Consider the following 144,179-nt stretch of genomic DNA (forward strand, 5'->3'; position numbering starts at 1 on the left):
CAGTTTAAGATTCAGGTATAGTAAGTTAGAATTTAAGTTTCAGGTATAGTAAGTTACAGTAAGTTATTGTTTAAGTTTCAGTTTTGGTAAGTTGCAGTTTAAGTTTAAATTACAGTAACTTACAGTTTAAGTTTTAGTAAGTTACAGTTTAAGTCTAAATTATAGAAAGTTACAGTTTAAGTTTCAGGTATAGTAAGTTACAGTTTAAGTCTAAATTATCGCAAGTTACAGTTTAAGTTTCAGGCATAGTAAGTTACAGTTTAAGATTCAGGTATAGTAAGTTAGAATTTAAGTTTCAGGTATAGTAAGTTACAGTAAGTTATTGTTAAGTTTCAGTTTTGGTAAGTTGCAGTTTAAGTTTAAATTACAGTAATTTACAGTTTAAGATTTAGTAAGTTACAGTTTAAGTCTAAATTGTGGCAAGTTACAGTTTAAGTTTCAGGGACAGAAAGTTACAGTTTAAGTCTAAATTATAGCAAGTTACAGTTTAAGTTTCAGGTCCAGTAAGTTACAGTTTAAGTCTAAATTATCGCAAATTACAGTTTAAGTTTCAGGCATAGTAAGTTACAGTTTAAGTTTCAGGTATAGTAAGTTACAGTAAGTTATTGTTTAAGTTTCAGTTTTGGGAAGTTGCAGTTTAAGTTTAAATTACAGTAACTTACAGTTTAAGATTTAGTAAGTTACAGTTTAAGTCTAAATTATAGAAAGTTACAGTTTAAGTTTCAGGTATCGTAAGTTACAGTTTAAGCTACAGTAAGTTACAGTTTAAGTTTAAGTTATAGGAGGTTACAGTTAAGTCTAAGTTATAGTAAGTTACAGTTTAAGTCTAAATTATTGTAAGTTACAGTTTTAGTTTCAGGTATAGTAAGTTACAGTTTAAGTCAAAATTATAGCAAGTTACAGTTTAAGTTTCAGGTACAGTAACTTACAGTTTAAGTTTCAGGTATAGTAAGTTTCAGTTTAAGTTTCAGGTATAGTAAGTTACAGTCGAAGTTTAAGTTAAAGTAAGTTATCGTTTAAATTTCAGTTTTGGTAAGTTGCAGTTTAAGTTTAAGTTATAGTAACTTACAGTTTAAGTTCTTGAAAGTTACAGTTTAAGTTTAAGTTCTAGTAAGTTACAATTTAAGTTTGAGTTATATTTAGTTACAGTTAAGTCTAAGTTATAGTAAGTTACAGTTTAAGTTTAGGTTGTAGTAAGTTACAGTTTAAGTCTAAATTATAGTAAGTTACAGTTGAAGTTTCAGGTATAGTAAGTTACATTTTAAGTTACAGTAAGTTACAGTTTAAGTTTAAGTTATAGTATGTTACAGTTAAGTCTAAATCATAGTTAGTTACAGTTTAAGTTTAGGTTATAGTAAGTTACAGTTGAAGTTTAAGTTATTGTAAGTGACAGTTTAAGTCTAAGTTATAGTAAGTTCCAGTTTAAGTTTAAGTTAATGTACGTTACAGTTTATGTTTAAGTCACACTGCAGTTTGATGTTTGATTTTTCAATATTAGAATTACAATGACTCTTGAATAATTGAGCTGTCATAATACTCGTAATCTGTTTTAAAAGCCGTTATTCAGCATTAAATTATCTTTAAAGTTAATATCCTTTTTCCTTTATATATTTCCCCTCAAGTTTCATTTCCATCAATTATAATATGCAGTTTTCAATGCACGACTAAACGCTTTCGTACTCATCTTTGACTTCCTCTAATAGATGGCTGATACCACAGGCAACTGCACACCAAGACCACTTTCCACAAAGATGATTCCAGCAGGGGTAAGAAACGAGTGATATAATTGCTTTGTATAATGAATTAACTATTCTATTTTAACGTTCAATGTTTTTAAATCAAGCTGATGCTGCACTTTCAATAAAAGCAAACTTTTGTGAAGAACCACTTCTCATTAAAGGTCCATTATGAGCTAGCTAAGGTGCTTGCAGGTTAGCCTCGAGGTGTGCACACTCTTCTCAGACTTGTGTTGCCTGGGTTTGAATCTTGACCAGTCTATAAACTGTAATCCTTATGTTTCGTGGGCAGAATGATTCATCAATGTGCGTGCTGTCCTTAGGATGGATGTTAAAATGAGTCCCGTTTGCTGGAATTAGTTGGTGGATGCTAAAGATCCCATGGTGTCCTCGCAAAGAGTAGATGAGCTATCGCCGACACCATGAACAAATTACAATGCTGTTAATGCATTGGATATGACGAGCACAAGCACGTGGTAAAAATACCATGAAATAAAAAATGAAAAAGAAAGACTTTTATTTTATTATTGTGCTGGTTGAAAGAGCTCAAAATGGGAGGTTATATACTGTATTTCTTAACAGCAAAGAGAGACAACAAATTATAAATTTTCCAAAGATTTGGATGAATTTGAAGCAACTTCTACTTAATAATTTATTTTCTCTCTAAGGAGCATTTCCATCAGGAATGACCTCATATCAAATTCTGAGTTAAATATTTTTGTACACCGTTCCTTTCCTATTCAATCTCCAGGCGCTGCATGACATCATCACCGGGTGCCGAAGCAGTCCCGGCGATGACGCGTGCTGAAAGGCAGTACTCAGTTTTCACTCCGTCTGTTTTTTCTTGATACTTGCAAAATCGAAGATTTTTCAAGTATATTGGTTGGTCTTGTGCATTATTATGTCTGTCTGTCTGTTTGTTTGTTTGGCTGTCAATCGCCTACAGGTCTCAATTTTACACCAATTTTCACAAAACTTCACCAAGTGGTAGAGTTGGTCATAAGGAAGAAGTCTATTGATTTTGAGGTCAAAGATCATCTTAAGGTCGAATTTCTAAAATTGGCATTTTTCATTCGATTGACTTGAATGTTGAGCAACATTTGCATATTTAGGCACTAAAATGGAAAAACAACTATTTTTGAGGTCAAAAAGTCAAAGGTCAGCTCAAGGTCAAACTTCGAAAGTCATCAATTTTCATCCAATTCATCTGAAAATTGAAGAGTAATTGCACAGTACATCATGGAATTATAAGACAAACTACTTTTGAGGTCAAAACGTCAAAGGTCATCTCAAAGTCAAACTTCTAAAATCATCAACTTTCATCTGAAAAATCGTCACTTTTTATACTATTAACTTGGGGATTAAACAACAATTGCACAGTGCATCACTGAATTGGGAGAGCAACTATTTTGAGGTGAAAAGGTCAAAGGTCAACTCAAGGTCAAATATCTAAAATCATAAATTTTCATCTGAAAAATAATCAATTTTTACCGATTGACCCAAGCTTTGATTAAGATCGACAATTTTAATCTTAATGAAATGGACAATTGAATGTATCCATGGCAACTTTTTTTTTTTGGAGAGGGGTGTATTTTGCAAGTATCGTGCTCTGCATGACATCTTCTTGTTTGTTTTGTTTGTCTGGGTGATATCTCAGCCATTCTTTGAGTTATGAAGATGTGAAATGGGCACAATATTGAGAAAGTGCTTTGGCAAAAACAGTTTTTTTATTTTTTGATTAATCAATTAATTGAGTAATTACTTAATTATTATCGATTTATGAAGCACTTATTTATTTTCTTTCTCATCTGGGCAATATCTTGGGCACCTTTTGAGCTAGGAAGCTGATATTTGGACATTAAGTGATCAAGTGATGTAGCTATAAAGGATATTTTTGGTTTATTGATTCATCAATTAATCAATTAATTATTTAAAATTTTACTTAATTAATTTGCAAAAAGTTACAGCTTTGGATGAAGCACTGGTGGTTTAGGTATGCTATTAGGCAATTAATTAAGAAATTAATTATTTTACGATTATTAGTTATTTATTTTAATTACGCAATTAATCAATCAATTATTGTATGCCACTTCCTCCCAATTTCATCTCCATGTACTGCATTGCGGCATCACCCGGCACTGAAGGGACCCCAGCAATGTCGCGCACTGGAGGATATGTTATTTATTTATTTGGAACGGGGGCAGTGTACTTTGAATGTAGCTCTACTTGTCTTCTTTTCTGTTTTGACCCCTATGACCATGGAAAGTCCCCATCCCTAGGGACATGAACCAGGGGTCAAATCCCCAAAAACGTTATATTTCATGCATTCCCAATGTTAATTGCATATACAAAGTTTCATTATGAAAGGTTTTAAAATATGCCCCTAATTGCATTTTATGGTGTTTGACCTTTTGATCCCACCACAGGAGGTGGGGCCAAAAATGATACTGCTCTCACACCTTCTTGCCATGTCCTGATCTTCACTGCCAAAGTGAATTTCTGCACAATGGTTTAGGAAGCGACAGCATGACGGACAGATTTACAGACAGACGGATGGATAGACGGACAGACAGACAGACGGACGGAGCCGATTACCATATACCCTGGTACTTTTCAAAAATCGTGGTGAAAATAATATTGTCAAAGTCATTCCTTGTACAATTTTCCAGCTCTGACATTAGCACAGAATGGCAAATTAAAATAATAGCTATGAAAGAAATAGTAATCATACAGCAAAATAATATGAAAAGTAAAATATAATAAGTTTAATAAAATGAAGATTTACAAAAATATGCACTTATTCCTTCCCCATCGATGTATGACTCTTGAGTCGCATTTTCACATTAAGGTGATTTTGCACTAATAGCAAAATAAAGCAAAGTAACATCTGGAAGCAAGGTAACACTGACATGCAAGCATTAAGTCTAGATCTAATGAAGGATGAATGCTCAAAACGCCAGAATTACTTTGCTTTACACTACAGTGGTTCGCATACTTTTGTAAACCGTTGGTTGATTAAAAAACAAACAATCATTCGAACTGTCTTCTAACACAGATAAACAGGAGCCTTGCTTGACAAGGCATAGTATTCCTCCCTGAATTCAATTAGAGTGACACAGAAATTAGCTTGAGTCTGAATGAATGAATGTATGATTGAATAGAAAGAAAGGGGGAAAAAAGGGTTCTGTATTGGCTATGTTACAGGAATGTTGTTCTCCTTAACTCCCTTTCCACAAACCACTTTCCAGCAGTCAACCCGATGTACAAAGGCCCTCCATTATGAACCACACATTGCGGGCTGCTTCAGTCTCCTCTCATGTGGCTGCCACTGTCCACTCAATGAGTAAATTGCACTGACATTTCAGGGTTTAAAAGGCAAAATGGCAGATTGCTGTTTCTGAATCTTGCGCCTTCTCAGCTGGGAGTTCCAGGTTCACGCCGATGGCATTTGACTCGGAACTGACAGGCAACCATGGCCAAGCTGTCTGGTAAGATGTCACTTTGTTTCTCCCAGTGGTCTGCTCCTTTCCAAAGCTCCAGCTGTGCTGTATTCCCTTTGAGGTCATCCACCAATTGTTGAAAAGACCAATATTCATTGAATCCAAATGAAGTTTGCAATTGTAAGCGACAGTGCAATCGCTTCAAATTTGCTGTAACTGACTTCACTGGGCAACTGGTTTTACAACAACTGTTTAGTTTTGAAAGGATTTTTCTCTCTCTCTCTCTCTCTTCCCCAGTATTGGTTGTCCATACTCTGTCCTCTTAAATTTTGTGCATCAAGTAAGGAAGTAGTAAATAAATATCTGTCTTCAGTGATTGCTTTTAGTTCATGTATCCATGAGTTTTATGGAACTGGGATATTGAAATTTCTGCAGATGTGCCAGAGGATTACTCTGTATACTTTGTTGTGGCTTTAGATGTACGGCTGCTCTGACATGAGTTTTTTTACATCCCAATAGGAGGTGACTCGTGCTTTCTGTTTCTACCTTTCAGAACCTACACTTGTCCGGTTGACTCAGTCCTACCACATTTTTAAAGCCATTGGTTTAGTGTTCTTGGTCTTGGGCATTAATAATGATTTGTTATCTGTCCAAGTTGAGCTGACCTCTTCTTAGCCATTCCAATGATCCTTCTTTGTCTATCCCCAAACTGTCCCATTCTTTTTTTTATATATCTTCCTGCTCTTTTATCATTTTCACAGTTGTTGACGTATGTCTGTTGATATTTCACATTCTAACCAATAGGCCACTGAGTCTGGTATAGGCCATAATGACTCCAACCGAATTGTGGGATCAGGAATGGGGCATTGTTTGGCCCAAGTCTTCTCAGGCCTGATGTTCAACTGGAGCTGATTTGGGCAAGAATTTCTAATTTGTTCAGGGTGTCAGTGATAACTCACTTTCTCTTTGATCAGTCACCATGTGATCTTCAACATCCACAAACTAATACTAGCACATGAGACAGCCAGTTTGATGGCCATCCAAAAGAGGACATTTTTGGGATGAGTTGCCCTGCCTGAAAAACTGTTTGTAGTTACGTTGGGAATCGAACCTAGATTAGTCAACTTAATGGTAAGTGCACTATACCTCTGCACCACCCTCTCAAACACTTAGTCTAATTCAGTGCTTTGAATTATTACATTATTAAACCACATTGGAGGGTTTATGACAAACATCTTACAGTACAAGATGGATCTGTTAGATAACAAACATATGGGGATGTGTATTCGCATCAAAATGTACAAATAACCTCTCTCCAAGCACATAGCCCTTGAAATTCAAGGACATATCCAAATAATTTTGAGAATATTTTTTACAGGTTTGTTCAATGCAAAATGGTTGCTGCATGATCAAGTATTAATATGTTTCTTCGACATGTTTTTGTATATCATGAATATATGCAAAGAGGCAAACTAAACAACAACAAAACAATCAATTTATCATTCAAATCAACAGAAATTCTGCAATCTAATCAATGCAATGTTCGTAAGTATATATGGCTTCACCCTCAATTATGAGCAGGTCAACCAAGAACTGCACGCAGTGACAGCTGTCCTTTCAGTGCTGTCGGCTATCCTCATAACCCTGGGTTCAAGCCTGGGTCAAGGTGATCTCTCATTGACCCTCGGCCGTCTGTACACCAGATATCCAGCACGTGAGAATGCAACGTCTCACCCTTTCCCAGCAGATTAGCTTGCGCACTAGAGTTTCCTCCAGGTGCTTTTTAAACCTCGCTCCATGTGGACGTACAAATCAGGCTGGGTAGTGATTAAAAAACAACGGCCCATGTGCATTGTTTGTCATTGATAATATACTTTAATACAGTTTTAATTGTATTTATGTCTTGGCACCTTACGTTTGATTTGACAATAGTTTTATCCCCTGCTTCTTTAAAGGTGAACAAAGTCATGAATACTTTGGTTCAAAGCCACATCGCATCTGATTCAGATTTTACATTTTTGTCTCATTTAATTATATTGACACCACACATTGGGAGCACATGTCTGGACAGCAAAGTCATGAACCGATGCTTTTTATTGACCTTTTGTGTCATTGGGTCTGGAAAAGCTCCCCATCTGTTCTGTGACTTTAGCAGGGTTCAACCCATTCAAGTCCTACAACGCCCATGGGCTTCACTAACGCCCTACCAAAGCATTTCATGCCAGTAGTGCAAGGGTATATAAAACGGAAAATTGTCTGTCGATGCTGTGTCTGAGGCCTGCAATAGAATAATTGAAATATAGGTTATTTAAGACCATTTTAATGGAAATATTAACAAAAGTGTTCAGACAAACCACCCTCCCTCCTCCCCAACCCAACCCTCCACCTATAATTAAGAAATAGACTTTGGGACATTGTTGCCAAGAGCGAATGTGGCACTGCGAGAGCAAACCATTCCTAATCAGGGCAAAACATCCCCAAACAAAGCAAACCATCGACACACAGAGCCAACCATTCCCAAACAGAGTAAAACATCCCCAAACAGAACAAACAATCCCCAAACAGTGCAAACCATCTCCAAACAGAGCAAACCGTCCCCAAACAGTGAAAACCATCTCCAAACAGAGAAAACCATCTCCAAACAGAGAAAGCTATCCACAAACAGAGCAATACATCCCTAAACAGAGCAAACCATCCCCAAACATAGCAAACCAGACACAAACAGAGCAAAACATCCCCAACCAGAGCAAACCATCTCCAAACAGAGAAAATCATCCCCAAACAGTGCAAACCATCCCCAAACAGAGCAAATCATCCCCAAACATAGCAAACCAGCCACAAACAGAGCAAAACATCCCCAACCAGAGCAAACCATCTCCAAACAGAGAAAATCACCCCCAAACAGTGCAAACCATCCCCAAACAGAGCAAATCATCTCCAAACAGAACAAAGCAACCCCAAACAGAGCAAATCATCTCCAAACAGAACAAAGCAACCCCAAACAGAGAAAATCAACCCCAAACAGAGAAAACTATCCACAAACAGAGAAAACTATCCCTAACCAGAGCAAACATTCCCCAAACAGAGCAAACCATCCCCAAACAGAGAAAATCATCCCCAAACAGAGAAAATCATCCCCAAACAGAGAAAATCATCCCCAAACAGAGAAAATCATCCCCAAACAGAGAAATCATCCCCAAACAGAGAAATCATCCCCAAACAGAGAAAATCATCCCCAAACTGCAACAGCTGCATTAACGGTGGTAAACTTTCAAAATAATTTTTTTTCTGCAACCGTTACAATCATTATTTTATTTCAATTTAATTGTATACTTTAACACTATAGAATGTAAGTGATTAATTTGCGAGCCTCCCATGTGAAAGTGATTAATTTGCAAGCCTCCCATAGGTGATTGCCCATTTAAAACTGACATAGCTGCCTCCCATTCTTGAGTACCAGTTCACTGGTAATTCCCTGCTTGTCGTTAAAGGCGGCAAAAAGGGTTGGCGTCAGGAAGGGCATCCGGCCGTAAAACATTGCTTCAAAAAGGGGACCGAAAAACAACAACAACCACAGTTCCCGAAAAAGGCCAACCCCCGCTTGCGGGGAAAAATGGCCTCTAAAGGTGTTTTTTTTTTTTTTTTTATAGCTGCCTCCCATATGCCACAACCAGCATGTTCGGAAAGCTGCCACCATTTTTATCTCTTGCGGCGTGAGGACATGGTCTCTTTCGGAAGAATGTGGGGAGGGGCGTAGATTTGACCGTAGTTGGTTGATATGACATGAGATTCGGACGGATCGATCAGCATTCTCATTTTGTTCTGTACCCCGGTCGGACAGGGGTGAGTTCCTTTAGGAATGTTGAGATGCTTTATGATTATTCCCATCAGAATGTTGAGATGCTTTATCATTATTCCCAGCGTTGGCACTACTGAACCAATCTGGTTGGGTCTTAATGACGATGTAGTCTTATTGAATTGTAAACAGAACTCAAACTTACATGATTAATGTAACGAATCCGTGCATGTCCCAGAGGATTTATGTGATTTATGCGAGTAAAAAATTATTAGACATGATTATGTATCTCGTCACACGTGTTGGTTTGATACAATGAATTAATTAAACAATTCTCATTTCTGGTTGCTAAATTTATTGGTTAATGCTTGTGGAGATAAGTATGGTTGTACAAATGTGACATAATGCGCATCCTGCGAGATTATGTAAACATTGTCTGTGCCTCTGGTGTATCTCATGTGTTACATGGATCAAGCCTGTAAGTGGATCAAGCTTGTATTTAAATATTTGAAGATACATACTCGATATAATTATTGTAAACATTGAAGCAACATTGTTGGTGGTAATCGCCGCGATGGAGCTGGAAATTGCTGGAATCGTTGTTAAAGTATCAATACATCAATTGCTTGGGGTATTTAATTTGCTACTTGTGATGTGTCTCTGCTGAATAATATTTTTGTTCATTTTAGGGTTCTTTACTACTGCATATTCAAATACAGCAAGTATCAACCGTCATCCTGTGACTTGCCTCACAAGAACACAAATCACATTTTTGGAACTTTCAAAACCCTTTCGTTTAGCAGTACTTGGACAAAATATTACGCATTTTACGTCATCACAACCAATCAAATTTGTCGCTCGCAGACCACGCCCATGTCCTTGTTTGTCAAGACTGAGTGGGTTAAGGTGTTCCATGAACTCTCTGGTTAAAGAAGAACTTGAATTGATTATGAGTTTAAACATTTTCTGCCTTTACTAAACACATTATTGAGATATTTTGCAAATGCTGAACATTGTTTTAAAAAGATATAAATTGATATTTCAATTTTCAAGGGAAACTGAATACTTTTAAAGGAACATTCTGTTCATACTTATTAAAGACCAGAATTTTTATTAAAGAAGGTTCGTGTTCACTTGAACCGATTTTTTTATTGGTAATAATGGGTCATATGTGAAAAGACACACGTCCATCGATCAGATTCATCTCCGAGGTAGAAAGCAGAAATTTACCGCGCACATGTCTTAGCAGTTAAGCTGGACATAAGGAGGACATTCCTCCACTAGAAGTTTGTGCATTTGTGTTGAACCTTGCATGAGCCTAGTCATTTCTTTGAAGAAAGATAAGCATACCGTAAAATGGGGTGAATAGGGACAGCAAGGTGAATAAGGACACAAACTGAAAAAAAGTTCGGAAACTCTTTTCGCTGAAAATTGATAACCATACTGATTTGTTGATATTTGGGTTGAAAGTGTTCTCTTGTTTTTTTTAAAAGCAACTTATAGTCCCTATTAACCCCACATATGGGTTAAATAGGAATAAATCGGATTTTTATGGCTGTCCCTATTCACCCCGTTTTACAGGTGAATAGGGACAGTCACTAATACAAAAAAAAAAATAATCAAGAAACAATCCTGAGTTTCCAACTTATTGCTAAATTGATAGCTCAGATGGATGCACATAATATGCACCCATAATATAAACCACGGTGCCAATGAAAAAAATATGGGATAAAAAGTTTCTCCAAACTGTCCCTATTTCTTGATTATTATTTTTTAACCTATTTAACTATTTTTAACCGATTTAAATTCCTATTTAACCCATATATGGGGTTAATAGGGACTATAAGTTGCTTTAAAAAAAAACAAGAGAACACTTTCAACCCAAATATCAACAAATCAGTATGGTTATCAATTTTCAGCGAAAAAAGTTTCCGAACTTTTTATCAGTTTGTGTCCCTATTCACCTTGCTGTCCCATATTCACCCCATTTTACGGTATTTAATTTGGTATAACTAATTCAGAACCACATTTGTCACTGAACATTTTCACAAAGGGCAATGCAGTTTCATGACTTCCTCATGTTTATATTTCAGTTTTCCCATTTCCAATGGAATCTCAGGTTCCAAATGTGCAGTTCAACACGCTTACGATGCAAATCTGTTCATCTACTCATTCCCTTATATGATTGCCCAGTGTCGATTCTCGTGACTGCCAATAAATATGACTATCACTTTAATCCCCGAATTACAGGCAACCCCACAACTCCTGGACTCTGTACCCTTCTCTCCTGACAAGGAGGACAAGTTTCTGTCAAACCTCGACTCTGATTCTGCAACTGGACCAGACGGCATCAGCCAACGGGCCTTAAAATCCTGCTCTACCACTCTATCCCACCCTCTCTCTGTTCTCTTCACCCTCTCTTTTGCTCAAGGTCATCTGCGATCTGCTTGGAAATCAGCAAACATTACCGCTTTACACAAAAAAGGTGCAAGAACAGATCCTTGCAACCACAGACCAATCAGCCTGCTCCCAATTATCAGCAAAGTCATGGAATCCATCATTGCTTTGAATATAAAATCCTTCCTCTTCTCCAATGGCTTGATCTCTGATCATCAATTTGGTTTCAGACCAGGTCATTCTACTCTGGACATGCTGCTTCTACTGTCGCAACAATGGATGGGGGTCCTCAATGCCAAACAGGAAATCAGAGCTCTCTCCCTTGACAAATCACGTGCCTTCGATACGGTCTGGCACCCAGCTCTGCTCACCAAACTCTCCTCCTATGGTATCCATGGAAATCTCCACGGATGGCTTGCGGACTTGCTCTCTGGTCATAGTCAACGTGTGGCCCTGAATGGATTTCTCTCATCTCCCCTTCCTGTTCAGGCTGTAGTTCCCCAAGGCAGTGTTCTTGGCCCTGTGCTTTTTCTGGTCTTCATCAATGATCTCTCCGACTCTCTGGAAAATCCTCTCTATCTCTTTGCTGATGACTCCACTCTCTGCCGCTCCATTCCTCATCCCTCAGATCGGTAGTCTGCAGCCTCCTCACTCTCTGCAGACCTGGACAAAATCACAAACTGGTCAAACAAGTGGAACATGTCTTTCAATCCTGACAAATCTCACACTCTTACTATGTCTCTCCGAAAAGACTGACTGGACAACCCTCCCATGTACTTTCTCAACAATCCTCTCCAAGAAGTTATGTCACTCAAACTTTTGGGTCTTACTATCTGCCATGATCTTTCCTGGGAAAGCCACATTTCCAATCTGGCCTCTAAAGCCAGTCGCCGACGGGGCATCCTCCGTCGTGCGAAGTCCTTCCTTGGCACACCTGAGTTCCTTACCACATACAAGGCTTTCATCCGCAGCTCAATGGAATACTGCTCTCCCCTCTGGGCTGGTGCTCCTGCCTCACACCCAGCTCGACTTCACGCAGTTGAAACCAAAGCTTTCAGAATCATTGGAATCTCCGGCGATGAAGCTAACTCCGAGGGCCTTTCACTCACTCATCGCAGGCAGGTTGGTGGACTTTGTCTTCTACCGACTCCTCTCCTGCCTTGCTCCCCCAGCTCTGTCTGTGCTTTGTCCCCCAAATATTCCTACAGGTCGCACAAGATCTGCCTGCAACCCTCTTCTGGTTAAACTGCAAAAATCAAGACTCTCTATTCACCTTCACTCTTTCATTCCTCTTTTCTCCCACCTCTGGAACAAACTCCCTCAATCTCTTCAATCCCACTTCTTCCTCCAGGTCTTTAAAACAGCTTTTCACCACCATCTCTTATCTTCCCCCATCCAAAACCTTGATCTTTTCTACCCCCATTAATTCAACTCGCATTCACTTTTTTTTGAAATACCGACTTCTTTCCTGGAAGTCCTAGCAGTGTCCATGTGTTTTATACCTCTCTCACCCACCCCCTTCCCCACCCCTTCCCATGCCTCCTCCCCCCAAGCTCTCTCCCTCCCACAGATCTCCCGATGTCCCTGTTCTCTACTGTTGTACTTGTGTGCTTCCCTCTTTCCCCCCGTCTTGTCTCGCACACCCTTTATCATGTTTTAAATGTCAGTTTGTCTTTTGTGATTAATGTTAGCTCTTACACGAGCCTCGATCTTGTATACAAAAAAATAAAAATAAAAATATACCGATGTTAAAAAACCGACTTATCTCATTCCATGATCAGCCATTGGAACCTGCTCAGTCTCTTGAATTGCCAGGCCTCACCATGAGGTCACCATCAGCCATGTCCTATTCTGGGCCACCAATATAGCAATGCTGGCCTCCAAAGCCAGTCACAGACTAGGCATCCTGAGTTTTTCCAAGTAATTCCTTCAAAAATCACAACTAAGGATAACCTATACTTGTCCTTAGCAAGAGCACGTGTACTTTGGTACAATGGAGTGCTGCTCTACCTTATTAGCGAGGGCACCCGCAGTACATCAGTCTCTCCTGGATTATGTGGTATTTAATGCTCTCAACTTTATTGGAATATCCCACAATGCGACCGAAGCACTACGTCTGTCTGTCGCTATCACATCGCAGGCAAGTCGGTGGCCTCTGTTTTTGACTACTTTCTACTCGGATGACCTCTTATCTTGCTCTCTCAGCCCTCTGTCCCTCCCCAGCAACTTCAAGATGCACTCATTTTTATCGAAACCTCCTTTGGTTAAACTTCCAAAATCCAGCTCAACTCTTTCGTTCCACAACTACCGGGGATGCCTCTTCGTGGTGGTTGTACCCACAAACACATGTCGGGGGCCAAATCTTCCCCATTCTTCCCTGCTGCCCAGGATTTGCCAGTTTTTAAAAGTTTCTTACTCAGGGCTAGTTCCACATCATATGGGCCCTGCACATTTGCTTTTTGTTTTTGTATTCTGAGACTTTAATGTTTCTTCCAAACCTTTGAAGTTATACACGCATGCTATGACAAAGGAATAAGATGACATCGTGGGTGATTTCCGACTTGTGCCTTTATTCATCTGTGGAAGTAAAGTACCAATTGTTGGCTACCCTTGACTTCCCAGGTGGCTCCTGACCCCAGACAGAATCTGGCTAATTGTTGGTTCAGCACGTAACATGTCCATCCAGATTCAGCCCAGCAACCGTGGCTACGTGGGTTGTGCATGGTGTACTCTACACTGACATGCAAGAGATCGATGGTTCAAATTGGCTAAAGATATCGATGTTAAGGATTTGGATTCTAAGATTCTGAAAACCATGTTAGTCTAAGGAAAATTACCACATCACCATTGTATTGTCAATAACACCTCCCCCGGCATATTAATAACTATCAGGGAGGGAGTAATCTACCTGCTGCTCTCCTAAACATGAGATCCAAGTCTACACTACGGTTGATTTTTGTGCCCTCAGGGCAACTTACGATGGGCACCAAATGCCATTCTGCCCCAAATCCCATTAAGTGAATAGAAAAAGAAAAGACTTTATTGCAATATCTCTATTAGGTCGGCAAACAATGCAGTACAAAAAAAACATGAGCAATGCTCACCCAACGTGGAAACAGGTTCTCAGAACAAGAACTTTTAAAATGCCCCACATAGGCAGAAATTACCCGAAATTGTTCCCCAGAACAGAACTGTATAGTCCAGAATGTTACTCGATTCATTTTGCTGCGGTAAAGCAGTAAGTCGCTTGACACCAACTCCGGCAATCATGACAGTGCCTCTCAATATGTCCTGCTGGAAAATCTGTTTGATACAAAATGCAATGACATCACAGTCATTGTTTTGTGTTTTTAGGTGTGGTGCCATAATTGTTGACCATTTTCCATAGCTTTTCCAAATGAGATGTAAAAGAGGGGATTAGTTGGTCAGATTTTTTAGAATGAGCTGTAAAATCTTGCATTACTGACAAAGTCCCTCCCAATTGGTTTTAAACAACCTCAATTATTCCTCCCTTCTTGCGGAGTCAGTTGGAGAATATTTCTGTCCCAGGTCTTCATGAAAGAGCTGGCCTGGCCTAACTTTCAACTGGAGGTGATTTGGCCAGGAATTTGGAATTTTATTGTTGAGAGTGCACAATCCCTGCCTCACCTAAAACAAAACCCGAAGGTTCTTTTCTCAATTGATCCGAAACGGAAGGCGAGTGTACTCCAAACCTGGACTTTTTTCAAACGAAAAATACAAAACCCGATGCAGCACCACACAGAAAGCGACGCGGGACTTGCTATTCTTCTTTCTGCTCTGCTTTTCCATTTGTATATTCTCAGAGAGAGAACGATCTGGAAATGTCCTCCCTCTATAAACACTCATACATATCAGGCAATTATATATCCTGAATAAAGCAGAAATTTCTTGCATCCTGGAGATCTTTTTACACAGGTTAAATAATAACTTCAACTTTATATCACTTGTATCACTTTATATCGCACATGGACACTGCTAGGTCCCTTTTACCCAAATCACCTTTTATAATAACCATCTCACCACAACTATCGGCGACGCCTCTTCGTGGTGGTTGTACCCCCCAACACAAGTCTTTGCAAAAGGTGCTGTTGGGCCTTTAACGTCCACTAAAAATGAGTGCTCGCAGCCAGGTCCACAGCTTAACATCCTTGTGATGAACGGCACCACACATTGATGACTCCCTTTGCATGCAAAACACCACAGTGACAGTTACATAGCTTAGTATAGATTCAAATCGAAGCTAGACAGCTCAGATATGAGTGGCATTACTCACAAAGTATGTATATTATTTCATTCATATCCAGCAAATGGCTGTTGCTTTGTACCATTTCTGGGAGCCATACTGCTGATGCAATTTCCTCAAAGATCTACGTAAGAATTCTGAATTTGGCTAAGGTACCATCCCACAGTCGTGCACTCTTTGCAAAAGTTCTAGTAGAGTCTCCAATATCTATCAGTGAATACTACGTAGTAAATCAGAAAGTCTGTTTAGCAATACCATCCCTTTCGGACTGCGGACCCAGTCCGGTGTATAAGCCGCACGCATTGAAATGCCTTTGCCAATATATTCTTATGCTCCAAGAAAATGTTGCTGGAGCACATTATCTTACTATAATCCACCAAATGTCAGTCTGTTCCCATTTACCGCAAAACGGCTGAACCGATCGCAACGAAATTTTGGGTGGGTAATCCTGGGACCCCCTGGAGTAAAATACGAAATACGTTTTTCCAATTTTTTTTTCCAATTTTTCCAATTTCCAATTTCCAGTTTTTCCAAACACGATGGAATAATATTTACCGTTATGAACAGTGATGTGGCTTTTATTGAAATTCTACAAATACTGTTTAGATTTTGATGATTTGCATGTGATATGATTTAACGGATGTTTATATAAATCCTTTAAAATTAAAAAAAGCCTTGAATTTCTGATATTTTGCCTTTTCATTTGGGCCTCACAATTGAAGCCCCGCCCGTAGGGCGGGTACCGTTGCTAGTTCGTATAATAAGTCAACAATAAATTTTAAAAAGCAGTAACCCATAAATATTTTCCTGCTTAACATTATTCTTGACCTATACCTGCCCTGCTTGTGTGACAATCACGTTTCCAAGGGCAGGTTTTAGGTGAAATATTTTATTGAAACACATTATTGGCCAAAAAGGAACAAAAGTGTATAGCAAATCAGGTAATAAGCAGGTGGAGACATGAAAGGTGATTCACTTTACAAAGAGCACCATTTGATGTATAAAATTATATAATAAGCAATAACTTCAAATATCCTTCAAACCCCAGAAGAAACACACATATGAAAGCTGTAATGATCATATTATCTCACAGAGAAGTGTGTGCTCAGACAGCACCATGGCAATTTCCAAGCTGATGTACTGTAATTGATTTTTGCTCAGAGCAGGGAAAGCTTAGGGGAATTCAATAAGATCAAGGCTCAGATATATTTAAGACACAAAGTCAAATAAAATTTGATGCCGCCCTTGAACATACCGATTTAGGCAAGCGAGCCCCGATGACGTCATTGCCAAGTCTTGGATAACTTAATAATGTGCCAGGCAGGTACAATTGTATCAACCTCAAAGCATTGACTGAAAAATAGATGTTTGATTTTGTTATGCATAGTTTTATGGTGTATTTGTAAACTCGTATAGTACGTATTGCAGCAGATAACGTGATTATAAATACCTCCAGCCAATGGAAGGAAAAGATGACAAAAACATGTTGAGAAGTAAACAGAAAGCATATTTAGATGGAATGTGTAGGCCTATACAACACAATGACAATATAAGAGTAAGATGTGACTTTTGGTGATGACTATTTTCTGAGGAGCATTGGTTCTACTGAAGTTGCTGCTAAAATTCTATATTTGTATCTAGAAGCTCTTCATTCTGTAGTCTACCGGAGGTGGATGTTCAATGCTGCGGCAGCAGTCTCCTTGTAGGAATACACACAAGGAACTTGGATGCAGGAGGCCAATCAGCCATCAAACTTGTGCTATCTGGCCTATCAAGGATAACACTGTGTGGTTTTCCATTGCTTTCTCAGTGGTAGCCAGAGCAGAAATTTGGAATCTGTTCAGGGTTCCGGCAACAACTGACCAACTCTTCATCGGAAGACACCCTGCGATCTTTAACGGCTACCAACTAATGCAGGTGAGAAACTCACATTAAATGTCCACCTAAAGAAGGTACATTTTGTGATGCAACCAACGACTTGTCTGAAAAACATTAACCCTACTGTTTATAAAGTTAATATCAAACTGAAACTAGACTGTTCAAAGAAGGGTAAGTGGACTAGATACACACCTTAACCTTAATCTTAACACCACAAATGTAAGTTGCAGCAGATTGCCAAAATTGACTTCATTCAGGTCTGTTAACGCAGATTAAGACACCTGTTTACAACATGACAGAACACAGACAGTCTCAGCCTATTTCTTCCAATTTACAGGTTTCCTGCACGTTAAAAAACACAGGACATGCATTGATCTAGATACATTTGGTGTTGGGAAATGGGGAAAAAAATTCCATTGAAATATTGTAGGTTAGGAGCATTTTCTTTTACTTTTTTATATACAAGATCGAGGCTCGTGTAAGATCTAACAATGATCACAAAAAGACAAACTGACACATAAAACATAAAACATATGATAAAGGGAGCGGGAGAACAAGATGGAGAGAAGGGACATCGGGAGATCTGTGGGAGGCGGAGGGCTTGGGGGGAGGAGGCATGGGAAGGGGAGGGGGGGGGGGGGGAGAAGTATAAAACACAAGGGCACTTCAAGGACTTCCAGGAAAGAAGTTGGTATTTCAAAAAAGTGGCTCTGGGGTGAAATTAGCGGGGGTAGAAAAGATCAAGGTTTTGGATGGGGGAAGATAAGAGATGGTGGTGAACAGCTGTTTTAAAGACCTGGAGGGAGGAGTGGGATTGAAGAGAGTGAGGGAGTTTGTTCCAAAGGCGGGAGAAAAGAGGAATGAAAGAGTGAAAGTGAGTAGAGAGTCTTGATTTTGGCAGTCTAACCATAAGAAGATTGGTGGCAGATCTTGTGCGACCTGTAGGAATATTTCTGGGACAGAGCACAGAGAGAGCTGGGGGGGCAAGGCCGGAGAGGAGTCGGTAGAAGACAGAAAGACCACCAACCTGCCTGTATGTGAAGAGTATGTGAAGTCAGCACTTTTATTCCACTGTATTTTGCTATTTCTTTGAAATTAACTTTAGGAACCACACTTGAATATGTTTCCAGCTTTGATAACCCTCATCCTCCTTGGCACGCGCACCAAAAATGATCCTAGTCACGTGCCAATGTGTCATGTAACAGATTACTCACGACTCATTTGCTAAATGTCATCGATATAAAGTCGGTACTTCAATCCCTCTTCTTCTTGGATCTGAGTTAGAGCTGAACAAATATGCCGCAAGGAGGTTTTCGATGCACAATGTGGAGAAAGGTCATATGACATCATTTGAGTCACAGACTCTTCTGTCCTATTGTCGAATCCCGAGTCTCAATTTGAACTCGGCCTTCAGGTTCAGAGAAGGTCGTGTGGCGCCTTGAACACACAACTTAGAGAAATTCACAACTAAGTGAACCAAAGCCTCTTGCAGGAAAGTAAAATCACCTTACTCTCAATTTGTTCCAAAAGAGGCTTTTTTTCAATTTAGCTCCTTCTACAAACTCAGAGTAATTTGCTGTATTACCCAACTTATATGATTGTTTTCATTTTTGTGTTTTCACTGCTTGAGACTTTGATTAACATGGGGGTGTGGGGGGATGAAGGAGATAAAGAGAGGAAGACGGAGAAGGAAGGGAAGGAGAGGGTGAAAGAGGGAAGAGAGCGAGGAGAAGGGAGAGAGGGGGAGTACCAAAGGGACCAGAGGGGTAAAAATTCAAAAGACTTGCTGTAAAGGGTTGTTGGGTATAAATTCCTCCAACAGACACCAATTAACATGTTTCGGTGGACAACTCTGTCAACAAGCTACAGATTTTTTGTTATTGATTGTAAAAGTGATGATGTCACACATAATATAAAACTTTCATGTTTTTCCCAATAAAAGGCCAAAATCTAGTTTTAATTTCATTTTCTCAGTCAGCCGATAGCTCACAAATAATTGACTTCAGATATCTGCTGCCAAATAGCTTAGAGGACATCCATAACATGATTACACTATTACATTAAAGGGCAATTCAGTCTTTTGAAGACAACAGACAAATAATGTGATGGTGGTCTTGCCTTATATCCATTGATCTTTTGCAAAACCATGCCCCACATGGAATCTTATGTAAAGAGACTTGTTTTCAATGCTGAATGACACCACATTTACTAATATAATGAGTTTGTTGTTACTGACTGCTGAGAGATCATTGGCAGCCTGCCCAGGAAGCGAGCATCGGAGAGAGCGGCATCGCATGGATACAATGTCAGAAAAACAAAAGACAAGAAGAGATGACAGTTGACTAATTGTATTATACATCAAAAAGAGGATAACAAACGAATGTTCAATCAACAACTGAAGATAAACCTCTGTTGGCCTTGAATCCTCAACAAGACCAGTCATATTTGGGCAACTTCAAAATGATATTTCTGCCGAAATGTGGGTTATAGAAAAGTCACCCAAATGGCTCTCGGAGTGCAGAAACCTGTACCTTAATGAGAAGAGCTGGAAAGAAGTGACTAGGAAAGAATATTCCCACAGCAACAGTTGACCAGCCAAGGTGGCAGCACCTTTCTGATAAGTCAAGTATGCCTATACAATCCGCTACCGTACTCCAAACATTCGAGGCTATTAGAGGCAAAAACACCGCCAGGGAAGGTTTCAAATCCGCAAAAATGATTATTGAAAAGGCAAAAATGTTGAAGAGACGGGAAAAAAATGAAAAGGCAATTTTTTTTAGCTAAGGTCAGGACATGATAACTATCTAAGGAACTAGCATGTTCTGTCCGAAGGCAGGTTCAGTACTGCTGAAGCAGTTTCTTGGTAAGGGTTAAACTGGGTGGTTTGTCATTGCAATCCCAATAGTAGGTATTGCAAAAATTTGGAATTTGTTCAAGGTGTCGGTGGAAGCTTGCCTACTTTTCGCAAAGGACACAGTCGGATCTTCAATACCCCCCAACTAATGCCTGCAGATGGGACGCCAGTTCAACATCCATCCGAGGGACGGCACACACATTGCTGAATTACCCTACCTGTGAAACACCGGAATAACGGTTTATAGCTGGGTCAGAATTCAAATCCAGGCGAGACAGCTTGGATGAGATTGTGCATACCTGCTAGTCCCATGACATGGCAGCAAATTATATTTACTACCACATACCATGCATGATGCATGAATGCTTTCAGAGCAGCCAGAATTCCCATTGGTAAACAGCAGCATCAAGGCATCCATGAAGTCACATTCACTTGCCTTGTTTAACAGTTTGACGTCTCTCTCTTCCAAGAATCATGTGGTTTCCTGATAAAATCACTAAGAAACCAGCACAGAACTATTCTTTGGCATCTAGGTGCTAAAGCACAGAATTACCAATCAAATGCTTTGAAAACAAAACTTCGGCTTAATTTTGAATTCAGAGTTTTTGTTACTAGCCAGAGTGGTAGGCCTGATTTTATCTGTGCCACTGATGCACTTCTTGAGAAACTGAAGCAGTTACAAGAAGGCCAGCATGATGATGAAAAATAGTGTATTCTGTATCAGGCAGATAAAATACTTGAAGGAGATTTTAAGCGGTGCAAGTAGGAGAAACAACTTGAGCCGTCAACCGAGATATGTTTTGCTGCCATTAAAGAGATTGTACAAGACTCCTTAAAATTCACAGATGCATTGATGTGTGATCGGGCCAGGATCAAACTTCAAGATATGTATCTGGAAAGCTAGAAGTGGACACATATATAAGAGAAAAGGCTCTTCCTGCCCAAGTCCAACAAATTCAGGTTGCTGAACTTCATTTATTCAGACTTAAGTTGTGGATGAGCCAACATCTCCTTTAGGTTCTACTCTTCTGTACTGTGCTGGTGGATTTGAAGAAGTAATCAAAACCGTTCTAATTGAACAATGTTCCATATCTCATGTTGCTGATTTGGAGTCAATTCAATCCAAGGCTGACACCACAGTTATCTCGCATGGAGTTTGCAGGGTCCATAAGGAAGCTGTGAAACGAGTTGTGATCCATTCTAATGACATGGACATCATTCTCTTGGCTTTGTACTATGCAGGTACTCTTCTGAAAGTTTTATTAGAACTGTGAGTGAGAACAGGAGCTGATACCTACCTGGCATTCCATCATATTTTAGCATCATATTTTATCAGTGGGGGCCTTCTGAAATGCCAATCACTTCCCTTCATCAACAGCCTGAGTGGGTGGGACATAATAAAAGTTAGCCATAATTCATGGGGAAAAGGTAGGTTGGCCACCAGCAAGAAGATCGACATATCTGCATTGGAGCAATTTGCAGAGGATGAACAGTCTTTTCAGCCAGGAGAGGGAACTTTTTGCAGCAATGTACAAAAACAAGCACGATGAGGTCACAGAGTCTGATTTAAGTATACTCCGGGTTTAGAAGTTTCTCAACAACAAATCAACCTTGCTGAAGTTGCTACTATCGACAGAGTGCGTCGGTCAGCATCTACGCCGAGAAGCCCTAGCTACAATAATAAACAAGACGCTCATGTCTGTTTACCTCGAAGTCCACAATTTGTGAAATATGGATGGACTCTCTGGAATGGTTGGCTAGCTCCCATGTCATTTAAGGAAACAGTGTGGCCAGAGGAGACGAAGAAGGCAATATCGTGTTGTCACATTAAAGGATGTGACAGAAACTGTTCCTGTGTTAAGATAAATATCGCCTGTCCTGTTGCGTGCCACTGCCAAGGATTTGTAGAGCACTGTTCCTGTGCAAAGTACAGTGCAGCATTGACAGATGCAATGTCAGACAGCGATGACAGTTACAGAAATTGTACATTTATGTTGTGACTGAGCTTGTGACATTAAACCTCAGAAAAACGAAGTCACAGAGTTTGAGTTCAATTTTAGCAGCATAATGGAAAAGTGAAACGACTGATACATGGTGGCTGCAAAATGCACCTTCCTTTGATGTTGGAGTGTCAGATTTTTTTGGGTCAATTATCATTACACATATGTGTTCCAAAACATTTGGCAGTAACTATTCAACTTGTTTTAACATATTACAAAGGGACCAAGAAAGAGCAATCAGAGATTGCAGACCTTTCGGGGACGTGTGTGGCTTTGTCCTTTTGGTCCTCTGGGCATTTTGTGTCTTCTGGGTCTTTTGAGTCCTTGGGGTATTTTAGTTCTTCAGGGTCTTTTGGGTCCTTTGGGTCCTCAGTATACTAATATCCTCGTCGTTTGGGTCTTTGGAGTCCTCTGGGTCTTTTGGTCACAAGGGTCTTTTGGGTCCACTGGATCTTTTGGGTATATAAGGGTCTTTGGGGTCTTTTGGGTCTTCAGGGTCTTTTTGATCTTCGTGGTCTTTTGGGTCTCTGGGTCTTTTGGGTTTTCGGGTTATTTTGGGTCGTTAAAGGTATTTGGGGTCCTCAGTGTCTTTGGGGTATTTTTGGTCTTCAGGGTCTTTGAGGATCTTTTGGGTCTTTGTGTTATTTTGGGGTATTTGAGGGTATTGAAAGGTATTTTGGGTCCTTAGGCGTCCTTAGGGGTTACCGGGGTATTTTGGATCCTCTGGGTCTTAAAGGGGTTTAGGGTTCTAAAGGGTCTTAAAGGTTGTTAGAGTTTGAAATGGGTCTTAACATTTATAAAGGTTCTAAAGTGTATTAGGGGGTATCAAAGGCTCTTCGGGTTCGAAAGGCTCTAAAGTGTTTTAGGTGTCTTCAAAAGTCTTAGGATTCCTAAGGGTTTTAAGTGTCTTAGGATCTTTGTTATCTAAATGGGACTCAGGGTTGTAAAGGTTGGAAAGGGTCTTAGTGGTTGTAAAGGGTCTTGGGGGTTCTAAAGGGTTGAATGTAATTTATACACATACTCACGTTTTGTCAGACAAACAAACAAACAGACAGACAAACAAACGGACCCAAATGCAATACCCTCTTCTCTGGCGAGGGTAATTACTGGCTAGGAAATGAACACAAAGTGTACCTACTAATTTGTTATACTTGAAAAAGAAATACTTTTCAATGGTTTTGTGATGTAATCATTTTTAGAGTGAATATAGTCTTTCCAGAAGCAATTTGCATGGTTGACCACCTATGTTTTGTTACTTTGTATATATTGAAGGCATCCATAGTCAACAACCATTTTTATTCTGTATACAGTGTGAAGGCTCGTCGAAGAGCTAGACCACAGAAGGAATCAGGAGGCAACATAAAAAAGGGAACAGCAGAAGGAGAAGAAGGAAACACCAACAGCTGGGCGGACGGCGAAGATAGACGTAGATGGACAAACAAGGGATGGGGTAACGATGAGGTGTAGGGGAGAACGCAAGGAGCGGATAAGATGGATACAGACTACAGTGGGATCATGGGGTGGCTTAACAACGGTAGAAAATATCATGGATTTGGATGGGGAAGGACCTGAGATGACCAGCTGTCTTGAAGACCTGGAGGGAAGAATGAGATTGAAGAGAATGTGGAAGTTGGTTCCACAGATGAGGAAGAAATGAAATGAAGTGGACTCGGGAAGAATTTTACATCATGAGGTTTGATTTTTTTTTTCGTCAAAAATGGGGTATTGGGTCCCTGGGTAATACAGAAGGGGTTGTTGGGAAGAGGAAAGGGGGAGAGCGAGAGCACTGAGGATTCAATTACCCAACAATTTTGCTCAAAATCCTCTCCTACTGCTTCAGCATTGATAGGATTTTGTTCAATGCATGTAAATAACCAGCACTTTTCATAGGCCATGTGACTAATGTGCTTCCCCTACGACCAATGATGATACATGTAATGATAGGCCACTAAATGAAAGTAAAGAAACGCTATCAAAGGTAATAAATTTAAACCACCCTCTTAATCCGGCCAATGGTGTCTTTTCATAACCATTACAGAAGCCATTTTATTCACAGCGGGCTCCAGGCCATATATTGTGCTGGACATTTTAGATGTTGGAGAAATATTTGCCAATGAGGAAAATGGCATTGGGCCAACAATATTCATTTGGGTTGGCATGGAGGTCAAACTGTACATGCCTAATATGATTCCAAACACCAGGCATGTTGGTTTTGGTGATGTGTAAATGATAGATGTGAACTATATTACAGCTTAGCCTACAGGGCAATGGGTATGTTGTAAGGAAAGCAAAGCAAAGAGATTGGCTTATTAGACTGGTCCAACATAAATGAGACATTAATGTCAAAATAATTAGACGTCAAATCACCCCTAATTTCAGCTATTGGAACCCTTTCTTGTGTGCTTGCATCAATGTGCCTCCATACTCTTTATGGAGCATCGGTGCTGCCGAAGCAGTCTCTGGGTTAGGATTACGCTGGATGGTTTGCCATATCAACTTCCCAGCAGCAGTCAGGGCAGGAAGTTGTATTTGTTCAGTGCGTCAGAGAGAGTTCACCTATGGTCACAAAACAAGACCGAGTCTAACAATGGCTTAGCTGGGCTTGCTTGATACTAATTAGTTGAAGAGGATAGTATGACCTGGGTGGGGATACCAGTTAGCAAGTAATGTAAATATTATTATTTTTTAAATAAATTCCACATTCCTGTACCACCTTCAATCGAACGTCGGGCATTGACAGCAGGTTCGTGAAGGACTTGCACAAAAAACGTACCGAGTCTGAATTTTGCTTTTTCTAGTCAATGGCGAAACTGCAAATGGGGAATCCGTGAATGTCACAGATAGAAATCCTTACGTCATTTCCTCATTCTGCCTTAAATTCAATATGTCTATATTTTCATTCCAAACAGAATCATTCATCATTCCAATCACAAACTAATACTATAGTTTTAATATACGTATCAAAATATAATGTAAAATCACGATTGTATTGAGATATTATCAAACCAGCGAACCATTATCTGTTCACATCCCCATTCGGGAGCAATGTCTGTGTCAATCACATTTCAAAATCATAATTGTATTGAGGAATTTCTGAAACCTCCTACCTACCTTATGACACCCGTTTGGAACCTAAAACGTTCCACAGAAGGTTAATATATTTCCTTTTAGTAAAATATACAACTGTAATAGTTACTAAACGGTGTCCCCTTGTCATGTGACCAGATCCTCAGCTCTGATTGGTGGACGTTTGTAGGGACAGACATACATACAGACAGACAAACTGTTCCAGATGGCAATGCCCCACGGGAAAAATATTTCTAATAATTTATTAAATGAAAAATCACTCATAGAGCGACACTTGTAAAAACAGAACAAAGTAGAATGGCACTCAGTAGAGCATCTTTTTGACCTCAAAAACAATTAGTGGTTGAATTCGGTGACCTGACATGCAAATCGTCTTCAAAGTTTAAGTTAATCTGATGAAAATTGACAATTTTTGAAATTTGAGGATTTTAGAAATTTGGAAAAAAAGTGGTTGAACTTTGGCCTATGTTGACCTTTTCGCCTACGCTGATATCAAAAATAGTTAGTGGTTGAATTCAGTTAGCCGATGTGTAAATCCTTTTTCAAATTTCAAGTCAATCGGATTAAAATTGAGGATTTTAGAAATTAGAAATTGTTGTTGACCTATGGCCTATGTTGACCTTTTGGCTTATGCTGATCTCAAAAATAGTTGTTGATTCAATTCAGTTAGCTGAAATGAAAAGCCTCTTCAAATTTCAAGTCAATCGGATGAAAATAGAGGATTTTAGAAATTTGAAAAAAAGTAGTTGAACTTTGGCCTATGTTGACCTTTTCACCTCTGCTGATCTCAAAAATAGTTAGTGGTTGAATTCAGTTAGCCGACATGTAAATCCTATTCAAATTTCAAGTCGATCGGATTAAAATTGAGGATATTAGAAATTTGAAATTGTTGTTGACCTTTGGCCTATGTTGACCTTTTGACCTCTTGACCTCAAATACATATAGGATTTTGTCGAACCACGAACTCTACCATTTTGTGAAGTTTCGTGAAGATCGGTTTAAAATTGTGACCTGTAGGCAAGTATAAGTGAGCGGACAGAGTAACACACAAACCGGAGGGATCAACATACTTGCAAAATATGTTGTTGTTTTTTGCCAAGTAATAATATTAATATTTATTATTATTAATAATAATAATATAATAATAATAATAATAATAATATAATAATATAATATTAAAAGTATTAATAATAAATTAATAATATTTATTTATTAAATAATATAAATATTTATAAATCTTCAGCGTAAAAATATTTTTAACATCTATTCACGACCAGAGCTGGCAGGTATGTCCTCCAGCTTAACAATTCTCTGATGAACCAAACAAAAAGTGATGCCTCCCCCTGCATGTGAAACAAACACCAGGGCGACAGTTTATAGCTGAGTGAGATTCGAACCCAGGGGAGACAGCTTAGAGGCAAGTGCACATACCTCGAGGTTAACATTTACCAATGGGGAAAAAGTCAGCACTGGCATTATATTTTCCTTAGTTGCCAACTAAATATTTTTTTAAATACGCAACTCGTAGTATAGTTTCCATTACATCCCAGGATTGATCAATTAAATTGCTTTCAGTGACACTAATAAAACCTCTTTTCCCCAACGTCATCTCAAGACAATAATTGTTTAAAATAAGTAAGTGCATCAAATTGTATAATATTTTTTGCAATTTTCTTTCTAAATCAGACCATATCCAAATATGTTATCTGAATGCAAACAAATGGGTTAATGTAGGAGCAAAAATGATGCTGGAGATGACCGGGTCAATAAAATGGTCAGCGGTAGAATAGGATTTGGATCAAAATATTCAGCAATAAAGCAAATCCAAAGTGTGATGAGAAATGGAGTGGGCACACAAGGCAAACAACACAGCCATAGATCAAATGCTGGATGTCTGACTGCTGAGCGCACGCTCCGCAATGCGGGATGGAAGTGCAGTGCTCAATGGGGAATTGGAGGCCGAGGTTAAGAACATGAAGCTAGCCATAGGGCGAGATGTGGCACATAGGTGAAAAAGAGCATGCTTTTGTTTGCATTAGATTGCACCAAAAAGTTTGTGATTTAAAATTAAAATTAATAACAATGGATGCTTTATTTTTTTTGAATACAATAAGTGTGTGCAGTCTTTCAAAGCCTGCTTGTCTGGAGCTTCCATGGAGGGATGAAAGCGGGTTTCCGCTGCGATGGTAATGATCTAATGTCGACAAAGCTATGAAACAAAATCATTTCAAACACAGAAATTGTTGAAAGGCTTTGGAGGTCGAGGCAAACGTTTTCTGAAGCCTCGCGTCCATTGGATGAACGACACGTTGATGCCTCGCCAAATTTGCGCAACACATGTGTGGCAGTTCGAAAGCTGGTCTGTGATTCGAACCCAGGCTGGACATCTCAAAGGTGAGTGCACATACTGTATATCAGAGCTCGCACATGGGGATAGGTGCCAAAGAGGGAAATGGTGATGGTGGGAGAGGCGAGGAGCCAAAAATTTAAAAAGAAAACAAAGGTGGTTATGGGAAGAAAAAAAAATGGTGACGATGGGCAGCACTTTTGAAGAAGCATGAGGACACACACACACACACACACACACACACAAACACACACACACACATATGCACACACACGAAGATGGATACTTTGACACCTGGGAGAGCTCCATTCCACCTTCTGAAGCCCACATATGGAGTTGACAGCCAACGACACACACATGCTGATGGAAGTGGATACTTTGGGACCTGGTAGATCTCAATTCCATCTCCTAAGGCCCCACACACATGTGGGGATTAAAAAACAACTTACATGCATTCTGAGGCTAGGGGCCTATAACTTTCACAATGCAAACAGGTTGGTGGTCTCCCTGTATTGTATCGCCTCATTTATGGTCTTGCACCCTCAGCTCTGTCCATGCTCTGCACTCTCTTTCTGTCCTCTGCACTTTCTGCTCTAACCCCCACTCTTCCCCAGGCTTCTGCAGGGCACACGTGGTCCACCGGCGACCCCCTTCTGGTGAAACTCACAAAATCGAGAATCACTGCTCATCTCCACTCATTCATCACTCTTTTTCCCCACCTGTGGAACCATCTTCCACATTCTCTTCAATCTAATTATTCTTCCCTCTAGGTCAGACAGACAGCAGTTCACCTCTTATAATCCCCTATACAAAACTATGATCTTTTTACCCCTGTTTAACTTCTCCAAAACCACCTTTTTCCAACATTCTAGTCTCTCCTTCGTGAAAGTTTGCTTCTATATCAATCTTTTCCACCCCGTGTGTTTTCTCCTACCAATCATTTGTCCAAGTCTCCCTCTATTTTGTTCCCCAACCCTGCTGTTGGCATATACCCTCTCACCACCATGTTTCTACTGTTTATTGGTTCTCTTACATCCTTCTATGTTCCAGGCTCTGCACGAGCCTCGACCTTCTATGCAAAAAACAACATATGGAGTTTGCTGTTAGCACGCTTTTCAATATTTTCCACATTCGCTTCCACTTCATGTCATATTGAATGTACAGTCACATGAAAAAGTAAGTACACCCCATGTAAACTTTTGACTTTTTCAACATATTTCAAAATACAGCTATTTGATCTTCATTTCAACAATATTGATAGATAAAGGTGATATAATATAACAAATATCATGAAACATTTACATTTTGTCGTCCATTGTATAATTTAAATAAACATCAATGCAAATTTCGCATGTGGAAAAAGTAAGTACACCCCTACATTTATCACTACTTCAAATACCTAAAATTAGAATAAGGCGTACCAGCTCAGGTGCAAATCATTAGAACATCGTTAGAGAGGATCTTGGAGGAACCTGTCTTATTCAAACCTCAGACATTTAGTTTGGTTTGCTCTTTGTTGTTGAAGTGTGTGGCGTCACCATGCCTAGATCAAAAAAGCTCTCTGATGCCTTCAGAAAGAAGGTTATAGATGCCTACAAGTCTGGGAAGGGATTTTAAAAGATCTCTAAACAATTGGAAATCAATCATTCGACTGTCCGGAAGATCATCTACAAGTGGAGAAGATCCTAAAAAACTGCCAACTTGTAAAGCCCAGGCCGCCCCAGCAAGTTCAGCCTGAGAGCAGACCGCAAGATGCTGAAAGAAGTCTCCAAGAACCCCAGAATGTCATCACGGGACCTACAGGTAGCTCTTGCCACTGTTGATGTCAAAGTGCACGAGTCTACCATGAGAAAAAGGCTGCACAAATTTGATCTACATGGGAGGTGTGCCAGGAGGAAACCTTTGCTGTCCAGAAAGAGCATCAGGGCCAGACTAAAGTTTGCCAATGAACACCTAGGCAAAGACCAGCACTTCTGGAACAATGTGCTCTGGACAGATGAGTCATAGGTAGAGCTATTTGGCCACAGTACCAGAAGACATGTTTGGCGTAAACCAAAGAGAGCATTTGACCACAATAACCTGATGCCAACTGTAAAGCATGGTGGTGGAAATATTATGGTTTGGGGCAGCTTTGCTGCATCAGGGCCTGGGCAGCTCACCATCATAGAATCTACTATGAATTCTTCATTGTACCAGAGGGTGCTTGAGGATAATGTGAGGCCATCTGTCGGAGAGTTGAAGCTCAACCGATGGTGGACCTTGCAACATGACAGTGACCCTAAACATACCAGTAAATCCACCAAGGAATGGCTGAAAAGAAAGAAATGGAGGGTTCTGGAATGGACAAGTCAAAGCCCAGATCTAAATCCAATCGAGATGTTGTAGGGGGATTTGAAATGAGCTGTGCATGCAAGAAACCCCTCAAACATCGCACAACTGAAAGAATTCTGCATGGAGGAGTGGGCGCAAAAATTTCTCCCAGTCGATGTCAGAGACTTGTAGACAGTTTTAAGAAACGCCTACTTGAGGTTGTTTCTGCCAAAGTGGGCAATACCACCTATTAGAGCCAAGGGTGTACTTAGTTTTTCCACATGCGAAATTTGCATTTATGTTCATTTAAATTATACAACGGACTACAAAATGTCAATGTTTCATGATATTTGTTATATTATATCACCTTTATTTATCAATATTGTTGAAATGAAGATAAAATAGCTGTATGTTGAAATATGTTGAAAAAGTCAAAACTTTACATGGGGTGTACTTACTTTTTCACGTGACTGTAGACCTAAATTTTTTTGCCGTGCATGCATTATCAAGTTTATGGTTTGCAAGAGGAACAACTGGCCTAACTCTTGGGAACTTGTTTGGATGAGATCTTCATTTTTATGTCTTTGCAGGGTTTAATTTCATGTTGTTCTTTTTTGACTATTTCATTCCATAAGACTAGGTGTTGCTAATTGTATACAGCATTTGAAACCATGGATGACATTTCAACCTGTGTTAGGTAATCAACATATTTAAATGTATGTGGTTCATCGGACGCCAATGCATCATGAATCATGGCAATAAAAATTATGAGGTCCAAGGGTGTTCCTTGAGGGACTCCTGAATTGAGAAATGCCCAAGCAAAGGGACTCTCGTAATAGCGTATGCACCTCTCACCAGAAAGTAAGAAATCAGAGATCCAGAGAATGATACACAATGATAGCGTGACGTCGACCAAGATCATTCAGCTTTGTGATCCCAATTTCGTGATTGATTTGGTAAAAAGTTTTTGTAAAGTCTGTTGAAATCACTGAGGAGGACGAGTTGGTCTTTTACGCTTTCACCTGTACAGGCCACAGGGTGTAACATGTTGATGAGACAGTGCATAGAGGAAAGTGATTTGCGGTTCCCGAATTGGTGCGGATCAGGTTGTGGAGTGATATCATGTAGCATCCTTTCTGCAATAAATGCTTCAGCGATTTAGCAAAATGATGTCAGTGATATGGTCTTAACCGTTCCGAAGGGGAAGGGTTGGTTTTTGGTATTGGAGCAACCATTGCACATTTCCACTCATCTGGAACCCCTCCTCGTTGAAAAGAGGAGATAACTCTATGAGTTAGAGATGTTGCTAACTTAACAGAGAATTCACAGATAATGCATACAGATATCCCAAAGGGCCCACCAGAAGTTTTAGGCCGAATCATTGCCAATGTATTTTGGACTTTCCATGGGTTTACAGTGGGACAAGGTTTCGGAGCTGGAAGTTACAGTGGAAGTGCAGTCAAATTGAGTTTGTCTAGCTCAGAAGAAACAGAAATAAAATATCCATTGCAAGCATTGGACTTTCTGGTTTGAAGTAGTAATGGTACCCACGGTACAGTGTTGTGATCAGACAGCGCAATTCGCCTTAACATTGGGGAAGGTCGGAGAGGATGGAGACGCGAGAGGGAAGGAGTGAGGCCAAAATGAGGCAATGGTGAACAAGAGTCCACTAATGTCCTGTCTGTGGTGGATGGCTATTAGATCCTGTGAATCAGCATGCTGCCAAGATATTCCAATAACATGGAGAGCCTTGGTGTTGATCACTACAAGTGGCCTCAACGGATATAGATTTTGACATTTGAAGTTTCACATGGCGGCCATTTTATTTTTTTGAGATGATTTCGGTCTTAAAACGTCAAAAAGAATAGCAAACAAAATGTTCGGTATCAGCAAGCCCAAATCCTTATAAAAGGGTTATTGCCAACTTTTCCTAAAAAATACTTCCTAAACTTTGTAATAATAACCATTCTTTTCATGCAGTGAGACTCATAGGGCAGCAAAGGCAGTTTCATTGGCTAAGGAGTACAATACTGACGCAAGGTACCTGAATGGCTTATTACCCCCAGTAAACTAGTACACATTTTGCTGACATCGGAAGGATGACAAGCTGAGTAAACCCACCTGGTGTTATTTCAACAGCATGACAGGAGCTTCAAATCAACTAATTATGCAACTGGACCACAAGATTTTTTGGGTTTGCTGATCCAATTGGCAGCCAATTGGTTTGCAATACTTGTAGATGAAACTCGAGACGGCACTAATAAGGATCAACTGTTTCTATTAAATCAGTGGGTCGGGGAAAATTTTGTTGTCAATGAAAACCCAGTTGGAATAGTGTCAGTAAAAGCAGAAATTATTCAAAAACTCTAACTGCCACAGAAAGGATCCCATGGTGTCCTTTGCAAAGAGTTGATGAGCTACCCCCGGTACCCTGAACAAATATGATACTCCTCTAACCGACAGTGGGCACTGCATCAGTGGCACAGCTTTGCTCTGAGCAAATATTTTTGACAACTCCACATGACAGAAGAAGAAGGATGCCTCTTGGAAGTTCCAAGTTATGCAAAATCCAGTAGAGGCCATTCTTGACTTTACATAGCTCTTGAGATTCTCCCCTAAAAGTTAGGCACTATTCGGATATACGAAGCATGTCGGGTTCTCAAGACCTACCGTCTCCTAGTGCTTGGACAATATCTGCCCACGTCACTTTGTCATACTAGATTGAGCAATATCTGCTCTTCTACAAAATGACAAAGCCTTTTTATACCCTGGATGTAGCAAAAATGCAGTTATCTGATGAAAATGCAGGAAGTGTTGGAGGTGTTGTATGTCCCATTGGAGAAGTTCAGCTCATGTCATATTCAGTCTTTCAGAACAACTGCTAGTGACCCTGCAACCAAAGAACGCAAATATCCCAAATTTGCAGCAAATTTGCTTCCCAATATCCCAAAAGGGAGACGGGAGGACCAAACTAACCAACTAACTAATGTGTTTATGAAAAAGGTAACTCAGAATAGCCCTTCTCAGGTCTTGACAATCTCGAAAACTCAGTAGTGGTAGGAGATTTTGTCCCTCAGGTTCCATCTAGGCACTCGCCCTTGAACCTGATACTCTTCTTCCTCTCCCACCCATCCAATTGAAAACATCCTCTTACATCCCTGGTGTATGGTTCAATCCTGAACCTGACAAGCCCCAGCATGGCAAGGACAGTGACAGAATGTCATCATATCCTATTCTGTGAGGAATCAAATGCTGCATGAGATAGGTCAAATGTGGGTCGACTATCACTGAGCTATTTTGGCAGTTGAAGGAAAAACAAAATCGAAAAATTAATTTTGAGTGATGATTTAAGAGGATTATATATATATATATATTGTTACAGACGTGGCTTGGATGTTATTTACCGAGCGGTTTTATGGTATGACCACGTCTGCACAAGTTACCCGATTGTGCCCGAACGTTGACGAGTCGCGCGATGCTGGCTCAATAAGGAAAAGAAGACACCCGGCTGGATTACAATAACACAATACGACACCAAGGGGTTCAGTTCTCAAGACCTCCGGAGGAGGTTATATTAAGGCGGAAGGTTAGATTACAACTACAAGAGGTACATCATAGGAAGACAGGCACTTAGACACAACCTTATATTATTCCCGACAGACCACAGAGAAACAGGACAAAAACTGGCTCACACGGGGATTGATGGCTAGGAAAGCGGGTATTCGATGGCCAGCACAAGGTGCACCTTGTGCTCAGGGACAGGATGGCGCGGCCCAAAAGATGCAGGAGGTCTCTCAGCGCTCGAGGTGGCGTCTTGTCGTCTCAAGCTGGGGGCGCATCTCACGTCACGTCCGGCAAGCGGCTGCGTATATCCGGCGGGGAGTGACACGCCCTCGGCTCGTTAGCTCCGCCCAGATGGAATCGGTCCGCCCTTCTTATTGGGTGCGGGGGGGGTTTACCAGGCTCCGCCCTTGACGAGGAGCTGACAGCCAGCCCCTTCGTGGTAACCCCGTGGGGCGCATGGATAATGGCGGCTAACCGAGCCGGAGGGAGGACGCACACTCCCCGCGCGCGCCGTTGTTGTAGTTGTTGTTGTTGTTTGGGGAAGAAGATGGGAGGAGGTATGGGAAGGTCCTAAACTCACTACTGGTGCCATATAATCACATTCTGGTGCAACGAAGAGTCATAATTAATGGAAACGAGGCCTTAACTGACATAGATTAAGAATAACTAGGAAGATGTCCGAAAGTTGTCTACGTGTGGTGCGGTGGACCTGGGCACGACATTTAATGGGGGAATAAGGGGAAGGTCGGCTCTACTGATTGTTATTTACATGCAATGGGACTAGGGAATGGGGGACTGGGGAAAGTTGGGGAGTATTGGAGAAAATAGGGGAATATTTACAAGCGGATATGGAGGCCAAATTCCATATTCGCAACATTGCACCCTTCTCTACCCTCGGGGCGTCCCGACCCGATAAATTTTTACCTACTTTAGTGTGGCACGCAATGTAGTTCCCTCTACTATTAACTCTACCCTGAGTGCGACAGTTTTACAGATATTCACAAATGAGTAAATATGTCCCCCTGCGACGTTGCACCCTTCTCCTCACAGAAACACACCCACAGGATAACCGAATCCGGAAAGAATTCTCAAACTAAACATACAGCCGGTAGGGAGCATTATTTACAAGACTATGCTGCTATTTACACTACGATCCAGGACCTGTTTTTGGAGGAACACATGCAGATGTTATGCATAGAGAGAGCGCGCTTGCCAACATCGATACACCAACCCACGAGTGCTCTGTGGCCGACGGCCTTTAATGACGTGCAGAGCACCCTTTCCCAGCATCAAAAGCACCACCCCACCACCAATCGGTGCAGTCACCATTGTTCATTGGAATAAAAATAAATTCGACAACCCCTAACCCTGCAGGTGTCTCTTGCTCTTCTTGTGGTGCACTTGGTGGTGTTAACTATAAGTGGTTCACCTGTATGGCATAGGTGCCACGTTGACCCATAGGTCCATCCCCGGGTGGTGCTTGGCCGCAAACGAACTGCGGTCCATTGTGGGTGGCCACAAACATTGCGGTCCATATGGTGTATCGATCCCGGCAGCAAACAGCGAAAGTGCAGGCCCACAACTGCGCAGCCAGCACCTCTCTCTCCTCTCTCTCTCTACCCCAAAGCCAGATCCTCGGAGGTGGGAGACAAAAGAAGAAACAAGTGAGTAAGGTGGTAAGGGCGCAAAAGTGCACGCAATGTAAGGTGATGCACACTGGGGGCACATGGGAACCAGGTGAGACAGGTACGTTCCTATCGTACGCCCCCCCCCACCAGGTAACCTACATGGCCCCTCCCTTACCCCTTACTGCATCCACAAAACACAACACTACCCATAAACATCTACTTTACAAATCAACAAACATCCCTACTGTCTTCCCCGTTCCTCCCATAAACCAAATTCGTCTTCTCTCCCTCCTAACCAATCAAATTTGCCATTTTCAACTCTCATCAAAATTTGCCATTTTCAACTCAACATCAAAATTTGCCATTACCAATTCATCATCAGTCCCTCCTAGGGAGGGAGAGATGGAATCACCCCAATGTCTCATCCACGTCGTGATGCGTCTCACAAATCCTCACAGCAATCTCATTTCCTGCACAAAACAAAGAAAACACAGGTGTGGAGTCATCATCATCACCACAGGTAAGTGGCTGCGTATGGTGCGACAGGTTCTTCAATCCTAACTATTTCCTAAATGACTTTAACAACTTTACACTACCCGGGGTCTTTCTCCGGCCAAACCATTGGCCCTCTTACTCTATGGGTTCTAAAAACCAATTCCCATTGGCCAACCTGTGGTGCTTTTCAATTTGGGGTCTCACTCCCCCGATTCATCTCCCGGTGCCCTCGCACAATTTCTGGGCTGCGGCGTGTACCTCTCCCAGTGGGTCTACCCACCTGCACACCTCCACCACTGCAGTTGCCTCCGAGCTTACCTGCTCCTTACCCTAACCTAACTACCTGGGGAAGGCCCTCTGGCTCTCTCCCCACTCCGTGCCCTCTCTGGCACTGGGCTGCCCGATCCACACCCTCAGGCACCCACTCACAACTACCGGCTCCCAGAGCCCACCTGCGGCCTCACCTGGCCGACATCCTCACAGTGGTGGAGTGCCCAACCAACTACACACACTAACAGGCTACACGCCCAGCCATTTCCACAACACTAATGCACCCATTCACAACACCATTCTGCAACCGCACCACAAATGCCAATATCCAACCACAATTTACCTGCACCCTCTACCTAACACTTACACTACCCGCCCCGGGTACTCGTGAAAGGGGTCCACTCTTCCCCCATCCACACCTTCGCACCATGCACACCACTCCGTACCACTCACTCCAACTCTCTCCACACACCTGTACTTGCACACCTGTGCTCTCACACCTGGTGCCACCTGCACCCTTCTCTCCCCAAGCGCATTCGCGCTGATCCACAACACTCATTACTCACACACTGCTCCACACACCTGTCCAGTTGCACACCTGTGCAATCACACCTGTACAATTGCACACCTGTGCAATCACACCTGTTCCATCCTCACACACACACGGCATCATCTCAGCTAACTACTCCCTTCTGAAACTTGCGCTTCCCAGTCGTCCCTTTAAACTATTGCGCTCCCACGTCATTATAATCCACACTAATCTACCTGCGTCCCCACTACAGGTATCAGTCACTAACTAAACTTAACGTTACCTAATGTCATCTTCTCTAGATCCCTATCAATATAACCTAACCCACCCGGGCTAGTTTTCACTGCCATACACCCCATAAACTATTGCTCCTTTGCCCCACACCTGTGAGGGATGGTGGATTTGCCATCCCACCACATCGGGGGTCTCTCACTACCAATTTTGCACATCAAATTTCAACAAATTAAAAATTTGCCAATCACTGCCCATCATCTGCCAATCACTACTGCCAATCCCTTGCCAATCATCAAATTTTGTTTTTCTCTAATTTTGGGTCCAAAACACTAACCTCATCACCCAGTCTACTCACTACTGCCTCTCGGTGCGCCAATTCCTGTCCAAAGCCCGGCTTCGTAAAGCCAAGCAATGGATGCTGGTTGTTTTGTGCCTGCGGCTGGATGCGTCCGGCATTCGGGGCAGGGACGGGGGCTTACCCGGGCCGAGATCCCACGCACCCCCTCGGCGTGGAGCCATCCAATTGCCCGATCTCGACCTGCCGGCACGTCTCACCAAGAAGTGGTCGCCATGACGACCCTTTCTATCGGGCTGCCAGCTCCGCCTAGTGGAGCCTGGACGCGGCCGTTCAAAGCGAGGCCCGGCACGCACCGAGGGCCTGCTTCGGCTAAAAGTCGCTCTAACCTCTAACCCGTGTAACGTCGATGCTTCACCTGGACGCTTACACCCCGCAGCCCGTTCCTTGCTCACACATCCAGCTGTGCCCATGCTCCTCGTACCCTTCCTTACACACCCAGGTACACTCATTCCACTCACAGCCTTGGTCACACACCTGACCACCGAACACTTTGGCACACATTCGTCGCTCGCACACCTCACCAATACACCTCTTCGCGCCCCCTCCTCGGTCACCTCCTCTGTGACAATCACAGGTGTGCTCTCATTCGCACACCCAACCACGTGCCTCACCACCAACTCCAGCGTGCATTCCCACTCACGCTCTACCATTCCAGGTGTGCATCCTTCCATCCCAGGTGTACATCCTCGCTCACCTGTCACAACTAACTCACGCTCCATGTCACTCTCACTACTTTGACCTCCACTCGTGACAACGCACTCACCCTTACTCTTGACAGCACACTCTTTCCCCATGCACCTGTCCGTCACACACCTTTCTCGCGCACACTCTCCCGTTACACCCTCTGTAACACTCACCACAGGTGGACACTCTTCCTTACTTCTGACAGCGCACTCTTTCCTCATGCACCTGTCCGTCACACACCTTTCTCGCGCACACTCTCCCGTTACACCCTCTGTAACACTCACCACAGGTGGACACTCTTCCTTACTTCTGACAGCGCACTCTTTCCTCATGCACCTGTCCGTCACACACCTTTCTCGCGCACACTCTCCCGTTACACCCTCTGTAACACTCACCACAGGTGGACACTCTTCCTTACTTCTGACAGCGCACTCTTTCCTCATGCACCTGTCCGTCACACACCTTTCTCGCGCACACTCTTGCGCACACTCTCCCGTCACACCCTCTGTAACACTCACCACCCCGCGCTTCCACGTGCTCCCTCGCACACGCGCTACGACCGACTCACTCTCGCCAGCACACTCACTCCTTGGCACGCACTTTTTCCTCACACACCCCAGAGTCGGACTTTCTTGCACACCTCCTCTTTCGCACACCAGACCTGTCGCACACTTCACCAACGGCCTCTCACGAACACCCGGGTCTATCTCGACCCCCAAGCTTATTAAATCCCCTGGCGCTTCATACGCACGACCATATTGGTCACCACTTACACCGGGTCCTCTTCCTCTTCGCTTCTCCTCCATCACCTGCGAATCCCTCATCCGGTTAATGAGCACATCACGATCCAAACACAGACTTTGGACCAATTCTTTTACTTCCTCCTTTATCTCTTTCTTATCCTCTCTCCGTCGCTTTTTAATTTCGCTCACCCCTTCTTCCACTTCTTCTAATTTTTGCTTCATCTCCTTCATCTCTTCGTGCGCCCCTTTAAGTTCTTCCTCTAACTCCACTTTATTTTTTTCTATGTGCTCCCGCACCTCCCGCTCTTTAACCTCCATTACCTCTACCACCTTGTCCATTTTCCTCGTCAGGTCCTCATGTACCGTCTGGCACTCTTTTTTAATTACCCCTACGTCCTTTTTCATCTCCTTCTGTGTCGATTTTAAACCCTCTATTACCGCTGTGTTCTTCTTTACCTGGTCCCCCAACTCCTTTTGTCCCACTGTCAGCTGTTCCACCTCCTGCGTCAGGACCTCTATGCCCCCTTGTAACTTTACAGTCCCCTTTCTCACCTCCTTCTCCATGTGCTCCTCACAGTGCCTCACCTCCTCGCGCACTCCTCCGACCTCCTCACTCACTCCTCTTCTGATCTCCTCTCCCATCACTTGCATCTCCTGCCCAGATGCCACCCTCATCTGCTCCATTTCCTCCCTGTGAGCATCCAGTTTGGTTTCTACCCCCATTCTGACCCCCTCTATCTGCTGCCCCATTTGGTTAACTTCCCTTTCCGCTTGGTCCCTCATGTCCCTCAATTTGCCTTCCATGGTGTTTTCTAACCCCTCTAACCCTTTTTGCATCCCTTCCATTTGATTCTCTTGAGCGGCCATTCTGTTTTCTACCCCCGTTAACCCATGTTTCACTCCCTCTATCTGATTCTCTTGAGCGGCCATTCTGTTTTCTACCCCCATTAACCCATTTCTCACCTCTTTTATCCCGTTGTCTAACCCCTCAAAATTATTGTCTAACCTCCCAAATTTCTTGTCTAACTCCTCAAAATTATTGTCTAACCTCCCAAATTTCTTGTCTAACTCCTCAAAATTATTGTCTAACCTCCCAAATTTCTTGTCTAACTCCTCAAAATTATTGTCTAACCTCCCAAATTTCTTGTCTAACTCCTCAAAATTATTGTCTAACCCCTCACTGGTACCCCTCGCTTCGTCCCTCATTACCCCCATTTGGTTTCCCATCCCTTTGAAATTATCGTCTGTTTTTACCATAAAGGCCATCATCTGTTTCATAAACAGGTTCCAATTCATTGGCATCTCGGGTTCGGCTACCGCGACCACGGCCGCGGCTAAATTTGGTGCCGCTACACCCACGTGCGCGACCACGCTATTTTGCGACCCTGCCGCCCTCACTGCTTCGCTCTCCTCGCGTCCCTCAATTTGGTCCTGGACCGACCCTGCTTCACTCTCCCCTACCGGACCCCAGCCGTCTTGATCCGCCATAGCGCGACTTGCAAAATTCGAGTTTCGTAAAACAAAACAAATTTCGGCCGCTCCAAATTTTGACCAAATTTTTTTTTTCCTCTATTCGTTTTTTTTTTTTTCAAAATTTGGTCGGGCCTCGAATCCCACTCCTGACACCAATTGTTACAGACGTGGCTTGGATGTTATTTACCGAGCGGTTTTATGGTATGACCACGTCTGCACAAGTTACCCGATTGTGCCCGAACGTTGACGAGTCGCGCGATGCTGGCTCAATAAGGAAAAGAAGACACCCGGCTGGATTACAATAACACAATACGACACCAAGGGGTTCAGTTCTCAAGACCTCCGGAGGAGGTTATATTAAGGCGGAAGGTTAGATTACAACTACAAGAGGTACATCATAGGAAGACAGGCACTTAGACACAACCTTATATTATTCCCGACAGACCACAGAGAAACAGGACAAAAACTGGCTCACACGGGGATTGATGGCTAGGAAAGCGGGTATTCGATGGCCAGCACAAGGTGCACCTTGTGCTCAGGGACAGGATGGCGCGGCCCAAAAGATGCAGGAGGTCTCTCAGCGCTCGAGGTGGCGTCTTGTCGTCTCAAGCTGGGGGCGCATCTCACGTCACGTCCGGCAAGCGGCTGCGTATATCCGGCGGGGAGTGACACGCCCTCGGCTCGTTAGCTCCGCCCAGATGGAATCGGTCCGCCCTTCTTATTGGGTGCGGGGGGGGGTTTACCAGGCTCCGCCCTTGACGAGGAGCTGACAGCCAGCCCCTTCGTGGTAACCCCGTGGGGCGCATGGATAATGGCGGCTAACCGAGCCGGAGGGAGGACGCACACTCCCCGCGCGCGCCGTTGTTGTAGTTGTTGTTGTTGTTTGGGGAAGAAGATGGGAGGAGGTATGGGAAGGTCCTAAACTCACTACTGGTGCCATATAATCACATTCTGGTGCAACGAAGAGTCATAATTAATGGAAACGAGGCCTTAACTGACATAGATTAAGAATAACTAGGAAGATGTCCGAAAGTTGTCTACGTGTGGTGCGGTGGACCTGGGCACGACATTTAATGGGGGAATAAGGGGAAGGTCGGCTCTACTGATTGTTATTTACATGCAATGGGACTAGGGAATGGGGGACTGGGGAAAGTTGGGGAGTATTGGAGAAAATAGGGGAATATTTACAAGCGGATATGGAGGCCAAATTCCATATTCGCAACATTATATATATATATATATATATATATATATATATATATATATATATATATATATATATATATATATATATGTATATATATTATATATATGTATATATATATATATATCTATCTATAATTCCACTAATCTCTGTGTGTACGTGTGTGTGTATGTGTGTATGTGTGTATGCGACAACGATTTCTCGACAACTACCGGTCCGATATACTTGAAACTTGCCAGGTATATTGCTGGGGAACCGAGGATGTGCCTTTTCAAGGTTTGAAATTAATCGGACAAGTACTTACCGAGCTATGGCGATTTAGCCGTTCGCCGTTCGCTTTGGCGTTGCGAATGGACCAAACCATTCCATGTAAATAGAGGGGGGGGGTTCTGTGGTCGTTGCGAATGGACGAAACCATTTCATGTAAATAGAGGGGGGGGATTGTCACTGTACTCGCAAGCCGTTCGCCGTTCGCTTTGGCGTTGCGAATGGACCAAACCATTTCATGTAAATAGAGGGGGGGGATATAATTTTAGATAGATATATAGTACGGGCATATATATAGTACGGGCATGCCCTAGTATATATATATGTATATATATATACTAGCTTGGCTCGGCTCGCTACGCTCGCCTCACCAAGCGTCGTTAGTGAGGAACGGGCTTATTTTAGCTGAGGCTAATGACTGAACCTGAGTTGCTGTGTTGTCATGATTCACACCAATCATAATACAAACAATTATTTTACACAAATGTATTTGTTGTGTTTGTGATATTACATTTTTATAGGCAATTTAGGTTGAAGATTTAGGATGAATGTTTTTTTTTCAAGAAAGAACCCATCAGCACATACCTCGGGGAGTGGTAGGTGCAGACTGGAAATTTGGGACGATTACACCTCACCACCACGTAATTCAAAACACCTCACCACCACGTAATTCAAAACACCTCACCGCCAAGTAATTCAAAACACCTCACCACCACGTAATTCAAAACACCTCACCGCCAAGTAATTCAAAACACCTCACCACCACGTAATTCAAAACACCTCACCACCAAGTAATTCAAAACACCTCACCACCAAGTAATTCAAAACACCTCACCACCAAGTAATTCAAAACACCTCACCACCAAGTAATTCAAAACACCTCACCACCAAGTAATTCAAAACACCTCACCACCAAGTAATTCAAAACACCTCACCACCAAGTAATTCAAAACACCTCACCACCAAGTAATTCAAAAGACCTCACCACCAAGTAATTCAAAACACCTCACCACCAAGTAATTCAAAACACCTCACCACCAAGTAATTTAAAACACCTCACAGCCATAAAACACGTAATCTAATAAAAACACCTCACAGCCATAAAACACGTAATAAAAACACCTCACAGCCATAAAACACGTAATAAAAACACCCCACAGCCATAAAACACAGAATAAAAACACCTCACAGCCATAAAACACGTAATAAAAACACCTCACAGCCATAAAACACATAATAAAAACACCTCACCACCACGAAATTAAAAACACCTCACAGCCATAAAACACGTAATAAAAACACCTCACCACCACGAAATTAAAAACACCTCACAGCCATAAAACACGTAATAAAAACACCTCACAGCCATAAAACACGTAATGAAAACACCTCACAGCCATAAAACACGTAATAAAAACACCTCACAGCCATAAAACACGTAATGAAAACACCTCACAGCCATAAAACACGTAATAAAAACACCTCACAGCCATAAAACACGTAATGAAAACACCTCACAGCCATAAAACACGTAATAAAAACACCTCACAGCCATAAAACACGGAATAAAAACACCTCACAGCCATAAAACACGAAATAAAAACACCTCACGGCCATAAAACATGTAATAAAAACACCTCACCACCACGAAATTAAAAACACCTCACAGCCATAAAGCACGTAATAAAAACACCTTGCAGCCATAAAACACGAAATAAAAACACCTCACGGCCATAAAACACGAAATAAAAACACCTCACGGCCATAAAACACGTAATAAAAACACCTCACCACCACAAAATTAAAAACACCTCACAGCCATAAAACACGTAATAAAAACACCTCACAGCCATAAAACACGTAATAAAAACACCTCACGGCTATAAAACACGTAATAAAAACACCTTACAGCCATAAAACACGTAATAAAAACACCTCACCACCACAAAATTAAAAACACCTCACAGCCATAAAACACTTAATAAAAACACCTCACAGCCATATAACATGTAATAAAAACACCTCACCACCACGTCATTTAAAAACACCTCACAGCCACGAAATTGAAAACACCTCACCACCATGTCATTTAAAAACACCTCACCACCAAGTAATTCAAAGCACCTCACCACCACGAAATTAAAAACACCTCACCACCACGTCATTTAAAAACACCTCACCACGAAGTAATTCAAAACACCTCACAGCCACGAAATTAAAAACACCTCACAACCACGTCATTTAAAAACACCTCACCACCAAGTAATTCAAAACACCTCACAGCCACGAAATTAAAAACACCTCACCACCAAGTAATTAAAAACACCTCACCACCACGTAATTCAAAACACCTCATCACCAACTAATTCAAAACACCTCAACAACACATAATTAAAGACACCTTAACACCACGTAATTATAAATACCCCACCACCACGTAATTCAAAACACCGCACCACCATGTGATTTTAAAACACCTCACCACCACGTCATTTAAAAACACCTCACCACCACATAATTCAAAATACCTCACCACCACATGATTCAAAACCACCACAACGTTATTAAAAACACTTCACAACCACGGAAACAAAAGTTTGAGGGAGTCGTTAAGTGACAACACAGACACTGCCCAGATGTGTCGATATATAGATAAATGACTGTACCCGAGTTGCCGTTTGGTCATGGTTTAAACCAAGCATAATTCAAACAATTATTTTGCACAAATGTATTTGTAATATTTGTAATATACGTGATATCACATTTTATAAACAATTGAGGTTGAAAACTTAAGTTGAAAAAAAAAAAATTTCCCAAAAATTTTCAAAAAAATAAAAAAATAAAAATTGGAAATTTTTTCAAAGAAAATACCCTTAGGACATACCGACGGGAGAGATATGTGCATACCAGAAGTTTGGTACGATATCACAAAAATTTGAGAAAGTAGTTCAGTGACAACACAAGACAGCACAACACAAGACAACACAACACAGGACAGACGCTGCACAGATATATATATATATAGATACACTACATGACCAAAAGTATGCAGACACCCCTTCTGGATTCGGCTATTTCAGCCACACCTATTGCTGACAGGTATATATAATCAAGCACACAACCATGCAATCTCCATAGTCAAAATCCAAGTACCAGTTGACTGTTGCCATCCCATCGACCACAAACGAGCTGTTGTGCACACCCAAAAGGGCACGTGATTTACTATCGACAATCAAAGATAAAAGGGGAGAGGTGAAACATCTAAAACATCTACCGAAGACCCAAAACACCCCGAAGACCCAAAACACCGCGAAGACCCAAAACACCCCGAATACCCAAAACACCCCGAAGACCCAAAACACCCCGAAGACCCAAAACACCCCAAAGACCCAAAACACCCCGAAGACCCAAAACACCCCGAAGTCCCAAAACACCCCGAAGTCCCAAAACACCCCGAAGACCCAAAACACCCCGAAGACCCAAAACACCCCGAAGACCCAAAAGACCCCAAAGCCCAAAAATTCCCTGGAAGACCAAAAATACACAGAAGACCCAAAAGACCCCAAAGACCCAAAGACCCTTAAAGACCAAGAAGAACCAAAATAACCTTAAGACCCAAAAGCCCCTGAAGACCCTGAAGACCCAAAAGACACCAAAGACCCTTAAGACCCAAAAGCCTCTGAAGACACCAAAGACCCAAAAGACCCCGAAGACCCAAAACACCTCAAAGACCCAAGATACCCTTAAAGGCCCAGAGGACCCAAAAGACCCTGAAGACTCAAATGGCCCTGAAGACCCAAAATACCCTGAAGACCAAAAAATACCCCAAAGACACTGAGGACCCAAAACACCCCAAAGACCCAAAACACCCCGAAGACCCAAAACACCCCGAAGACCCAAAACACCCTGAAGACCCAAAACACCGCGAAGACCCAAAATACCCTGAAGACCCAAAACACCCCAAAGACCCAAAACACCCCTGAAGACCCCAAAGACCATGAAGACCAAAAAGACCCCGAAGACCAAAAAGACCCCGAAGACCAAAAAGACCCCGAAGACCAAAAAGACCCCAAATACACAAAAGACCCCGAAGACCAAAAATACCTGGAAGACCCAAAATACCCCGAGGACCCAAAAGACCCCGAAGACCAAAAATACCCAAAAGACCCCAAAAACCCAAAAAGACCCAAAGACCCTTAAAGACCAAGAAGAACCAAAAGAACCTTAAGACCCAAAAGCCCCTGAAGACCCAAAAGACACCAAAGACCCTTAAGACCCAAAAGCCTCTGAAGACACCAAAGACCCAAAAGACCCTGAAGGCCCAAAACACATCAAAGACCCAAAATACCCTTAAAGACCCAGAGGACCCAAAAGACCCTGAAGACTCAAATGGCCCTGAAGACCCAAAACACCATGAAACCCAAAAGACACCGAAATGGTCAAAGATGCCTACCCCTCTGAAACGATGTGTGGTGTGGGGTGCGGAGCACGCCGAGTCACGCTAGTATGTAAAAGAAAGTTTTGTTTGTTTGCTTGTTTGTCTGCACGCGCTAATCTCCTGAACGGTGAAAGATAGGAGGAAACCTCTGAAAAAAAAATGTCGGGACGGGCACCAGCAAGGTTATAGGCTAGGTGGCGAGGCCGGTCGAGGCCACCTCGGCCAGGCTGGGCCCATTTCGCAATTAAAAGTTGAGCTGAATTATAGTAGTCAATCTTCTATGGCCGTGGGTAAAAGCTGAATTATAGTCGTAAATTCATTCAAAAACAACCCGGGCAACGCCGGGTGAATTCGGCAAGTCTATATATATATTTATCGTGTATCGTATACATATATGGGTCAGAATTTTGAACGAGGTACAAATCCCAAAAAACACACATTGATTGCTTTAAACCTATATAACTTTGTCCCAAATGTTCTGAATTAGTACATTTAGGTGTCATCTTGTAGAACACAATCACGGCTTTCAGAAAATGTATAGTTTTATATACTGTTTATCAATTATCTACATGTTATAAGGCTCTGAACCTCAAAAAATGGTGAAAAAGGGCATTTTAAAAGTATTTCGTTACCCTTCAAAGCCATGCATTCATTATAAAAGCCTTTTTCAGATACTTTTCACAGCTGGAATAAAAGTAGATCTATATAACTACTCTACTGAATGTGTTTTTGTGTTACTCATGTCAGTTCCTGAGTCACAGCTCCTCCTCATATAGGATGAAGCAGATGAACCGTAACGTAAGAGATATTTATATAAGCCCTGTTTTACACATATCAGGGTGTTCCATAGTTCTTCTTTAGGGCGCAACAAACAGCACTTATACGTATGTATTAACTCTGTAAAAATCATTGACCTCCTTTGTTTCTCTGAGACACAACAAGCTTGAGTGTGAATTTAGAAACCATAACGGTCTCTTACGTTACGCACCGGTCATGCTCCCTGTAAGCCAGGTAAGTGCATATCGAAGTGAAATATACCATCAGACCATCACATTAGCTTGAATTCTATGCCATTTGAAAAGATCGGGACGCTCCTGGTGCGTTAAGTACGCAAAACTAGCCGAAACAGCATCTTCGGGAAGAAGAGCGTTCCTCCATAACGTAAGAGACCGAAAACTTGTGGCGTGAAATGCCGACATACGGGTACTTCCTGTTTCCCGGCGTTTACATCCGGGTATTCAGCGAGTTACTCGCCGCGCGAAACAAGAAGTTTGGCGAAAGTTAGTCGTCGGTCTGGCCGGAGAAATCCAAAAAAATATCAAACGTGAGATCGGCGTTGGACCCCATGGTCTCGTAAGTACTTGTCAAGGATGCCATAGATCCTCAAGACCTGGTTTATTTTGAGATTAATTCGTAGGAACATGTGAAAGTACTTGCCAAAATCGCCGTGAGTCGTTCTCGTTTCATGGCCGCCAATGGCGTGCGAGTTTGTACAGCGTCACGTACGAGACCCGTAAATCGTAACGTACGAGAGGTTTATCGGAACATTAAACAAAGACCCGCAGTCCCGCATAAGCTTTGTACATGTCTTAATTATTGTATTCAACAAGAATATATGTTGTATTTGGTTGTAATGAGCTGTGTTGGATGACTGCCAACTGGTTTTGATGGGTGTCACATCAAGATCTTGCTGTCAGTCCCTCTAAATTTGGTGTCAATTTTCAGTTCATCATTGACTGTAGTACTTAATACATGTCCATATTTACAAATATCATATGGAAACAAACGATCCATAGCCTGAGAGTGCTTTGAGTGTATTTATGAGCTGTTTCATGATGTATTTTTGGATTTAGGGGCCTAATATTGTATTTCTCCGATAACGGTCTCTTACCGTTATCGGAGTGTCTCTTACCGTACCGTATCGATAACGGCCACGATATAAAATCTCTTATGACAGTGTCAATTGTATTGCCATCCGAGTCTTTTCCCATCCGAGGATGCCATCCGATATTGCCATCCGATATTGCTATCTCGGTATTGCCATCCGAGTCTTTTCCCATCCGTATTGCCATCCGAGTCTATTGCCATCCGAGTCTTTTCCCATCCGAGGATGCCATCCGATATTGCCATCCGATATTGCCATCTCGGTATTGCCATCTGAGTCTTTTCCCATCCGAGGATGCCATCCGATATTGCCATCCGATATTGCCATCTCGGTATTGCCATCCGAGTCTTTTCCCATCCGTATTGCCATCCGAGTCTTTTCCCATCCGAGGATGCCATCCGATATTGCCATCCGATATTGCCATCTCGGTATTGCCATCCGAGTCTTTTCCCATCCGTATTGCCATCCGAGTCTATTGCCATCCGAGTCGAGTTTGAGATGTTTCAGTGGGTATTTAAATAGCTTGAATGCCAAGTAGGAGAAAAAAAGTACACATGACAAGTGGACTGCTATTTTGTATATAAAAAAGGTATGATTAGTACTTTATTGCAAGTTTCGTTTGCTGGAGGAACAATATCCTTCTGATTTTTGATGGTTGTATGGAAATAAATCCATTTTGTTAGTAGCTAGAATGATTTGTTGGCTTGTGGTATTACCATAACGTAAGAGAGATTTATTTCTCAATTGATATTGAGCTATTTTCAAGACACAACCATAGATGATGCGGATGCCCAAACTGCAAATTTTCCAGTTAATTAACACATGTATTGTAGAGTACCTGAGTGCTTTTTGGAGGTTCTATTAAGTATATTTGCAAAATGACAGAAACTTGTCAAGAGTGCAATTTTAAAAACACAGGTTTGGGTGAAAACAACTGAAAAATAGCCAATATTTGTCGGTACATAAACCAGCATACATTTTGAGTAGGAACTTGAAACTTAAAACACAAGTAGATATATGTCTTGCCTATGTTTGGTACTTTGCTTATATGTTTAAATGCAGAAATGAAGCATTTGTGACGGAATGTTTACAAAGAGACCTTATTTTGGTCTCTTACGTTATGCTAACAAGGAAGGGAAACTTTGACCATGAATAAAAACGGAACCTCTGGGCCGATCGGTGTTAGTTTGACTGCGTTTGATAGCCCAGGCTTAGGGCTTTAAGGATATCAAGGTGATTTTTAGCTATTCTCCCAAAAAAAAATTTGACCCCTGGGAGGCCCAAATGTACCTCGTTCAAAATTCCGACATATATATATATATATATATATATATATATATATATATATATATATATATATATATATATATATATATATATATATATATATGCCATTGTCTCTCTGTAGATTTCTGTCTGTCTACCTTTGTTCCCTATGCACGGCCACATCTTTTAAGTTGCAAACTCCAAACTCGGGGTACAGATACAACATTGTGTGTGTTTGTGTGTGTGTGTGTGTGTGTGTGTGTGTGTGTGGAGAGGGAGAGGGAGAGTGGAGGGGGGGGGGGGGTACATTTGTCCTTCATTTTCCTTCTTTACCTGGGCAACGCTGGGGCTAAAGTGCTCTTTGCCTGAGTACATTTGTCCTGTCATCCTTTCTTTCTTCCCCCACCCCCTCCACCAAAATGTGGAGGGCCTGTCATATCTCACCCCAAAACATGTAAATGTAGTATATCTCTCCCCCCCCCCCTCCCCTCCATTCCCATCCCTTTCCCCCCACCCACTTCCTTCCTCATCCCACTCTCTTCCTCCTTCCTCTCACCCCTTCCTTCCTCTTCTCAATCCCTTCCTCCTCCCACTCAAATCCTCCTCCTTTGCCCCCTTCCTTCTCCCTCCCCCCTTCCTTCCCCTTCCCTTTTCCCTCTCACTCCCTTCCCCCTCCCACTTTCTTCCTCTTCCCTCTCCCCTCTCCCCCCTTCCTTCCACTTCTCATTCCCTTCCTCCTCCCACACCCTTCCTCTTCCATCTCCCCCTTCCTCCACTCCCTTCCTTCTGCCTTCCCTTTCCCATCCCCTTCTCCCTCCCACTCCCTTCCTTCTGCCTTCCCTTTCCCATCCCCTTCTCCCTCCCACTCCCTTCTCCCTCCCACTCCCTTCCCCCTCCCTCGCCCCCTTCCTCCTCTCCCTTTATACTCCCTCCCCCCTTCCTTCCCCTTCCCACTTTCCTCCCCCTCTCACTCCTTTCCTCCTCCCTCCCCCACTTCCTTCCCCTTCCCTTCCCCTTCCTCTCCCTCTACTCCCCCTTCTAGCAGCAAGAGATGTGATGACTAAATGATCCGTCAGCGAAGTGACAGGTTGGCTCTTCGAGTTTCTACATAAAATTAAAGCGAGTATGTTAATTTTTTTTAAACAAATTCGTTTTATTTAAATACTGTATACTCTAAAAACCTCTTTTCTTGTTCAACATAATAGTTTCAGTTCGACATACTCGTTATATTTATTTGCAAGCATGGCCTCACTGATAATCTTCATAAATGCAGTGCCTGTACTAGGTGTTTTGTAATTAATACCTATGCAAGAACCACAAAAAGTAAATAGACTTTGCGAATTCAGAAGGATGCAAAAAATGTCAATAAAGTAACAGCCTCGACAGAAAAGTACCTTGCGATTTTCACAAGAGAAACAAACCATAAATATTAGAGTGTACAAATGGCTGCTGGACTGGAAAAGCAATCTACTTGCAGCTCTGAAGGAAACCGAGAAAGTTTCCATTGCCCTCTGGTCTCAAGTTACCTGACAATGTGTCGCACGGCAAGAGATGCTGAAACCAACAAATTGGTCCTCGGTGGGAAGCCACAGCAGCATCTCCGTGCTCCGCTTGCCTTTCACGAAGCCCCCCAAGGCAGCTTTGGCCCGTGGGTGTGAAGGCAGGTGGTAAGGGTGCGTTCCACTTGCCTTTCACCTGGCACAAACGACCCGCATCCATATTGATTGCTTTATCTCCTCTACCTCCCCACCAGCTTTCCCCAAACATCACCTTTCCTCTGAAATAATCCACCTGCCACAGGACAGCACAGTGGCCGGAGCAGCTCCCCTCCGAGCTATCACCGCACGTGGCCCTTTGATCGAAGTTCCCAGGCAGATGGAGGAGCAGGGTTGCCATGCCGGGAGGAAGCCTAGATCTAAGGAGCGGCGTGCCAAGGCCGATCATGTTATACTTGCACCCTAGGTGGTGAGGGAGCTCGTGTGAAGCTGAGGGAAAGTGGAGGTGCTAGGGGCTGCGGAGTCGGGTGGAATTGAGCCCAGACTGGATGTGATCAGCAGTCTCCGTAAGATGTTTCACAGATCTTCGCAAACCTCTCAGGACGTCTTAAAAATAATGTAAGTCTTTATATCGGCGCACACGCTTACAAGGTTATGAATTACAAGCGTGACGTCCAATGTCGTCTACAAAGACCCTTAATCTACTTGTCTTCAAATAATTAACACCCACTTGGATGCAGAATTCTGCAGAATATGAACATTTTTATTAGCCCGGGGAATACAAGGGAAATCCCTGATCCTGTTACTGCTAATATTTCCAGTCTGTCTCCATGACGTAGCTTTGGGAAGAGGGCAATGTAATATACGAGTCGAGCTTTATGCATTCTGACCTATTCTTCAAGCTAAACGTTTGATTTATTGCTGTACATATTGCATGTGGAATTCCACAGCCTAAACTGCTTTATGATCTGTGAATACAATGAAAAGCTTTCAGACTCATTTACTCGCACCAGAAACTGCCAGAGCAGATCTAAAGGAGTGGATGTAATGTTTGCAATTCTCTGGCTCTCCCACAATGATAATAATAATAACTAGAACGGCACTAGGTAGAGAGCATACCTCCACCAGGTGAACAGTTTACGTTTTGTATCCCAGAATAGACCAGAAAAATCATAATACAGAATCACATTTAATCAAAGTCATCCGTCCATAACTTTTTGAGATATCCTGTTATGTATCGTTTTTGGCCCCATCTCCCAATGGTGAAGAATCACTTTAAAAAGTAAATAATTCTCATATCCGAATCCATATTCAGATCTTCACCAAAATCGAATATATTTGTCCTTGTCACACACCCAACCCGTCCGACAAGTTTCGTCCAAATCCGTCCACAACTTTTTGAGATATCCTGCTATGTATCGTTTTTGGCCCTATCTCCCAATGGTGAAGAATCACTTAAAAAATTATAGTAGCCGGATCCGAATCCGGATCTTCAACAAAATTTAATCATTTCGTCCTTGTCACAAGCACTACCTCTCCGCAAAATTTCGTCGGAATCCATCCACAACTTTTTGAGATACCTTGTTCACAAACAGACAGACAGACAGGGGTGAAAAGATAACCTCCATCCACCTTTGGAGGCGGAGGTAACAATGATAAAAACTAGAACAGCACCACGTAGAGAGCATAATACCTCTGCTAGGCTGACCAGTTTACATTTTGTATCCCACTTAATTTTTTAACTTTTTATTTGATTTTTTTTTTTTTTTAATGAACCTGACTTTTTATTTGTATAAATTTTTTGAATATGAACTGTTTTGTTTGGTCGGATCTGAATTCGGTCCTAAACCAAAAGCTTCTCAGCTTGTTCTTGTCACTAACCCAACTCATCCACCATGTTTTGTCATAAGTCGTCCACAAATTTTTGAAATACCATGCTATATATTGTTTTTGGCCATATATCTCAATGGAGACAAATCACTTAAAAATAAAAATAAAACTCATTTCTGGATCCGTATTTGGATCTTCACCAAAAACGAATCGATATATCCTTGTCACACAACCAACATGTCCACCAAGATTTGTCATAAGTCGTCCACAAATTTTTGAAATATCATGCTATATATAATTTTTGGCTCTATCACTCGATGGCAACGAATCACTTTAAAAAAAAATTTCATCTCCTATCTGGATCCGCATTCGGATCCTCACCAAAATTGAATCGATCTGTCCTTGTCACACACCTAATATGTCCTCCAAGTTTCGTCCAAATCAATCATTAACTTTTTGAGATATTGTACTATATATCTGTTTTAGCTGTATCGCTCAATGGTGAAGAATCACCTAAAAAAATCTCAGATCCTGATATGGATCTTCACCACAATATAATCGTTTCGTCCTTGCCACATACCCAGCCTCTTCCCAAATATAGTTCGAATCTGTCCACAACTTTGAGATATCCTGTGCATAAACAAAGAAACAAGAAATATGTCATGCATAACATGATACTTGCGAAATCCCAAAAATAAGTTGTTGGCATATGATGACCTCAAAATTAATTGGTGGTTGAATTCATTGACCTGGTATGCAAATCTTCTTAAAATTTCAAGTCAATTGAATGAAAAATTAAGGATTTTAGACATTTGTCCTATGTTGACCTTTTGGCCTATGTTGATCTCAAAAATAGTTGGTAGTTGAATTCAGTGACCAGATATGCAAGTCCTCTTCAAATTTCAAGTTAATTGGATAAAAATTGAGGATTTTAGGAATTTGAAAAATGTTGTTGACCTTTGGCCTATGTTGACCTTATGATCGATGTTTATCTCAAAAATAGTTGGTGGTTGAATTCCACCAACCAACAGGGATTTAAATATTAGCCGAATTCCACCAAGGATTTACATATTAGCCGATATGTAAATCCTATTCAAATTTCAAGTCAATCGAATGAAATTTGAGGATTTTGGAAATCTAGCCTATGTTGACCTGTTGGCCTATGTTGATCTCAAAATAGTTGGTGGTTGAATTCAGTGACCAGATATGCAAGACCTCTTCAAATTTCAAATTAATTGCATATAAATTGAGGATTTTAGAAATTTGGCCGATGTTGCCCTTTTGGCCTATTTTGACCTAAAAATAGTGGGTGGTTGAATTAAGTGAATACAAACAAATCTTCTTAAAATTTCAAGCCAATCAGTTGAAAATTGAGGATTTTAGAAATTCGGCCTATGTTGACCTTTTGGCCTATGTTGACCTCAAAAATATTTGGGGGTTCAATTCAGTGTCCAGATATGCAAATCCTCTTAAAATTTCAAGTCAATCGGATGAAAATTGAGGATTTTAGAAATTCGACAAAGTTGGTGATCTTTGGCCTATGTTGACCTGCTGACCTTTTGACCCCAAAAACAATAGACTTCTTGCTTATAACCAACTCTACCATTTGGTGAAGTTTCGTGAAGATCTGTTGAAAATTGTGACCTGTAGGCGACTGACATACAGATAAACAGACAGACAAACAGACAGACAGACAAACAGGCAAACAGACAGAATAATGCACAAGACCAACCAATATACTTGAAAAATCTTCGATTTTCGTAAGTAACAAACTATTGCATTACCGCCTTAGAAGGTACGTTTTTATAATTCATAGTCTATAGGCTTATGTAACATTTTCCAGGTTTTTCATTTTTTTGGGTAGATTATTGGCACTCATGTCTAAACACATCTAGAAACTTCACTGATTGAGAAAAAAAGGGTGCCAGTTTTTCCATTAATATTTAGGGCCTCCATTTTGAATTTCAAAAACTGGGCCACCGCCACCGAAACTCAATTTCTTAAAATATATTTGCCAATTAACTATACTATTCATTCAAATGTCATACTGTGGCGGACATGAAAGCTCACTGGCGTGATGACATCATTCCGCGCGCCAGGTGGGCGGCGGCCACGCCAGAGGGGTAGGCGTGGCCGTGGGATATACACCGGGCGCGCAGCCCAGAACGCTCCAGTGTTACAGTGGAGCTCTTGAATAAAGACTCTTACAACTTACCGCGTTGTCCGCTTTCTCCTTGCTTACAAGCAGTGCGCATAACACCGCGCTTCATTGGTGACCTCCGACGTTCTGGTCAGTCGTCACTGACCACCCGAACCCGCCACAGCCATGGCAACCAACGCGGTAGCGATAAAGCTCCCCGAGTTCTGGGAAGCTCAGGCGGAGATCTGGTTCCTGCAGGCCGAAGCCCAGTTCAGGCTTTGAGGCATCACGGCGGACGAGACACGCTGCTGCCACGTGGTCGCCTCCCTCGGGGCCGGCACGGCCACCCGCGTCATGTCGGTCCTGAGGAACCCACTGGCCGACGACAGGTACGAGGCGATCAAGCATCTCCTCCTCGCCACGTTCGGCCTCATGGTGGACGCATGGGCCGATCGCCTCTTGGACCTCCCCGAGCTCAGTGACACGCGACCGTCGGTCCGAATGGACCATATGCTGTCGCTCATGGGCGACGAAACCCCGAACGCTCTATTCCGGGCGTTATTTCGACGCCAGCTGCCGGCACAAGTATGCCTCACGTTGGCCAGTTCTGCGACAACGGAACCCCGAGCGCTCGCGGCCGAGGCCGACAAGTTCTACGCGGCTTTGGACACGCAGGCGAGTTTCGGTGCGGCCGTAGCGGCTCCCGAGCCCGAAACTGCTGCGGGTGCCCACCCCTACTACGCGACGCACCGCATAGCCGCTGAACCTCCTGCGGGTGCCCAACCCTACTCCAAGGGGCGCCTCATGGCGGCCGCCACGCCTCGCCCACCACCACCGCGGAAACCGCGGCTTCCGGCTTCGCCGCAAACCTGGTGCCATTTCCACGCTAGGTTCGGCCACGAGGCTCGGCAATGTCGCCCACCTTGCTCATTCGGCAGGTCGGGAAACGCCCGGGCCGGCCCTCGGTAGTGGCACTGAGCGCCGGCCGATTAAACAGCCTCCTGTACATAACGGACACCTTATCCGGGCGCCATTACCTGTGCGACACGGGAGCGCAGGTGAGTGTCGTTCCCGCCGGTAAGTCCGACAAGCAGTCCGTGGGCCGGGGCCCCGCGCTGCTTGCTGCCAACCGTACGCCCATTCGCACATACGGAAAACGCTGCCTTTCTCTGCGGTTCGGAGGGCAGGTTTTCCGATGGTTGTTCGTGACTGCCGACATGCCTATGGCACTGCTCGGCGCGGACTTCCTTTGTGCCAATGGCCTGTTGGTTGACGTAAAGCACAGAAGGCTTGTCCAGGCTGAGACGTTCAGCTCGCTCGCGTGCGTGCTGCCCGCCTCGTTGAGCAGCTCATGGAGCGGCTCATCGAGCGGCTCGCCGAGCGGCTTGCTGAGCGGTTCGGTTCCGGCTAGGTTCATCTGTACGCTGCCGGCAGCGGACGAATTCACCCGCCTCCTCGCCCGTTTCCCGGCCCTCACGCGGCCCACCTTCTCGGCGGGAACCGTCAAGCATGGGGTGGAACATCACATCCCCACCGCCGGGCCACCGGTCTACGCCCGGGCACGCCGCCTCGAGCCGACGAAGCTCGCCGTAGCTAAAGCGGTGTTCGCTACGCTGGAGCGGCTCGGCATCGTGCGGTGCTCCGAGAGTGCTTGGGCGTCGCCGCTCCACATCGTGTCCAAGCCCGGCGGGGGATGGCGACCATGCGGGGACTACCGCCGTCTCAACGACGCCACCACCCCCGACCGCTACCCCGTCCCCCATATTCAGGACTTTTCCACCCGCTTGGCGAATATGTCCTTCTTTTCGAAAGTGGACCTCATACGCGGTTACCACCAGGTCCCCGTCAGGCCGGAGGACATCCCGAAGACGGCTGTCATCATGCCGTTCGGTCTTTTCGAATTTCTTCGGATGCCCTTCGGTTTGAAGAATGCGGCTCAGGCGTTCCAGCACCTCATGGACAGCGTCTTGCGTGACTTGGATTTCGTCTACGTCTATCTGGATGATATCCTCGTCGCAAGCGCGTCCCGCGAAGAGCACCTACACCATCTCCGCACGCTCTTCGAACGTCTGGGCCAGCATGGCCTGATCGTGAACCCTGCCAAGTGCCGGTTTGGTGTCACTGAAATCGACTTTTTGGGGCACCGCGTCACCAGGCACGGGGCCGTCCCCCTACCGGCCAAGGTGGAGGCGGTCAAGGGGTTTCCACGCCCCCGCACGATCAGGGGGCTCCAGGAGTTTCTGGGCATGGTAAACTTTTACCATCGGTTCCTGCCCTGCATCGCCCAGCTCCTGCGCCCCTGCACGAGGCCCTCCGAGGGAAGCCGGGCAAAGGTGACGTTATCTGGACCGAGCAGATGGACGCGGCGTTCGTGGGCGCGAAGCTAGCCTTGGCTAATGCCACCATCCTCACGCACCCGGCGCCCGATGCACCGATCGCCCTCACCACCGACGCCTCGGACTATGCGGTGGGCGCAGTGCATGAGCAATGGGTGCGTGGAGCTTAGCAACCGCTGGCGTTCTTCAGCCGGCAGCTTCACCCGCCCGAACACCGGTACAGTACCTTCGACCGCGAGTTGCTCGGGCTCCACCTGGCGGTCAGGCACTTCCGCCATCTGCTCGAGGGCCGTGCGTTCACGGCCTTCGTCGACCACAAGCCACTGGTGTTCGCGATGGGCGAGGTTGCCGAGCCGTGGTCGGCCCGGCAGCAGCGTCACCTCTCGGTCATGTCCGAATACACGACGGACATCCGGCACGTCGCAGGGAAGGACAACCCGGCAGCGGATTGCCTTTCCCGGTCCGTTGCCCACGCGGTCCACCTCGGCATCGACTATGCCCGGATGGCGGCGGAACAGGCCGCCGACCCCGACGTCCAGGCCTTGCAGACCGCCGTTATGGGCCTCCGCGTCACTGAGGTGCCGTTCGACGGCGCGGGCACGGCCCTCTGGTGCGACGTCTCCCTCGGGCGGCCTCGCCACATCGTGCTCGCGGGCTGGCAGCACCAGATTTTCGACGCCATCCACGGCCTGTCCCACCCGGGCACGAGGGCCTCCCAGAGGTTGATCGCCGACAAGTTTGTCTGGCACGGCCTCCGGAAGGCCGTCCGCGGCTGGGCCAGGACGTGCCTATCTGGATGATATCCTCGTCGCCACTGCGGCCCCCGTACGACGGGCCTTTCTGCGTGCTGGAGACCGGGGTGAAACATTTCACCTTGGACATCGGCGGCACTACTGTGTCTCCAAAGACCGCCTCAAGCCGGCCCACCTCGACGTGGACCACCCACCGCCGGTGGCTCGGCCCCCGCGTCAGGTCCGCCCCCCGGCGGGCGGACCCCCGGCGCCGCCCGGCCCCGCCGGCACGCCGCCCCCCGAGCCTGCACCCGGGTGCAGCCGGAGGCATCCCAGCTGGCATCCCTGCACCCCGGATGCCGCCAGTCGCCAGAGCGCGCTTCGGCCGGGTCATCCGTTTGCCCCGCAAACTGGCCCTCCAGGTGCGCGGGAATTCTGGGGGGTCGCGTGTGGTGGACATGAATGCTCACTGGCGTGATGACATCATTCCGCGCGCCAAGTGGGCGGCGGCCACGCCCGAGGGGTAGGCGTGGCCGCGGGATATACACCGGGCGCGCAGCCCGGAATGCTCCAGTGTTACAGTGGAGCTCTTGAATAAAGACTCTTACAACTTACCGCGTTGTCCGCTTCCTCCTTGCTTACAAGCAGCGCGCGTAACACCGCGCTTCAATACAATATTTATTCCATATCATCTAAACTCATATATAGGGGTCAACAATTCATTGGAAAGAAAAAGCGAGAGCATGAGAAATACTCTAAATTAGCAAAAATCAAACATGGCCACCAAATTTGAGACTTTTTTTTAACGTAAAATGCCATAACTTTTGAACCAATGGACATAGGAAGATGTTTTTGGTGTCTAACCATATGTTTTGCTATATGAGGATTCCCATAATAACAACATATTTATGATTCGAACACTCTGCACCAATCCTCCAAAACATTTAATAGAAATAATGTAGAACATGTAATTCAATATAAATTTATTTTGGGCGGTTATCGAACTTGAAGATGGATAATTTTTTTTAAAGGTACAACATGTATGAATGAGGAGTGTCAACGTTACGGGTTAAATGTTCCTCATTGTCATTGTTTCAATCATCTTCTAGATCTTCACCAATCATTGGTGGTGTGATGTTCCTACATATGTCGCCTTCCCCACCACATTTGCAAAGTTCGGTACAGACCACATTGTTTCCTCTGCATGAGCATCTTCTCGAACACTTTGATTTCTCTCAGTTACACCTGACGAGCTGAAACACTGAGACCGGAGCTGTTGTAACCTGAAAAAGAACCATCAGCAGCTTTTTGTCTAGGTTTCGCCACCCCAAGGTCAGAGGGTCAAGACAAGTTGGGTTCAATACCATATCCTGGCACCAGATATTAGCCTGCACATGGGAACGGCGTATATGTTCAATCCATGCTCGCTGAGTCGGTGGCAGATTGTCAACTGCTTCTTCATCTTTGAGTTGCTTGAACAAAAACCATCTGAGCATCTTTGCTTGCCCAATGTGGACTCCACGTGGACAGAAAAGAGAGCAAAGAAACTCTTCACACCCACATAGAACTTCTGCGGACGGTTCATCTCCTTCGCCAAGACCAGCTAGTGCTATCAGAATTGCGGGGCTTGCCGTCAGGAAAGTTGCAAAGCATCCCTTCTTTCCCTTTCCATGGATATGTTTGCTGTTTGCTCCAGCCACAACTGCATTCAATTTAGTCAGCTGATCCAAGGCAGTAACTAATGTGGGCCCTTCTGTAGCCGCAGCATTGATGATAGGCAGACCGAACGTCTTGTCAATTACTGGTAAGTCATTTTGATCATCTGGGGTGTGTACAGGCGAGTTATAAGCTGACCACAAATGCACTTGTTGCTTTTCCATGCTTTGATTGGCTACCAATCCCTCATGTTCTTTGGTTGTTTCTGCTGATTCATCAGGCTGTGATGTACTTTACTTGGACAAATCTGGAGCTTCAGAGTCAACACCAGGCAAGTTGATGTTTGTTGACGAGTTTCCTCTGTTACCGTAACGAGTTGTCATCCAAGCGAGGTCATTGACTTGTGAAGAATCGTATAGCTCGTCATATACGCCCATCTTGTAGCTGGCATACTGTGGACTTGCCAGTGGTTTCGGACTGCCTTCGATAGCGCAAGGGAGTAACTGGATAACTGTTTGTGGGACATTCCTTAGAGTTTCTGATGCAGGCTGTTGGCTACTGAGCTGAAGTTGGTTAACTATCGTTTCACCATCGCCTGATGCCTGATACACTCCAATGGCCATGCCATGGAAACTGTGTTTCCCATCTGGAATGTCAACTTTCTTGTCAATGTTATCCATTGATGCTCGTATGGTCTTGTTTTTCAGAAGACCTGCTGGAACATAAACACCATACTCTCCCATGTTGTCGCATACGGAAATGGCAATGCTGTTACATACTGTATCTTCTGTACTCTGTCATATGTAACTCCTACACCTGCATTGTTCAGCAGCGTAATTGCCTTTTGACTGCGGAAACTGTGATACATGTACAATGAGAGTCTTACTAAGTAAGGGCTGTCAAAGATGCACCGCAATTCAGATGTAGTTGATTTTGGTGTTCGAGACATTTGTCTCTTTGTCTTGCATGATTGCACTATGGAATGTGAAAGAATGTGACATGTGTTGTTAAGCTCTTTGGCACGTGTGTCTGTTGCAGCTTGAGCTCCTTGTACTAATGTACTATCCACCTCATCATATTGACTAGTTCTGCAGGTACACACTGTTCTTCGCAATCTGTCAATGAGCCGCTAAAGGTCCATGGGTTAGATTTACGGGATTGCAAGATAGATTGCCTGATCAGTTTTGAGGAACGAAAGATGGCCTTCATGTCTCGCCTGACATCACGTTCCTCCACAGCAGTATCTATTGCTGACCTAACAGTTTCCTTAGAATAAATGACTGCAGGTTTTCTTCCTTTTGCTTTCGTAATTTTAAAGTTCGATATTTGTTGTTCTATTTTGGTGAGGAGCACTGCACGTGTAATCTGTTGGTTTGGAATGCCATGGTCGCGCATCATACGGTTGTATTGTGTTGCTACTTCACTCAAGGTAAGGATGCTTCCTTGATCTAGAGAGTCCTGCAATTCGGCACTGAACTCAATCTCTGCAGAAATAAATTCCACTGTATTTTCTGCCTCAGCTGACGGTTCTCTGTTGCTGACTCTTTTTTTGGCTTGTTTGTACTTGCGTCAGTTAGTGGTATGGCAACTTTTGTGATATTTAACATCTCTTGAAATAAAGTCGCCACCAGGTATGAGGTTCGCTAGGTTTACTGTCCACTGTTCATTCCCGCTAACATCAACTATGTCTTGCATCAACTATGTCCCGAGAGCAGACTCCAACATTGTAACTTCGACAAGTAACAAGGCGTTCTGTCTTACCAACACAAATCTTCTCTATTTGACAGTAGAAACAGTGTTTGTTTTTGAACGGAGGATAACGAGATATTGTTAGTGTGCTGGTAGATGCAGAGCTTGCCTGGTTTTGGGTGTGAGATGTTTGGGACGCATAAGGACGACCGCCAACTTTTCTGTATGACAATACACTTGACTCTTGGGATGAAATCGCTTTGTCATATCTAGCTTTGTCTCTCTCAATGTGTTGTTTGTGTGTTGCTTTACCGTGACATGATTTTGCCACACTGCATGTTGGTTGTTCAGTTCCTCTCCAGATATGCCACTCAGTTGTTGATGCAAACGAACATACTCGAGGTTTTGGTATTGAGCTCTATTGTTTATACAGTTCACCAATGGTTGGTATGATTCCAATTCTGGTTGTCGCAGATGCTCTGGCTGATGAACACCTTTAATTTTCGTGAACTTGTCTCCTTGACATGACAAGCAGAGTCGAAAGTTGATGGAAGATTCAGTTGCACACTTCTTCCGTGGTAGTTCTTCAATGGACGCCATGGTTAACCTGGAATAAAAAGCATAAGTTAGAATAACAAGTTGCCATAAATCTCAATGCCATTCACCAAATGAAAAAACAAGTTTGCTTCATGAAAGACCAAATTAGTAAAACGAATAAAATGCCACACACATTTCAAATACAGTCACGTGAAAAAGTAAGTACACCCCATGTAAAGTTTTGACTTTTTCAACATATTTCAACATACAGCTATTTGATCTTCATTTCAACAATATTGATAGATAAAGGTGATATAATATAACAAATATAATGAAACATTTACATTTTGTAGTCCATTGTATAATTTAAATAAACATAAATGCAAATTTCGCATGTGGAAAAAGTAAGTACACCCCCACATTTATCACGACTTCAAATACCTAAAATTAGAATCAGGTGCACCAGCTCAGGTGCAAATGATTAGAAACATCGTTAGAGAGGATCTTGGAGGAACCTGTCTTATTTAAACCTCAGACACTTCGTTTGGTTTGCTCTTTGTTGTTGAAGTGTGTGGCGTCACCATGCCTAGATCAAATGTGCAATCTGAGGCCTTCAGAAAGAAGGTTATAGATGCCTACGAGTCTGGGAAGGGATTTAAAAAGATTTCCAAACAATTTGAAATCAATCATTCGACTGTCCGGAAGATCATCTACAAGTGGAGAAGATTCCAAACAACTGCCAACTTGTTCAGGCCAGGCCGCCCCAGCAAGTTCAGCCCGAGAGCAGACCACAAGATGCTGAAAGAAGTCTCTAAGAATCCCAGAATGTCATCACGGGACCTGCAGGTAGCTCTTGCCACTGTTGATGTCAAAGTGCACGAGTCTACCATTAGAAAGAGGCTGCACAAATTTGATCTACATGGGAGGTGTGCCAGGAGAAAACCTTTGGTGTCCAGAAAGAACATCAGGGCAAGAATAAAGTTTGCCAATGAACACCGAGGCAAAGACCAGCACTTCTGGAACAATGTGCTCTGGACAGATGAGTCAAGTGTAGAGCTATTTGGCCACAGTACCAGAAGACATGTTTGGCGAAAACCAAAGACAGCATTTGACCACAAGAACCTGATACCAACTGTAAAGCATGGTGGTGGAAATATTATGGTTTGGGGCAGCTTTGCTGCATCAGGGGCTGGGCAGCTCACCATCATATAATCCACTATGAAATCTTCATTGTACCAGAGGGTGCTTGAGGATAATGTGAGGCCATCTGTCGGAAAATTGAAGCTCAACCGAAGGTGGACCTTGCAACATGACAATGACCCTAAACATACCAGTAAATCCACCAAAGAATGGCTGAAAAGAAAGAAATGGAGGGTTCTGGAATGGCCAAGTCAAAGCCCAGATCTAAATCCCATCGAGAGGTTGTGGTGGGATTTGAAACGAGCTGTGCATGCAAGAAACCCCTCAAACATCGCACAGCTGAAAGAATTCGGCATGGAGGAGTGGGAAAAAATTTCTCCCAGTCGATGTCAGAGACTGGTAGACAGTTATAAGAAACGCCTACTTGCGGTTGTTTCTGCCAAAGGGGGCAATACCACCTATTGGAGCCAAGGGTGTACTTACTTTTTCCACATGCGAAATTTGCATTTATGTTTATTTAAATTATACAATGGACTACAAAATGTAAATGTTTCATGATATTTGTTATATTATATCACCTTTATCTGTCAATATTGTTGAAATGAAGATCAAATAGCTGTATGTTGAAATATGTTGAAAAAGTCAAAACTTTACACGGGGTGTACTTACTTTTTCACCTGACTGTACATGTTTAAAATAATGTTGAATACCAAAAAATCATACAGATCGGCTAAAAAAGGGCGGCCATTTTGAAATTCAAAATGGAGGCCCTAAATGTTAATGGAAAAATTGGCACCCATTTTTTCCTTAATCATTGATGTGCCAATAATATACCCCAAATTTTGCTTTTTTTACATGAGCCCACAGACTATCAGAGGAAATAAAATAGTGAAGTCTTAAATAAAAAAAATTAATGAGGTTTTAACACGAGTTCTCAAGGCTGAATGGTGTCCAAATACAGGATTTTATCAACAAGCTGTATTTCACATGTGCATGGACATGTAATTCACATAATATGTGAAGTAAATAAACATACGTGGGCAGGTTTGTAGGAATTGAACCCAGGTGAGCACCCAGGGGTATTGCCCCTATTTTTTTCGACAAATGTTGGTGCTGATTTGACCTTCGGCAGCCAGTATAGAAAGATCTATACTTTGAATGATATACCAGAGAAAAGAAAAGGAGATTCAGCATGAACAAATCAATGTCAGATCTCAGCACAAACTAAATCAAGGTTAGTTAGTGCGGTATACAATTTCTCATGAAACTTTTATCAACATTATTCGTGAAATCATGCACATTTTTTAGGTTTCCAATGAGGTTCCCAGTGGAAACCTATTGTTCTTGTGAGGATTATTATTCTCACACATCTTGTGGAGACGATTCCGAGAAAACCGTAATACCTAGTTCTGTGAAACTTTAACTCATTTATAGATACCAATTATCATTATAAATCATTCATTATAATCATAAATTATCATTATAAATGTAACTCAGTGCATCATTAATTTTGTTTTGCAATTTTTAATTACATTGGCTGCCATTGCCTATGATGTCATAAACTTTGAACATCTTCTCCAGAACCGCTGAATGGATCAATGCGAAATTTTACAATATGATCACCTAGCCATGGGGATAAAAGTTTGCTAAAAAATACATCAGTCAGGTGTTTTGGCAGCCATATTTGATTAAAAAGTAAAACTTAAAAAACCCACTTCTGCGAAATCAGTTATCTGAATGATAAGAAACTTGAAACACATGTTAACATTCAGATGGAGGAAAATATTTGCAAACTATGATGTCATCAGTCATGTGGTTTGGCCACCATCTTGAATTTAAAGAAAAAATAAAAGAATCTTTTCCAGTGTACCACTTAACAGATCAATGCAAAATGTCACACATGTGATCAACAATCAACTCTTGATGAGGGAAAAATATTTGTAGTCTATGACATCATCAGTCACATGATATGGTAGTCATCTTGGATTTAAGGAAAACCTTTAAACATATTTTTCTCCAGAACTGCTGAATGGATCAAAACCGAAATTTCACAAGTATGATAAACTCCCCATGAGGAAATATGTTCCTGAACTATGACATCATAATTAACGTGGTATGGTGGCCATCTTGGATTTAAGGAAAAATATTTGAAAATCCAGATCTCCAGAACCACTAAACAGATCAATCTGAAACTTCATACGTATGAGTGATGACACATGAGCATTATTTTTGCAAACTATAACATCGTCAGTCACATGGTATGGCAGCCATCTTGGATTTAAGGAAAAATCTTGAAAATCTATATTTCCAGAACAGCTTAACCGATACAAACCAAAATTTACAGATATGATCGACTTCCCATGAGAAAAATTTATTGAAGTGATGACGTCATCAGTCATGTAGTATGGCGGCCATTTTGGCTGGAAGCCTATGATCACTGCTCGCAGTTCTAGTTAGTTTTGTTTTGTTCAGTGGTTCACTCTTTCCAAGTTGGTCAGGATATCATCATACTAAAATACGCCGTTTCGTGTCTGTCTGTCCATCTGTCTGATGAATTTTTGATGCCAATACATTCCGTCCTTGCTTATCCAATCTCAACCAAACTTGACAGGATGACGTAGGGTTACATAATGAAGGTTGTAGCGCATTCATTTGCCCCCCTCCCCAAGGGGGTTTTCTCCCCCGAGCGGGTTTTCCCTGCCATTGCAATCAATGGCGTTGCGTGTTGAGGTGTATATCAATGTTAAATTAGCTTTATCGTGGCGTTTGTCCAAAGAATAAGATTTATCGTGGCGTTTTTCCAATGTCGCTTTTAGTAACAAAATTAATGATAATCACATATCGTTAATGTTATTACAAAACAATATTAATACTAATAATGTCCCACTTACCCAAGGCGTTTTTCCTGCAGTGATAACGTGTATAAATAGCTTATAGTTATAATGGCGTTTCCGTGGGAGCAACGGCTTCTACGGGAAGTAAAAATAATATATACCACAAAAACGTATGCTTAGCTTTTTAAACAGTCGCTAATGCTCTTTATAACACGAAATGAAGACATTTGGAGGAATCCCGACATCCGTAAAGTAAGGTTTACTTAATGAACTGAGCGAAGATCTACTGTACTCTATATAACCCACAAACGTTGGGTATATAACATGGCCCTTTCTGTCGCTACCGTGGCATTTTTCGGAGCGAACTTTTGAAACTCGCTCCTGCTGTTTGATACGAAACTGAAAAGGAGAAGCTCGGGTTGTGCTCATTTACCAAGCAGCTAGCTAGTGCTTGCCAAGCGAGCTGTTCCTTAACGGTTTTGAATGGAATGCTTGCTCAAATGCTTAAAACCAACTTGGCGATCTCTCCACAAGAAACTTGGTAAATGAACACACACCCAAACACACCCAATGTTCCTGAGATCCGACCATAGATTGACTGTAATTTACATACCCCAAAGAGGAATGACCCTTTTCCGCTCACATCGTGACTAGTAGGTGTACTAGTAAACATAAATCTGTGGCGGACACAAAAGCCCACTGGCGTGGTGACATCATTCCACGCACCGAGTGGGCGGTGGCCACGCCCGAGGGGTAGGCGTGGCCTCATGATATACCCCGGGCGACCAGCCCGGAGGAGTTGGGGTGTTACAGTGTAGTCTTACAATAAAGACGTTTATATGTTACCGCTTGTCCGCTTCCTCCTTGCTCACAAGCAGCGCGCGTAACGCCGCGCTTTACTGGTGACCCTCGACGTTGGATCTGCCGGAGCGATCCTTCCACACGCGACGCCATCGCCATGGCCGCCTTCGTCAAACTTCCGGAATTTTGGGAGGCTCAGGCCGAAGTCTGGTTCGTCCAGGCCGAAGCCCAATTTCAGCTTCGGCACCTCACCGGCGATGACACGCGCTACTGCCACGTCGTCGCCTCCCTCGGGCCCGGCACGGCCGCTCGAGTTGTGTCCGTCCTTCGCCACCCACCGGACGGCCACAAGTACGAGGCACTCAAGCGGCTACTCCTAGCCACGTTCAGCCTCACGGACGACGCACGGGCCGACCGCCTCCTGGATCTCCCCGAGCTCGGTGAGACGCGCCCGTCGGTCCGAATGGACCATATGCTGTCACTGTTGGGCGACGAAGCCCCCGGTTCGCTATTCCGGGCGCTTTTCCGTCGCCAACTTCCAGCGCAGGTTCGCCTCGCGTTGGCCGGGACCGGGCTAACGGAACCCCGAGCATTGGCGGCCGAGGCGGACAAGTACTTCGCCGCTTCGGACACGCGGGCGAGCGTTGGCGTGGCCGTCACGGCCTTCGACGCTGATGTTCCACAGCATCATCTTCTACAGCACGCTGATGTTCCACAGCATCATCTTCTACAGCACGCTGATGTTCCACAGCATCATCTTCTACAGCACGCTGATGTTCCACAGCATCATCTTCTACAGCACGCTGATGTTCCACAGCATCATCTTCTACAGCACGCTGTGGTTCAGCAGCATGCTGATACGCACCTCGTGAACGCCGCCACGCCCCGCCCACCGCCGCGGCGAAAACCGCCACCGCGGGGAAACCCATCGACTCCACCGGCCTGGCGGAGCCAGCCGCACTCCTCCAGCTCCACCACCTGGTGCTGGTTCCACGCCAAGTTCGGCCACGAAGCTCGGCGGTGTCATCCGCCGTGCTCCTTCAACGGGTCGGGAAACGCCCGGGCCGGCGCTCAATTGTGGCGATGAGCGCCGGCCGTTCGAGCAGCCTGCTGTTCATAACGGACACCTTCTCCGGGCGCCGTTACCTGTGCGACACAGGAGCACAGGTGAGTGTCATTCCCGCCGGCACGTCAGACAAGCACGCCGCGGGTGGGGGCCCCGCGCTGCTTGCCGCGAACGGGACGCCCATCCGTACGTACGGAAAACGCTGCCTCTCTCTGCGGTTTGGAGGGCAGGTTTTCCGATGGACGTTCGTCACCGCCGACGTGCCCATGGCACTGCTTGGCGCGGACTTCCTGTGCGCTAATGGGCTCCTGGTCGACGTCAAGCGCAGACGGCTTGTCCAGGCCGAGACGTTCAGCTCGCTCGCATGTGCGTTGCCCAGCTCAACGAGCGGCTTGCCAAGCGGCTTGCCGAACGATTCGGTTCCGGCCACGTTGGTCTGTACGCTTCCGGCAGCGGACGCATTCACCCGCCTCCTCGCCGGCTTCCCGGCCCTCACGCGGCCCACCTTCTCGGCGGGGGCCGTCAAGCACGGGGTGGCCCATCACATCCCCACCGTCGGGCCACCGGTCTACGCCCGGGCACGCCGCCTCGAGCCGACGAAGCTGGCGGTGGCAAAAGCGGAGTTCGCTACCCTGGAGCGACTCGGCATCGTTCGGCGCTCAGAGAGCGCTTGGGCGTCGCCGCTGCACATCGTGCCGAAGCCCGGCGGGGGATGGCGACCGTGCGGGGACTATCGCCGTCTCAATGACGCCACGACTCCCGACCGCTACCCCGTCCCCCACATTCAGGACTTTTCCGCCCGTTTGGCGGGCAGGTCCTTCTTCTCGAAGGTGGACCTCATACGCGGCTACCATCAGGTCCCCGTCAGGCCGGAGGACGTCCCGAAGACGGCGGTCATCACGCCATTCGGACTCTTCGAGTTCCTGCGCATGCCCTTCGGTCTGAAGAATGCGGCTCAGGCGTTCCAGCGACTGATGGACAGCGTCCTGCGCGACTTGGATTTTGTCTACGTCTACCTGGACGATATCCTCGTCGCCAGCGCGTCCCACGAAGATCACCTACGCCACCTCCGCACGCTCTTCGAACGCCTGGGCCAGCATGGCCTGATTGTGAACCCCGCAAAGTGCCGGTTCGGCGCCGCCACAATCGATTTTCTGGGGCACCGTGTCACCAGGCACGGCGCCGTCCCCCTGCCGGCCAAGGTGGAGGCGGTGAAGGGGTTTCCGCGCCCCCGCACGATCAGAGGGCTGCAGGAGTTCCTGGGCATGGTGAACTTTTACCATCGGTTCCTGCCCCGTATCGCCCAGCTCCTGCGCCCCCTGCACGAAGCTCTCCGAGGTAAGCCGGGCAAAGGCGACGTTACCTGGACCGAGCAGATGGACACGGCGTTCACGGGCGCGAAGCTCGCCTTGGCTAACGCCACCATGCTCGCGCACCCGGCGCCCGATGCACCGATCGCCCTCACCACCGATGCCTCGGACTACGCGGTGGGCGCGGTGCACGAGCAATGGGTGCGTGGAGCTTGGCAACCGCTGGCGTTCTTTAGCCGGCAGCTTCGCCCGCCCGAACGCCGTTACAGTACCTTCGACCGCGAGTTGCTCGGACTTCACTTGGCGGTCAGGCACTTCCGCCATCTGCTCGAGGGCCGGGCGTTCACTGCCTTCGTCGACCACAAGCCGCTGATCTTCGCGATGGGCAAGGTCACCGAGCCGTGGTCGGCCCGGCAGCAGCGTCACCTCTCGGCCGTGTCCGAGTACACGACGGACATCCAGCACGTCGCGGGGAAGGACAACCCGGTGGCGGATTGCCTTTCCCGGGCCGTCGCCCACGCAGTCCACCTCGGCATCGACTATGCCCGGATGGCAGCGGACCAGGCCGCTGACCCCGACGTCCAGGCCTTGCGGACCGCCGTCACGGGCCTCCGCGTCACCGAGGTGCCGTTCGACGGCGCGGGCGCGGCTCTCTTGTGCGACGTCTCCCTCGGGCGTCCTCGCCCCATTGTGCCCGCGGGCTGGCAGCGCCAGGTGTTTGACGCCATCCACGGCCTGTCCCACCCGGGCGCGAGGGCCTCCCAAAGGCTGATCACCGACAAGTTCGTCTGGCATGGCCTCCGGAAGGCCGTCCGCGGCTGGGCCAGGACGTGCCTCGCGTGCCAGCGCGCCAAGGTGCACCGGCACACCCAGGCCCCGTTGGCCCCGTTCACGGTGCCGGAACGCCGGTTTGACCACGTCCACGTGGACCTGGTGGGACCTCTGCCCCCCTCGCGGGGTTTCACCTACGTCCTCACCATGGTGGACCGCACCACCCGGTGGCCGGAGGCCGTGCCCTTGGCGTCGACAATGGCGGCCGATGTCGCGCAGGCTTTCATCGCCACCTGGGTCGCCCGGTTCGGCGCCCCCTCAGACATCTCATCCGACCGCGGCCCCCAGTTCACCTCGGAGCTCTGGGGGGCGGTTGCGCAGGGGCTCGGGGTCCGGCTGCACCGAACCACGGCCTACCACCCCCAGGCTAACGGCCTGTGTGAGCGATTTCACCGCTCATTGAAGGCCGCGCTCCGGGCCACCCTCCGCGACGGCGGCTGGGTCGACAGGCTCCCCTGGGTCCTGCTGGGCCTCCGGACGGCGCCCAAGGAGGACCTGCGCGCATCCGCGGCGGAGTTGGTCTTCGGGCAACCGCTGCGGGTGCCGGGCGAGTTCCTCCCCGACTCCACGGCACCATGGTCCGCGGCACAGCAGCGCTCCGCTCTGCAAGAGACCGCCCAGAGGTTCGCCCCGGTGCCAACGGCATGCCACGGGCACCCACCGACGCACGTCGCCCCGGAGCTTCGCACGGCGGAGTACGTCTTCGTCCGCCACGATGCCCATCGGACACCACTGCGGCCCCCGTACGACGGGCCTTTCCGCGTGCTGGAGACCGGGGCGAAGCACTTCACCCTGGACATCGGCGGTACTCCTGACCGCGTTTCGGTAGACCGCCTCAAGCCGGCCCACCTCGATGTGGACCATCCACCGCCAGTGGCCCGACCCCCACGTCGGGGCCGCCTTTCCTGCGGGCGGACCCCCGGCACCGCCAAGCCCCGCCGCCACGGCGCCCCCCGGTCCTGCACCCATCCCAGGGGCAGCCAGGGGCATCCCACCTGGTATCCCTGCACCCCGGACGCCGCCGATCGCCAGGGGGCGCTTCGGCCGGGTCATTCGTCTGCCCCGCAAACTGGCCCTCCAGGTGCGCGGGAATTCTGGGGGGGCGCGTGTGGCGGACACAAAAGCCCACTGGCGTGGTGACATCATTCCACGCACCGAGTGGGCGGTGGCCACGCCCGAGGGGTAGGCGTGGCCTCATGATATACCCCGGGCGACCAGCCCGGAGGAGTTGGGGTGTTACAGTGTAGTCTTACAATAAAGACGTTTATATGTTACCGCTTGTCCGCTTCCTCCTTGCTCACAAGCAGCGCGCGTAACGCCGCGCTTTAAATCTAAGTTTCCACTGTGATCATTCCAGCCAGATTTTTCTTCCTATTCTTAGTCTACTGCTACTTATACCTGCCATTTTATTTGAGAATGGAAAATTATGTCAACGTTGGGGAACAAAGGAGTTTGGTTCACTCTATTTTCTTAGAACACCTGGCGTGTACACAACTTTTAATCTTCATTTCTTTTATGCAATTCCAATACAGACGATGCAAGTCCAGAGCATGGTGAATGCAGCATTGCTTTCACATTGTGGTGACCTTTTTTTATAGTAGCAGTGAGGCAGCAGACACTTATGAGGCAGGTGAGGTTAGCAGTCAGTATGAGAAATGAACAAGTGAAACACTAATGCCAATCAACAAGTGAAGTTACAACTTCCGTTGACATGGCCAGAATGCTAAGGGTAAAAGAGAGAGGCAGGCATCGATCGCTCAGTGCACGGTACCATAAGAATGTTCGTTCTGCCCCGATGGCGATACATGCGTGTGCTTGGCTTATGGTTGTGCCCTGCCAATAGTGTTGCTGTGGGTTTCTGTGCATGTGCTTGCAGTGCATTGTGGCTCATTAGCTCGAATTGAAAAGCTGTGTATTCTAAGCTCAACACTCAACTACGTTCGTTCCAAATTTGTCCCAATATTCTATCATCTGTGGAACCGATTCCCTGTGTGCGTTATCTACTGATGCTTCCTTCATTCCTTCAATAGTGCTGCCATTCGTCACCTCATGCTTTCTCCCATAAAAACTGCTGTTTTCTTCTACTTTGTCTGACCCCCCTCAACCCCACCCTCCCAAACTTTCCTTTTCTCCTACTCATCCGCAATCATGTGTAATGTCTTTGTCTCCCTGCTCCTCTTTCATCCTCTGTCAATTAATGCATCTGCTGTCCTCTTTCATTTAGCTCCTCCATGAGGCTGGATTTCTGCATACAAAAGTAAATTGAGAAAAAAAGTTTAATGACCTCGCTCACTTTGGAAACTTATTTTATTTTTGTTTACCTTTTTTGATGTTGATTAGCATTATCAAAACAGGCTATCATTAGCTTCTAATTGAAGAAAACTGTTTCGCACGCATTGTTTAGCTCTTACATGTAGTTAAAAAAAATCATTTTAATGGCTTATACTGTTGAGATATATTACCATTGGGCCCTCAAGTATGTAAGTTTCTTTGTATCAGTCTTGTAAAACTAGGGTTGCCCAAATGAACCAAAGGGCCACTTGTAAATTCGTTTCTATACGACATGTGCATGAACCATGCAGTTCACAGAAGAAAAGGAAATGTCTGAGCACAAATGAGCGTCGCAGCATAATATAACCACTTCATTATTTCGGTAACCTCGGATTACACCAGTACCCCTGCAGTGCAGGAAATTAAATGATGAACACATTGTAGCATCGCACTTTGGAAAAAAAAAAAACTGGGCTTAATGTCATCCCAATTGTATTTTGCCCTCGATCACCCGAAGTCATAAAACATTAACACTTCAAAAAAGTTTTAAGAAGACTGAAACTTTTGTGCAAAGGTTGAATTAAAAGGAATTGTCCAGCAAATGGAAGATAAATGTTTGAATGTAGTTATTTGCATCATGGAATTTCGTTATGTTTACCCTTGCCAGAGGGGAGGCTATTGCATTTGGGTCCATTTGTCTTTCTGTCTGTTTGTTTCGCCGCACAGAACGTGAATATGCTTTTCTCTGCAAACGTTTGTTTGCAAAAGTTTTAACCATAGGAGCGCATCCTCCTGTAGATTTTTTAAAATGATAATTATGACATCATAGGTCATGTGGTATTGACGCCATCTTGGAAAAACCGAAAAACGTTGCACCCCATGTCTCCAAAACTGCTCCATGGGAAAAAAAAATTCAACACGTCTCATTGTCAAGTACTCCCCATGGGGAATAAGATATGTTAATGGTGATGTCATCGGTGGTGCCTTCATTATGATGTCATAAATAGACGAGTAGAACGCTTGATCCGATCAGTTTGAAATTTATTGAGCGTGATCTACAAAAACTTGTATGGGATAATTAAATTGATGACGTCATCGGTCACATGGTTCGGTAGCCATATTGGATTGAACATAAATATACGTCATCAATAAACCACACAAACACAGCAGCTAACTAGAATGGCACTCTGTAGAGCTCATACCTCCGCCAGGCTGAACAGTTTGTTTTGTATCCCACTATATATCGCTTTTTGAACGATCTCTCAATGGTGAAGAATCACTTAAAAATTAAATAATTTTCGTATCCGAATCCATATTCAGATCTTCACCAAAATCGAATCAATTCTTCCTTGTCGCACGCACAACCGGTCCACCAAGTTTCGTCCAAATCCGTCCACAACTTTTTGAGACATCCTGTTATATATCGTTTTTGGCCCCATCTCCCAATGGTGAAGAATCACTTTTAAAATTCTAGTAGCCGGATCCAAATCCGGATCTTCATCAAAATCCAATTAATACGCACTTGTCGCATACACTACCTCTCCGCAAAATTTCGTCCGAATCCGTCCACAGCATCTTATCTTGTTCACAGACAAACAGACAAACAAACAGACAGGGGTGAAAACATGACCTCCATCCACCTGAGGTGGCGGGGGTAATAAATACCACACAAAATACACCACACAAAATACACCACACAAAATACACCACACAGACACGTCCTGAGGAGGGTCTGCAATCTCTGATTACTCTTTCTTGTTTATTATCATAAACGAGGCGATAGTTGGGAATGTGTTGTGTTTTTCTTTTCTTGCACACCGATGGAATAATTAATTTGCATTTGCCCAGTATCAATAAATATCATTATCATTGATCATTCATCTAAATCTTCTCCATCTAAACAATAAATGGAAAATATTGTTGCAGGCAACGCATTTATGATGCGCTTCTTCAAAATGATACTTATGATCATCCAAATAATTCAAACATTAAATTTGAAGATATATATTTATACGTACACTCAATATGAGGAATCTACATACACCGCTTGAGTTGGGACAAGGTGCACATGCCACAACATTGTCCTGCACATGGTGCACATGTGGTGCACACATGACAGGTGCACATGCCACAATAATCAAATTACAATGCAAGACATTAAAACAGCACAGTGAAAGGAAAAACATTTCATTGCTGTTTATGATGCGACTGGTCACCTATAATTGTTGTTTATGGTCTCAAATTTTATTGCATCACTTATTTGATTGTCCCACAAGTTTAACTAACATGTCTGTGTCCTCCAACTTGTCAAACTTATGCTGCAGTTCTATGAGGTTGTCAAGAAAGTACAAAGGCACGAGATCTTTTCATTGAGGGGGCTGGACAGGGGGCTTTCATAATATCACCCTCACTCCTGAGCAGTACTTCGGAGGTACAACAAGCATGGATTGGAAATCTTAGCTGATAGAATGTAACGAGGTTGTCGAGGTTACCAGCTGCACCCATTGCCACATTTGCTCACTGAATATTTACACTGAATTCCCATTTCTATCAATACGCACTCCAAAGGAAATTGCTCATTTCACGTGAGACATTTATGCACCCATGGTCATTGACTGGTACCTTTGCTCGTAGATTTATATATATATGAATCATTGCAATGGCGCATTTAATGGATAAATTAATGCTATTTGTAACAGACTAAAATAATGATGCTTTGTGTCAGAATATTCTTCTCTCCCCACAGTTTTCTTTTTGTTCCTGTTCTATCAAGCACCTCAGAAGTCCCCTGTCGTCATTAACAGCCTCTCAGTGCACCCAATCCACCGCCGAAGAGTGGGTGGAGTGGAGATGCAGAGAGAGGTAGGTGTTTCTTCACAATTCAATCAATGTTGCTCGAACACCAGCTGTGAAGCGCCTTAAAGCCCACAGGGTGCCCCAGAATCAACCTACGCGGAGCATCAAATTAAAGCGGAACGGAAGCGCACGGTCTGGCAGCACCTTAGTTGGATCCTGTCTGCAGGTGATGCGCCAATACCATTATGCGGTGGCTCGGTCACCTGGTACAAAACGTGCGCTTAATTGAGAAGTTGCGTTTGCGGGAAAAGGTTCTCTTCTAAAAGTAAAAGCACAAGTTTTTTTCCCCCTCCAAATATGCTCTGCTCATTGTTAACCTTTTCATTTAAAAGACAGAAATGCAATTTATTCATAATACCTGAGGTCATACTATTATGATAATGTTTTAGAAGGAATTATTGTTATAATAAGGGTACAGTTTGAGAATCTCTAAACGCGTCCGTCTTATTGCAATCCGTGACTCATAATGCTCTGAAGTGACGTCAGTATTTAACGGTAATCCAGAAAACAATAATTACTTTTAATTAATGGGTTAACCCAATGTAATATTTGCTCGGATATTTATATCAATAATCCACATTAGTTACGACTTTTGATGGATAAAACTCTGCCATCAATACCATGCGCAATTCAACTTTCTTGTATTATTATCTATTGAAATTTGAATGGAGTTAAGCTCACGGATTCACGAATTATTCTGCTGCATTTTTTTTACCAATTTGTACTGCTCGTTTCATCAGCAGAAACAGAGCTTCTACTTTTTAGTTTAACTTTAGCGGATCGTTACAGAATTTATGTAGGCGCTTTAAGCCAATGGTAGACCTTTGAAGCAATGGTGGGACCATGCTGAGACCTCCTCTGGACTCGCGTTTTGATCTCTCTGCTCGCTCTGTTAGCTTCCCTTGAACAGCTGCTTGATATTGGGCACAGCCTTTTTCCACTGGCCGTGCAGCATGTAGTAAAATTTAGTCATGCTTTAAAAACTGGTCAAGCTTGGCAGTAACTGCATGGGACAGTGGTCATTTTTGAACGAGGAAGAATTTGATTATTTTGTATTAAGTATTTCAATCTGTCCCACAACTTTGGGTCACAGCCAAGATATCCTATTTATTTTGTATTTATTTATTTTATATACAAGATTGAGGCTCGTGTAAGAGCAAACATTAATCACAAAAAAACATAAACAGACACATAAAACATATAATATAGGCAGCGGGAACAAGATTGGGAGAGAGAGGGAAGCACACAAGTACAACAGTAGAGAACAGGGACATCGGGAGATCTGTGGGAGGCAGAGGGCTTGGGGGAGGAGGCCCGGGAAGAGGAAGAGGTGGGAGAGGTATAACACACATGGACACTGACAGGACTTCCAGGAAAGAAGTCGGTATTTCAAAAAAAGTGGATTGGGGTGAAATGAACGGGGGTAGAAAAGATCAAGGTTTTGGATGGGGGCTGGACAGGGGGCTTTTGGATGGGGGCATAAGAGAAGGTGGTGAACAGCTGTTTCAAATACCTGGAGGGAGGAGTGGGATTGAAGAGAGTGAGGGAGTTTGTTCCAGAGGCGGGAGAAAAGACGAATGAAAGAGTGAAGGTGAGCAGAGAGTTTTGATTTTGGCAGTTTCACCAGAAGAGGGTTGCTGGCAGATCTTGTGTGACATGTAGGAATATTTGGGGGACAGAGCACAGATAGAGCTGGGAGAGCTAGGCCGGAGAGGAATCGGTAGCAGACAGAAAGACCACCAACCTGCCTGTGGTGAGAGAGAGAGAGAGAGAGAGAGAGAGAGAGAGAGAGAGAGAGAGAGAGAGAGAGAGAGAGAGAGAGAGAGAGAGAGAGACAGAAAGAGAAAGAGAAAGAGAAAGAGAAAGAGAAAGAGAAAGGCCCTCAGAGTTAGCTTCATCGCGAAAGATTCCAATTATTCTGAAAGCTTTGGTTTCAACAGCGTGAAGCGGAGCTAGGTGTGAGGCAGGAGCATCAGCCCAGGGGGGGGGGGGGGGGGGGGGGAGGAGAACAGTATTCCATTGAGCTGCGGATTAAAGCCTTGTATGTGGTGAGGAGCTCAGGTGTGCCAAGGAAGGACTTCACACGACAGAGAATGCCCAGTCAACGACTGGCTTTGGAGGCCAGCTTGGAAATGTGGTTTTCCCAGGGAAGAGCATGGCATTATATATTGAGACCAAAAAGCTTGAGTAACAGAACTTCTTGGAGTGGATTGTTGAGAAAGTAGATGGGAGGGTTGTCCAGTTGGTCTTTTTGGAGAGACATCGTAAGAGTGTGAGATTTGTCAGGATTGAAAGACATGTTCCACTTGTTTGACCAGTCTGCGATTTTGTCCAGGTCTGCAGAGAGTGAGGAGGCTGCAGACTGCCGATCGGAGGGATGAAGTATGGAGCAGCAGAGAGTGGAGTCATCAGCAAAGAGATAGAGAGGATTTTCCAGAGAGTCAGAGAGCTCATTGATGAAGACCAGAAAAAGCACAGGGCCCAGGACACTGCCTTGGGGAACTCCAGCCTGAACAGGAAGGGGAGATGAGAGAAATCCATTCAGGGCCACACATTGACTACGACTAAAGAGGAAGTCCGCAAGCCATGAGTGGAGATTTCCATGGATACCATAGGAGTAGAGTTTGGTGAGCAGAGCGGGGTGCCAGACCATATTGAAGGCACCTGATATGTCAAGGGAGACAGCTCTGATTTCCTGTTTGGCATTGAGGACCTTCATCCATTGTTGAGAAGCAGAAGCAGCATGTCCAGAGTAGAGTGACCTGGTCTGAAACCAAATTGATGATCAGAGATCAAGCCATTGGAGAAGAGGAAGGATTTGATATCCGAAGCAATGATGGATTCCATGCCTTTGCTGGTAATTGGGAGCAGGCTGATTGTCTGTAGTTGCAAGGATCCTTTTTTGCACCTTTTTTGTGTAAAGCGGTAATGTTGGCTGATTTCCAAGCTGATGGTAGATGACCTTGAGCAAAATAGAGGGTTAGGAGAACAGAGAGAGTGTGAGATAGCGTGGCAGAGCAGGATTTTAGGACCCGTGGGCTGATGCCATCTGGTCCAGTTGCAGAATCAGAGTCGAGGTTTGAAAGAAACTTCTCCACCCTGCGGTGCATATGAACTTTGGAAAATATTTTGCCTTGGTAAACCTTCAACATTTTTCAAAATATGGAAGGATAGAATGGGGAAGGAAATGTTTAGTCAGAAGAGCCCTAAAAAAGCTATATATATATATATATATATATATATATATATATATATATATATATATATATATATATATATATATATATATATATATATATATGTATATACATATATATATATATATATATATATATATATATATATATATATATATATATATATATATATATATATATATATATACAGTCACGTGAAAAAGTAAGTACACCCCGTGTAAAGTTTTGACTTTTTCAACATGTTTCAACATACAGCTATTTGATCTTCATTTCAACAATATTGATAGATAAAGGTGATATTGTGGCGGACACGATGGCTCGCTGGTGCGGTGACATCATTCCGAGCACCCAGAGGGTGTCGGCCACGCCCTTGGGGTAGGCGTGGCCTCGGGATATACATGGGGCGCGCAGCCCCGAGCACTTCAGTGCTACAGTTGAGCTTTGTAATAAAGACTCTTTTTGGTTACATGCGTTGTTGCTTCTCTTCTTGGCAAACAGGTCGTGCGCATAGCACCGCACTTCACTGGTGACCTCGACGCTGGTTCAGCCGCCGCTGACCAACAGAATGCGCCAATGTCAAACAACGCGGTCACGGTGAAGCTCCCTGGGTTTTGGGAATCTCAGGCCGAGGTATGGTTCATGCAGGCCGAGGCACAGTTCCAACTTCGAGGCGTAACGGTGGATGAGACGCGTTATTACCACGTCATCGCCACCCTCGGGCCCGGCACAGCCGCCCGAGTCATGTCCGTCCTGCGGAACCCACCGGCCGACCACAGGTACGAGGCGCTCAAGCGTCTCCTCATCGCCACGTTCGGCTTCACGGAGTGCGAGCGGGCAGACCGCCTCCTGGACCTTCCCGAACTCGGCGACACACGACCATCGGTCCGGATGGACTACATGCTTTTGCTACTGGGTGACAAAGCCCCGGATTTTTTATTCCGGGCGCTCTTTCTATGCCAGCTGATGGCACAGGTACGCCTCGCGTTGGCCGGTTCCAAAATAAAGGAACCCCGCACTCTGGCCGTCGAGGCCGACAAGTTTTTCGCGGCTTGTGACATGCGGGCGAGCTTCGGTGCGGCCGTCGCGGATCGCGAGGCTGATGCGCATGCACACCTCATGGATCCCGAGGCTGATGCCGATGCACACCTCGTGGCCGCCGCCACACCCCGCCCAACACCACCACGAAAACCGCGGCCTCCGCCTCCGCCGCAAACCTGGTGCCGTTACCACACCAGGTTTGGCAACAAGGCTAGGAATTGTTGCCCGCCGTGCTCGTTTGGCAAGTCGGGAAACTCCCGGGCCGGCGCTCGGTAGCGGCTTTGAGCGTCGGCCTTTCCGGCAGCCTCCTTTTTGTCACGGACACCTTGTCCGGGCGTCGCTTCCTCTGCGACACAGGCGCACAGGTGAGCGTTATCCCCGCCTCCATGTCCGACAAGCGAACCGCAGGCCGGGGCCCCGCGTTGCTTGCAGCCAATGGTACACCCATACGCACATTCGGGAAGCGCTGTCTCTCCCTGCGGTTTGGAGGGCAACGCTTTCAATGGACGTTCGTAACCGCCAGCGTGCCCATGGCATTGCTCGGTGTGGATTTCCTATGTGCAAATGGGTTGCTGGTGGACGTGAAGAACAGACGCCTCGTCCAGGCCGAAATGTTCAGCTCGCTTGCTTGCACACTGAGCAGTTCGTTGGGCAGCTTCCTGAGCGGCTCACCGAGCGGCTCGCCAAGCGGCTTGCTGAGCGGTTCGGTCCCGGTGAGGTTGGTCTGTACGCTTCCGGCAGCGGACGAGTTCACCCGTCTCCTCGCCAGCTTCCCGGCCCTCACGCGACCCACCTTCTCGGCGGTGGCCGTCAAGCACGGGGTGGAACATCACATCCCCACCGTCGGACCACCGGTCTACGCCCGGGCACGCCACCTCGAGCCGACGAAGCTCGCGGTGGCAAAGGCGGAGTTCGCTATGTTGGAGCGGCTCGGCATCGTACGGCGCTCCAAGAGCGCTTGGGCGTCGCCACTGCACATCGTGCCGAAGCCCGGTGGGGGATGGCGGCCGTGCGGAGACTACCGCCGCCTAAACGATGCCACCACCCCCGATCGCTATCTGGTCCCTCACATTCAGGACTTTTCCGCCCGGTTGGCGAAAATGTCCTTCTTTTCTAAGGTGGACCTCATCCGCAGATACCACCAGGTCCCCGTCAGGCCGGAGGACATACCGAAGACGGCCGTCATTACACCATTCAGCCTCTTCGAGTTTCTTCGGATGCCCTTCGGTTTGAAGAATGCGGCTCAGGCATTCCAACGGTTGATGGACAGCGTCTTGCGCGACCTGGATTGTGTTTACGTCTACCACTACCTGGACGACATCCTCGTCGCAAGCGCATCCCGCGAAGAGCACCTCCGCCACCTCCGCATGCTCTTCGAATGACTGGGCCAGCATGGCCTGATCGTAACCCCGCCAAGTGCCGGTTCGGCGTCGCCGAAATTGACTTTTTGGGGCACCGTGTCACCAGGCACGGGGCCACGCCCTTGCCGGCAAAGGTGGAGGCGGTCAAGGGGTTTCCGCACCCCCACACAATCAGGGGAGTCCAGGAGTTCCTGGGCATGGTAAACTTTTACCACCGTTTCCTGCCCCGCGTCGCCCAGCTCCTGTGCCCCCTGCACGAGGCCCTCCGGGGGAAGCTGGACAAAGGTGACGTTGTTTGGACCGAGCAGATGGACGTGGCGTTCGCGGGCGCGAAGCTCGCCTTGGCTAATGCCACCATGCTCACGCACCCGGCGTTCGATGCACCGATCGCCCTCACCACCGACGAGTCGGACTACGCAGTGGGCGCGGTGCATGAGCAATGGGTGCATGGTGCTTGGCAACCGCTGGCGTTTTTCAGCCGGCAGCTTCGCCCGCACGAACGCCGGTACAGCACCTTCGACCGCGAGTTGCTCGGACTCCACCTGGCAGTCCGGCACTTCCGCCATCTGCTCGAGGGCCATTCGTACACGGCCTTTGTCGACCACAAGCCCCTGGTCTTCGTGATGGCCAAGGTCGCCGAGCCATGGTCGGCCCGGCAGCAGCCTCACCTCTCGGCCGTGTCCGAGTACACGACACGTGTCGTGTACGGGAAAGGACAACCCGGTGGCGGATTGCCTTTCCCGGTCCGTCGCCCACGCGGTCCACCTCGGGATCGACTATGCCCGGATGGCGGCAGACCAGACCGACGACCCCAACGTCCAGGCCTTGCGGACCGCCGTCACAGGCCGCCGCGTCACCGAGGTGCCATTCGACGGTGCGGGCCCGGCCCTCTTGTGCGACGTCTCCCTTGGGCGGCCTCGCCCCATCGTGCCCGCGGGCTGGCAGCGGCGGGTTTTTGACGCCATCCACGGCCTGTCCCACCCGGGCACGAAGGCCTCCCAGAGGTTGGTCGCCAACAAATTCGTCTGGCATGGCCTCCGGAAGGCCGTCTGCGATTGGACCAGGACGTGCCTCGCGTGCCAGCGCGCGAAGGTGTACCGCCACACCCAGGCCCCGATGGTCCCGTTCACAGTGCCCGAACGTCGGTTCGACCATGTTCACGTGGACTTGGTGGGACCTCTGCACCCCTCGCGGGGTTTCACCCACGTCCTCACCATGGTGGACCGCACCACCCGGTGGCCGGAGGTCGTGCCTTTGGCGGCGACGACGGCGGCGGACGTCGCGCAGGCGTTCATCGCCACCTGGGTTGCCTGGTTCGGCGCCCCCTCGGACATCTCGTCCGACCGCGGCCCCCAGTTCACCTCGGAGCTCTGGGGGGGCGGTCGCGCGGGGGCTCGGTGTCCAGCTGCACCGCACCACGGCCTACCACCCCCAGGCCAACGGCCTGTGCGAGCGCTTCCACTGCTCCTTGAAGGCCGCGCTCCGGGCCACCCTCCGCGATGGCGGCTGGGTCGACAGGCTCCCCTGGGTCCTGCTGGGCCTCCGGACGGCGCCCAAGGATGACATGCGTGCATCCGCGGCAGAGTTGGTCTTCGGACAACCGCTGCGGGTGCCAGGCGAGTTCCTCCCTGACTCCATGGCACCTCCCCGACTCCAGCGCTCCGCACTGCAGGAGACCGCCCGAAGGTTCGCCCCGGTGCCGACGGCGCACCACGGGTGCCCGCTAACGCAAGTCGCCCCGGAGCTTCGCACGGCGGAGTACGTGTTCGTCCGCCACGACGCCCACTGGACACCGCTGCGGCCCCCATACGACGGGCCCTTCCGTGTGCTGGAGACCAGGGTGAAACACTTCACCCTCGACATCGGCGGTACTCCTGACCACGTTTCCATGGACTGCCTCAAGCCGGCCCACCTCGACGTGGACCACCCCCCGCCAGTGGCTCGGCCCCCGCGTCGGGGCCGCCCCCCGGCGAGCAGACCTCCGGCACCGCCCAGCCCCGCCGGCACGCCCCCCCCCCGGTCCTGTACCCATCCCAGGTGCCGCCGGGGGCAGCCCAGATGACATCCCGGCATCCCAGACGCCACCAGCCGCCAGAGGGCACTTCGGCCGGGTCATCCGTTTGCCCCGCAAACTGACCCTTCAGGTGCGCGGGAATTCTGGGGGGGCGCGTGTGGCAGACACGATGGCTCGCTGGCGCGTTGACATCATTCCGCGCACCCAGAGGGTGTCGGCCACGCCCGAGGGGTAGGCGTGGCCTCGGGATATACACGGGGTGTGCAGCCCCGAGCACTTCAGTGCTATAGTTGAGCTTTGTAATAAAGACTCTTTTTGCTTACCCGCGTTGTTGCTTCTCTTCTTGGCAAACAAGTCGTGCGCATAGCACCGCACTTCAATATAATATAACAAATATCATGAAACATTTACATTTTGTAGTCCATTGTGTAATTTAAATAAACATAAATGCTAATTTCGCATGTGGAAAAAGTAAGTACACCCCTAAATTTATCACTACTTCAAATACCTAAAATTAGAATCAGGTGCACCAGCTCAGGTGCAAATGATTAGAACATCGTCAGAGAGGATCTTCGAGGAACCTGTCTTATTTAAACCTCAGACATTTAGTTTGGTTTGCTCTTTGTTGTTGAAGTGTACGGCGTCACCATGCCTAGATGAAAAGAGCTCTCTGAGGCCTTCAGAAAGAAGGTTATGGATGCCTACGAGTCTGGGAAGGGATTTAAAAAGATCTCCAAACAATTTGAAATCAATCATTCGACTGTCCGGAAGATCATCTACAAGTGGAGAATATTCCAAACAACTGCCAACTTGTTCAGGCCAGGCAGCCCCAGCAAGTTCAGCCCGAGAGCAGACCACAAGATGCTGAAAGAAGTCTCTAAGAATCCCAGAATGTCATCACGGGACCTAGAGGTAGCTCTTGCCACTGTTGATGTCAAAGTGCACGAGTCTACCATTGGAAAGAGGCTGAACAAATTTCATCTACATGGGAGGTGTGCCAGGATGAAACCTTTGCTGTCCAGAAAGAACATCAAGGCAAGACTAAAGTTTGCCATTGAACACATCGGCAAAGACCAGCACTTCTGGAACAATATGCTCTGGACAGATGAGTCAAAGGTAGAGCTATTTGGCCACAGTACCAGAAGCCATGTTTGGCGAAAACCAAAGACAGCATTTGACCACAAGAACCTGATACCAACTGTAAAGCATGGTGGTGGAAATATTATGGTTTGGGGCAGCTTTGCTGCATCAGGGCCTGGGCAGCTCACCATCATAGAATCCACTATGAATTCTTCATTGTACCAGAGGGTGCTTGAGGATAATGTCAGGCCATCTGTCGGGAATTTGAAGCTCAACCGAAGGTGGACCTTCAACATGACAATGACCCTAAACACACCAGTAAATCCACCAAGGAATGGCTGAAAAGAAATAAATGGAGGGTTCTGGAATGGCCAAGTCAAAGCCCGGATCTAAATCCCATCGACATGTTCTGGGGGGATTTCAAACGAGCTGTGCATGCAAGAAACCCCTCAAACATCGCACAGCTGAAAGAATTCTGCATGGAGGAGTGGGCAAAAATTTCTCACAGTCGATGTCAGAGACTGGTTGACAGTTATAAGAAACGCCTACTAGAGGTTGTTTCTGCTAAAGGGGGCAATACCACCTATTAGAGCCAAGGGTGTACTTACTTTTTCCACATGCGAAATTTGCATTTATGTTTATTTAAATTATACAATGGACTACAAAATGTAAATGTTTCATGATATTTGTTATATTATATCACCTTTATCTGTCAATATTGTTGAAATGAAGATCAAAGAGCTGTATGTTGAAATATGTTGAAAAAGTCAAAGCTTTACATGGGGTGAAATGTGGTTTTCCCAGGAAAGATCGTAGCTGATAGTGAGACCCAAAGCTTGAGTGACAGAACTTCTTGGAGAGGATTGTGCAGAAAGTAGATGGGAGGGTTGTCCAGTCGGTCTTTTCGGAGGGACATAGTAAAAGTGTGAGATTTGTCAGGATTGAAAGACATGTTCCACTTGTTTTACCAGTCTGTGATTTTGTCCAGGTCTGCAGAGAGTGGGGAGGCTGCAGACTGCCGATCTGAGAAATGAAGAATGGAGCGACAGAGAGTAGAGTCATCAGCAAAGAGATAGAGAGGATTTTCAAGAGAGTCAGAGAGATCATTGATGAAGACCAGAAAAAGCACAGGGCCCAGAACACTGCCTTGGGGAACTCCAGCCTGAACAGGAAGAGGAGATGAGAGAACCCCATTCAGGGCCACACGTTGACTACGACTAGAGAGGAAGTCCGCCAGCCATGCGTGGAGATTTCCATGGATACCAAAAGAGGAGAGTTTGGGGAGCAGAGCGGGGTGACAGACCGTATCGAAGGCACGTGATATGTCAAGGGAGACTGCTCTAATTTCCTGTTTGGCATTGATGACTTCCATCCATTGTTGTGAAAGCAGAAGCAGCATGTCCAGAGTAGAGTGTCCAGGTCTGAAACCAAATTGATGATCAGAGATCAAGCCATTGGAGAAGAGGAAAGATTTCATATCTGAAGCAATGATGGATTCCATGACTTTGCTGATAATTGGGAGAAGGCTGATTGGTCTGTAGTTGCTGGGATCTGTTTTTGCACCTTTTTTGTGCAAAGCGGTGATGTTGGCAGATTTCCAAGCAGATGGAAGATGACCTTGAGCAAAAGAGAGGGTGAAGAGAACAGAGAGAGGGAGTGAAAGAGCGGAAGAACAGGATTTTAGGACCCGTGGGCTGATGCCGTCAGGTCCAGTTGCAGAATCCGAGTCGAGGGTTGACAGAAACTTTTCCACCTTGTCAGGAGGAAAGGACACAGAGTCCAGGAGCAGCTGGGTACGACTGGGTACGGTGGGTACCGAGAGGGATGGGTTTGGGACACAAGATTTAGAGGCAAACACAGAGTTGAGGCATTCAGCTTTTTCACGTGCGGAGTCAGCCGTGTGGCCATTTGAGGTGAGGGAGGGGATGGAGGGGGAACAAACACCAGAAACAGATTTGACCAGACGCCACCAGTATTTGGAAGAGGGAGACAGATAAGAGAGTTCGGTCCTGAGAACGGAGAGATATTGTTTCCTGGCTCTCCTGAGGGTGGACACACACTTGTTTCGGGCTTTGTGAAAGGAAATGAGATTTCCTTCTGTTGGATTTGCTTTCCAGGAGATGAAAGCAAGTTGTTTCTGGGCAATAGCCTCACCACAGGATTCCGTGTACCATGGACGGGAGGAAGGGTATGACAATTGAAGACGAGATGGGATAAATCTGTGCATGAGAGAGAGCAATTTACTTTGGAAGAATTCCCAGGATGAGTTGATGTCAGAGGCGGTGGAGATGGGAGACCAGTCCAGATGATTGATGGCTGCTTGAAGACCGTGCCAGTTGGCCTGAGTGAAATGCCAGACTCGTCAACGCTGAGGAGGCTCTCTGAGAACGGTCAGAGAGATGTCCACTTTAACAAGCACACGATCAGAAGAGCCGATTGGAGCAGAAGAAGAGCAGCAGACATTTTCAGGGAAGTTAGTCATAACCAAGACCAGAAGAGAAGATGCTCCGTTGACTGAAATCCGGGTCGGGAAATTGACAGATTGTGTCAGTCCCAGTGAGTCACAGAAGTCCTTTGCTGAAGAGCCATGGCTGGTGAGAGAGGTACCCACACCCAGCAAACTGGCATGGTGACAGTTGTAATCACCACATATGAGGAAGAGAGAGTTGGGATGGGTAGATAGAAGTTGGTCCATATTCTCAGACAGCGACATGTAGATGGAGTCATCACTGTTTGGTGGACGGTACAACACACATATGAACTAAAGGTGGGAGCGAAGGGGAAGCCGTAGCCAAAGGTATTCCTGGGGGTGAGGTGGAGAGAGGGCAGTGCAGGGCGAGTGAGGAAGAGAGTTTTTTATAAAGATAGCAACCCCACCTCCAGGACGAGGCTCAGGTCTATCATACCGGAGGAGGGAGTAATCTGGGAGAGATACCAAGGAATCAGAGACATCATGAAGGAGGAAAGTTTCTGTTAAGCAGATCACGTCTGGTTTGTCAGAAGCAACCTGTATGGAGAGATCAGTCAAGTTTGAGCGAAGGCTCCGGATGTTTGAGGTCCATACTGTTAAGGAAGAGGAAGGGGGAGCATCAGATACAGAACAGGGGGGGGGGGGGGAGCGGTAGGGTAAGATGTGGAAGAGGAGGAAGAGGTAGGGAGAGCTGTTGAAGGTGTGTCAGAGATTAGAGAATAGCTTGGAGAAAGGGAAGAATGGGGCGAACAAAAGTTTTGATGGTGATTGGGTGAGGCGCAGTGAGGTGTTATTTGACGAGGGGGAAGAGTGAGGCAGAAGGTTGAGGGAGATGAAGGTGAAAGTTGGAAGGGGGAAGAAGCGGGGAGGACGCTTTGAGGAGGAGGGGTGAGAGGGGAGTCTAGGAGGGGAGGAGCGAGGGAGAGTCTCGGAGGGGAGGGGTGTGGGGGGAGATTTGAAAGGAATGGGTGATTGGGAAGATTTGGAGGGGAGGGGCAAGGGGGAAGATTGGAAAGAGATGGGTGATGGGGATGATTTGGAGGGGAGGGGCAAGGGGGTAGATTTAGAGGGGAGGGTGATGGGGAAGTTTTGGAGGGGAGGGGTGATGGGGAAGTTTTGGAGGGAAGGGGTGATGGGGAAGATTTGGAAGGGAGGGGCAAGGGGGAAGATTTGAAAGGGATGGGTGATGGGGAAGATTTGGAGGGGAGGGGCAAGGGGGGAAATTTGAAAGAGATGGGTGATGGGGAAGATTTGGAGGGGAGGGGCAAAGGGGTAGATTTGGAGGGGAGGGGTGATGGGGAAGTTTTGAAGGGGAGGGGTGATGGGGAAGATTTGGAGGGAAGGGGTGATGGGGAAGTTTTGGAGGGAAGGGGTGATGGGGAAGATTTGGAGGGGAGGGGTGATGGGGAAAAATTGGAAGGAAGGGGTGATGGGGAAGTTTTGGGGGGAAGGGGTGATGGGGAAGATTTGGAGGGGAGGGGTGATGGGGAAGTTTTGGAGGGAAGGGGTGATGGGGAAGATTTGGAGGGGAGGGGTGATGGGGAAGTTTTGGAGGGCAGGGGTGATGGGGAAGATTTGGAGGGGAGGGGTGAGATTGGATTTTGAAAAGTGTACGATTAATGGGAAACGAACATTTATTGCAAAATGAGTTTCTTGAGACATTCGAGTCAAAAATATGTTTGAGGACGCTGAAGGATGGGTGGAGTGCTGGAGAGTTTAGGGAATGAATGAAAGATGCACTATAAGAGATGGAATTTTTTTTTGGAATGAATAGATTTGGTGAGCAAGTCGAAAGCATCCTTTTATAGAAGAAGAAGAAAAAGGTGTTATAGAATATGACAGAATACAGTTCTTCAGGGGACAGATTAGACATTTTTTAACAACGTGATCACGTGATCACGAACAACGTGGTCGAAGAACGAACGAACAAATAAGAACAACGAATAAACGAATAAGAACAGAGAAGGAAATATTTTTTTGGGTTTTTGTTTTTATTTTTAGGAGATTTTAAACAAGGAAGTATGGGGTGAAAAGACCGGGAAAACCAGAGACCAGAAAGTAATTGCAGCGTGATCGAAGAACCGCTGAGACAAGAACAAAGCCTAAAGCCAAGGTCGGACACGGTAGCCTACTACACTAGGCCTCAGAATACGCGATACGAAAGACCGACGATTCTGTACACAGGTATGAAAAACCAACACCAAGAATACTATTAAAGACACCCCAATAGGTACATACACCGAGAGAAAGATACAGTTTCGACAAAAACACAATTGTGAAAAGTTACTTAACTTCGAAAGCGTGCGAGCAGGGACAGCTTTGGAGAGACGAGACCTCCAATCTCGCGCATGCGCAGAGGGGATATGTGTGTATGTATATATATATATATATATATATATTTATATGTATATATATATATATATATATATATATATATATAGATATGTGTATATATAGATATGTGTATATATATATATTATATATATATATATATATATATATATATATATATATATATATATAAATATATATATATATATATATATATATATATATACTGTATATATATATATATACAGTGAAACCTTGACTTACGAGTTTAATTCGTTCTGTGACCGAGCTCGTAACTCAATTTGCTCGTTTCTCAAATTAAATTTCCCCATTAAAATGAATTGAAATGCTATTAATCCGTTCCAGCCCCCCAAAAACCACACCAATTTTTTTTTAAATATACAGTATATATAAAAATATCTCGCGCTTTATATTTCACCTGTATGCAGCATACAAGTTGGCAGGATGGCCTGGACTGGAGGTACGCACACTTGACTCTAAACTGTCCAGCCTGGGTTTGAATCCCGACCCAGCTATAACCTGTCATGTCGGTGTTTCACAGGCAGGGTGATTCATCAATGTGTGTACCGCTAAACTGGGCGCCCCGTTTGCGTCCCATTAGTTGTTGGATGTTAAGGATCTCACCGTGTCTTCCACAAAGAGAAGGCGAGCTATCGCCGGCACTCTGAACAAGTTGTGGCCTGGCATGCTCTTCTCCTCTGCCGTTATATACGTCCTCCTCGGCATCTTTTTCCAGAAGAGCCCTGTCTCGTCACAGTTGAAGATTTGCTGGGGGATGTATCCTTCGGCTTCTATCAGTTCGGCAAAAGTTATAATAAAATCTTCAGCTGCCTTCACATCCGAGCTTGCTGCCTCACCATGCCTGACGACGGAGTGAATGCCGGTCCTCTTCTTAAAATTATCAAACCATCCCCGAATGGCTTTGAATGACTCTTCCGATGCCTCGTCCGTTGATGTTCCCGCCGTCTGCTGCACCAAATCCCCGTAAATGTCTCGGGCCTTCTCACACATGATGCTCTCGGTCACGGTATCTCCTGCGAGCTGCTTCTCCGTCAACCACACAAACAACAACTTCTCCATCTCTTCATGGATAGAGGTCCGGAGCTTTGAAATAACCGTAACGCCCTTGGCTGGCGTTATAGCCTTTATCGACTCCTTCTGCTTCAAAATCGTACATATCGTAGAAGTACTACGATCGTACTGCCTCGCCAAGTCGACAACACGCACACCTCGCTCATGTTTTTCGACGATTGCGTGTTTTATATCCAAGCACATCATCCTCTTCTTCTTCTCAGCACTGCCCTTGGCACTCAATTTCTTAGGACCCATGGTTAAAACTAAGAAATTTTCCAAAATAACCAACATGCGAAAACAAAGCAGCAGCGATATACGGCAGGGATGCTTGCATGGCAAGATAACCACGTGACCGGAACGCTCATTGGGCCACCTAGTGGCGGGTGGCGTAAGCTCGTAACTCAGATCTCGGCTCGCATCTCAAAGCAAAAAACCGCCCGAGCGACGGCTCGTATCTCGGAAAACTCGTAAGTTGGTGCACTCGTAAGTCAAGGTTTCACTGTATATATATATATATATATATATATATATATATATATATATATACTACTCAAAAGAAGTTAAGGGTCAAAAATATTTGTGCATATAAATATAAGCTAACGAGCTAAAATGGTGACGACTAATGACAAAATAATTCTTTGATGGCTCAAGAACAGAAAACACAAAACAAAAACTTTTGATGAGACACGAGTTTATTACCCTGATGAAAAAGAGTCATGCACCCCCCAAAATGATGTTCACACAAGTCGCAGAAGCTTCAGTAACTGGTGTAGCCACCGTCAGCATTCACACATTCTTGACAACGTTGGCGCATGCTGTTCATCAGGCGTTGGAAATAACTTTGAGGGATCGCTTGCCATTCTGCGACTAATCACTGAGCCAGTTGCCAGAGGTTGACGGCAGGGACGTGATGTGATCGAACTCGCCGCCCTAGTTCATCCCACGCATGCTCAATGGGTGACAAGTCGGGTGAATATGCAGGCCAATCCATGTGCTGAACGTTCTGCTGCTGCAGGAAGTCGGTCACCACCCTGGCACGATGAGGTCTTGCGTTGTCGTCCTGGAACCAAGCTCCTGGTCCAATCCGTTGCAGAAGTGGAATTACCAGAGGTTGAACAATCTCGTTGAGATAACGCTGACCAGTCAAATTTCCGTTGACGACGTACAGACTACAGAGGGGTTCTGTGGTTCATGGATATCCCCGCCCACACGGCCACACCATCACACTTCCTCCCCCAAATGGTAGATGTTGAGCAACGTTGAGATCAGCAAATCTCTCTCCTTGACGACGATAAACATGAGCCCGGCCATCATTGAACTGGAGTGAGAAGCGGGACTCATCTGTGAACATTGTCTCTGCCCACTGACCACGGTTCCACCGGATATGACGTCTGCACCAATCTTGGTGAGCCCTTCTGTGACGGTCAAGTAGCGCTGGTCGGACTGCAGGACGCCGGCATCGCAAACCTCGGTCTCGCAGACGATTCCTAATGGTCTGGTCGGACACGTTGGTGCCTCTGGCAGCTCTGAGTTGATCCCGAAGATGCCATGCGGTCACAAAGCACTGTCGCAACGCTGTTATCCGGAAGCGGTCTTCTCGTGCTGTTGTTGATCGGGATCTTCCAGAACGGGGGCGATTCTGAACAGCATTAGTTATCCTGAACATCTGCCAGAGTCTGCCGATAACGCCTTGGCTTACATTTAGACGCTGAGCCACAGTTCTCTGAGTTTGTCCATCTTGTAGCCAGCCAATGGCCCTTCCCCTGTCTTGGATGCTGAGTTGTCGTCGAACCATCTTCAAATTTCAAGTGATGATGAATGGAAAATGCTCAGCCATTTTATTGCTAAAATTGGCATGCATGGAATGACACTCATGCTAAACACGTGCAAATGGTGCATGAGGTGTCACAATGGGTGTTTCGAGGCAGTTTGTCAGTTTAGTCTGACTAAGTTCGTGCTTCAAATCCATGAAAAGGAAATCTGGGTAAACTTAAAAGTTTCCAAAGATAAGTGCAATGATTGCATGTCCCATAATAACGTGATGTCTGTAGTCCAAATGACAATAGTGGGGCGGCTTAGCCCAAATATTCAAAAGAATTGTGCATTTTGTGAAACAAGCACCAAATTTGGCACAAATGTACATTAATATGTTGCGAACATTTTCAGATATTGGGCCACTTGAAATTCCGTAATTTTTTTTTCAAATTTTTTCAAATTTCGTAATTTCAAATTTTTCGGGTGACACCGTCACAATTTCGGTCTTCGAGGCCGGCCAATAGGCAAAGTGTGACCGGAAGGGACGAGGTTCTCCTGACCACGTGGCCCTCGATCTGGGAAGCGAGAGGCGTTCCATTAGTGGACGCGCCCCTCACGCCCGACTTTTGGGCGGCCCCGGCAGGCCGTTTGTTTTGACGTTCCGTGACAGGCCCCGCACCCCCACCTCCGGGCCGACCGGAAGCTTGTGCTGAGTACATCATACCTGAACAACTCAGTGAGGCAGAACACAGCAGTGCACACCAGGGTGACCCCTTCAGTGCATAAACCAATTAACCTGTCCACTGCAGGGCATATAGAAATGAAGTTATTTTCTGCATATAATAATAATATAAGTTCAGTTCTATATAACAATTTCTGTTATCACCACTACCACTACAACTACCACTACTACAAGCTTTGTCTGGAATTTTGTGGACTAACAGACAAACAGACATACAGACAAGCTGGGATCAAAACATTACCTCCTTCCACCATTGAGTGTAGAGGTAAACATCATGGAAATTATATCATGCCCTAGATTTAATTCATGCTTACCCGTGTATTTGCTTCACTGGTTCACAAGGTCTTTTGCATACATGTAATTCAGACTCTCGTCTTCATTGCTGACCACACAATGTTCGCAACATATTAATGTACATTTGTGCCAAATTTGGTGCTTGTATCACAAAATGCACAATTCTTTTGAATATTTGGGCTAAGCCGCCCCACTATATCGGCCGGCCTCGAAGACCGAAATTGTGACGGTGTCACCCGAAAAATTTGAAATTACGAAATTTGAAAAAATTTGAAAAAAAAAATTACGGAATTTCAAGTGGCCCAATATCTGAAAATGTTCGCAACATATTAATGTACATTTGTGCCAAATTTGGTGCTTGTATCACAAAATGCACAACAGGTTTGCTATGCTGCTACACTACAACCCAAATGGGGATATTCTAACCCTATCTGGCTTAAAAAGACATACTTTCAAAAATGATCAAAAAATTTCCATTGACCCTTAAATTCTTTTGAGTTGTATATATATATATATATATATATATATATATATATATATATATATATATATATATATATGGGCGTTTTATATATTTAAATTATATTATATTATAATTATATTTTAATTTTATATATTTTAATTATATATATAATTATATAATTATATATATTTAAATTATATTTTTATATATTTAAATTATATTATAATATAATATGTTATAATATTTAAATTATATTATAATTTAAATAACCCATATATATATATATATATATATATATATATATATATATATATATATATATATATATATATATACTGTATATATATATATATATGGGTGTTTAAATTATTTATATATTTAAATATTGTTAAATTTCCTGTTGCGGGCAACGTATGATGTGCTTCCGTCACCAGTAAACTTGAGATTGTGGGGGTTGTTGCAGGAGGAGAGATGTTATTTGTGTGGAGGTGTGGGAACGGTGCAGCATGCACTGAGTGCATGCTCAGTAGCATTGGCAGCAGGAAGATACAGGTGGCGACATGATCAGGTGCTGGCGCTGGTGGTTCAGATGGTGCAACAAGAGGTGCTGAGATCGAGAGAGAGAAGAGTGGAGAAGGAGACTGATGGGGGAGAGGTGTGGTTTGTCAAAGAAGGCCAAGTGGAAAGAGGTGGAAAGAGGAGGAGGAGGTGGAAAGCAAGAGGGCTGTCAGATGCTTGTGATTGGCAGGTGGTGGCAGACATAAAGCCACAATTGGTATTCCCAGAGGAGATCTGTGTGACAAGGTTGCGGCCTGACATTGTCATTTCGTCAAGTGCAACAAGACAGGTCATCTTAGGGGAGTTGTCGGTACCTTGGGAAGAGAACATGGAGGAGGTGCACGAGAGGAAGAGAGGAAAGTACAGTGAGCTGGAGGCAGAGTGCCGGGAGAAGGGTTGGCGCGTTTCGTGTCAGCCATTTGAGGTGGGGTGTAGAGGGTATATTGGCAATTCCTTTTCTGCATTTCCTGCTAGGCTGGGAGTGTGTGGGACAGAAAGAAGGAGGATGTGTGACAAGGTGGCCCAGGTTGCCTTGAAAGGCTCATTTTGGATATGGAGGAAGTTTATGGAGGCACGTCGAACGGTGTCGGTTGGTTGTGTGTGTGTGTTTTTTTTTTGTTATTATTATTACTTCTTATTTTGTGTATATGAGTGAGTGGGTGAGGGTGTGTGTTTTTGCATGAATTAATTTTTGCATGAGTGTGTGTTTTGTGTGTTGAGTGGTGTATGATGTAAGTGTAGGTGGTTGTTTGTTTGGTTGGTGTTCTGTATGTATTTGTGTGTATGTGTGTGTATGGGTGTGTATGTGTGTGTATGAATGATCTGGTGTGTTTTGTTGGTGAGTGGTGAAGGGTATAAAGGTGGGTGTTTGAGTGTTCCACCATGTTTGTTTGGTGCTGTGGATTCTGGATGTGGAGGTGTTGTTGTTGCTGTTGTTGTTGTTGTTGTTGTTGTTGTTGTTGTTGTTGTTGTTGTTCACACTGGCTGGGGGTGGGGATATGTACGCATCCAGATGGTTGCTGCATGTGGATATGTACGTGCCCCTGCTGGCCCACCTTAGCTGACCGTATCGAGGTTGAAGGGCCGAAACGGGATGATGCTGAGGACCTCGACTGAGGCCCCGGTCAGTGCGGCACACTTGTGACCAGGTGTGTTTTGAACTTATATATATATATATATATATATATATATATATATATATATATATATATATATATATATATATATATATATATATATATATATATGTAAAAGATTGGGGCGGTTGGGATTATACATTTTTAAAGAAAGAAAGCACTTCCAACCAGAAAGTAAAAGACTAGATCTACCCCACAAATTTGAGCAAATTTGAGCAAATGTCTCAGGCGACGTTTCACCTGGTTCACAGCAGGCTTCTTCAGGCAACAGACCATGAGCCCTGGTGCGTACTGGTTTTTATCCACCAGTGCGTACCATATTTTAATAGCATATTTATTAATTTAGCATCAGATTAAACCTTGTTTTACGTTTGTCCATACATGCCTGGTGAAAAGCTTTTGGGCTCTTTTTTTTCTATTTCTCGTGAAATTGTCCAAGTGGAAATGAGACCCTCTTAGTGTTTAAAATATTTATTATATTGTGATATGTATGATAACTTTTCATATTTACTCTAGTTATTATCATGTAGGGGAAAAGCACAGGTGAATGAAATCCACCTGCCTTTGTTCTTTTTTGGGTTTACTTGAAAGTGGATGGTAAGCTTTGGGCTCATTCTTTGGTTTATTATGCAAACCTTTCAATAAAGGTCAAACCTCTCTGCACTTATTGAGTCAATAATACAAAGAGCTGTCTCCATCAGCATTGGCAAGTGGATATGGGCTGGACTTTGAGATGGGATTCCGAAGTTTAAAATGAATGTGTAATATTTACTCGGTGTGAATAGTCATTGAATAGTAAATTGAGGTGAAAAGGGAGCTACAGGATTGAGTTGAGTGAGATAAGGTGAAGATTTTTTTCCTGCAGCATTTTTCCCAAGATAAATATATATATACTAGCTTGGCTCGGCTCGCTTAGCTCGCCTCACCACGCGTCGTTACTGAGGAACGGGCTTATTTTAGCTGAGGATAATGACTGAACCTGAGTTGCTGTGTTGTCATGATTTACACCAATCATAATACAGACAATTATTTTGCACAAATGTATTTGTTATGTTTGTGATATTACATTTTTATGGACAATTTAGGTTGAAGATTTAGGTTGAATGTTTTTTTTTCAAGAAAGAACCCATCAGCACATACATAGGGGAGTGGTAGGTGCAGACTGGAAATTTGGGACGATTACACCTCACCACCACACAATTCAAAACACCTCACCACCAAGTAATTCAAAACACCTCACCACCAAGTAATTCAAAACACCTCACCACCACGTAATTTAAAACACCTCACAGCCATAAAACACGTAACAAAAACACCTCACCACCACTAAATTAAAAACACCTCACCACCACGAAATTCAAAACACCTCATCACCAACTAATTCAAAACACCTCACCACCACATAATTAAAAGCACCTCACAACCACGTAATTCAAAACACCTCACCACCACGAAATTAAAAACACCTCACCACCACGAAATTCAAAACACCTCATCACCAACTAATTCAAAACACCTCACCACCACATAATTAAAAGCACCTCACAACCACGTAATTCAAAACACCTCACCACCACGTAATTCAAAACACCTCACCACTACGTAATTCAAAACACTTCACCACCACGTCATTTAAAAACACCTCACCACCACGTCATTTAGAAACACCTCACCACCACATAATTCAAAATATCTCACCACCACGTGATTCAAAACCACCACCACATTATTAAAAACACTTCACAACCATGTAATTATAAATAGCCAACCACCACATAATTATAAATAACTCACCACCACGTAATTCAAAACACCTCACCACCACGTAATTCAAAACACCTCACCACCACATAATTCAAAATATCTCACCACCACGTGATTTAAAACCACCACCACATTATTGAAAACACTTCACAACCACGTAATTATAAATAGCTCACCACCACGTAATTAAAAACACCTCACCACCACATAATTCAAAATACCTCACCACCACATGATTCAAAACCACCACAACGTTATTAAAAACACTTCACAACCACAGAAACAAAAGTTTGAGGGAGTCTTTAAGTGACAACACAGACACTGTCCAGAATTGTCGATATATAGATAAATGACTGTACCCGAGATGCCGTTTTGTCATGGTTTAAACCAATCATAATTCAAACAATTATTTTGCACAAATGTATTTGTAATATACGTCATATCACATTTTATAAGCAATTGAAGTTGAAAAAAACATTTTTCCCGAAACAATTCCCCCCCCAAAAAAAAAAATTTGGAATTTTTTTCAAAACAATACCCTTAGGACATACCGACGGGAGAGATATGTGCATACCAGAAGTTTGGTACGATTTCACAAAAGTTTGAGTGAGTAGTTCAGTGACAACACAACACAAGACAAGACAACACAGACACTGCACAGATATATATATATACTGAAACGCAAAAGAAACTTACCACCTTTGAAATCTTTAAATATCAACAATAACACTGCGTGTAGTAAATGTGTGAACTTATTTGTGGACAATAGTGTCCTCACTGTCAGACAAAACGGTCACGGATGGTCACTTGAACCTTCAATGGTCACTTCATAGCACAGCTGTTGAACAGCCGTTTTGACTGTCAGTGATTAGCCAAGGGGTACGGGATGATTTTAATGAGCTGCACGTGATGTCTTGATATTGGCTTTAAAAAGGCCAGTGCAAAATGGGCATTTCAATCAACATGCCACGATTGTCAAGGGATCAACGGCAGCGTGCCCTGGGCATGCTGCAAGGCGGACTGAGCTACCGTGAGGTGGCACGTCGCCTTGGCTGTTCACACCAGATGATATCGGCCCTGGTGGACAGAGACACCCTCCACAACTCTGCAGATGACAGACCTCGATCAGGGAGGCCAAGAGTCACCACTGCAAGGCAGGACAGGCAGATGGTCCGAAGTCACCTGCGGGATCGATTCCGTCCAGCATCCCGCACTGCGGCAGAAACTCCGGGGCGTGCAAACCCACGGATCTCCAATGATACTGCACGAAGACGACTGCATGACTATGGTCTGACTGCCAGAAGACCATACAGAGGCCCCGTGATGACGGCTGCCCATTGCCGCAACCGACAGAGATGGTGCCAGCAGCATCAGCGGTGGACCTTGGCCACCAGAGATGGTGCCCATCAGGACTGTCCACACAGAACCTTGACTCGTCGCTGAAAGCGACCTCGTTCCACTGCGCCAAGGTGTCATGCAGCGCCTGGAGATGGAATAGCAAAGGAGCAGTGTACAATAAAATGTAATAGCCCCCTTGGTTTTAGTAATTTTGGTGTACGGAGTTCAGGGCCGTCAATTATTATCAATATTTGATCCCATCGCAAAACAAAATGATGTGCATATGTATACCATCGTGTATTGTCTTTGTGCCAAGTATGAACAAAATCGGTCCATTCACGTCCGAGAAATGTTGAAGATGTGCTCAACACCGGTCATTTTTTTTTACAACTAAAATGGCCGCCAGTAGGCTATCTTTGATCACACCGCCAAACACAATGATGTGCATATGTATGCCATCATGTATTGTCTTTGTGCCAAGTATGAACAAAATCAGTCAATACATCTCCGAGATATGTTTGCAGACATTCACACGCATGCAAGGACGGACGGACAGACGGACGGACGAGGCCCAATCCATAAGCCCCCATTTTGGAATAAGTCCAACTGGAGCTAATACACCCAACCCAATTGAAGATTGAGTCAATGAACTCAGCTCATCGCTAAGAATGTTGATCAATTGAGTTATTCTGCTACTTTGGGGATCAGTTGGTCTGTCTTACTGAACCAAACTTTACAAATGTTGCTTCATACAATATCAGTTGTCTTTTCAGTGTCATTCAGGGAAATAGAGCAACTAAGAGTAGTTCTCACTGCAATGTTTTCCCTGAAACTGCAATCCAAGTGCAAAACTGCAATAGTTCAACAAAGCAAAATGTTCACTCTTTAAAACTTAATACATTCCTATTAATATTCCATCATGATGTTTTTACGAAAGATGAATCAAACTTTGAACCGAGGTCCTCCATCTTTCTTTTCTTGCGGGGATGTCTACAGAGTTATGCATAAATACCTTCACAGCACTGTGATCGTTCAAAGCACTCAGATGTGTCTTTTGCCAGCTCTTTCCGAATCAGCAAAATATGCCCGAGGTGTTGCATCTTTCAAGGTCATCTTCGGTCGCTTAACAAGCAATGCCTTGATTAATGACATCGAAGAGTCACAGGATTGATGTAGTCACTCTTCCTTGCATGCGATGGCTCTCTTCACTATAAAAGAACAATGATTAAATGCAAATATATAGTCTGTTGAGTTGACATGTCACAAGGTGCTGAAAGCCAGAGATAACACAATTAGCCAAAGGTTGTCAACTCGGTTTTCAAAAAGCAGCACTTTTGGGCTTTGGCTGTTTGAAGTTCACCATCACTTACCCAAGAGCAAGGAAAGCAAGTTACGTGTCATCATAACTGCCATAATGATAACCCTTTGCTTTTACTCAAGACAGAGATTAAAGAAGCAACCATCCACATAATTACACGCTCTCAGTTAGTTGCACTCAAGAGGCTGACAAATATCAGGAGAACTTGAGAGGTCTTATGTCTGACATGGAAGTAAAGGTAGACCTGCTCAGTATAATCACTGTAATGATGTTGCGTATGCCTGAAAATTCTCAGAGACCTGTGGGTTAGCAATGGGCCGAAGAAGAAGTCCAGGACCGACTGTTGTCAAAGAGAAATTACAAGGCAGCACACACACACACACACTGTGCACACACGATACATTCAGAGGATTATATGCTGTAGCGCAAGTAAATGGCATCATTATATTACGTACATCAAAAAATGGCAGAAATTTTTCCTCTTCCAGCCTCATCTCCCACCTCCAACCCCTCCCCGTCACCCTCGTGCTTCAATGTGTCATGGCGAGCTGAAAAGGTGAAAACATTTCCACCATATTTGCAGAAATGATCAATAGATTGTTACTAATCACAGAACCAATTGCTCTTTTTGTTGATTCAGTTTCTCACTACCCACTCTCACAACTCACTCTCACTGATTCAGTTGTTGATGAGTTGATTCAGTTGGAATAAGTATTACTTACTCCAAAAATAATCCTTAAATGGGATCGTTATTATGCAAATCTTTCACAATATTAGATTATGCTTCTGCAATTTTCTTCTTTGCATATTTCCACATAATAGGATATCCCGGTGTTGGATTAACGGTTAAGGTGGCTGGCCTAAAATTTTTGTGTCTTGAGTTTGAGCCCCTGTCGAGCTTCGTCAGCCTGTCATCCTTCTGAGGTCGAAAAATGAGTACCAGGTTACTGGACACAGGGGCACTGCATCAGCGGCACAGCTGCTGCCTGTCCAGCAGCCCAGCAATGATGCAACCAACATTCACACGCTGCATACAAAATAATAATAATAATAATAATAATAATAATAATAATATTAATAGTAATTAAATAATCTTCGGATCAACTTTTTCAAAAACTTGCTAAAAACTATTTATGGTTTTGTTTAAGCCATTAGACAGAGAAATATTTTTTGAAAAAAGATTGCGGATTGAAATTGCCCAGAGGCAAAGGGAAGTGAAAAAGACATTTAAAATATATATATTTGAGGCCTCCAGTCCTACATCCACTCAACACCCACTACACCCACCCCTTATATCCTTACGTGGCATGTCTTACAGATTTTATCGAGTCTTACTCTTTTATTTAATCATTCAAGATGGCAGCTCGTTATAATGAGATCGACATCACAGATCACGTTATATAGTGACTATATCAAATAAATGTCATTGTTCATTTTCTGCAAGTTGTCTGTTGATAGGGAGTTCCCTGTTGTCCAGTCTTGTTTCCCCAATAAGAAACCACAAAATTTACGGAGTAAAAAGAAAAATTAGCTTAAAATAAATTAAACGTGTACACTAAATCAATGTTAATAACAGTTTTTTGTGTAATTACACGACAATTTGAATCCTAATCGTGAAGACGAGAAAAATGTGTTAAATGCTAAAGTTCCATGAATATATTGGAACATTATATATTAATCACAATGTATACATGAATCCTATTTTTGAAAGATTCTTTCTTTTTCCTAAATCAGAAACCATCACTATATAACTTCCAAATTTCACAAAAGATTGATCTCAATTTTCTGGCTTCTTCAATAAGATGGGAAACAGATTTCTTTCACTTTTTTGTTGCTTGATTCGCCAAATGTACAAATTGCATTTGTAAACCTTTTTCACATATGATATGAGAGTGTATGTTGTTGTTGTTGTCACTCAGTATGTTGAACGGGCTGGAAAAGCCATGGCTGAACCCCATTTATTTGCCCTTGGGGAAATTCCATTATATAATCGGGTAATGGTGTTGAAAACTTCTTTATTGTACTGTATTGCAGTATTGAAGTAACTTGGCAAGTGAGTTCAATGATTCTTGATATAAAACTTGGGATACTGACATCATGAGCTTAAATGCTCTGATGGAAATGCCAAGTACGCCAACTGTTCCTACTTTGTCTCGTCTTCCCACATTAATTCTAATCAGCTTGCCTTTCACTTCCCAGTCTGTCAGTATGTATGACCCTCATCCATATTTATTTCAGATATTCTATTAGCTCAAACATTTGAATGTATAATTGAACACGCACACTTTTTAATACTTACATTGCGTACAGGGAAGCAGCCGGCTTAATGATAATGCTGAAGTGAAAAAAGAAAAAAGAAAAAAATGTCATACTCCATGGTGTATTGCTCCATAGAGACACTGCAAACGACTGCTTTTTTTACCCTTTTTTATTTTTTACCTTTTACTTTTATTGTTTTACTTTTTACTTCTTTACTTTTTTTTTATTACTTTTTACTGCTTTTTTTTCCAACGACTGCATCTTTTACTGGATTTGATACCAAGATTAATCCTGGAAAGAACCACACTATCATTAGATGAGTTCCTACTGCCGAATGATCTTTATATTGTACTCATTTTAGATGCAACTATAATTGTTATGTAAAAAGTAGTGAAACGTGAATATGTCCAGGTGAAAGGAATGAGGATCAATGACACACAATTGTTGTTTTTGCATGGATGAGAGAGCTCAAATCTTTCTTGAATGATCCCAAATCTCCCGGATGCTGGTGTTCACAGTACACTCTTGTATGATCACGTAATTGCTTTGAATGCTGAACGACTACTTTGTTATGGATTATGCACCCCCAAACAATGCAACAATTGTACCCTAATGGTTACATCTACTTTCAACATGATAATGCATCCATTCACCACCCAAAATTCCTCAGATGGTTTGTGGAACATCCCAAAATATTCAAATTCCTTTCTAGCCACAGCACCTTCCACTTAACAATACAGTTGAGCGTGTTTTAGAAGAGAAGATTGATACATTCACCTACTTATGTGCAATAAATATGTGAAATGTACAGTACCGGTCAAAAGTTTTAGAACACCTCAATTTTTCCAGTTTTTATTGAAATTTACGCAGTTTAATGACCAGTGAAAAACAAGAAATGGTACAAAGGTAAGCAGTAAACTGTTCGAGGTTAAAAAAAACGTTTAGGTTAGCAAAAACGGGAAAATAATGTAAATTGCACAGTTATATTGTAAAAAAAGGCCTTCTTCAGAAAACAAGTAATGGGTTAACAACTTACAGCTGTTCTGCAGCAATGTAAGTAAATTAAGCCTTGAAAGTTGATGCAAACAATTCCTACAGGTGTCCCAACCTCTGCTGATTACTTGATTACAAACCCCCTGTCTGTATAAAAGCAGTATTGGAACAGATTGTTATTACACCCTCTGAAGCATTATTTGGACAATATTGCACTGCAGGAAGTAGTATATTGGAAACTGGAGGAAACTCTGACAGGAAGAGGTCTGACAGACCCAAAGCCACAACTGAATCAGAAGACAAGTTTCTGAGAGTCAACAGCTTGCGTGATAGGCGGCTCACAGGACAACAGCTTCAAGCACAGCTTAACACTGGTCGAAGTAAGCAAGTCTCAGTTTCAACTGTGAAGAGAAGACTTCGAGCTGCAGGTTTGACAGGTCGAGTGGCAGTAAGAAAGCCATTGCTGAGATGGCAAAATAAGAAAAAGAGGCTTGCGTGGGCCATGAAGCACCACCAGTGGACTACTGAAGACTGGAAGAAGGTCTTATGGACCGATGAATCAAAATTTTAAATCTTTGGTTCATCACGCAGGGTTTTTGTACGCCGTCGAGTAGGCGAAAGGATGGTTCCTCAGTGTGTGACACCAACTGTCAAACATGGAGGAGGAAGCATGATGGTCTGGGGTTCTTTTGCTGGATCCAGAGTCGGCGACTTGCACAGAGTGACTGGCACCCTGAACCAAAAGGGCTACCACAGCATTTTGCAGCGCCATGCAATACCCTCTGGTATACGCCGAGTTGGTCATGGGTTCATCCTACAGCAAGATAATGACCCTAAACACATCTGCAGGCTATGTCAAAACTACCTTCGAGGAAAATAACAAGACGCTAGGCTTCAAATCATGGAATGGCCAGCACAGTCTCCAGACTTAAACCCCATCGAGCTGGTTTGGGATGAACTGGACAGAAGAGTGAAAGCAAAGCAATCTACAAGTGCAACACATTTGTGGGAACTTCTGCAACAGTGTTGGGAAGAACTTCCCGAACAATATTTGATTTCCATTGTAGAAAGAATGCCACGAGTGTGTTCGGCGGTTATATCTGCAAAAGGTGGCTACATTGCTGAGTCAAAATTTAAATTAAATTTTGTTAAACAAAATGATTCTATGATTTCTTTTTTATCTCCAATTGTTTATTTGTTCTATGCTTAATTTCAGAGAACATTGAGACATTAAACTGCATACATTTCAATAAAAACTGGAAAAATTGAGGTGTTCTAAAACTTTTGACCGGTCGTGTATTCAGAATGTATGTGATAGTGGTGGTTAAGACATGCTCTTGAATAGTGGTGGAAAACCCACGGCCCACACACATCTATGTGTGGCCTTCCTTGTTTTATACTTTACACTGTGTATAATCACCCTCAAATGCTTTATACAAAATATTGTTACGGTTCTTCGCCGCCCTTCTTCCCCTTACCAAGGGGGGATTAGTCCCCTTGTTCTTTCTGGGCTTGGTGGAACCGAGGCTTGACACGTCCCTTCCGGGCAAATGCAAGGTAGGGTTTCGCGACCAAGTCTCGCACGTACCTAAATACCTGCGCCGCCACGGAAGCGAGGAAGCAAGCCTCGCATGAGCCACGTGTGGTTTTGAGTACGCCGAGCGGATTGAGTACCACGTGGTCCGTGCAGTCTTAGTTAATTAGTGGAACCCGATTGGAGCGGTTCTATTCGTACCACGCTTAGCCAATGAAGAAACCACAGGAACGGTCGAATGGAAGAAAGGAAGAACACAGGTTTAATTATTCCCACACGTATGTACAATGGTCGGGGATGCAGAGACACAGAGCAGCCTTAATCAGTCTTAGCTTAAACCCCAGACAACGGGCCTGTCACACTCACACAGGGAATTGCAGATGGGTAGATGTTCAGCCAACGCGTCGACGTGGTCGTCCAGAGACGGCCCCCATCCGGCTCTCCACGGTTCCAGCACGTCCCGCGAAGATAGTAGCAGGTGATGGCAGGAACCTCGTAGCGCGTCTCCCGAACAAGGCAGGTGACGAGGTGGAACGGCAAAGGGCGGGACTCTCAGCGCGGCTGGCGATTACACAGCCGTTTTCCTCACTCGCGCGTCTTAATGCGCCGTATAGCGATCTGCCTAAAACTCAACCAAGCGTCACTCATAAAAGCGCATCTTTTGGTTCATTGTGCGTCGGGCTTCACCCGCGTATCTGGTACAGCTCTCGGACGCTCACAACTCTTCTTCCTCAATCCTTCCAGGCTGGCAGTGCGCGCGAGTTCTTTGCTCATCAAGTCTTTCGCCAATCCTTTTCGCACGAGTCCTTTCGGGTTCTTCGTTCATCTGCGAGTCCCTTCGAGGGCAGGTTTTATACCTACGCCCACAAAACCTTCTGGGTCCCTCTCGAACCTTCTCACCACGCCCTGTGATGCAACGCCGCCGCTACCACCTCTGAGCCCTGATTGGCGGCTCGTGCTTACCATCAGCGCTTCTGCCGCTCCGCCTTCCGCTCTGCCCCTACCTTCCTAGCCTGCCTCATGTTAACACACCCAAAATGACCCAAAGTTAGCGCAAAGGGGCATGAGGCTAGGGTAGCTGGAAAGTCGGTAGAAGTAGGGCCTATTCTCCTGGCTCTACTCAACACAGAACTAACAATGGAAAAGGACTAAGCTCACAAATACTAAGACATAACTATACTATCGCGAGGCTACATGTTGCTTGTGTGACTAACTATGAGGGGGGAAATTTAACCTTTATTAGACTCACTGTACAAACTCAAAACCGCAACAATATGGTCAGCCGGAAGTAGTACATTTATTATTTTTTATTTTCTTTACTTTATATTGATATATTTACCCTAGGTTGTACACCACTGTGTGAGAACCTTCATAAGTCATTTTGATATTATGTTAAGGTTGGGAATTGGGAAAATGACTACTGAGTCATGTATGAGAAAGAGTTTCAACAGAGCAGTTTTAGTGATGTTCGAATGTTATATGTTCAAGCAGTTTTACCAATAAGATACACCCATTCCTCTCTTTACGAAGGAGATGAGTTCCTAGAAATCGTTTTGTTAAGTGAAAATTCGTTAATCGAAAATAGATTTCCCATTAATTTAAAACTAAAAATTGAGGATACGTTCTGGGTGATAATTATCGGTGATCATAACTAGAAAACACATCTAAATCCTACTCCCTCTATAAATTGCTATTAAATACATTAATAAAAAAACAATAATAATGAAAATAATTAATAACACATAATTGTTCTCTCAGTGGAAGCTACACGCACGGCAAATGTCCATTAAACGTTCACCTTGCTCATGCCTATTCACAACATCCACCTGCACATCCAAACTTATAGCTTGCCTAGATCTCTTAGCGGGAGTACTCCTTACAGAAGAACATTGTCGTTTTGCATGCCTGTTCAGGATGTCAAAGAGAAATTACGTTGAAATCTGAGTTGCACTCTACAACACTGTGTCTGTAAGCAAATGGTGGATAATTCCGTGGCGGAGAGGAATACAGTACTATGCGCAGTACAGGAATACGGTACGTAGAGGAATAAGTTATGCTGAGAAGTGAGTTGTGTGTTCATGGCATGAAATTTGAAATTCGTTGCAGTGAAAATTTGGTTAGTAATTTTAAAAAATGGACCACACTCTGTCAATGGCGTTATTGAGAAAATTCGTAAACTGAACAGGTGTAAATTCGTAAAATATAACAAGAGAAATGTGGGTCCTCACAATAATCAGAGACATGACAAGGTGTTTATTATTTTCCTTACTAATTACAAAGATTTGTATGTTGAAAAATAGTGAACAAAAACCTTGGTGTTTCTTGGACTACAATGATCTGTATCAAGCTCTGAGAACCTTTTCATTGTCCACTCATATATTCAAACTTCCTCGTATTCCTTTGCTATTATTTTTGCTATAACTATTATTTTTCTTTGCTAATGTATTTAAATTAATTATTTTCATTTTATTAACCTTCCCTAGGCCAGACTACCACAAAATATTCACTATAATTCTGTGATTGCAAAGTATGAATCAAATTTGCATCATCATGTCATATTAGAGCATCATATCACCATATCATATCATCATATCAAATTCTACAAATTTCAGAAAAAGTAATCAAAAATACAAAACTAGAACATCTTCACATGCCTCCCCCCCTTCACATGCCTCCCCCCCAAAGCCCTCTCCCTCCCACAGATCTCTCGATGTCTCCATGTCTCTCGGTCCCTGCTCTCAAATGTTGTGTTTGTGTCCTTCCCCCTCTCTCCCCATCTTGTCTACCGCTCCCGATGTTATTTGTTTTATGTGTCTGTTTGTCTTTGTGTGTGATTAATGTTCGCTCTTTCACGAGCCTCGATCTTGTATACAAAAAAAAAAAAAAAAAATAAAAAAAAAAAATTGTAGTGATTCTGTTTATTTTAGAATAAAATCAGCTGTTCCTGTAGGTTTCCTCTGCTGGGTAGTGCATTCCACAGTAAAGACTCAACCATGAGGACCAATGACATTTCAAAAGATCTCTGGGATAAAGTTGTGGAATAGCACAGATTAAAAATATTTCAAAGGACTTGAATATCCCTTGGAGCACAGTCTTATCATAAACTCATCCGGGTTTGACATCAGAGTTGTCCTTCTCCTAGGCAGACTGCCAGCCAAGGCTAACGAGTTCCACCGACCTACAGATAAAGTCATTGAAAGGATCAGAACGTGCATGACATTAAAACATCTTATATCAGGTAATTGAAAGGATCAGACCGTGACACACCATTCCAAGTTCCCAATCATAAAATTTACTTCAGTGAAGATGTCGGGGCGAAGAGGGGTTGGGGGGTTGTTGTTTTGGGGACAGATTTGGGGGGGGGGGGGTGGGGGAGGGGGAGAGGGTGTAATATCGCAATTCACAAAATCCCTTGAGGAGTGAGGGATTTTGCTTCGCAATATCATTAATATTATCCTATTGTCATAAGTGTTATTACTTTTGTAATGAGAAGCAGCCTTGGAAAAACGCCACGAAAACTCATTGGAAGAACTCCACAGAAGTGGCAGGAAGGGTCATCTTATTCTCCCTTGTAGGGTATATAGATTGCAGTAGATCTCTGATCAGGTGCGATCGTGGACGTGATAAGCATAGACTAATGCCCGGATTCCTCCAAATTTATTTAAGTTCATTGTTAAATAGCATTATCAAATGTGGTTTATAATATTTATACTTCATGTAGAGGCCGTTGCTTCCACGAAAAAGGCACGATGACCTATTTATACACATTAACACAGCAGGGAAAAAACACTTGGGGAGGTAGGATATTATTAGTATTAATATTGTTTTGTAATAACATTAATATTATGCTATTATCGTTAGTTTTGTTATTAGAAGCGGCCTTGGAAAAACGCCACGATAAAACTAGCTTAACACAGATATACACCTCAACATGCATCCCCATTGGCGGCAATGGCAGGAAAATCTGTTTGGGGGAGAAAACCACCTTGGAGAGGGGGGGGGGGGAATTAATGTGCTACAACCTTCATTGTGAAACCCTTAGTCATCCTGTCAAGTTTGGTTGAGATTGGATAAGTAACGACGGAATGTATCATGGTCAAAAAGTCATCAGACAGACAGACAGACAGATGCCAAATGGCGTATTTTAGTATGATTCCAAGAAAGGAGTAGGGGTGCATCCCACCATTTCCAAACTCACATTAAACGTGTGAATTGAATTTGGAACAAAAGATAGTCGAAAGTGACAATGAGAGGTAAGTGGACCACAAAGGTGAATGTCTGAACTGTGGGAGCTGTGCTCGCACGATAAAATCGGACAAAATGGACGACACCAGGAATTAGGTTTCTCTGAGCTATTTATTCCCAGCTCACTCCAAACGAACTCCAAAGCACTGAATCAGCCCATTGAACGGGCGACAATATATATCAGAAACTCAACACACAAAAGCCACGCCTCTCAGGCGGGGCGTGGTATGCAAATAGATAAGCCACGCCTCTCAACGGGGCATGGTATGCAAGGCAAGCGTTCGCCCGGTAAAGGCAAGTCTCAACACGCCCGGGCGAGTCCGGACACGTGACCGATCGCCGGTTGCGTCCTCGGCCGGTGCAGGGTAATTGTGTCATGCTACCGGTAACCGCTACACGCGCCCCCCCAGAATTAACATGCACCGGGAGAGTCAGTTTGAGGGGGGTCTTGATGACCCGGCCGAAACGACCCCTGACGATTCGTGTGGGGGTGGTAGGTGGCGGGGCGGTGGATGGTCGGGCGGGGAGCCTGGTTGACGGGGGACGGCCCCGACGTTGAGGAAGGGCCAACCGTGGAGGTTGGTCGATGTCCAAATGGGCCGGCTTGAGGCGGTCCACGGAGATGCGGTCCGCCTTGCCGCCGATGTCGATGGTGAATGACTTGTCGTCCCTCTTCAGGACCCAGAAAGGTCCATCATACAGCGGCCGGAGCGGTCCCCTGTGTGCGTCGTGCTGGATAAAAACGTACTCCGCAGTGCGAAGTGCTGGGGGGACGTGGGGTTGGGGGCAGCCGTGGTGGGACGTGGGCACGGGGCAAATCTCCTGGCGGCCTCCTGGAGGACTGAGCGTTGGCGAGCCGCGGACCAGGGGCCGGTGGCATCAGTGATGAATTCGCCCAGCAAGCGCAGTGGCTGGCCGTAGACCAGCTCGGCGGTGGAAGCCTGGAGGTCCTCTTTAGGGGCCGTTCGGAGGTCCAATAGGACCCACGGGAGCCTGTCGGACCAACCGTCATCCTGGAGGCTGGCCCTGAGAGCGGCCTTCATCGAGCGGTGGAACCGCTCGCACAAGCCGTTGGCTTGGGGGTGGTAGGCCGTGGTGCGGTGAAGCTCGACCCCCAAGGCCTGGGCGACCGTGCCCCAAAGCTCGGAGGTGAACTGCGGGCCTCTATCGGAGGAGATGTCCGAGGGGGCGCCGAAATGGGCAACCAGGTGCCAATGAAGGCCTGCGCCACGTCGGCGAATGTTGTTGATGCCAGCGGGATGGCCTCCGGCCACCTGGTGGTCCTGTCCACCATTGTGAGGAGGTGGGTGAAGCCCCGCGAGGAGGGAAGGGGTCCCACCAGGTCCACATTGACGTGGTCGAAGCGCCGCGTGGGCACGTCGAATGGTGCCAACGGGGCCTGGGTGTGCCGGTGGACCTTCGCGCGCAGGCAGGCGACACAGGCATTGGCCCAGTCGCGGACGTCTTTACGGAGCCCGGAGCCCGCCAGACGAATTTCGCTGCCACGAGCTTCTGTGATGCTTTCCGGCCCGGGTGGGAAAGGCCGTGGACGGCGTCAAAATGTGCCGCCGCCATCCAGTGGGCAAGATGGGGCGAGGTTGGCCCAGGGAGACGTCGCACAGGAGAACTGTGCCTGTGTCCTCGAAGGGGACGTCGGCCAACCGCAGGCCTGTGTCTGCTGTCCGGAGGGCTTGCACCATGGGGTCGGTGGTCTGGTCGGCCGCCATGCGGGCAAAGTCCACACCCAGGGGGATGGCGTTCGCACCGGACCAGGAGAGGCAATCGGCCACAGCGTTGTCCTTGCCCGCGACGTGCCAGATGTCCGTCGTAAATTCGGACACGGTGGAGAGGTGGCACTGCTGGCGGGCCGACCACGGCTCCGTAACCTTGGCCATGGCGAAGACCAGGGGTTTGTGGTCCACAAACGCCGTGAACGGGCGGCCCTCCAAAAGATGGCGGAAGTGGCGAACAGCCAGGTAAAGGCCGAGGAGCTCGAGGTCAAAAGCACTATACTTGCGCTCGTTAGGGCAAAGCTGCCGGCTGAAGAAGGCCAGCGGTTGCCAAGCTCCGTTCACCCACTGTTCATGCACGGCGCCCACCGCATAGTCAGAAGCGTCTGTGGTGAGGGCGATGGGTGCGTCGAGCGCCGGGTGCGCCAGCACAGTCGCATTGGCGAGGGCCAGCTTAGTGCCCGTGAATGCCGCGTCCATCTCTGTGGTCCAGGCGACGACGTGCTTGGCCGGCTTGCCGCGGAGGGCTTCGTACAGGGGGCGCATGAGTTGGGCGGCGCGAGGCACGAACCGGTGGTAGAAATTGACCATCCCCAAAAATTCCTGTAGGGCCTTGATGGAGCGAGGGCACGGGAAACTTGTGACTGCCTCCACCTTGGTAGGCAGCGGGACGGCCCCGCGCTTCATGATGCGGTGCCCCAGGAAGTCGATGGCCGTTACGCCAAACTGGCATTTCACCGGGTTGATGATGAGGCCATGCTGGTCGAGGCACTCAAAAAGCGTGCGCAGGTGGACGAGGTGCTCCGCCCGGGAAGTGCTGGCGATGAGAATGTCATCCAGGTAGATGAACAGAAAGGTGAGATTGCGCAGCACATTGTCCATCAGCCGCTGGAAGGCCTGGGCCGCGATCTTAAGGCCGAACGGCATTCGGAGGAACTCGAAGAGGCAAAAAGGTGTAATTACAGCCGTCTTCGGAACGTCGGCCGGCCGGACAGGTACCTGGTGGTAGCCCCGAATGAGGTCGACCTTGGAGAAGATCACCCGCCCCACCAAACGGGCGGAAAAGTCCTGTTTGTGTGGTATCGGGTACCGGTCGGGGGTGGTGGCGTTGTTGAGGCGGCGGAAATCACCGCATGGTCGCCATCTGCCACCCAGTTTGGGCACGATGTGCAGGGGTGAGGGCCACGCACTATTCGAGCGCCGCACAATTCCCAAACGCTCCAGCACGTCGAATTCCGCCTTCGCTATGGCAAGTTTGGCTGGGTCGAGGCGGCGAGCCCTGGCGTAGACCGGTGGACCTGTGGTGGCGGCAATGCCTGTGGTGTGGTGGCGGCAAAGGCGGGATGTGGTGTTCGATGCCGTGCTTGATGGCGACGGCCGAAAACGTCGGCTGCGTGAGGGTGGGAAACTCGGCGAGTAGGCCGGTGAAATCGTCCATGGCCGGGAGCGCGCAGGCTAGCTTGGTCGGAGCGGAGCCGCTCAATGAGCAAGCGAGCGAGCTGAAGGTCTCCACGTTGATGAGCCGACGCCGTTTGACGTCGACCAAAAGCCCATGCGCGGAAAGAAAATCTGCACCCAGCAAGGCCATGGGCACGTTCGCCGTGATGAAGTCCCACCTGAAGCGCTGGCCCCCGAAGCAGAATGCGACGCTGCGCGAACCGAAGGTGCGGATGGAGGAACCGTTTGCGGCGACCAAAGCGGGGCCGCAAAGCGCGGCCTGTTTGTCCTCCACCGAGGCGGGTATCACGCTCAGCTGAGCGCCAGTGTCACACAAAAAACGCCGCCCGGACTCCATGTCCGTGATAAACAGAAGGCTGCCTGAATGGCCGACGCTCATGGCAGGCAGCGAGCGCCGGCCTGGTCGTTTCCTGACCCGCCGAAAGTGCACAGTGGGCGGCACGTTCTGGCCTTCTGCCTGAACCTGGCGTGGTAATAGTACATGGTCCACTCTGGTGGAGGCTCCGGCGGTCGCGTCGGGTTCGGTCGACGGGGCATCGAGGCGGCCGCTGCCACCAGTGGTGCTGACTCGGCCGGTGGAGGCGCTGGTCGTGGCGCGGGCGTTGCCTCGGTCGGCCCAGGGTACCAGGGGGCCGCTCTGACATGTCGCCTGGCCGAACAAAATTTATCAGCCTCCTTGGCCAGGGCGCGAGGGTCCGTGATGGGCGAATTAGCCAAAGCTAACCGTATCTGCCCGGGTAGCCGCTGGAGGAACAGCTCGCGGAAGAGGAAGCCCGGGCTGTGGGCACCGAGAAGAGCAACGATGTGGTCCATGCTTTCGGATGGATGGGCCTCGCCCAGCTCCGGGAGGTCGAGTAGTTGTCGTGCGCGTTCGGTCTCCGTGAGTCCAAACGCACCGAGGAGTAGGCCTTTGAGTGCGCCGTATTTGTCGGCGTCCGGCGGGTGCTGTAGGAAGCTCAGAACCCGGGAAGCGGAGGAGGCGTTGAGCGCGGAGACCACGTGGTGGTAGCGCATCATGTCCTCCGTAATGTTCCGCAGGGCGAATTGAGAATCCGCTTGAGCAAACCAAACGGCCGCGTGAGATTCCCAAAAGCCCGGGAGCTTCAAAGCTACAGCTGACTCCATCGCCGTGTTCGTAGAAAGGGGTCACCAATTGTGGGAGCTGTGCTCGCATGATAAAATCGGACAAAATGGTCGACGCCAGGAATTAGGTTTCTCTGAGCTATTTATTCCCAGCTCACTCAAACGAACTCCAAAGCACTGAATCAGCCCATCGAACGGGCGGCAATGTATATCAGAAACTCAACACACAAAAGCCACGCCTCTCAGGCGGGGCGGGGTATGCAAATAGATAAGCCACGCCTCTCAACGGGGCGTGGTATGCATAGCAAGCGTTCGCCCGGTAAAGGCAAGTCTCAACACGCCCGGGCGAGTCCGGACACGTGACCGCTCGCCGGTTGCGTCATCGGCCGGTGCAGGGTAATTATGTCATGCTACCGGTAACCGCTACAGAACAATAAAAACAAAAGCAACGGTGAAGTGGGTGTGATGAGTCTTGCATTATTTTGTGAATCTTCAACTTATTTTGTGGATCTTCAACACATGCGCTTCTCATACAAGGTACAAATTGACAGAAGTCTGTATACTAGGGCATGCCCGTACTATATATATGCCCGTACTATATATCTATCTAAAATTATATCCCCCCCTCTATTTACATGAAATGGTTTGGTCCATTCGCAACGCCAAAGCGAACGGCGAACGGCTTGCGAGTACAGTGACAATCCCCCCCCTCTATTTACATGAAATGGTTTCGTCCATTCGCAACGACCACAGAACCCCCCCCTCTATTTACATGGAATGGTTTGGTCCATTCGCAACGCCGGCACACGCGATAGTTCGCTGCTCTCTGATTGGTTGAATCGTTTTTTGGACATAGCTCGGTAAGTAATTGTCCGATTAATATGAAACCTTGAAAAGGCACATCCTCGGGTCCCCAGCAATATACCTGGCAAGTTAAAAGTATATCGGACCCGTGGTTGTCGAGAAACAGCGGTCACAGACAAACAAACGTACAGACAGAGATTACTGGAATTATAGATAGATATCACACGCTGGGCAATCTTCATGGGTCTTTCCAGTTTCTTTACATTGTCTTTAGACAAATTACCAAATGTACATATTAAATTAAAAGAAAGAATACTGATAAAAAAAAAATCAAGGACTGATAAACAAAAGAATAAAAATGCGATTGTCGAAATTAAAATCTTTCAGTTTCCTTAAAAAGTACAATCGTTAGTGTACTTTACAGGCCAACACTTTACCTGTCAACACTTTACTGGCCAACACTTTACCTGTCAACACTTTACCTATCAACACTTTACCGGCCAACACTTTACCTGTCAACATTTTACCAGCCAACACTTTACCAGCCAACACTTTACCAGCCAACACTTTACCGGCCAACACTTTACCGGCCAACACTTTACCGGCCAACACTTTACCGGCCAACACTTTACCGGCCAACACTTTACCGGCCAACACTTTACCTGTCAACACTTTACTGGCCAACACTTTACCGGCCAACACTTTACCTGTCAACACTTTACTGGGCAACACTTTACCAGCCAACACTTTACCTGCCAACACTTTACCAGCCAACACTTTACCTGTCAACACTTTAACGGCCAACACTTTACCGGCCAACACTTTACCGGCCAACACTTTACCAGCCAACACTTTACCAGCCAACACTTTACCAGCCAAAACTTTACCGGCCAACACTTTACCAGCCAACACTTTACCAGCCAACGCTTTACCAGCCAACATTTTACCAGCCAATGCTTTACCAGCCAATGCTTTACCAGCCAACGCTTTACCAGCCAACACTTTACCAGCCTACACTTTACCAGCCAACACTTTACCTGCCAACACTTTACCAGCCAACACTTTACCAGCCAACACTTTACCAGCCAATACTTTACCAGCCAACGCTTTACCAGCCAACACTTTACCAGCCAATGCTTTACCAGCCAACGCTTTACCAGCCAACACTTTACCAGCCAACACTTTACCAGCCAACACTTTACCTGCCAACACTTTACCAGCCAATGCTTTACCAGCCAACGCTTTACCAGCCAACACTTTACCAGCCAACACTTTACCAGCCAATACTTTACCAGCCAATGCTTTACCAGCCAACACTTTACCAGCCAACACTTTACCAGCCAACACTTTACCAGCCAACACTTTACCAGCCAACACTTTACCAGCCAATACTTTACCAGCCAATGCTTTACCAGCCAACACTTTACCAGCCAACACTTTACCAGCCAACACTTTACCAGCCAACACTTTACCAGCCAACACTTTACCAGCCAATACTTTACCAGCCAATGCTTTATCTGTCAAAACTTTACCTGCCAACATTTTACCAGCCAACGCTTTACCGGCAAACGCGTTACTGGCCAATGCTTTACCGGCCAACACAACAAATATGTTCTTTTCACCTCAATACTCTCAAATCTATAGCCATTCTGCACGCCTCTCAGAGCACGATTCAACTGGGTTAGGCTGCCAGCTATATCTCCATCTCTCGGTCAACACTTAAAACCAGTGTGGGGTACATCCTGCTGGTGCAGTGTGCCAGGTGGGCAATCAATCTTAATTAACCCATGCCAGCGTGCCAAATCCCAGATCACAAACCTCATTCCATGGGGCCAATCTCAAGATGCCACAAAACATCGGGGTTCTGTTCGGGGTACATCGAGGTACAAACAGAAGTATAAAACACAAGGACACCAAGGACTTCCAGGAAAGAAGTTGGTATTTCAAAAAAGTGGATCTGGGGTGAAATTAGCGGGGGTAGAAAACATCAAGATTTTGCATGGGGGAAGATAAGAGATGGTGGTGAACAGCTGTTTTAAAGACCTGGAGGGAGGAGTGGGATTGAAGAGAGTGAGGGAGTTTGTTCCAGAGGCGGGAAAAAAGAGGAATGCAGGAGTGAAGGTGAGCAGAGAGTCTTGATTTTGGCAGTTTAACCATAAGAGGGTTGCAGGCAGATCTTGTGCGACCTGTAGGAATATTTGGGGGACAGAGCCCAGAGAGAGCTGGGGGAGCAAGGCCGGAGAGGAGTCGGTAGAAGACAGAAAGACCACCAACCTGCCTGCGGTGAGTAAGTGAAAGGCCCTCGGAGTTGGCTTCATCGCGGGAGATTCCAATGATTCTGAAAGCTTTGGTTTAAACAGCGTGAAGCCGAGCTAGGTGTGAGGTAGGAGCACCGGCCCAGAGGGGAGAACAGTATTCCATTGAGATCTTTCTGCTTTCTCTTTCTCTCTCACCTCTGTCTATCCATGGATGATTGATGGGCACCATATTGTAATACTGTACATTTTAACACTGATCGTTGAAGATGGAAGATTATTTGAGATTGTGGTGAGCAGCTGTCTTGAAGACCTGAAGGGAAGAATGAGATTGAAGAGATCAGTGTGGAAGGTGGCTCCACAGATGTGGAAAAAAGAGGAATACATGAGTGGAGGTGAGCAATGGTTCTGGATTTAGGCAGTTTCAGTAGGAGGGGGGTGCTGGTGGACCGCATGCTTCCTACAGATACCTCGGGGGGGGAGGAGAGTACCAAAGTGGGGGGTGGGGGTACCAAAGTACGGAGAGGGCAGAGAGTGTATGGACCAGAAAAGAGTTGGAATAAGACAGAGAAACTACGAACCTGTCGGCGATGGCGAAGTGATAGGCCCATAGACTCAGCTTCATCGTGAGATATTCCAATGATCTTGAAAGCCTCGGTTTCCATGGTGTCAAGCTGATCGCGAGCAAGATGTGAGGCTGGGGAGCCAGCCCAGAGAGGAGAGTAGTACTCCATCAAGCTGCAGATGAAAGCCGAGGTGGATAAGAGTTCAGGCATGCCAATCATCTGAGGATGCTTGAGGATGCCCAGTCTGCAGCTGGCTTTGGAGGCCAACTTTGATATGTGGCTTGCCCAAGCGAGATCATGGTTTGAGTGACTGAACCTCTTTGAGAGGGTTGTTGAGAAAGTAGATGTGGGGGTTTGTGGTAAGGTCCTTTTGAAGAACTAGGGCATGCCCGTACTATATATATATCTAAAATTATATCCCCCCCCTCTATTTACATGAAATGGTTTGGTCCATTCGCAAAGCCAAAGCGAACGGCTTGCGAGTACGGCGACAATCCCCCCCCCCCCCCTCTATTTACATGAAATGGTTTGGTCCATTCGCAAAGCCAAAGCGAACGGCTTGCGGAGTTTGGTAAATAAATCGCCATAGCTCGGTAACTACTTCTCCGATTAATATGAAACCTTGAAAAGGCACATCCTCGGGTCCCCAGCAATATACCTGGCAAGTTTCAAGTATATCGGACCCGTGGTTGTCGAGAAACAGCGGTCACAGACACACAGACACACACACATACACACACACATACACACACACATACACACACACATACACACAGAGATTACTGGAATTATAGATAGACTAGGACGTGCCCGTACGTGGGTGCCCGTTCCTTGCCAAAAAAAAAAAAAAAAAAAAATTCCAAATTTAAATCAAGTGTACCTCCCTGTCTTTGCTAGCCATGACATTCGATGCCATTGACCATTGCCACTCCTACGCCACGGTGAGGCGACAGGGTAGGATTTGTAGGAGACCTGAAAGTGCAGTGTCAGTATGTATTCCATGTTCGAATTGTTTTAGTTTAAAAATAGTTAAAAAAAAAAAAGGTTTGCAAAGCATATCACCAAATTGAAACAGAATTGAAACAGAGCAGAATTCTTTATTATTATTATTACTACAAATTATTACAAATTATTACATTACAAATTTCATTCGTTAATGTTAATTCCCTGCCATCACCCTCTGCCATCACCCTCTGCCATCACCCTCTGCCATCACCCTCCCATCACCCTGCCATCACCCTCCCATCACCCTGCCATCACCCTCCCATCACCCTGCCCCATCACCCTGCCCCATCACCCTGCCCCATCACCCTCCCATCTCCCTGCCATCACCCGCCCATCACCCTGCCATCACCCTCCCACCACCCTCTGCCATCACCCTCTGCCATCACCCTCTGCCATCACCCTCCCATCACCCTGCCATCACCCTGCCATCACCCTCCCATCACCCTGCCCAATCACCCTGCCCCATCACTCTCCCCCATCACCCTCCCATCTCCCTCCCATCACCCTGCCATCACCCTCCCATCACCCTGCCATCACCCTCCCTTAACTCATCTTACTTAACTTAACATCACCCTCCCTTAATATTACATTAACAATTATAATCATTACAAAATTTACAAATTTCATTACAAATAACAAATTACAAAAAATTATCACCAAATTGAAACAGAATTGAAACAGAGCAGAATTCTTTTCGAAACAATTGTTCTTAAATAAACAAAGAATAATAAAAAGTGTCTACATGTACATTGTACACACCTTTATGTCGTTAGCACCTCTTCATAAACAACATTGCAGAGGAAACGGCGCTTCTTCTTTGTTTCCTCGTCCTGGGCAAGAATGCGGAGGCTGCTGGATCTGCCAACCCTACAGGCCGCCACGTAGAACTGACAATGGCTGAAGAAGTCTCTTGGGCAGAAGATCCCAACATGGTGTAGCGACTGGCAAAAGAAGTTGTGCACTTTTTTTGATGAATTCTTTTCGAAACAATTTTTCTTCAAGCAATAAATAAAGAATAAAAATTGTCCACATGTACACACCTGTATGTCGTTAGCAGCTCTTCATAAACAACATTGCTGAGGAAACGGCACTTCTCCAGGAGATCCTAACATGGTGTACGACTGCCAAAAAAAGTTGTGCACGTTTTTTTGAAGAATTATTTTCGAAACAATTATTCTACAATAAATAAATAATAATAAAAATTGTCTACATGTACATTGTACACACCTTTATGTCGTTAGCACCTCTTCATAAACAACATTGCTGAGGGAACGGCGCTTCTTCTTTGTTTCCTCGTCCAGGGCAAGAATGCGGAGGCTGCTGGATCTGCCAACCCTACAGGCCGCCACGTAGAACTGACAATGGCTGAAGAAGTCTCTTGGGCAGAAGATCCCAACATGGTGTAGCGACTGCCAAAAGAAGTTGTGCACTTTTTTTGGATGAAATCTTTTCGAAACAATTGTTCTTCAATCAATAAGTAAATAAAAAAAAGTGTCCACATGTACACACCTGTATCTCGTTAGCAGCTCTTCATAAACAACATTGCTGAGGAAACGGCACTTCTCCAGGAGATCCTAACATGGTGTACGACTGTCAAAAAAAGTTGTGCACTTTTTTTGATGAATTATTTTCGAAACAAATTGTCTTCAATCAATAAACAAAGAATAATAAAAAGTGTCTACATGTACATTGTACACACCTTTATGTCGTTAGCACCTCTTCATAAACAACATTGCTGAGGAAACGGCGCTTCTTCTTTGTTTCCTCGTCCAGGGCAAGAATGCGGAGGCTGCTGGAACTGCCAACCCTACTGGCCGCCACGTAGAACTGACCATGGCTGAAGAAGTCTCGTGTGCAGAAGATCCCAACATGGTGGAGCGACTGGCAAAAGAAGTTGTGCACTTTTTTTGATGAATTCTTTTCGAAACAATTTTTCTTCAAGCAATAAATAAAGAATAAAAATTGTCCACATGTACACACCTGTATGTCGTTAGCAGCTCTTCATAAACAACATTGCTGAGGAAACGGCACTTCTCCAGGAGATCCTAACATGGTGTACGACTGCCAAAAAAAGTTGTGCATGTTTTTTTGAAGAATTATTTTCGAAACAATTATTCTACAATAAATAAATAATAATAAACATTGTCTACATGTACATTGTACACACCTTTATGTCGTTAGCACCTCTTCATAAACAACATTGCTGAGGGAACGGCGCTTCTTCTTTGTTTCCTCGTCCAGGGCAAGAATGCGGAGGCTGCTGGAACTGCCAACCCTACTGGCCGCCACGTAGAACTGACCATGGCTGAAGAAGTCTCTTGTGCAGAAGATCCCAACATGGTGTAGCGACTGTCCTTGGGATTTATTCACAGTCATGGCAAAGCAGGGTTGTACCGGAAACTGCCGACGCCGCAGAGTGAACGGGAACATGTTGTCAGATGGACTCAAGGTTATGCGTGGAATGAGCAATGTGCGTCCAGAATTGACACCCATCACAGATTGTGCAACCAACAGATTTGGAAGGATCTGAAGTATGATGTACCTTGAGCCATTGCAGTGCCCGCTTTGCTGGTCGAAGTTTCGCAGCAGCATGATTACCATACCCACCTTGAGAGAGATTCGATGTGGAGGCATACCAGATGGACAGAGGGTGTTCAGGAACTCAGGCGGATACAAATGATCACCCTCAGATTCCGCTGTATCGACGCTACAGCAAACATGTTCCTCCCCTGGAAATATGGTCGTCATGTAGGCATTTACCTGATCGACTTCGGAATTGGTCGGACATAGTATAACACGCTCGCATAGCCACTTGGGGTTGCTAATGTTGTTATGCAAGTCTTCGTACACCCAAGTGACAATATCCTGAAGTTTTTCACCTGGAAGAATGAGCGGTTCCCTGAGCTCAATAGCAAATTCACCCTCTTCTGGATTGACAGGAATCTTCCCTTCACCCAGATCCAGCAGGAATTTTGCAAAAGCAGATTCGTCCTGTTGTTCTCCAGCACCCTGCATGATCCTCATGTTTACTCTGAGACGAAGTATCTGCACTTTTCTCCACAGGTATGAGCTCTTGAAGCACCTTCCAACTATGTCAATACGGCTACCGTGTGGCACAACAGTAAGGATCTGCCTCCAGTCACCACTGAAAACCATTGTGATGCCGCCAAATGGTTCCTCTGAGCCCCGAAGCCACTGGAATGTTCGATCTGCTGCCTCCAATGCGCGACGATCCATCATTGAAACCTCATCCACCACCATTAGATTAGTCATGCGTATGAGTGCTGCAGTGTTGTCATTTTCACTGATGTTGCAAGTGGACTCATCAGTGAGAATGAGAGGACACTTGGTCCTACTATGGAAGGTGGCCCCTTTAGGCAGCAGCGTAGCTGCAATACCACTTGCAGCAGTTGCAAGAGCCACTTTGCCCATTGCTCGCACTTTGTTGAGTATATGAGACAATGTGAATGTTTTCCCAGTCCCACCACTTGCATCAACTGCAAGCATGCAGCCATGTCCGTGTTCCACACTCCGCATCACTTTATCGACAACAACGCGCTGCTCGTCATTAAGAAGGCACTCAGTTTGAGCGATGTGAGCCTCAAGTTCTCCTATATTGTGCACTGTTTCGTGCTCGATGACGCGCGGAATGCGAGACTGGAAATGAACTGGTTCAGGCTCAGGAAGGCCAAAGGTCTTACTGAGCGAAAAGCCATGGCACTCAACTTTGTTCCTTTAGCTCTAGTAGCACTGCACTCACAATGCGGCCATTTGGTTCATTCACACCTGCTGCACGCATGAAGTCCTCGCACAGCACATACTTGTGCCTTTCCCAGAACTGCACGTGGTTGCCTCTGAGAACGAATATGAGCATGTTGGCAAAGACTTCGCGGACTGCAGGGCCAAATGCAATATTTGCAGCCTCTTCCATAACAGAATCCACCTCCTGGTCATTGTCAACGATGCCATATGCAATGCAGGCTGCCAGATAGGTCTCCATGACCCTACCACCAACACGACGGAGATCCTGAAAGCATGTGGGGCCAGGCACGCGGTACAGTAGCATGCGGAGATAGTACAACTCGGCAGTATGTGAGTTGACGGGAATAATGGGGAGCCACCCAACCGTATCAGCCTTACGGTTATCCTGGAAACTCAGCCTTCTCTTCCGCAATTGAAACCTTTTCCTCAAGTAGGTGAAGTGTTGGAATACATCTGGATATAGAACATGACGCATGTGTGGATGGAGATTCATGGCTTCGAAAAAGGCGGTGAGGGTTGTTGCAGGGGGTCCTGACTCTGCCACGTTCTGTACGGCACCTTCGTCATTGAACGTGATCACCTGCTCATCCTGTAGATGGAGTGCCAGCATCTCGACTGGTGGGTACTTGCGTTGAATGGGGAAATCGTATATGCGCCAGTATCCCTCAGATGTGGTGATGTAACGCCCTAGTTCGTAGCGTGCCACTTCATCATGTCGTAATGCCTCTCGCATCCTCTCATGAGGCTCTAGTCTGACCAGGCACTGGTCCGGGCCCTTTTCAAGGTATTTGTACAGGTACTTGACACAGGTGACAGCACAGACGATCTCAAGGTTGATGTGAGCATCGTACCTGAGGACAATATATGGATTGTAAGGCACAACCCATGCATTGTTAACTAATACGTTAGCACCGCCTCGTATTGTCTTCATGATGGGATCACCAGGTGCTGCTTCTGCCCGTCTTCTGTACAGGGGATAGGAGTCATCAGAGAAGCTTGTCGTTTGTCGTAGGGCTTTGGGATAGTCCTTTGTGCACTTCCGGTCTGCCATGCAAGGGCTCAAGATGTTCCATTCCCCACATGGGCCGTGAATCATGTGTGATGTCACGATCCGGTGTAGTTCTGGATTTGTGAGTCTGTCAGGAATCTCAGCAGAGACCACGCGATCGACATCTGCTGGTGTTCTGGGCTTGTCGCGAGGTACCACGGTCAGGAGCATGTGTATATGGGGAAGGTGACGCTTTTGCGTTTCCTTCACCATCACGTAAGCGTCCACATGCCCCAAGATGTCATGCTTGAGGATGTCTGCGAGGAGTGCTTCCACCTTCATATGAAACACCCGGGCGATGATATCAGGTCTTGCATTGGGTGGCTGGCCCTCAAAAACCGATTCTTTAATTTCTGGCCACTTTGGGTTGCAGGTGAATGTTAGGAAAAAGTCTGGTTTTCCCTTGACTCGGACTAAAGCCATTGCATCCTGAAACTCTTTGGCATACCAACGTGGCGACCCATAAATTGACGGTGGCAGAATGGTGAGGCGTCCAGGTAGCACCTCAGCATCACTGTTCAACGCATCAACGATGATCTTATACTTTTCTGCCTTAATTGACTTCTGGTTGCAGCGAATCCAATTGAGACGGTGTGACTCAATTTTTGCCATCATGTCGCATACGTACTGCTGTGTCAACTTTCCACCACGAAGCAGTAGATTGAAGTGATGAGTAGGATCACGTACTTGTAGATGGTAGCGGTAGAAAGTTGTTGGCGTTGTCCCTGCCAACTCAGTGTGGTACCCCTGAGAGCCGCAGGGTAGCAGAAGTATGTATGATAGTGGGTCATACGCTGGATGCATGGCGTCTATTGTCTGTAAACCTCCTCCTCTGAGGTGAACAGCGACTGCCAGCCTTCCAAACTGCTCTGTTGTCATTGCCCCTGGAGCAATGACAGCCACATCGCTGTCTGGTGAGGGAAGGTTGACGGTACCATGATGAAGGTCTCGGCGCCGCGTGCGACCTGTTAACACAATATTCAGTTCATTGGCGCTATCATTATGAACCACATACTCAATGGCTGATTTGAATTGCTGGACGTATGGGTTGCACTCATGAATGGCCTGTTGTGCTCTTAGCAAAAACTGCTCATTCAGGCCACTGTTCGAGGTGTGGGCACGACGATAATCCAGCTCATGGGCTGGATCGTGAAAGTAGATCTGAGCAAAGCGTGGGGTACAACCCAGATCGGCAAGAGGAGCACCAATGTAATGGTAAACCTTACCTTGTATGCGCACTCCAGGATTGAAGCCAGGCATACGTATCTCTCGGACACCGATACTTGCCATTGCCAGCGCGTTGTTGTACTGTTTCGCGTGCTTCACAAAGTCCTGGTTAAGGAAAAGGTTTTTAATAGCATCTGGAGGTTGTGATGGAATTGAACCGGGTTTTGGATTCGTAGGATCATGCATAAGATCGACCTTGCCGTGGTTGCAGCAAAATCCTCTTCTCTCCTCATTCCACACCAAAGCAGCACAATGCGAGCATTCAGTGCATTGAAATATTGAGGTCCTGCTCAACGCGTGCCTGTACTCACCATGAAGTACCTCGCGGAAGAAATCGGTATCATCGTATCGAGCAAGGTTGCGATTGTCATGGTGAGCCTGCTCTAGTCTCACACGGTGTACATCCTGATGGCGCAGGGCATCCCTTACTTGCCGGTCTTCTCGCTGGTGAGGGATTTCTTCTGCACGACGCCTAGCCTCGCGTTCAGTGTTGTCTGCCAAGCGAGCAGTCCGTTCTTCATCCGTTTCTTCTGCACGACGCCTTGCCTCGCATCCAGTGTTGTCTGCCAAGCGAGCAGTCCGTTCTTCATCCGTTTCTTCTGCACGACGCCTTGCCTCGCGTCCAGTGTTGTCTGCCAAGCGAGCAGTCCGTTCTTCATCCGTTTCTTCTGCACGACGCCTTGCCTCGCGTCCAGTGTTGTCTGCCAAGCGAGCAGTCCGTTCTTCATCCGTTTCTTCAGCATGACGCCTTGCCTCGCGTCCAGTGTTGTCTGCCAAGCGAGCAGTCCGTTCTTCATCCGTTTCTTCTGCACGACGCCTTGCCTCGCGTCCAGTGTTGTCTGCCAAGCGAGCAGTCCGTTCTTCATCCGTTTCTTCTGCACGACGCCTTGCCTCGCGTCCAGTGTTGTCTGCCAAGCGAGCAGTCCGTTCTTCATCCGTTTCTTCTGCACGACGCCTTGCCTCGCGTCCAGTGTTGTCTGCCAAGCGAGTAGTCCGTTCTTCATCCGTTTCTTCTGCACGACGCCTTGCCTCACGTCCAGTGTTGTCTGCCAAGCGAGCAGTCCGTTCTTCATCCGTTTCTTCTGCACGACGCCTTGCCTCGCGTCCAGTGTTGTCTGCCAAGCGAGCAGTCCGTTCTTCATCCGTTTCAGCTGCACGACGCCTTGTCACGCGTCCAGTGTTGTCTGCCAAGCGAGCAGTCCGTTCTTCATCCCTTTCAGCTGCACGACGTCTTCTCACGCGCGTAACGTCGCGTGTCAGGCGAGCAGCTCGTTCTTCGTCAGATTCCATTGCGCGAGCACGACGTGCAGCTTCGTTCCTTCGTTCTCGTAAACGACGACTCGATTGGGGCATTGTCTTTATCTACAATCTATCTATAAGATAGACAGTAAGTATATAGACGGTAAGTATAATATAGATAAGATAGAATAGATAGATCTAACAATAAGACAGTGGTAAGATAAAATCGAGACAGTTAGTCGTCACTTTCGTAAGGCCGGAAGTGAAGTCTTCACTGTCCGGAAGTTCGTATATCGCAGTTACGATTATTCGCCATTTAGTGTTAATGCCCAATTATTCAATTAGCCAACGTATTTTGGCTTTTTGCAATTTAATCGCAAGGGAAAGTAGAAAGAGAAGAGAAAAAAAAAAGAAAAGGAAAAACATTCCAAACCGCGAGGGAAAACAACACGGGACGTCGACACAACAACGTGTCCTGTGATTGGCCGTACGTGGCTGCCAGTAGCTGCCCAAAAAAAAAAACTTTCACCGTCCGGCGACTGAATTTTAGGGAGAAAACAAAACGCTTCAATTAGCGCCAACGTATTTTGGCTTTTTGCAATTTAATCGCAAGGAAAAGTAGAAAGAGAAGAGAAAAAAAAATGAAAAGGAAAAACATTCCAAACCGCGAGGGAAAACAACACGGCACGTCGACACAACAACGTGTCCTGTGATTGGCCGTACGTGGCTGCCAGTAGCTGCCCAAAAAAAAAAACTTTCACCGTCCGGCGACAACGTGTCCTGTGATTGGCCGTACGTGGCTGCCAGTAGCTGCCCAAAAAAAAAAACTTTCACCGTCCGGCGACTGAATTTTAGGGGGAAAATAAAACGCTTCAATTAGCGCCAACATATTTTGGCTTTTTGCAATTTAATCGCACGGAAAAGTAGAAAGAGAAGAGAAAAAAAAAAGAAAAGGAAAAACATTCCAAACCGCGAGGGAAAACAACACGGCACGTCGACACAACAACGTGTCCTGTGATTGGCCGTACGTGGCTGCCAGTAGCTGCCCCCCAAAAAAAACTTTCACCGTCCGGCGACTGAATTTTAAGGGAAAAATAAAACGCTCTTCGCTTTCGCGTGATCGTGCGTGGGGGGAAAAAACAAAAAAAACAACGCCCTTCGCTCTGACTGAATTGGGACAATGTTTTTATCTATCTTCTATTTTTAATTGAATTACTATCCGTAATGGCGCACGCGCTCTCACATCGGCCACGCCTACGCAACAACGTGTTCTGTGATTGGCTGGCCTACCCCGCAACCTGTTCTGTGATTAGTTTGGTAAATAAATCGCCATAGCTCGGTAACTACTTCTCCGATTAATATGAAACCTTGAAAAGGCACATCCTCAGGTCCCCAGCAATATACCTGGCAAGTTTCAAGTATATCGGACCCGTGGTTGTCGAGAAACAGCGGTCACAGACAAACACACACACACACACACACACATACACACACACACACACAGAGATTACTGGAATTATAGATAGATGAAAGTGAGTGTGAGGAATTTCTCATGATTAAAAGACATATTCTGAATAATTTTGCATTGTAATTTTTTTGAAGCTTTTGAGAATAATTACTTCAGCACACTGGAAAATAACTCTCAAATTAACTTTCTATGTTATGCATTATTATTGCATTCAGGGATCATATCATGACAACAGCTCATTTTCGTACGATGAAGAAATTTCCTCCGCTGTTAATTTCCCAATTTTTCTTCTTTTACAATGATTGTGTCCCAGACGATTGTGTTCGATGAATTCAATTTTGCGGTTTGTGGAATCCCGTTTCAAATGTAATCCTTGAGCCTGCACCAATTTTAAAACTACTACAGTGCACTTTTAACATTCACTGCGCTAGTTTTAAAATGGTTCTGGTCGGGTGATGCCTTGTTGGTAATTGCAAATTGTTCAGAAAATCGGGATTCTAACGTATCAATCTGTAGTCATTCTTACAGGTGTGCTGTGTACAGAAGATGTTCAAAATATTCCATGAATGAGATACACACAATAGTCCAACACACACCAAATTAAATGCATATAGTCCGGTTGCCAAATCCAATTTTTTGGCTGAACCTGGAAATTTTATGCAAAGTTTTTTTTTTTATTGATTTTGGTAGCCTAGGGTCTACTCTTTCAGAATCTGCCGGGTGCACTCCGTTCACCCTTGATGGTTTTGAGAAATTCAAGATGGCGTCCAAGAAAAGTCCGGCAGAAGTATGACTGAACCTGGAAATTTTATGCAAAGTTTTTTTTTTGATTGATTTTGGTAGCCTAGGATCTACTCTTTCAGAATCTGCCGGGTGCACTCCGTGCACCCTTGAGCGTTTTGAGAAATTCAAGATGGCGTCCAAGAAAAGTCCGGCAGAAGTATGACTGAACCTGGAAATTTTATGCAAAGTTTTATTTTTTGATTGATTTTGGTAGCCTAGGATCTACTCTTTCACTGAGAATCTGCCGGGTGCACGGAGTGCACCCTTGAGCGTTTTGAGAAATTCAAGATGGCGTCCAAGATGGCTGTCGTTTCAGATAACTCCCTATAACTCCGGTAGTATTTGACCTAGGATGATAATTTTGGTGTCTAACCGTATGTTTTGAGGGGCAAGGTATCCATTGAAACCATTTATTTGACTGGTTGGGGATTGCATCATATAGAAATGCAATATGGCCGCCAATATGGCTGCCATCTATCTATAATTCCAGTAATCTCTGTGTGCATGTGTGTGTGTCTGTGTGTTTGTAGGAGTAAGAGTGGACATAGCCAAAAGGAGTAAGACTGCCAAACTGTGGGTGGACATGTTAATCAAACCAGTGTTCCTTATGATGAGGTTTGTCCGAGCTGAGCGGGAGGCTGATTGGCTGTTGCATCTTGAGGCATGCAAACAAATGCTTCCCTATTTCTTTGCCGCTGGCCATGTGCATTATGCAAGGTATGGGTTGTGCTACCTAAGGGCAATGGAAGCCCTCCCAGAAGAGGTACTAGTCCGGGTAAATGAAAGGGGAGCATGTGATGAGGCACCAGCGCGGGCTATGGAATGGCCTGTGGAGTGATATGTTTATAGAAACTACTTTCATGAGATATGGCCATGCCCCAAATGGCATCATAGGAATAACATTGAAGCCGGATACGCTCAAGGTCTGGGCATTTAGTCTTCATACATGTAGTACTGTGGAGGCTGCTCTGGACGAAATGCTTGGAGACTCTGGAGACCAAGGAAGTGAACATAAGGAAGAAAAGAAGGCACGGATAGAGAATGACAACAAGGACCGAGAAGCCATAAGGAGGAAGCTTCAAAAATGTATCGATCCACTTGATCCCGAGAAACATCCACAGGATCTAGTGAACATTGCAACTGGTCTACATGGAACCCCGGCAGTGAATGTGCAGGACGCTGTGCAGAAAGGATTCGAACAGATGTGCGAATTTGGAGAGAACTTACCTGATGGCTTACATGAAACAATTCACAAGACCGTGACTACCATGGTGGCTACAAAGAAACATGTGAATGTGGGAGGTAGTAAAGTGTACGACATGAATGTCATCTACTCCAGGGTCATAGGCCAACAGTCTAGAAGTGGGCGTGATGTTGACATAAAAGATGTCCTATCCTACGAATTGGCCCCAGTACCAACGTCTATGTTTGACCCCACAGGAGAAATGAGAGCTGCAACATCAAAGTCTTCCTTAAAGCGACAGCTTCTGGTTGAGGTATCTGCTCGGACAACAGCAAGTGAAACTTCAGTAGTTGTGATTGATGGTTCAGCCCTACTCTGGGTGATTCCTTGGCCTGCAGAGGGCACCACTACACACTACGCAAACAACTTGAAACACGCCATTGCCAAGAGACTAAAAGTTGGGGACGTTCACCTAGTGTTCGATCGGTACTACGATTACAGTACTAAGAGTGTCACCAGAAGTGCTAGGGCCACTGGAGTTAGCCGAGTCCACGAGCTGCAGTTGAACACCAAGTTACCACCTCAAGAGACTGTGTTGACGGTGACCGAAAACAAGAAGCAGTTGATAAACCTGATTGTCAAACTTCTGATTGAAGACGAGTCATTCCATGAATACACCCAAAGCCACAAGTTGATAGTGTTTGGTGAGGACGCTGCCCCATTTGAGATCAGCCATGGTGGTGTAGTGATCAGAAGGGCGGACCTTTCAACTAGTCATGAGGAAGCGGACAATATCATTGTCCAACAGGTGCTGCTGTCTGCTCGAAATAATGAAGAGAGTGATATAACTGTGATATCCGATGACACTGACGTTTTCATTCTCTTGCTTCATTATTATCACGCTGGAAGCATGAAAAATCGTATCACCATGGAATCACCAATTAAGGAACGAACAGTCATTGACATTGGAAAAACCGTAGAGAAGCATGTGTCTTTTGTGAATGAACTCCTGCCAGCCCATGCTCTTACTGGGTGTGATACGGTAGCATGCTGCTATGGGGTTGGCAAAGGTACTGCATTGAAGGTTCTGAAAGATGGTCACTCACTGTCACTTTTAGGGGTCATTGATTCTCCCATAGAATCAGTGATTGCGCAGGCAACCACATTCATGTCAGCCTGTTACGGTCAATATTTATGAGTAAATCAATGTCCGAAACACGCTGGAAGATGTGGGCATCCAAAACGGGTCGGGCCTCCGCGGTACCACCAAAACTTTGTTCCCTTCCTCCTACAAGTGAGGCATTTAAAGAGAATGTAAGAAGGGCCCATCACCAAGCCATTGTGTGGCGTTCACTGGAAGACAGCAATCCACCTGAACTTGATGCAGAAATGTACGGATGGGTAAAACACTCGAAACTGAAAACGCTACAACCGGTCCTCCTTCCCGCAAATGTTGAACTCGCCCCAGAAACTGTCATGCGTATGATCAGATGTGGATGCAAGAGTGACAACCCCTGCAGAACGCTTTCTTGCAGCTGCAAGAAGGCTGGTTTGAAATGTACAATATTCTGTGCTTGTTATGCTGCAGGTTGCAGCCAGACTCTTACTTAGCATTTTAATTCAATTGAACAATGTCACAGATTCTTGTGATGTAATTCATATGCATCTGTTTTAATCACTTAAATGGATTCTTTGTCCACGAAACATATGGATAGACACCAAAATTATCATTCTAGACCAAGTGAATGTATTTGAATAAAAGTGAATACAAGTGAATTTGTTTGTTTTTGTTTGAAATTTGTAATATGGCAGCCATATTGGCGGCCATATTGCATTTCTATATGATGCAATCCCCAACCAGTCAAATAAATGGTTTCAATGGATTCCTTGCCCCTCAAAACATACGGTTAGACAACAAAATTATCATCCTAGGTCAAATACTACCGGAGTTATAGGGAGTTATCTGAAACGACAGCCATCTTGGACGCCATCTTGAATTTCTCAAAACGCTCAAGGGTGCACGGAGTGCACCCGGCAGATTCTCAGTGAAAGAGTAGATCCTAGGCTACCAAAATCAATCAAAAAAAAAACTTTGCATAAAATTTCCAGGTTCAGTCATACTTCTGCCGGACTTTTCTTGGACGCCATCTTGAATTTCTCAAAACGCTCAAGGGTGCACGGAGTGCACCCGGCAGATTCTCAGTGAAAGAGTAGATCCTAGGCTACCAAAATCAATCAAAAAAAAAACTTTGCATAAAATTTCCAGGTTCAGTCATACTTCTGCCGGACTTTTCTTGGACGCCATCTTGAATTTCTCAAAACGCTCAAGGGTGCACGGAGTGCACCCGGCAGATTCTGAAAGAGTAGATCCAAGGCTACCAAAATCAATCCAAAAAAAAACTTTGCATAAAATTTCCAGGTTCAGTCATACTTCTGCCGGACTAATAAGGCATATGCTGTATATGTATATGTATATGTATATGTGTATGTATAAGTATATGCAGGGCCGGCGCTACCATTAGGCCAACTAGGCAGCCGCCGAGGGCGCAGACATCAGAGGGGCGCATTACTGAACCTTAAAAGGTCACTCTTTTATACAAATTATTTTATACAGTATCAGTGGCAAGTGGTGAACGTAGTTTCTCAAAGCTCAAAGCTATAAAAACTTACATACGCTCTTCAATGTTGTAAAAGAGACTAGTTGGCTTGGCACCTATATCAATTGAACATACCCAGGGATCAGCACTCAATCTGGTTGAATTTGTGACAAAATTTGCAAAGGAAAAGGCACGCAAAGTGAGATGTTGATGTGTCTGAAATTGAAACTTTTATGAGACATTTTAAACTCTGTTTGTCTGTTTTTTTGTTTGTTCTCTGTCTGAGTGTAAGCGAAATATTGTGGTAACATGACGTGTTGGTTACGCCAAATATCCTTAAATGGTATATACCTGTATACTTAAAGTTGTGTGAAGTAAAAGGTTTGAATGTTGTGTTGCCAATGGCTGAGGTATGCATTATACCAAGTGCCCTTTAGTTCAAAATGATTTGTGTGCCAAAATATTTTCTTTTGTATTTACGAAAGATTAATCATAGATTGATTATTTAAAATTTTGATTTTGCATATCTAAAACTGATTGCTCAAACCAAAAACTGTTTTGTTTATCTGTAATTTCCATTCACACACTCATAAAGGGACCACTTTCTTTATTTTGCATTGCAAACCACATGTAGTGTCATATTTTTTTTAAGTGAAAGCCCATTTTAAGTGAAACGCCCAACCCTAACAGGGCCACTGCCGTATTAATGGATATTGCGCCTTTAATATTGGTGCTGTTGGCATCTTACGGTACTTATTCTTGCAATTTAATTTTTTTTTGGCAGTTTCAAGTTTTCTGCTTTTTATTTTTTCGACAAAACATCTGTTTTTAATAATCGAAGTTGGCATAAATTTTTTTTGCGGGGGGGGATGCAAGTAGATGGCCTTGCCTAGGGCGCAAAATAGTCTGGCGCCGGCCCTGTGTATATGTGTATGCATATACAGTCACGTGAAAAAGTGAGTACACCCCATGTAAAGTTTTGACTTTTTCAACATATTTCAACATACAGCTATTTGATGTTCATTTCAACAATATTGATAGATAAAGGTGATATAATACAACAAATATCATGAAACATTTACATTTTGTAGTCCATTGTATAATTTAAATAAACATAAAAGCAAATTTCGCATGTGGAAAAAGTAAGTACACCCCTACATTTATCACTACTTCAAATACCTAAAATTAGAATCAGGTGCACCAGCTCATGTACAAATGATTAGAACATCGTTAGAGAGGATCTTGGAGGAACCTGTCTTATTTAAACCTCAGACATTTAGTTTGGTTTGCTCTTTGTTGTTGAAGTATGTGGCGTCACCATGCCGATAATCAAAAGAGCTCTCTGAGGCCTTCAGAAAGAAGGTTATAAATGCCTACGAGTCTGGGAAGGGATTTAAGAAGATCTCCAAACAATTTGAAATCAATCATTCGACTGTCCGGAAGATCATCTACAAGTAGAGAAGATTCCAAACAACTGCCAACTTGATCAGGCCAGGCCGCCCCAGCAAGTTTAGCCCGAGAGCAGACCGCAAGATGATGAAAGAAGTCTCTAAGAACCCAAGAATGTCATCACGGGACCTACAGGTAGCTCTTGCCACTGTTGATGTCAAAGTGCACGAGTCTACCATTAGAAAGAGGCTGCACAAATTTGATCTACATGGGAGGTGTGCCAGGAGGAAACCTTTGCTGTCCAGAAAGAACATCAGGGCAAGACTAAAGCTTGCCAATGAACACCGAGGCAAAGACCAGCACTTCTGGAACAATGTGCTCTGGACAGATGAGTGAAAGGTCGAGCTATTTGGCCACAGTTCCAGAAGACATGTTTGGCGAAAACCAAAGACAGCATTTGACCACAAGAACCTGATACCAACAGTAAAGCATGGTGGTGGAAATATTATGGTTTGGGGCAGCTTTGCTGCGTCAGGGCCTGGGAAGCTCACCATCACAGAATCCTCGATGAATTCGTCATTGTACCAGAGGGTGCTTGAGGATAATGTGAGGCCATCTGTCGGAAAGTTGAAGCTCAACCGAAGGTGGACCTTGCAACATGACAATGACCCTAAACATACCAGTAAATCCACCAAGGAATGGCAGAAAAGAAAGAAATGGAGGGTTCTGGAATGGCGAAGTGAAAGCCCGGATCTAAATCCCATCGAGATGTTGTGGGGTGATTTGAAACGAGCTGTGCATGCAAGAAACCCCTCAAACATCGCACAGCTGAAAGAATTCTGCCTGGAGGAGTGGGCAAAAATTTATCCTCGTCGATGTCAGAGATTGGTAGACAGTTATAAGCAACGCCTACTTGAGGTTGTTTCTGCCAAAGGGGGCAATACCACCTATTAGAGCCAAGGGGGTACTTACTTTTTCCACATGCGAAATTTGCATTTATGTTTATTTAAATTATACAATGGACAACAAAATGTAAATGTTTCATGATATTTCTTATATTATATCACCTTTATCTATCAATATTGTTGAAATGAACATCAAATAGCTGTATGTTGAAAAAGTCAAAATTTTACGTGGGGTGTACCTACTTTTTCACGTGAATGTATATATATATATATATACAGTATATATATATATACATATATATATATATATATATATATATATATATATATACATATATATTTATATATATATATATATATATATATATATATATATATATATATATACATACATATATATATATACATATATATATATATATATATATATATATATATATATATATATACTATATACATATATATATATATATATATATATATATATATATATATATATATATATATATATATATATATCTATCTATATATATATATATATATATATATATATATATATATATATATATAAGTTCAAAACACCCCTGGTCACAAGTGTGCCGCACTGACCGGGTCCTCAGTCGAGGTCCTCAGTATCATCCCGTATCGGCCCTTCAACCTCGATACGGTCAGCTAATGTGGGCCAGCAGGGGCACATACACATCCACATGCAGCAACTGCACCTGGATGTGTACATACCCCCACCCCCAGCCAGTGCGAACGCAGACTACAACAGCAACACCTCCACATCCAGAATCCACAGCACCAAACAAACATGGTGGAACACTCAAACACCCACCTTTATACCCTTCACCACTCACCAACAAAACACACCAGATCATTCATACACACATCCACAGACATACACACACAACACCAACCAACCACCTACCCTGCCAACCTACACCACTCAACATACAAAAACACACACACTCATGCAAAAATTGATTCATGCAAAAACACACACCCGAACCCACTCACTCACTCACATACACAAAATAAGAAATAATAATAGTAACAAAAACAAACAAACAAACAAAAAAAACAAACACACACAACCAACCACCTACCCTTACCAACATGCACCACTCATGCAAACATGCAAAACCATTCATGCGAAACCACACCCACTCATGACACACTCCTGCAACACACACACACACACACACACACACACACACATCTCCATTTCTATTCCGTAACCTCAACCTACACCGTTCGACATGCCTCCATAAACTTCCTCCAAATCCAAAATGAGCCTTTCAAGGCAACCTGGGCCACCTTGTCACACATCCTCCTTCTTTCTGTCCCACACACTCCAAGACGAGCAAGAAATGCAGAAAAGGTATTTCCAATATACCCTCTACACCACACCTCAAGTGGCTGACACGAAACTCGCCAACCCTTCTCCCGGCACTCTGCCTCCAGCTCACTATACTTTCCTCTCTTCCTCTCGTGCACCTCCTCCATGTTCTCTTCCCAAGGTACAGACAATTCCCCTAAGATGACCTGTCTTGTTGCACCTGACCAAATGACAATGTCAGGCCACAACCTTGTCACACAGATCTCCTCGGGGAATACCAATTGTGGCTTTATGTCTGCCACCACCTGCCAATCACAAGCATCTGACAGCCCTCTTGTTTTCACCTCCTCCTCTTTCCACCTCTTACCTCTTCGCCCTCCTTGACAACCACACCTCTCCCCCATCAGTCTCCTTCTCCACTCTTCTCTCTCTCGACCTCAACATCTCTTGTTTAAATGTATATATATATATATATATATATTGTTGCGGATATGAGGATTGTGTTTTTTTATTGTGTTGTATAGTAAATTGTTGTAAATATCACCCTCTGTAAAATGTAATGATTCCTTGTAAATACCTCCGTAGTGTAAAGGTCAAAGGGCGTCCCATAAATAGTCCATAAAGCATACACGTCAGCCAATCATAGAATACCCCTGTTCGATAGTTATATCTTTATTATGTGTATTAGGGTAAGGCCTTGTCTCCCATTAAGATGACACTCCATTCCACCAAGTGAAATAGATAGATTCCCTTCATTCTTCATTCCCATTCCCAAAACCTCCATTTCCTCTTTCATAATTGCCAAGCCTCGACTGCCAATTACATCCCCTCCAAAACCACCATTGAACATGTGCTCGGGTCGGGGAAGACGGGCGTGCCCGCCCGTCGTCATCAAGGGCGGAGCCAGAGGGTCGCGCGACCAACCAGGGCCGAGGTGAGCACACCGATGAACGTGTCCTGAAGGCCGGCGGCTTGATCGCCGGAGGCGTTATAAAGGCGCGCGCGCAAGAAGCAAAGTGGTTGCATTGAGTGGTCGGTGGTGAGGAGTGATTGGACCAAGAGAGAGAAAGAGTGGTTGGACCAAGAAAGAGGAGATCCAGAAAGAACATCCAAAGAGAGGACATCCCGGAAAGCACAAAGCCTGCTATTCGTCGCCTTGCTCGCCAAAGTTGGACTGAGCAGTAGTTAACAGCAAGAAGCCTGTTGTAGTCCTGGAAAAGCGCGCGACGTCCACCGCTGCAGCAGCGGACAGCAGCAGCAGCAGCGGCAGCCACAGCAGCAACGACAGCAGCGTGGGGCCTTGACGGCAGTTCCGGAGCAGGGCCACGAAGGAACGGCGGCTGCTAAATGCACCGATCGTGCTGCAGGACCCCTTTGGACCTTCCTCTCCCTCCAGCCATCCACCTCCTGCCTTTCCATCCTCTTGTGTACGTGAGTTTGTTTTGTTTGTTCTGTCCTGGGTATTTAATTAAGCTTGTATAAGGAATTTGCACTGTGTCTCTAATATCTTCTGTATATTATTTTATTATCTTTCCTTCTCCTTGGTTTTTTTGAGCCTGTAAATAGCAAATAAATTATATTCGTATTTCCAACCTTTTTGTCTGCTTCTTTTTCACATCCGTGTCGCCTTAGTCTTTTCCCTATTGAATATCTGTGGCGCGATCCGGCCTACGTTCGGGAATCGGGTTAGTCGGGGTAACTGTACGACCGCGGGGACATCCGCTCGGCAAACACAACATCTTATCCGCGGGCCGTAACAATTGGTGTCAGGAGTGTCGGATTCGGACCTGGGACTAAATTTATTTAGCCCAAATTTTGGAACACCAATTGTACAATTGGCTGTAACAATTGGTGTCTGGGAGTGAAATACGAGGCCCGAACCAAATTTTTAAAACATCTAAAAAAAAAATTTGGTCAAAATTTGGAGCGGCCGAAATTTGGTTTGTTTTCAAAAAAAAAACCGAATTTTGAAATCGCGCCATGGCTAGTCAAGGCGATCGGATGCAGGTGGGTGAACTAGAGGAGGGGTTAGGAGTAACCCAGGATCAGAGGGAGGAGAACAATGAGGAGGTGGTTGAGGAGGTTTCAGGCGCGCAAAAGTGCGCCCTCGCGCACGAGGCTTCAGGCGCGCAAGATGGCGCTCTCGCGCACGTGGTTGGGGAGGCGCAGAATGGCGCCTCGTACGAGCGCGCGGTAGCCGAGCCCGCTGTACCAGCGGGCTTTAACATGCAGCCGTTTGACATGCAGCAGTTCATGGCATGGTTCGGCGAATATATGGCGGAGTCGAAGCGCGACAACGAAAAAAGAAGCAGGGAAATGAAAGAAATGAGGGACGAAGCGAGGGCTGATAGTAAAAAAATGGAAAACAGAATGATGGGGGTAATGAGGGACGAAGTGAGGGGTACCAGTGCCCAAATTGGGAAGTTAGACAAGAAATTTGAGGGGTTAGACAAGAAATTTGAGGGGTTAGACAATGGGATAGAAGGGGTGAAACATGGGTTAACGGGGGTGGAAAATAGAATGGCTGCCCAGGAGAATCAGATAGAGGGGGTGAAAAATGGGTTAATGGGGTTAGAAAATAGGATGGAAGGCAAATTGCGGGAAGTAGGGGAGCAATCCGCCCGGGAAATCAAACGGATGGGGAACCAGATAGAGGAGGTGAAAATCGGGGTAGAAACCAAATTGGATGCTCAGAGGGATGAATTGGGACAGAGGAGGGTGGCATCTACAAAAGAGAGGGAGAAGATACGACGAGGTGTAAGCGAGGAGGTCTCGGGGGTACGCGAGGAGGTAAAGCGAGGGGCGAAGCGTATGGAGAAAGAGGTGAGAAATGGGACGGCAAAGTTACAAGGGGACATAGAGGACCTGACGGAGGAGGTGGAACAGCTGACGGTGGGACAGACGGAGTTAGTGGAGCAGGTACAAAAGAACACTGCGGTACTAGGAGGGTTAAAAGCGACACAAAACGACATTAAAAATGACTTAATAGCGATACAGAGGCAATGTCAGATGGTACGTGAGGGACTGACAACGAGGTTGGATGAGGTGACAGAAGTAATGGAGATGAAGGACCGGGAGGTGAGGACGCACATAGAGACGGTCAAGGTAGCCTTAGAGGACGAGATTGAGGAGACGCACCGGGAGATAAAAGAGGTGAAGCAAAAGTTAAAGGAGGTGGAAGAGGGGGTGAGTGAAATTAAGAAGAGATGGACAGAAACTAAGAGAGAAATACAGGAGGAGGTGATGGAATATGTACAAGGTCGGTGCTGAAATCGTGATGATGTGCTCGCTAACCAAATAAAGAGTTTGCAGGTGGCGAAGGAGGTGCGGAGACGAGGTGCCAAGGTGAGTGGCGATATACGAGGAAATGTATATGATGTGAGGGGAGCTTCAGTCGGCTTGGGGGTTGATTTGGATCCGGGTGTTCGTAAGAGGCCGTTGGTGAAGTGTGCGACAGGTACGGTGTGCGAAAGAGGAGGTGTGCGAGAATGTCTGACTCTGGGGTGTGTGAGGAAAAAGTGCGCGCCGAGGAGTGAGTGTGCTGTCGCGAGTGAGTCGGTCGTAGCGCGTGTGCGAGGGAGCACATGGAAGCGCGCTGTGGTGAGTGTTACAGAGGATGTAACGAGAGAGTGCACACCTGTGGTGAGTGTTACGGAGGGAGTAACAAGAGAGTGTGCACAAGAGGATGCGCGAGAAAGGTGTGTAACGGACGGGTGCATGAGTACAGAGTACGCTGTCGAGAGTAAGGGTGAGTGCGCGACCGAGTGTGGAGGTAAGAGTAGTAAGAGTGACACGGAGCGTGAGTTGGTTGTGGCAGGTGAGAGAGGATGAACACCTGGAATGGAAGGATGCACACCTGGAATGGTAGGGCATGTGTGGGAATGCACACTTGAGTTAGTTGTGAGGCACGTGGTTGGGTGTGCAAGTGAGAGCACACCTGTGGTTGTCACCGAGGAGGTGACCGAGAAGGGGGCGCGAAGAGGTGTGTTGGTGAGGTGTGCAAACGACGAGTGTGTGCAAAGGTGTGCGGTGGTCAGGGTGTGACCAAGTCTGTGAGCGAAAGAACGAGTGCAATAGCGAAGTACGGGGGTGTACGGGCGGCGTTGGAACACCGAGCTCGGTGAGGGTGAAAGGGGTAGTGTATGCGTGTGAGCATGCAGGTAAAGCATCGACGGTAACTGGGTTAGCGGTTAGAACGACATTTAGCCGAATCGGGCCCTCGGTGCGTGCCGAGCAGCTTCGCGTGCCGCGAGGACCAGCGGGGATCCAAACCACGGTGGTTTCAAAAGAACCACTGTACGCGATCCACGCTGGGCCCCGCTCGGAACGGCCGCGTCCGTGCTCCACTAGGCGGAGCGGGCAGCCCGATAGGAAGGGTCGTCATGGCGACCCCTTTTTGTTGAGGCGTTCCGGCAGGTCGAGATCGGGCCATTGGATGGCTCCGTGCCGAGGTGGTGCGTGGGATCTCGGCCCGGGTAAACCTCCTTCCCTGCACCGAGTGCCAGACGTATCCAGCCGCTGGCACCAAACAACCCGCATTCATTGCTCGGCTTTACAAAGCCGAGCTTTAGAGGTGAATTGGCGCACCGAGAGGCACTAGTGAGTAGACGTGATGATGAGGATAGTGTTTTGGACCCGAAATTAGGAAAACAAAATTTGAGGATTGGCAATGATGATTGGCAGGGTGAGGATTGGAAGACGATTGGCAAATTTTTGATTTTTGGATTTGGACGAGCAAAATTTATAGTTTGAGATACCCGATGTGGGGCGATGGCAACTCTGCCATCTCTCACATGCGGGGGCAAAAGAGCACTCGAGTTATGGGGTTTATGGCAGTGAAAACTAGCCCGGGAGGGTTTGGATAATGTGTAGGGACCTAGAGATTGACAATAGGTAACGGTAAGGTTAGGTAGCTACATTGGACAGGTAGCTGGGGACATAGAGAGGGTAGTTTGGATGATAATGACGTGGTATGTGCTTAGTTTAAAGGGAAGACGGGGAGCACTAAGTTAGCAGGGCAACAGGTAGATTAGATGATGCCATGTGTACTGTGTATGGTTAAAAGGTGTGATTGCACAGGTGTGCAACTGAACAGGTGTATGGAGCAGTGTTTGAGTGAGTGATGGTGATGAGTGTTGTGCTGACCAAATGATCCTGGGAGGAAGGAGGGTGCAGGTGGCACCAGGTAAGATTGCACAGGTGTGCAACTACAGGTGAATGGAGAATAGTTGTATGGAATAAATGGTATGGAATATATGGAGTATTGGAAGGGATGGTCGTGGAGTGAGTATGGTGGAAACTATGGAGTGGAGTGGATGGTGCGAAGGTGTGAATGGGGGAAGGATGGACCCCCATCACGAATACCCGGGGCGGGTAGTGTAAGTGTTAGGTAGAGGGTATAGGTAAATTGCGGTTGGATATTGGCATCTGTGGTGCGGGTGAAAGAATGGTGTTTGGATGGGTGCATTAGTGTTGTGGAAATGGCTGGGCGTGTAGCCTGTTAGTGTGTGTAGTTGGTTTGGGCACTCCACCACTGTGAGGATGTCGGCCAGGTGAGGCCGCAGGTGGGCTCTGGGAGCCGGTAGAGTTGTTGTGGATGGGGCCCGAGGATCTGGAGGACGGACCCGGGTAGCCCAGTGCCAGACGGCACCGAGGGGTGACAGAGCCAGGAGGGGCCTTCCCCAGTTAGATAGGTTAGGTAAGGAGCAGGTAAGCTCGGGTGGCAACTGCAGTGGTGGAGGTGTGCAGTTGGGTAGACCTGCTGGGAGAGCTACACGCCCCAGTCCTGAAATTGTGCAAGGGCACAGGGAGTTGCATCGGGGGAGTGAGACCCCAAATTGAGAAGCACCACAGTTTGGTCAATGGGAATTTGGTTTTTAAAACCACATAGAGTAAGATTGCCAATGGTTTGGCAGGGAAAGACCCCGGGTAGTGTAAAGTGTGTTAAAGTCATTTAGAGGATAGTTAGGATTGAAGTCTCCTCGCACCATCTGCATCCACTCACCTGAGATGACGTACCTCCACACCATGCCAGGTTGTTTTAATTATTTTTGATGCAAATGTTTGGATTGTGAGACGCATCTTGACGTGGGTGTGACATTGTGCTTGATGTTCCATCTCTTCCTCCTTATGAGGATTGATGACGAATTGGGTGATGGCAAATTTTGGATAGAGGGATTGTGGGAACGAATTTGGTATAGGGGAAATATGGGAAAGAAGTGACATTAGCGACGAATTGGTAAATGTGTAGATTTGTACATATGGGGTTAGGGCAAGGGTAGTGTAGGTGACAGGGGGGGGGGTGACGTACGGTAGGGACGAGCTTTCTCACTTCGCTCTCCGTACGCACTTCACCTTGCATTGCCTTATTGATGTGTACCCTTGTGACCTTACCCCTCGCTCATCTGTCTTTCCCCCCCCTTTGTCTCCCACATGAGGACCTGTGCGCCACTGGGCGCCGAGGGGAGCGTGCGTGAGTCCGCCATTGTGCGCCCGGAACTCTCAGAACCAGCTGTGTGCATCAATGCACCACATTATGGACCACATGTCTGTGGCCGAGCACCACTTATGGACCCCATGGGTTGGGGCATGGCCCCTCTGCTGGAACCGGCCATGAAGGCCCGAAATCTTGCTGGCGGACCTTGATCACAGGGCACCGATGCCCCACAGGTGAACCACACTAGTCGGCCCTGTGGGCCATAAATAAATAACAATGGACACGTTGGGTGCATTTTATTTTAATACAAATAGGCCGCCAGCAAAGGAAGATGACCACACCAGGAAAATAATAATAGCCAGCAGAGGGAGCCGAAGAGCAAGAGACCACCTGCAGGGTTAGGGGTCGTTGTTTTTATTTTTATTGATGAACAATGATGACTGTGCACCGATTGGTGCTTGAGGGTGTATTGGTGCATTTTTGGGTGCTTTCATGGTGCATTGATGCAGAGCAGACTGTCTCCCCCCCAGAAAGAACAATCACAGGTCCTGGGTTAGTTTTGTAAATAAAAGCAGAGTCATTGTAAATAATGCTCCCCACAGTCAATGTATAGTTTGAAGACCATTCCGCAATTCAGTTAGCTGTGGGCGTGAGTCTGTTAGGTAGGGTGCAATGGAGCAGCAGGACATATTTATTTATGTTTTAAAACTGTCGCACTCAGGGTCAGGTTAAAAGTAGAGGGAACTACACCTACGTGTCACACTAAGTTAAAGTTATAGGCCCGGACGTGCCTAAGAGGAGGAGGGTGCAGTGTTGCGGATATGAGGATTGTGTTTTTTTATTGTGTTGTATTGTATAGTAAATTGTTGTAAACATCACCCTATGTAAAATGTAATGATTCCTTGTAAATACCTCCGTAGTGTAAAGGTCAAAGGGCGTCCCATAATTAGTCCATAAAGCATACACGTCAGCCAATCATAGAATACCCCTGTTCGATAGTTATATCTTTATTATGTGTATTAGGGTAAGGCCTTGTCTCCCATTAAGATGACACTCCATTGCACCAAGTGAAATAGATAGATTCCCTTCATTCTTCATTCCCATTCCCAAAACCTCCATTTCCCCTTTCATCATTGCCAAGCCTCGATTGCCAATTACATCCCCTCCAAAACCACCATTGAACATGTGCTCGGGTCGGGGAAGACGGGCATGCCCGCCCGTCATCATCAAGGGCGGAGCCAGAGGGTCGCGCGACCAACCAGGGCCGAGGTGAGCACACCGATGGGCGTGTCCTGAAGGCCGGCGGCTTGATCGCCGGAGGCGTTATAAAGGCGTGCGCGCAAGAAGCAAAGTGGTTGCGTTGAGTGGTCGGTGGTGAGGAGTGATTGGACCAAGAGAGAGAAAGAGTGGTTGGACCAAGAAAGAGGAGATCCAGAAAGAACATCCAAAGAGAGGACATCCCGGAAAGCACAAAGCCTGCTATTCGTCGCCTTGCTCGCCAAAGTTGGACTGAGCAGTAGTTAACAGCAAGAAGCCTGTTGTAGTCCTGGAAAAGCGCGCGACGTCCACCGCCGCAGCAGCGGACAGCAGCAGCAGCAGCGGCGGCCACAGCAGCAACGACAGCAGCGTGGGGCCTTGACGGCAGTTCCAGAGCAGGGCCGCGAAGGAACGGCGGCTGCTAAACGCACCGATTGTGCTGCAGGACCCGCTTGGACCTTCCTCTCCCTCCAGCCATCCACCTCCTGCCTTTCCATCCTCTTGTGTACGTGAGTTTGTTTTGTTTGTTCTGTCCTGGGTATTTAATTAAACTTGTATAAGGAATTTGCACTGCGTCTCTTCTGGTTGCCCTGCCGTCCCGCCGTGGGCGCTGGCAGGGTGTACTTCAAACTAAGCTTAAGTGTCAAGTGTTAAGTTCCTCCTTGCCCTCGCAAGGGAAAGGCTAGGGTCAAGCTCTTCCAAATTTCCAAACACTAGAAATCGGACGTCTCAAATTAATTAACTAATTTGTTAAAACATCTCAGTCGCCCGTGACCTCTCTAGCGCGGGCGTCGAACCAGTTCATTTCTGGTGCGGCCGGGCCGAGTATCGCGCCCACGTTGTGCGGACAAACCCCACCGAGTCGAGGGCCACGCGGTCAGGAGAACCTCGTCCCTTCTGGTCACACTGTGCCTATCGGCCGGCCTCGAAGACCGAAATTGTGACTATGTCACCCTAAAAATCATGCAGCGAAAATGAATGAACTCATTCATTTCGTCATCTAAACAGTGACGCGCATGAATGGATGAACGAGATCCTCACTGTCCCTATCTACTATCCAGCGAAACCACAGCCAAGGGAACGGGCTTGGCGGAATCAGCAGGGAAAGAAAACCCCTTTGAGCTTGACTCTAGCCCGACTCTGTGAAGGGACTGGAGAGGCCGCAGGCACTCAATAGGGCTGGACCCGTGAAATTTCAGGGTTTTTTGGTAAAATTACCTCAGGGTAAAGTTACATAGGGAAACACCGTGTTAAATTTCCGTCGCCGAAGGACTCTATTTCTTATTGCGAAATTCTCTAAGACTTCGCCTCTAGGAGTTATTGAAAATATTAACTTATATAAAAATTAGTTTTCTAAGACTGAAATGCAGTGACGTCATCACGCCCTTAGTTTTCTAAGACTGAAGCGCAGTGACATCATCACGCCCCCACCATGAGTGTCGAAGATCTTTTGAAGAAGAAGAGCCCGGAGTTGGACTGGACACGAGGCGGAGCGGGCGCCATTTGGAAGAGCTGAGAGGACTCAGTCGTGATAGGGTGAGCCTGAGTGAGTATATCGAGACAAGAACAAGATCTAGAAGGAGGTATGTACGGTGCGATTCATATAATATATTGTTTAGTTGTCGTCGATGAGGAATTTGGGGTCGGAATGGGTGATCGGCCTGGGTGACTTGGTCTCGACTAGATGCTAGGCCGCACCTCATTTTGTTAAATAAAGTGGTCACAAAATATTTTTTGATGGTTTTAATGCTTATAATTAGATGCATAACGTTCGTAGTGAGGTATAGATATATGGATTGACATCGGATGGCATGGGATTTGGGATTTAGGAACTCCGGGGTTTTTTTCATTAGGAATATATGCGATTTGCTCTTGGAGGCCCTCGAGAGTGAACGGGGACTCGGATCTTAATTCTGTTTTCAGATTTTGCAGTCGCTAGATTAGCTTAACACTCAATAGAACGGGACCCGCGAAATTTCGGGGATTTTTGGTGGAATTATCTCGGGGTAAAGTTACATAGGAAAGCCCCATGTTAAATTTTCGTTGCCGAAGGACTTTATTTTTTGCGAAATTCATCCTGACTTCGCCTCTAGGAGGATACAGGGGTATCTGTGGATAACGGGAACCTTTATTTGGCGAAATTCGGACTGATATTGACCGAGTTATTCAAAATATTAACTTATATCAAATAAATCTTTTGAGGTGAAAGCGCGATGACGTCACCACGTCACGCGGCACGAATGCGCACCTGTATCGTTGGAGGTATTGACTTATATAGGGTTGGTTTTCTAAAGCTTATATCAGAATATTAACTTATATCAAATGGGTCTTTTGAGGTGAAAGTGTGATGACGTCACCACGTCACGCGGCACGAATGCGCGCCTGTGTCGTTGGAGGTACTGACTTCTATAGGGAGGCCCCATCACCCTCCCCCATCACCCTCCCCCATCACCCTCCCATCACCCTCCCATCACCCTCCCATCACCCTCCCATCACCCTGCCATCACCCTCCCATCACCCTGCCATCACCCTCCCATCACCCTGCCATCACCCTCCCATCACCTTGCCATCACCCTCCCACCACCCTGCCATCACCCTCCCACCACCCTCCCATCACCCTGCCATCACCCTCCCATCACCCTTTATTGGACCATTTGACTTCTGTAGGGTTGGGTTTCTAAGGCTTATATCAAAATATCAATTTATATCAAATAAATCTTTTAAGGTGAAAGCGCGATGACGTCACCACGTCACGCGGCACGAATGCGCGCCTGTATCGTTGGAGGTATTGACTTATATAGGGTTGGTTTTCTAAGGCTGTAGGCCGCACCTCATTTTGTCGAATAAAGTGGTATTCGGGTGGTTCCGGTATTTGGGACCGTAGGGACGGAAAGTGCAGGTACGGGGTGCTTGGCACTCCCCAGCCGGCCCGCTCTGAAGGTTCGGATCGGGACACCGGGATTCATTCCGGTCGCCCGGTCGGCCC

The sequence above is a fragment of the Myxine glutinosa genome, chromosome 2 (genome assembly GCF_964187855.1).
Source record: "Myxine glutinosa chromosome 2, kmMyxGlut1.1, whole genome shotgun sequence".
Taxonomy (NCBI): Eukaryota; Metazoa; Chordata; class Myxini; order Myxiniformes; family Myxinidae; genus Myxine; species Myxine glutinosa.